Raw genomic sequence first — 144,179 nt, 5'->3', positions numbered from 1 at the left:
TTTTGACAATTCCTTTATTAAAGTGGTGTTGCCACCAAAAAAAAAAAATTGCTTAAAATTCATAAAAAAATGTAAAAAAAAAAAATATTTTTTTTACTTACCTCTAAATGCCTGTTGCTAGGGGGTCCCTCGTAGTCTGCCTCCTTCATTGCCCGGGCTGGTGACATCACTTCCCCTTGGCGCCGCACAGTCATCTGGGACCCGTCACGTGTCCCAGATGACTGTGCGGTGTATCACGGCGCGCGGCGCCGTTCGCGCTTGCACAGTGGGTTCCCACAGTAAGAATGCCGGCATCGCGAGCGGAGCGGGGAACGAGGGGGGGCTTTGTTCCCCCGCATCACTGGACCCTGGGACAGGTAAGTGTCTGATTATTAAAAGTCAGCAGCTGCAGTATTTGTAGCTGCTGACTTTAAAAAAAAAAAAATTAGGGGCACCCCACTTTAAAGTCTTCTTCTTTCATCTTCTTTCTTCTGGTCTTCTTCCTTCTTCCTTTCTTCATCCTTCGGGTTCTTCCTCCATCTTCTTCTTCCTCCCTCTTCTTCTTCCGTCAATCCTCTACTTCTTGCTCCGGTGTTCTTGTCTGGCATCTTCTTCCACGGCGTCTCTTCTTCCTTGTTTCGTTCTCGGGCCGCTCCATGCAATGGGAGGCTCCCGCTTGTGACGCTTCTCTTCTTCTGACAGTTCTTATATAACGGAGGGCGGGGCCACTCGGTGACCCCACCCCCTCTGACGCACAGTTCCGTTATATAAGTGTCAGAAGAAGAGAAGCGTCACACAGTGGGAGCCTCCCATTGCGCGGAGCGGCCCGAGAAAGAAGCAAGGAAGAAGAGACGCCATGGAGGAAGATGCCGGACAAGAACACCAGAGCAAGAAGCAGATGATCGATGGAAGAAGAAGATGGATATTAAGGGCATGTGGTCTGGTACGGTTCAGGAGGGGGGGCGCTCTCTCGTCCCCCCCTCTTTTCCTGCGGCCTGCCAGGTTGTGTGTTTGGAAAAGGGTCTGGTATGGACTTTGAGGGGGACCCCCACGTCTTTTTTTTTTTCTGGTGCGGGGTTAACCTTAATATCCCTACCAGAGATGAAGGGCCCAGTATGCTCTTGGAGGGGAACCCATGCCGTTTTTTTTGTTTAAATTAAAGTCGCCTGGCCTGGGGGCGACTTAAAGTTGTGTTGTAAGTCGCCCCAAGTCGTGTTGTGATTCACACTCAAGTCGTGTCCAAGTTGCCTCCCAAAGTCTCGCTGGAAGTCGTGTTGCCCCTGTGTGAATGGATTGTGCGCTACTATCAATGGGATATTATTATCGTGTGCGCCAGCATAATATCTGTTATGCTTATGCGTGCACCGGTTCATACGCTCACTTAATAATTTATCTGACGCACAAATTAGATATGAACCTGCGCAGCACATTCATCTTAGTAAATTACCCCCTATGTGTCTATGCACACATAGGCATTTACAGATGTAGTAGAAGAGGAGTGTTTACAGGCAAAAAAGAAAAACTATCACCAGCGTGTTAAGGAGAAGAGCTTTTAGGCAGGAAAATCACAAAAGCTAGACACGTTTAGATGTGTTCACATGTTTGCATGTCAATGCATTCTAATGGCCAGAATCAATTAACCACTTGACCACTGGGCACTTAAACCCCCTTAATAACCAAACCAATTTTCCACTTTTGGTGCTCTCACATTTTGAATGACAATTAATCAGTCATGCAATCCTGTACCCATATGAAATTTTTGTCCTTTTTTTCACGCAAATAGAGCTTTCTTTTGGTGTTATTTAATCACTGCTGGGTTTTTGTTATAAAATTTAGCAGATTAGTAATTTTTCTTCATACATTTTGGCTAAAATTTATACTACTACATATCTTTGGTAAAACTAAGTACAAATTGGTGTATATTATTTGGTCTTTGTGAAAGTTATAGAGTCCAAATGGTGCCAATATCTGAAAATTGATCACACCTGAAGTACTGACAGCCTATCTAATTTCTTGAGACCCTAACATGCCAGAAAAGTACAAATACCCCCCCCCCCCCCAAATGACCGCTTTTTGGAAAGAAGACATTCCAAGGTATTTAGTAAGAAGCATGATGAGTTTTTTGAAGTTGTCATTTTTTCCCACAATTCTTTAAAAAATCAAGATTTTTTTCCCTTTTTTTTCCCCACAAAATTGTCATATTATCAGGTTATTTCTCACACACAGCATATGCATACCACAAATTACACCTCAAAACACATTCTGCTATTACTTTCGAATATGGTAATACCACATGTGTGAGACTTTCACACAGCGTTGCCACATACAGAGGCCCAACATGCAGGGAGCGCAATCAGGCGTTCTGGAGCACCCAGGCCAATTCTGACATTTCTCTCCTACATGTAAAAATCATCAATTATTTGCTAGAAAATTACATAGAACCCCAAACATTATATGTGTTTTTTTAGCAAAGACTCTAGAGAATACAATGGTGGTCGTTGCAACTTTTTATCTCACACGAACGCATTTTTTTGGGGAAAAAAACAGTTTTGTGCTTTAAAAAAAACAAAACAGTAAGGTTAGCCCAATGTTTTTGCATAATGTGAAAGATGAAGTTACGTCGAGTAAATAGATACCTAACATGTCACCCTTCAAAATTGCACACGCTCGTGGAATGGCGCCAAACGTCGATACTTAAAAATCCCCATAGGCGCTGCTTTACATTTTTTTACTGGTTACATGCTTTGATTTACAGAGGAGGTCTAGGGCCAAAATTATTGCTCTTGCTCTAACGTTCGCAGCGATACCTCACATGTGTGGTTTGAACACCGTTTTCATATGTGGGCGGGACTTACGTATGCATTCGCTTCTGCATGCGAGCACATGGGGACAGGGACGTTTTAATCCCTTGTAATAGGAATATGTCAATAAAACCCCACATCTCACCTCTAGGCTGGGAAGCCTGAAATAAAAAAAAAAAAAAACGATTCTGGCTTTGATCGTATTGGCGACTCGGTAGAAGCAGCGGGGGGCAGCAGGAGGGGGGTTGTGCCCTCTCGCCTCCTGTAAGAACAATCAAGCAGCAGAACAGCCACTATGATCGATCCTATGGTGTAGGGAATCGCCGGCTGAAAAAGCTGATATCTGAATGATGCCTGTAGCTACAGGCATCATTCAGATGTCCCGCACAAAGTCAAGGATGTCATATGAGTACAGCCAAGCATGGCTGAGCATGGCCGAGCATGGCTGAACATGGTTGGGTATCATCAAGTATTGCAGGGTATCACCGAGTATGGCTGGGTATTGCAGGGTATCACAGAGTATGGCTGAGCATGGCCAAGTATGGCTGGGTATTGCAGAGTAACACCAGGTATGGCTGGGTATTGCAGGGTATCACCGACTATGGCTGGGTATTGCAGGGTATCACCAAGTATTGCTGGGCATTGCAGAGTATAGCTGGGTATTGCAGGCTATCACCGAGTATGGCTGAGTATTGCAGAGCATGGCTGGGTATTGCAGGATATCACAGAGTATGGCTGGGTATCACCGAGTATGGCTGGGTATTGCTGGGTATGGCAATTTATTGCTGGGTATTAAAGATTATTACTGGGTATTGCAGAGTTTTGGCAGGGCATTGCTGGGTCTTGTAGAGTATTGGCAGGGCATTGCTGGGTATTGCAAAGTATTGGCAGGGCTTAGCAGAGTATTGGCAGGGTATTGCAGAGTATTGCAGGGTTAATTGTCGATGAGCAGCGCCGTGGGCTCTGCAGATCCAGCCCACAGCGCTGCTGACAATGATCTCTCCCCTCTCACTGTACCGATCGGTACAGAGAGGGAAGGGAGGAATGTTATGACGCCGGTTTGTTTACAAGGGATCACGTGGTAAATGGCCACGATGAACCGGTGGTCACGGATGCTCTCCAGAACGGAATTCTGGGAGGATGTCATATGACGTCCTCCCAGAGATAAGCAACCGCCCTGTAGCTGTCATTCGGCTATAGGCCGGTTGTTAAGTGGTTAATATTCTGGCCAAGAGAATGCATAAACATGCATGAACGCATGTGCAAAACACAGCTTTTACCATGTTTTTTTTAAGCAGCTTTTATCCTGCTAGGACAGGGGTCCGGAAACCTATTTGGGTGAAAGAGCCATGAACGCCACATATTTTAAAATGTAATTCCGTAAGAGCCATATGTAGCACTAACCCCTGAAGGAGCTGCTGGTTAGATTGGGCTTACCGTTACCTTATTTTTCTTCTTACTTCACGTCTAGGGGTGTCCTGTGGTAGAAGGCCCAGTAACTTGAGAGACTGACAACAGATCCACTTAAATGGATTTTATTTACAAAAACATAGACAATGAACATTGAATCCAAATATCACTGATACAAAAACTGCCGCTATATATCACTGATCCAAGCGCTCAATGGATAATATTCGAACTTTAAGCTGCTGTCATAATAAATCAAAACATCAATATAAAGATATAGTAACACTTATTCAGAACGCACTATAAAACAGAGCCACTATATTGACAGTATTGACAGTAATTGATATTGAAATAATAATAATAATCATACTGAATGAAAATATCAGAAAAAGAAAGTTCATAAGTCTCAATAATGTGCAGATTCTTTGAGTGTGAAAAGAGTGCTCCACACAGTTACCAAGAAAGGAGAAAGATCCCTTCAAGCAAGTCCACCACAGCGCTATCTTAAAAGGGACCCTCCTGCTCTGTGTCACTCCCGATGGTAATGCACTTACCCCCTAAAAGGGTTATATAACGGCACCTCAAAGGTAACTCCTAAATATAGGTCATTGTAGGTGTTCCAAGCCAAAGCTTCCAGGAAAACTCTCTCATCACAGTCAATTTCATTGATGTTTCTCATATGGAAAAAATCAAAAGATACAATCCATAGTGCAAACCGTTTTAATAAACAACCATATCCACACTCATTAAAACCCTACGTACATTGTAGCTGATAAAAAAAAGTCACATAAAATGTCATCGGTAGCGCACGATCTGATCTCACCACAGCCCGGATCAGAGATAGTAATAAGCTCCTCCGTTGATGGCGAGTCCCGGGAAGACCTGCATTCAAACCCCGACAATGAACAGCTGCACGGTCACGCCCATACGCGTTTTGTCATCACGTCTTCATCTGTAAGCGCACCCAGGACTCAAAAGAATGCAAAACATGTACTCAAAACATTATTAGTGCCGTGTGCAAAGTGAGGGCATTGTGCAATACATATAAAATAGAATACAATTTTATACAGAACTTACAAATTTCCATTACACCCCCATCAAGAGTACCTAAGTACCTGTCACCCCCATCAGGAGTACCTGAGTACCTGTCACCCCCATCAGGAGTACCTGAGTACCTACCACCCCCCATCAGGTGTACCTGAGTACCTGTCACCCCCATCAAGAGTACCTGAGTACCCGTCACCCCCATCAAGAGTATCTGAGTATCCGTCACCCCCATTAAGAGTACCTCAGTACCAGTCACCCCCATCAAGAGTACCGGAGTATCTGTCACCCCCCACCAGGAGCACTGGAGTACCTGTCACCCCCATTAGGAGTACCTGTCATCCCCATCAGGAGTACCTGAGTAATTGTCACCCCCATCAGGAGTACCTGTCACTCCCATCAGGAGTACCGAAGTATCTGTCACCCCCATCAGGAGTATCTGTCCCCCTTCTGAGTACCTGTCACCACTTCCAAGTACCTGTCACCTCATCTAAGTACCTGTCACCCCATCTAAATCCCTGTCCCGTGAGCCCAGCAGTGCCTGATGTGCAGCCAATTTCTAGCTGACATACAGCCCATTAGTCCCTGTCGTGCAGCCCTGTCATACAGCCACCATGTCCAGGCGAGTATACACTCCAGAAGAGGCATACCAAATGGTAAGCCTGACCGATAGGAGCAGTGGGGTACTCTCACCGCCCCAGTACACTTCTGATTCTAGTTCCAATTCTGGTTCGCAATACAAGCCCTCCGACGGCAGTACATCCGAATCAGAGGAGGAAGTAGTCTGTCCAAAAAGATGACGGTCTGAACAACGGGTGGCTACCAGCAGCGCCATACACCCCGATGGCCAATCAACAAATGCCAATGGCGCTAGACCCCAGGAGGAGAGACCCAGTACAAGCACTGCTAGACCCCAGGAGGAAAGGCCCAGTACAAGCACTGGAATTCCACACCAAAGAAGTAGGGCCCAAACCCATCTTCCGGATACCTTGGCAAACCCATTGTGGCTGCCTTCTAGCACAGGGTCAGCCACAATCTCCCTTTCACAGCACAGCCAGCTGTGCAGGCCAACACCGAAGGTTTCTCTGAAATCGATTTTTTAAATGTATTTTTCCCTGATGAGTTACTTCAAAGCATCATTTGCCCACTTCACCCGACACCCACTTCCAAACTTACAGATATACTTATCTACACATGTTGAACCCCAATGTTTGTGTCATCTGATATGTCTGGCTACAATATGCCTGGGGAATTTATTGCTCCGTTGTTGTTTCTTTGTATGCTGTACACTTTGTATATCTTTTGAAAATTCTTAATAAAAACCATTGAGAAAAAAAAGCATTGTTTGCCAAACAAATCTTTTTGACCGTCAGTACATAGAAAACAACCCCAACTCATGATATGCCCACCCTTTTGAATGGAGACCCCTTACAGGGGAGGGGCTTAGATTGTTTTTAGGCCTTATGCTAAACATGGGGCTTACCAAAAAAAAAAAAACTGCATGCCAACCCCATCCACCACATGCCAATTTTTTCAGCTGTGATGTCCAGGTCCCGTTATAACATGATCATTCGGTTCGTACATTTCAGTGTTAACTCGCAGTGCCCCCCCGAAATCATTCAGATTTTGATAAATTGTATAAAATTCGCCCCAATTGATTTTTTTAATTAGAAGTTTGCCAAACTTTACATCCCTGACCAGAACATCTCTGTGGACGAATCCCTGGTCCATTTCACAGGCCGGCTGGGAATCGAGCAGTATCCCCAGTAAGTGGGCGAGGTATGGATTGAAGCTCAACAAACTCTGTGAAAGCTCCTCCGGATATGTAAATGCATTTCGTGTGTACAAAGGCAAAGACTCCCAGCTCCAGCCCCCTGAGTGTCCAATGTACAAGGGAATAAGCAGGAAAATTGTCTGGGAGCTGGCATTCCCACTCTTCTAAAAGGTGTATCACATTTACATGGACAATTACTACACCAGTGTGCCCCTTTTTCGCCACCTATACCTGAAGAAAACTTTGGCCTGTGGTACAGCAAGAAAAACAGGAAAGGCTTCCCACAGAGTCTAGTCACCACAAGGCTACAAATGGGGGAATCAGCAAGCCTGAGGAACAAGAAAGTGTTGGCCGTAAAGTGGAGGGATAAGAAAGATGTTTACATCAAGTCCACCATCCACAATGACATCTCAGTGGAACTTCACAGAATTTCCGGTCCCGTTCAAAGCCCTTGCTGGATCAACGAATGCAATAAGTTCATGGGGGGGAGTGGATTTAATCGATCAAATGCTGCAGCGCTATCTTTCAACATGAAGGTCCCTCTTCTGGTACAAAAAAGTCACAATATAATTCTTTCATTTGGCCATTTATAATGCATAAGTCACTTATCATAAATCAATGGAAATGCCCAACCCCTTTATCAAATTTATCAAAAATATTGTCACTGCCCTGATCTATCAGCAAGCCCCCCCCCCCTCAGAAAGCATTCACTCCAATTGTGTCAGCAGACTGCATGAGCAACATTTTCCTGAAAATATTCCACCAGCAGCAACCGGAAGAAGATGTCAAAAAAGATGGGTGTGCAGCAAAAGAGAAGTTAGGAAAGACACCAGTTTTCATTGTCCCCAATGTCCCTCCCAACCTGGCCTATGCATCAGAGAATGCTTCAAGCGCTCTCACACTGTCGTAAACTATTAGCCCACATTTTGAATAGACTGTCATTTCCCCGGTTTCAATTTCTGTGCTGATTATTTCCCTGGTGCCTCAACCAACCAACCATCCTAGTGCCTCAATTCAACTGACCCTGGCCTGTTTATCGACTATGCCTCTGCCTGCTATCTGCATTGTTTATCCACCATGTTTCTGCCTTTCATGTGAACTGACCCTGGACTATTGACTATGCCTCTGCCTGCCGTCTGCATTGTTTATCCGCCGTGTTTCTGCCTTTAATGTGAACTGACCCTGGATTATCGACTATGTCTCTGCCTACCGTAGATTTCTGCCTTTTACCTGCACTCACCTCGGCTTGTTGACCATGTTTTTGCCTGCCCCTTGGACTGATCTTTCACCCTGCTACACAGGGGTCTCACACATGTGAGGGGCTCCAGAATAGTGTTCTGAGTTGAGAAAAACAGTTTTCTCTTGTTTTATAATTCCCAGAACAGGGCCTGGTTGTCCGGAAGCTTCAAAGCGATTTGGGTGGAAGAAGTCTCTACCCCTGTCCCCATTCCTTCCTGACTGAGGCCCTAAACTTGATGGCCCTGTCTGCTGCCTGGACCAATACTTTGGCTGTGCTGACAATAACTCTACCTGTACTGACCCAGGACTCTTCATGGACCATGTGTCCATTGCCTGGACCAATACTTTGGCTGCACTGACCATATCTCTGCCTGCTGCCTGTACTATGGACAGTATTCCTGCCTGCTGCATGGACGATCCTTTGGCTGCTGCTAACCACATCCCTGCCTGCTACCTGGACTGATGCTCTCCTCTGTGGACCACTGCACTACTAAAACTGAAGGGAATCTTTTCTTTACTCTTTGCTCAGAAGAATGTATTTTGATTTGTAATTGGTATGTACAGTACATGCTATGGGTTAGAAATATGAAGGGCCTTCAACAGTGTGATAGGTTGGCAGGAATTTGTGTCTGTAATTTATGCACCCAGAACGCCTGGAGGTGCTACTTGGATGTTGGGCCTCTGTATGTACCTGTATGTAAAAGTCTCACACATGTGGTATTGCGATACTCAAAAGCAGTAGTAGAATGTATTTTGGGGTTTCATTTTTGCTATGTACATGCTGTGTGTTAGAAATATCTTATAAATGGGCAACTTTGTGTAAAAACAATGCGTTTCTATATAACATATCTTCTTCTTTTCCTCCTAACTGTTGGAGATGTACTGATATCAATGGTTCACTATTACATTTATTATGGTCTTGCCCTTTACTTCAACCATTTTGGAAAGAAGTTCACCGTTTAATATCTTTAATTACATCATACCCATTAGATTTTTCTCCTGCTCAAATGCTTTTACACCATTCTTCTGTTCCAAAATCCACTTATCAAAAATCCTTAACCTTACATTTATTAAATGCCGCTAAAATGTGTATTCCGAAATATTGGAAGTCTACTGTTACTCCTTCAATTTCAGAATGGTTTAAACGCGTTGATTCTATTGCTACCATGGAAGACCTTATTCATCAATCTAAAGATTCTCCTGACAAATTTCAAAATATTTGGTCTTGTTGGCTTCACTTTAAATCCTCTACTGAATATTCACGATTATTTGTCTAATAATACTGTGTTTCATGTTCTTTTCTGTCGGTGGTTAAGATATTCCTGCTTTATTATATTTTCCCATGGTTTGAATTTTTTCATTGTTATTACTATTTTTATTTTATTTTTTGTTGTTTTTTTATTTTATGTAAATTTTCATTCACAATTTATGAATTTGTATCTTTATTCCTTTTTAATCAATAAAATATTTCATTGGAAAAAAAAAACAATGCGTTTTCATTTTTTTCCACATCCAAAAACTTCTGAAAAAAAATGAACTGTTCAAAAAACTCATTATATGAGCAATTTTGCGCAAATGTGAAATAAATTAAATGAATATCCAAAAGTAGTGAATATAGGGAATATATATAACAACTACAGTGGTGTGAAAAAGTGTTTGCCCCCTTCCTCATTTCCTGTTCCTTTGCATGTTTGTCACACTTAAGTGTTTCGGAACATCAAACCAATTTAAACAATAGTCAAGGACAACACAAGTAAACACAAAATGCAATTTGTAAATGAAGGTGTTTATTATTAAAGGTGAAAAAAAATCCAAACCATCATGGCCCTGTGTGAAAAAGTGATTGCCCCCCTTGTTAAAACATACTATAACTGTGGTTGTCCACACCTGAGTTCAATTTCTCTAGCCACACCCAGGCCTGATTATTGCCACACCTGTTCACAATCAAGGCATCACTTGAATAGGAGCTGCTTGACACAGTAAGGTCCACCAGAAGATCTTTAAAAGCTACACATCATGCCGAGACCCAAAGAAATTCAGGAACAATTGAGAAAGAAAGTAATTGAGATCTATCAGTCTGGAAAGGGTTATAAAGCCATTTCCAAAGCTTTGGGAATCCAGCGAACCACAGTGAGAGCCATTATCTACAAATGGCAAAGACATGGAACAGTGGTGAACCTTCCCAGGAGTGGCCGGCCACCCAAAATTACCCCAAGAGTGCAGCGACGACTCATCCAAGAGGTCACAAAAGACCCCACAACAACGTCCAAGGAACTGCAGGCCTCACTTGCCTCAGTTAAGGTCAGCGTTCATGCCTCCACCATCAGGAAAAGACTGGGCAAAAATGGCCTGCATGGCAGAGTTCCAAGGAGAAAACCACTGCTGAGCAAAAAGAACATCAAAGCTTGTCTCAATTTCTCCACAACACATCTTGATGATCCCCAAGACTTTTGGGACAACATTCTGTGGACCGATTAGACAAAAGGGGAACTCTTTGGAAGGTGTGTGTCCAAGTATATCTGGCGTAGAAGGAACACTGCATTTCATAAAAAGAACATTATACCAACAGTAAAATATGGTGGTGGTAGTGTGATGATCTGGGGCTGTTTTGCTGCTTCAGGACCTGGAAGACTTGCCGTGATAAAAGGAACTATGAATTCTGCTGTCTACCAAGAGATCCTGAAGGAGAATGTCCGACCATCTGTTCGTGTACTCAAGCTGAAACGAACTTGGGTTCTGCAGCAGGTCAATGATCCTAAACACACCAGCAAGTCCACCACCGAATGGCTGAAGAAAAACAAAATGAAGACTTTGGAGTGGCCTAGCCAAAGTCCTGACCTGAATCCTATTGAGATGTTGTGGTATGACCTTAAAAAGGCCGTTCATGCTCGAAAACCCTCTAATGTAACTGAATTAGGACAATTCTGCAAAGATGAGTGGGCCAAAATTCCTCCAGGACGCTGTAAAAGCCTCATTGCACGTTATCGCAAACGCTTGGTTGCAGTTGTTGCTGCTAAGGGTGGCCCAACCAGTTATTAGGTTTAGGGGGCAATCACTTTTTCACACAGGGCCATGATGGTTTGGATTTTTTTTCACCTTTAATAATAAACACCTTCATTTACAAATTGCATTTTGTGTTTACTTGTGTTGTCCTTGACTATTGTTTAAATTGGTTTGATGTTCCAAAACACTTAAGTGTGACAAACATGCAAAGGAACAGGAAATGAGGAAGGGGGCAAACACTTTTTCACACCACTGTAGATTAAAAAGCACTGAAGGGCCAATGTGCAAAAAATGATGATAAATGTGACAATCCGCTATGTGTTTGGGTAAATGTGGGTGATGTCAATCAAGATTGACCAAAGTGTCTCCGTGCCTATTGTGTAAACATGTCAAAGAGGAATAAAAATGGATAGTAGATAAAAATAAAAATAGAAATAGAAAATGTAATAATTAATAAGTAAATAATAAATACCGTATTTATCGGCGTATAACACGCGCCGGCGTATAACACGCACCCCAAGTTTAGGAGGGAATTTTAAGGAAAAAAACTTTTAGGAGGGAAGTTTAAGGGGAAAAAAAAACTTACATTTATATGCCCATCAGTGTCATCTGCAGCCTTGTCCACCATTGCAGCCTTGTCCACCATTGCAGTCTTATGCAGCCTTGTCCACCATTGCAGCCTTATGCAGCCTTGTCCACCATTGCAGCCTTATGCAGCCTTGTCCACCATTGCAGCCTTATGCAGCCTTGTCCACCATTGCAGCCTTATGCAGCCTTGTCCACCAGTGCAGTCTTGTCCCCCATTGCAGCCTTATGCAGTCTTGTCCCCCATTGCAGCCTTATGCAGTCTTGTCCCCCATTGCAGCCTTATGCAGTCTTGTCCCCCATTGCAGCCGTGTCTATTTTATTTTTTAAAAATGCCGCGGCCGAGATACAGAGCCGGATGTGTATCTCGGCGGCGTGGGGTAGTTCTCGGCGGGCCTCCGGCCGCCTTTGGCTCTTCTTGGGCAGCTTTCGGCCGCCTTCGGCCGTTCTCGGAAGCTTTCAGCCGCCGAGAAGAGCTGAAGGCGGCCGAAAGCTTCCGAGAACGGCCGAAAGCTGCCGAGAACGGCCGAAGGTGGGCAAAAGTCGCCTTGAAGAGCCGAAGGCGGCTGAAAGCCGCCCAAAGGCTCAGAATTTCGGGGGATCGGTGTATAACACGCACCCATGATTTTCCCCTGCTTTTAAGGGGAAAAAAGTGCATGTTATACGCCGATAAATACGGTAATTAAAATAAAATATTAAATAAATTAATGAATAACGAAATAAACAATAAATAACCAGATTAAAGTGTCTAAAAAATGGATAAAAAATAAAATAAATAACTAATTAAATAAATAAAAAAGTGAAAAAATGAATGTGTACTAAGTGAACTCATCCCAGGGGTGGATGTAGCAATATGAAAATGGAATCAATATGAATAAATAACAACAATGTTACAAATGACAGTAAATGTTAAAGATAATTAAATAAAATATAAAAATGAATTGATGGTAAAGTTCATAAAATGTTCATTATGAACTATCTTCCTGGATTATGGTCTCTCTGGACTCTCACCTTCTTAATCCGTAGTGACTTGCATAACCATCAATTAAGCAGGCACTTCTGTGGGGTGCTGTTCAGTGGACATATAATGCAGATCAATTTCTAGGTAGTGCTCCTCTCTCTGTTCCTCCATATGGATAATCTGGGTCACTCCAGTATGAGCCAGGGAAGGAAAAGAGAAAAAAGAAGCCTCCACTAGTGTAGTATATTTAAATCAAGGTGCAGTAGTTTATTAAGTAGCTATAAAGTGGTATCTTACATTGTAACAGTTAAAATCAGGCAAAGTTAAAAATAGTACAGGTTGGCGTTCTCAGCGCCCTCTCCCTTGTCCTTCTGATGCACGTCCATCTCAGCCAATCCCTACGCGTTACGGCAGAGTGCCTTTCCTCTTTGACATGTTTACACAATAGGCACGGAGACACTTTGGTCAACCTTGATTGACATCACCCACATTTACCCAAACACGTAGAGGATTGTCACATTTATCATAATTTTTTGAACATTGGCCCTTCAGTGCTTTAATCTAGTTGTTATATATAATTCCATATGTTCACTACATTTGGATATTCATTTAATTTATTTCACATTTGCGCAAAATTACTCATATATATTTTTCCCACTTGTTCGGTGTTATTGTGAACACTTATATTTTGCAGCACTTGTGAACACATTGTTTATTTTATTTCTTATCCACGTATTGACCCTTCTGGTCTACTCCTAGTAGCGCAAAGGACTTTAACACTTTTAAAAGACTCATTATGCCTCATAGATTATACATTGGGGTGTTAGCTTTCCAAAATGGGGTCATTTTGTGGACGTTTCCATTGTCCTGGTGCTCCAGGGTCTTCAAAAGTGTAATAGGTGGTTGAGAAATGAGATGTGTAATTTATGCTTGTAGAATGCCTGAAGGTGCTTCTTCAATATTGGGCCTCTGTATGTGGCCAGGCTATGCAAAAGTCTTACACATGTGGTATCCCCATACTCAGGAGGAGTAGCAGAATGCATTTTGGGGTATCATTTTTGCTATGTACATGCTGTGTGTTAGAAATATCTTATAAATGGACAACTTTGTGTAAAAAAAAAAAGTGTTTTCATTTTTTTCCCACATTTTCCAAAAACTTCTAAAAAAAATGAACCGTTCAAAAGACTCAATGTGCCTCATAGATTATAGGTTGGGGTGTTAGCTTTTCAAAATGGGGTCATTTTGTAGGCATTTCCATTGTCCTGGTGCTCCAGGGCCTTCAAAATTGTGATAGGTTGTCATCAAATGAGATGTGTAATTTCTGCTCTTATAAAGCCTGGAGGTGCTACTTGCATGCTGGGCCTCTGTATGTGGCCAGGCTGTGTAAAAGTCTTACAAGTATGGTATCTCTATACTCAGGAGGAGTAGAAGAATGTATTTTGGGGTGTCATTGTAAGTATGCATGTGGTGTGTGAGAGAACTAACTCGTTATTATGACAATTTTGTGTAAAAAATAAATAAAATTCTTAATTTTCCCAAGAGTTGGGGGAAAAAATTACAACTTAAAAAAACTCACCACGCCTCTTACTAAATACCTAGAAATGTCTACTTTCCAAAAAGAGTTCATTTGAGGGTATTTGTACTTTCCTGGCTTGTTAGGGTCTCAACAAATGAGTCAGTACATCAGGTGTGATCAATTTTCAATGATTTGCACCATAGCTTGTAGACTCTATAACTTTCACAGAGACCAAATAATATACACTCATTTTGGTTATTTTTACTAAAGATGTATAGCAGTATAAATATTGACCCAAATTTATGAAGAAAAATTACTTCTTTGCAAAATTTTAAGATAGAAACAAAAAAAATAAAAATAAAAAAAGTGTTTATTTTTTTTCAAAATGTTCTCTCTTTTTTTGCTTATATTGCAAAAAATAAAAAAATACCACCAAAAGAGAGCTCTGTTTGTGAGAACAAAATGATAAAAATTTTGTTTGGATACAATGTGATTGTCAATCAAAGTATGAGAGCGCTAAAAGCCGAAAATTGGTCTTGGCAGGAAGGGTGTATAAATACCCTGTATTGAAGTGGTTAAACATTTTTTTTTTTAAGAAAATGGCTCTTTAAGAGCTGTGGGCTGAAGTGACGTTTTGACGTCACTTCCACCCTGCAGTGTCATGGAGACTGGGGGGGGGCATCTTCCCCTCACTCGTCTCCATGCACAGCAAGTGACAAGAAGCAATCGCCTCTGCCGCTGCTGACGGCTCTGGTAAGCGGCGGAGGGCACCGGATTACGGCGGGAGGGGGCCCCTCTCCCACCACCGATAAAAGTGATCTTGCTGTGAATCTGCCACAGAGAACACTTTTATCATGTAGTGGACTGCCCACTGAAAAGGAGGATCCTGGGTTTATGACACCTAGCTGCTGCCATAACAATGATATCCTCCTTCCAACAGCCGATGTAAACCTGCGACGGGTGGTCCATAAGTGGTTAAGAGAGCAAAATTTCCAAGGATGAGGGCTGCTCTCCAGGACTTAGACTGGGAGGGAATATTGGCATCGATAAACACAGAACAGAAATGGGAATTCTTCAAAAAGACTGTTTGTGAACTCACTGCAAAGTATATTCCCATGGGCAATAAGTTTAAAAGGCTAAAAATAAAACCTATGTGGCTCATGGCCAAAGTTAAAGAAAGCTATAAACAATAAGAAAAGAGCTTTTAAAAATATAAAAATGAAGGAACACTATTGTCGTTTAAATGTTACAAAGAGGGGGGACGTGGCCTGACGCGATTGGTGACGGACGTCTATCTGAGAGCTCCAGCCGCCCACGGAGCTATCCGTCGCCATCCACCCACCACCGCACACAATCCGCCTTTCTGGATCACCCTAACCGGACCGCATCGTGCCGCTGCAGGGTACCGGACGCTTATTTCACCGAAACAGGACTCACAGCCGCCCGAGTTTGCCATTGTAATCCCCTCCAGCCGCTGCTATCTTTGGCCTCTGGGACCGCCAGGAGACACAGGAGCCACGCCGGCGGGAGAGGTAAGGGGCTGCCATCGGTCCCCTCCCATCATCTTCCCTCTCACCCGGGTCTCATTTGGGGAGTTTCGGACCTCCACGGCCCTCGGGGAGTCCGCGGCCGGCTCCGGCCTAGTGCGGCCTACTGAGGCCTAGGAATCCCCGGAGTTTCCTGCAGCTGCTGCCCGGGAACGCGCTCCATGGCCATTCCGGCCTACAATTGTGGCCGCGCATTGCCTCATTACACTGGCCTGGCCACCTTCCCACCCCCTCCTCACAGAGGCTTGCTCTGCTGATCATTTAATTACTGTTATCAATCAGCACTTGACTGTAACCCTCAGCTTGCTCTCCTGGACTACTACTCCAGGCATCCACACTACAAGCATCCCCTGCAGCCTCATATTCCCTTTGCTTACAAACTTTACTCTGGCTCTCATTGTATACTCATTCACCCTATTGCAGCAGGAGCCTGCCAAATTTACATTGCTTCTACATGGATAAGCTGTCAATCATCTCAGATAATAAGCCAGTATACCTCCCAGAATCACTCCGGTGGGTGTCACCTTGAACTCTCTCATGATTGTAACTGTATGGCCACATCTTGCCGTATGCAAGATCATACTAAATGATCTACACTTTTGCTTATAAGGGCATGGCCCGACACATGGAGAGGTGAGACGGGCCTGCACTCAGCTCCCGGCCCCCCCGGCTCCACGGACCTCATCTCAGACAGTAAACCGGACCAAACACAGCTCCATGGGGAAAGACAAGCCCAAGGTACATAAGGGCGGTGGTGGACATTGTCCAGGAGAGGATCTGGATGATTATTTCGGCCATGGTATTGTCTTCACAGCGCCGACCGGAATCCAAAATGGCGCCGGCCCCTCCATCCCCAGCGCGCTCTGAATCGGCCCTGCACTCTCGGGTGCGCTCCCACAGCCTGCTCTCACACCCTGAGGACACTGTCTTCTCCTCCAGGCTTACCAGAAGCCGATCTAATGTCTCCCTAGGATCGGGGGATGGGTGGGACATGGAATCACAGATCAGATCCCTGCACAGCTACATGAGGTCTCTGCCCACTAAAGCTGACTTTGAACACTGTGTGCACAGGATTGAGGAAACTTATAGGAAGGAGATCTCTGACTTGCGAAAAGATGTGGGGGTACGCTTTGAAGATGTGGAGAACACAGTAGATGGCCTGTGGGACACTGTACAATCACATGATCAGATCCTCAATACCCACACAGTCATGCTCCAGTAACTCTCATATCAGCAGGGAAAACCGCAGTCGCCGCAACAACATACGCATACGGGGGATACCCGAGTCCGTTGACCCCAAGAATCTACCTGCAGCTGTGACGGCTATCTTCAACCAAATACTCCAACACCCCAAAGATGACCCGATCGAACTGGACCGAGTGCACCATACTTCAGGTCCCCGCACCCCTGACCCCTCCTTTGTACGTGACACCTTGTGCCGTGTCCATTTCTACAAAATAAAGGAGAACATTATGAGGGCCGCCAGCACACAGCAGTCGATTCTCTTCAATGAAACACCCGTCATGCTCCTTCCTGATCTCTCCCGCCAAACACTGGCGATGCGGAAATCCCTGAGACCCCTCACGCAACTCCTACAATCAAGGCAGATCAAATACCAATGGCGTTTCCCGTTCCATCTTCGAGTGCACCATGCGGGTAAAACCGCCATATTTCGTACATTGGGAGACCTGCCTACATTCCTCAGTACGCTTGAACTGCCTCAAGTCGCACTACCTGACTGGCCGTTTGCACCGACCACCCCAGGTCTACCCTACACCCCGCAATGGCAGAAGCAAGGTCGCAAGCGCACCCCTCGGTCTCCGCAGCATCAGGACCCCAATGACTGACACGACCCAGTGGGCCTCCCCGGGCCTATTTTTTCTTCCCACCACTGGGGTCCTCCCCTGTGATGTGCTTGGACCCGTATGGGTCAGATAGCTCACCTGCTGATTAACCTTCTTGTTTACAGGTTTTTTGTGTATCTTACATGCCCTCTGTTGCTGTGCCCCCCCTTCTCCATCCCTATAGTTGGAGTGCCCCACTATAACTTTTCGATTATTAATGTACGGATTTCAGGACTTGTCCTTGCACTCCACTACCTGCAACGGCCCCCTCTGTGTTGCCCTTGCCATACTTTACAGTTATTGCTATATTTAGTCTGATCCCTTCATAGGGCCTGTTGCATATCCTTACCCCCTATGATGCATAGATGTTATCTATTTTATGCCGGTTTACAAATGCATTTATTGATGACCGCTAAGATAAGTTTCATTATTATGTTATTTGGTTCGCTCTTTAGGTCGCAACTGATTTTGATCTACACGTGGGGCCGGGGTGCTGGGAGCTGCCTGGCTCTGTGATTTTGCTTCTCTATTATTATACTGTCTTTTCTCTCTCTCTTCTTACTTTTTTCTCCCTTCCGTCTTCTCTTTACCTATGCCCTCCCACCCTTTCCCCCCTCCCTTATCCCCCATGACCAAATTCTATTCCCATTCCCTACCCCAACAGGGTTCACCCATAGTGTCACTTATCACACTGATTCTGAGCTCCACCCTTATGACCCCCCATGGCTAGTGACAGTTCAATAACCTTCGCTTCCTTTAACTGTAGAGGTTTCAACACACCTGAGAAGCAGAGCCAGACGCTCTACCATTTTCACAAAAAGCGTACGAAAATTCTGCTGCTCCAAGAAACGCACTTTCGCATAGGAGCAATTCCAGCCCTGCGCAATAGGTATTACTCACAATGGTTTCACAGTGTTAATCCTCAGGCCAAATCTAAAGGGGTATCTGTTGCCTTTCATAAATCTTTTAACCCGGAGGTTATGGACTCTCTCATAGACGACTCGGGTCGTTATGTGTTTCTGAAACTGAAACAAAACGATTTTCTTTTCACAGTGGCTAACATCTACATGCCGAACGTGGGCCAGGCTCGGTTCCTCTCTTCGGTCCTCACCAGACTATCCTCCTTTGGAGGGTCAGCTTTCATCATTGGAGGTGATCTCAATATTGTCCTATCCCCATCCGCAGACACATCCTCGGGTAAGTCTTCTGTTCCTTACTCCACCTTGACACGTATCAAAACACTCTTACATTCCTCCCATCTGGTGGATGCCTGGCGAGTCCAGCATCCTACGGATAGGGATTACAGTTATTTTTCAGTTGCACACAACTCCTGTAGATTAGACCACTTTCTCATATCGCAATCACTTAGACACACCTCTCCAAACAACGATCGGTAACATCCTGTGGTCCGACCATGCCCCCATCTTTCTGACTCTAGTCCGCCCCCCTGCTACCCACCGGGGGGCGCGCTGGAGACTTAATGACAATCTGCTACGGGACACCGTGTGTGTAGCGGATGTCTATAAAGCCATTAAAGACTTTATAGGTGACCACTCAGCTGACACGACTTCCCCTTTGAACCAATGGGACACACTCAAATGTGTGATTCGGGGTACCCTTATAAAGCACGGTTCTCGCCTTAATAAGGCCCGAGCTAATGACATACGCAAACTCCTTACTACAATAGCGGACCTCAAACCCCTTCACAAAAGAGAACTAGACCCTGTTATTTTTGTTCAGCCTTCCAATGCCCGCAGAGACCTACTCCAGCTCCTAGACGCGCACTCCTTAATCGCCAGGGATAAAGCACGAAACCACTTCTACTCACTGGCAAATAAATGTGGTAAGCACCTGGCTACGATCATTCAACCTAGACCTCCGCGACATTCTATCCCCTTTATCGTTCAACCGGATCAAACGAAAACATTTAACACCTCTGGGATATCTGCATCCTTCAGGCAATACTACTCACAGCTATATAACCTTCCACGCGCAACCCCTTCCGATTGGTCCCCCCCCCTCTCCCGACCCCACACAGGATTATATTATGGAGACTGCCTTACCTACTGTTGACAAAGCGGACGCGACAGCCCTCGATGAGCCCCTGATTACTTCTGAATTTTTACAGGCCATCAAAGCCCTTAAAGTGGGAAAATGCCCGGGTCCTGGTGGCTTTACACCCCAGTTCTACAAAACTTTTGCCCCCCAACTTGCACCCCTTCTGACAAAGGCCTTTAACTCAGTGGACAGTTTCGACCTCCCCTCCAAGGAATCTTTATCTGCCAACATCTCTATTATCCCTAAACCAGGCAAGGACCCATCCCAGTGCAGCAGCTATCGGCCCATCTCCCTACTCAACATAGATGTTAAGTTATTCGCAAAAGTTCTGGCTACCCGTTTGTCCCCTCTACTACCTAAAGTTATCCATAATGATCAAGTGGGGTTTGTCCCTGGCAGAGAGGCGAAGGACAACACCACCAAGAAGATACATCTTATATCCCTGATCCAACGTAAAGGCCTGAAAGCTTGCCTTTTATCTTTCGACGCTGAAAAGGCCTTAGATAGGGTCAGTTGGAGGTTTCTACAGCTGTCCCTAGAACAGCTTGGCCTCGGGGCTCCCTTCATCTCTAAAGTTATGTCCCTATATTCCCGACCCTCAGCTACGGTCCTAGTCAACAGTACCGCATCGGCTCCCTTTGACATTGCAATCGGCCCATCTCCCTACTCAACATAGATGTTAAGTTATTCGCAAAAGTTCTGGCTACCCGTTTGTCCCCTCTACTACCTAAAGTTATCCATAATGATCAAGTGGGGTTTGTCCCTGGCAGAGAGGCGAAGGACAACACCACCAAGAATATACATCTTATATCCCTGATCCAACGTAAAGGCCTGAAAGCTTGCCTTTTATCTTTCGACGCTGAAAAGGCCTTAGATAGGGTCAGTTGGAGGTTTCTACAGCTGTCCCTAGAACAGCTTGGCCTCGGGGCTCCCTTCATCTCTAAAGTTATGTCCCTATATTCCCGACCCTCAGCTACGGTCCTAGTCAACAGTACCGCTTCGGCTCCCTTTGACATTGCAAATGGCACCAGGCAGGGCTGCCCCCTGTCCCCCCTCCTCTTTGTCATCATCATTGAACATCTGGCCTGCGCCATACGTCAAAACCCCTCCATTCTCGGTATTCAAACTCCATCTGCACACCACAAACTTTCCCTATACGCCGATGACCTCCTTGTGTATATCCAGAATCCACACATCTCACTACCATCCCTGCTCAGAGAATTCCAACGTTTTGGCACCCATAGTAACTTTAAGATTAACATCACTAAGATGGAAGCCCTTAACATATCCCTCACCCCCTCCACCCTGCCCCTTCTAAAATCGAATTGCTCATTTAGATAGCAGACCAAGGGGATCTCTTACTTAGGGATCATTATACCCTCAAATCTAGCTAACTTGTTCTCCCTAAATTATATTCCTCTACTCTCCCGAATACGGAAAGACCTTGAGGAGTGGGGTGGGTCTTCCTTGCCATGGTTCGGAAGGATCAATATCCTAAAGATGGACACCTTACCCAAATTCCTGTATTTATTTCAAATGGTTCCCATCCACGTCCCCAAATCATTTTTTACCTCCCTGCGCTCGCTAGCCACCAGATTCATGTGGAACTGGGGACTTCCCAGAGTTAAATTTAAACTGCTTACGCTTCCGAAGACAATGGGAGGAACAGGTCTCCCTGATTTTGAGACTTACCATACAGCTGCTCATATGGCTCGCATCATAGAATGGTTCCCCCGCCCTCCCTGCAAGGCCTCGGTGACCGTTGAACAAGACCTTTCTCCTGTAGACCTTCGAGCTCTTTTATGGGTTTACAAACAAGACTACACTCGCTTGACATCCTTATCCCCACTGACTTTGGCCTCCTTGAAGCTATGGTATAAGAAAGGACTGAACACCACCCTCTCCTCTGACCCAGGCCCCCTGACGTCCCTTTTTGACCATCCCGCTCTACCACAAAGTACAGGGGCAGCCTCCCTAGGGTCCTTTAAATGCACGGAGTGGCCACAAGCTTACACATTTGTACACTCTTCTCAGGGGACTCCGGTCCCTCCGGCAGGCACTGGAGACTGGCTCACAGCCTTACATGTGTCCACATTTACCAAACGCCTACACTCCTCCTCTCAAATACATCGCAAGCTTACCAGCTTTGAGGAACTCTGTTCGCTTCCAGAAACTCCCAAACACCTCCTTTCCTCCTTATATAACCTACTGCAGACTTTAGCACATGATCAACTCCCGCACTACACTAGGATGTGGTCTGCGGACCTGGGTGAAGACATCTCTGTGCCGGAATGGCAAACCTCTTTTCACTTTACGCATAAGTCAACCATCTCCTGCTACTCTCAAGAAAAGAACTACAAGCTCTTGTCCAGATGGTACAGAGACCCTGCAACTTTACAAAAAATCTTCCCGTCTGCGCCAACCACTTGCTGGCGCTGTGAAACCTCAGTCGGAACTTATATACATGTCTGGTGGGACTGTGAGAGGATCCGCCCCTTCTGGTTTTTGAATGTTATAATCTTATAGCTGATAGACCGGTTCCTGTCTCTCCGAAAATTGCATTACTCTCTATACTGCCCGGGTCTATTAAATCGCAGAGGCAAAGATTGCTTCGTTTCTTTATGTCCTCTGCTAGGCAACTGATACCCGCTTATTGGAAGACAAAGAATACTCCCCCATTGTCATGGTGGGTATCAATTATGAATGGTACCATGAGAATGGAGGAGATGCTGGCACTGGACAATGACACCTACACCAAATTTATAACTCAATGGTCGATCTGGCTCCGCTTCTCCTCCTCTGACACTTTGTTGAACAAAATCTCGAACGCATAGGGACACTCTGGACTCCCTCTTACCCTACCCCCCTATGCATGATCCTTTCCCCTCTCCCCCTCCCTCTACTCTCCTCCCTCCCTGCTGTTCAGTTCACCCCTCTACCACCTTGTTCCTTCTTTGTTTTGTTCTTCTCTTTCCTCTCTTTTCTCTCTTTCTGTCTCCTTTATGCTATTGCTTACACATTGCATCATGTAGTAACCTATGAGCATCTCTCACTGGTATAACCTCATGGATCAGAGAATAGGTTCTCTTCCCAATTCTCCAAGCTTACTGACGGGGACCAGCTCTGGACGGCAGTCGTTGCCTGGCCTCCCGTAAATGTGTTTCTGTTACTGTTCTTTGCTTACATTTATCTCATGATGTTTACTGTTTTACTGTTTTCTCTTGAAAAGCACCAATAAAAATATTTTCAACACTAAATGTTACAAAGAATATAACAAAATATGTAAAAAGGAAATCAAGGACGCAAAAATTCAAAACGAACGATAGATTGCAAAAGATAGTAGGACAAACCCCAAAAAATTCTTCAAATATATTAATAGTAAAAAGGTCAGGTCTGAGAATGTAGGCCCTTTATAAAATAATCTACAGTGGGTGACTGGGGACAAAGAAAAGGCAAATTTATTAAATACATTCTTCCGTTCTGTGTATACAAAGGAGCATGGGGGAGCTCATGTCCATAATGGTAATGGTATTGAGCCCCAAATGATCCACAAAAGTGATATGGTCCAGAAATATTTAGACAGACTAAAGGTCGATAAAGACCCTGGACCAAATGGCATCCACCCACAGATTCTAAAATAATTGAGCTCTGTCATTTCAAAGCCATTGTTTCTGATTTTTAGGGACTCATTATTGAAGGGAATTGTACCACTGGATTGGCGTAGGGCCAATGTGGTGCATATATTTAAAAAGGGAACAAAGTCTTATGAAATAACTATAGACCTGTTATGCCGCGTACACACGATCAGACTATATGGCGGACTTAGTCTGGTGGACAAACCGCCGGAAAGTCCACCGGACATTCTGAATGAGCTTACCTGCCCACACACGACCGGACTTTTCCGGCGGACTAGGCCCACCGGACTATGGCGGGAGTCCGCCGTACTTTTGAAATGAACGGACTTGCCCACACACGGAAGAAAGTCCGTTCATTTTAAAAGCGACTCCAGGTAACCGGGACTAGCAAAGGAAGTCAATGTCGCCGCCTATGGTGGCGAGATTGACATGTCGCTGGCCCCGTCACCTGGTATGGACTTAAAGGGGAAGCCCTACGCCAAAAAAACGGCGTGGGGGTCCCCTCAAAGTCCATATCAGACCCTTATCCGAGCACGGAGCCCGGCCGGTCAGGAAAGGGGGTGGGGGCGAGTGAGCGCCCCCCCTCCTGAGCCATACTAGGCCACATGCCCTCAACCCCAGATACCGGCCCCCCACCCTATGTGAATGAGTATGGGGTACAATGTACCCCTACCCATTCACCTGTGAAAAAAATTTAAACAAAACACAACACACACGGGTTAAAAATAATTTATTGCACAGTTCCGAGGGTCTTCTTCCGTCTTCGGGGGTCTTCTCGCCGGACTCCTCGGGTATCTTCTGATAGCCCTTTTACTAGTGGAGGAGCCCGGCTTTCTTCTTCGTCACCGCCCGGGGGTCTTCTTCCGACTTCGGGGGTCTTGTCCCCCTCTTCGGGAATCTTGTCCCCCCTCTGCGCTGTGTTTTGCTGTTGACGCCTTAAAGGATTCAGTACAGCAGGTTTCTCGTTTGACTCTCTTGTCTGTATATATGCGCAGACTCTTGACAGCTGAGCTTCCTTGTAAAAAGTTTTTGGCAGGTTTCTTTTTCATGGGGAATGTTTATTTGGTGATCATTTGGACAAATATATCCTGTGAAGAAAAGCACCAGACGTCCCTCATTTAAAACCTTAGGGACTGTTTCCTCAAACGTCTCAGCATCAAGGCAGTTCTGCCACCAACAGGGTGCTAGGGCCAGGAGCAAGCCACAGGGCCAGGGCCAGGAGAAGCCCTGGGTCTAAAGTTCTTTTAAACCCAGCACCAAGCCCTTCTTTTGAGGGGACACCCCCACTCCATTGAGTGGGGGGAAGGCTGCTGCACTTTGCAGATATTTGGTGAACAATAATTCAGGACGAGTGGGTCACCTCAATTATATCTCGCGGTTACAAGCTGGAGTTGTGGGGGGGTTTCCCCTCAGAGATTTTTAAGATCCAGCGTTCCTTTGGATCCCCCAAAAAGAAACGTATTGCTTCAGGCACTATATCATCTAGTGCATCAAGGAGTGATTGTAGAGGTTTTTTGAAATGAACGGACTTGCCCACACATGGTGTAAAGTCCGTTCATTTTGAACGTGACTCTAGGTTGGGACTTGAACTTGGTGCTGGACCCAAGAAGGGGCAGGCAGCTTCCAAGGCTTTCTTTGCCAATTGGGTCCATCAATTGATCATTCTGGCCTACTGTCCTCCGTTTAGGGTGAGAGTTTATTTTACCAGGGGTGTAGGAACCTCCTGGGCTTTTCGCCATCAGATATCTGTGGCTCAGACTTGTAAGGCTGCTACCTGGTCTTCAGTGCATACATTCACAAAATGTTATCAAATGGGTGTTCGGGCAGCCGAGCATTTTTCTGATGGCTATTATTTGGCAGGGTTTCTCCCTCCCCTCAAGGCTATTGCTCTGGGATGTCCCAGCAGGTAATGAATATTAGCCTGACTCTGTGTCCCATGATGTACTCAAAGAAAATGATTTTACAGGTATGACAAAAAATCCTATATTTTTTTTATTTTCCTTGCACGTGATTGGATATTCTTTGAAAAGTGAAGCTTTACCTCATTTACCAAGCTCTAGAGAAACTGCACTTTGCAAAGGGCACAGTCTATTTGCCTTTAGTAAATCAACCACATAATGTCAATAAAAGTTTTGTAATCTTTTTATATAATATTTGAGCACCCAGAAAACTTAAATTGCTACATGTATGGTAAGCTTGGTGTTAGAAGCCAGCAGGTGGCTTGTGCTGCTGGTATATACCCAAGACACATAAGATTTGGATAAAGTAAATCTTTAGTTGCTATTGGATTCATTGTTTTGGAACAATTTCCAGCTGTTAACAGACAGTAAGCTTATATACGTAAAAGAGGTTTGATAAAACAGAAGAATCAAGTCATTAAAGCCAGCTAATGAAGCTAGACTCCTAACTGAAAGGCTCAAAATTATATCAACATTATTATTCTTGGGAAAAGCATGAGGAGGCAATTTGTCAAGATTATATGTCTGCATCCCATGGGGATAGTACATTTCCAGAAAAAGAAATGTCCTCATGAAGAATGCCAGACAGACACACACACACACACACACACATACACACATACACACCAAGCTAAATGTCATATCTCAGATGTTTATCTCTTGGGCTGCTTCGCATTTCTATATGCTGATATTATATAACACATAACATGCATTAGGCAAGATGAAAAAGAAGTTCAAATCATTGGTACAAGGTCCAAGCTGCCTTGAATATTTCCTAGATGTGTTGCAGTGTTTTAATGCCAGTGCAAAAAAGGGCATTCACCCAAGCAATGTCTGGATAAGGCATATTACTGCGCTAACTCAATTAGTGAAGAAAAATGAACAGCTGCTACATAAGAATGTGACAAAACTTCAATGCAAAAGATCAGAGAAAAAAGTAGCGCTAAAAATATAAAACAATAAACATTGAACAATATATCAAGTATTGTGTGGAAATAATAAAAACAGTCACATGGACTGCTGACATCACCAGGGTCCTTCTACTTAGTAGGGACTAGCCGCCACCACTTTTGAGAAGTGAAGAATGTGAACTTTTTGATGATGACTCAACAATGTGATCTTGTAATCAGTTTTTGGCTTTCCAGTCCGGCTGCTTAACATCTGAATTCCAGCCTCACGGTTGCCTGTACAATTCCCTGGATTCATCCTTGGAGCTCTTTGGATTCCCTGGATAGATTTGGAAATCTGCTGATCGAGCTATCTTCGCTTGATTGACTTGTTGTCGCTGACATTCGAGTCCACCGTTTCCGGTAAGAATGTATACCCCTTATCGTGGGTGGAGGACAGTCTATCCCTGATGCTCTACATGCCTGCTTAGGCCGCTGTACCCCACTTCTGACAACTTTTCGTGGTGGACTCCATATATGTTTACCATAGGACTGTTTCACCTTTGGGACTTTCTCACCTGTCTTTCTACTCAATATATACATGTTCTATTTTATATTCATTATATTTGTGATTGATTTTTATCAAAAAGCTTTTATTATTTACACACAATACTTGATATTTTGTTCAATGTTTATTGTTTTATATTTTTAGCGCTACATTTTTCATTAACCCAAGCAACGTGCACATCAGTTCACCAGCATGGAGCTTTGATTGGGGGATTAAATAACATTATATTTCATCTGCCTGGTGCATTACGAAATTATAAAACCTCTTGCTTCAAAGGGAATGTATAGTGGTTTTGCATTTATTTTCTTTGTAGCGCTACATGGTAGACTGGGTTCTCTGTTCTTCTGCCTAGACTCTGAGAACAACCTCAGCCCCACTAACTCACCAGATTAAACAAATGGATACTGCACTGCTACTGGAAGCACAATTATAGATACTCCACACCAGGACCCAGATCTAGCCTGTCTGATCTGGGGGTGCAATACAAAAGTCAGGGGGGCATAATGTCAATACACTATCATTTTATCCTCTTCTCACTTAGTTCCTTACATCTTCGTGTGACTGCAAGGAAAAGCACATGTATTAGGCCAGTATTTCTCAACCTTTTTTTTTTATTATTCATTGCACCCTTTCAAATCCCAAGACCCCCCAGTTCTGATCTGTATATATTGGACTGAGGGATGGACACTGACATTTGTGCCGGAGCCTGCTTTTGACAATGTTGCACACATGAAACGCGTCAAGCTGAATCTCCTGGGCGTCACCTCATACTCAGAGAGTGGAATGCATGCCAGGTAACTGGCAGCAAACAACACTCTCACTCTCGCAGAGACTGTTTTTTTATTGTGACGCTTAGTCCTTTTTTATCTCTATTTTTACTCTTTATTTTTTATGCAACCATTCCAAAAAGCTTTTTAACCATGTAAAATGCCTTATATTGAATAACATCACCCAAGGATTTTACATTATGAGGAGTTTTTCTCTCTGCACAACTGGGAACTCTGGAACCATCATTGGAGGTCATCTCTACTAGTGGAAATTACCAGAGGATAGGTACGCCAATAAGACCTGCAATCTCAGTAGACTCTCTTTGTTATATAAATAAATAAATAAAATAAGTTCAGCGCTCAAGGGCACCTATATAAAATAAGTGTGTGTATACAAAAAATGAGAAATAATAATAAACAATGGTCCACTAGAGTCCAAAGGGGATGTTAACAGTCATAAAACCAGTCCACCTGAACTTCAAAACGGTATGTTTCTCATCATGGAACTTGTGGAATTATCAGATGGCATTCATGAAATTGTAACTCCCAGCCGTCTCAGGCCTCAGAAACTTTTGTAATCAGATCATACAGTAATTATTGAAGGTGGATACTCTTACCGGATAGGTTGGACAAATCCACCATATAGTAGTGTGTCATAAAAGCTTGTGGGGGGCTCCAATAGTACAACCCAGATGTAGCCAGCCGGATGGTAATTCCCCTCAGAATTCCTCGCCTCAAATCCCTTGTGGTCTCCAATTGAGGGGAGTAGGTAAACTTTCCGAGCCGTGGACAGCTGTGGAACTTGGCACCAGATATCTCATGGGAATTCACCATAGGGGGGACAAAGCATAAAAAACACCTCTCATGGTGAAATTCAACCAATAACGGTTTACTAAAAATATTCGGATATAAAACAAATAGAACAAATAGTCCGTAAAAACCACGTGATAAATAAAAACAAAAATAGCAATGTGGGAAGCAGAAAAATGCAGGCCCTACGCGTTTCGACCGCAAAGTCATCTACTGCATGCCCCAGTAGATGACTTTGCAGTCAAAACGCGTAGGGCCTGCATTTTTCTGCATTATTAGCGTGGTGTTTTCCCCTTTGTACAAGTTCTCTTTGTTATATGGTAAGGAAGTCCATCATATCTGGTGAATGCAGAGTGTTTACAGTCTCTCACAAGGTGGATGCGCAGACATCAATTTGAAAACGGAGAACTACAGCACTTTATTGTACAGAAAAAGACTTTGTTTTGCACAGTTATCACTTTATGCACTATATTTGTCACTTTTTATCATCAATTGATTATAAGTAACAAAATATTGTTTATTAATATCGGTTTATGATTTTGTTATTAAGGAACAATATTGATTTGTACAGTAATGCTGCATACACATGACTGCAATGTCCAACAAAAAAAGTCAGACGGAAGCTTTTCATCGTATATTCCGATCGTGTGTATGCCTCATCTGACTTTTTTTTAAATTAAAATTCTGACGGACCTAGAAATAGAACATGTTTTAAATATTTCCGATGGAACCAATTCCTATCGGGAAAACCGCTTATCTGTATGCTGTTCCGACAGACCAAAAACAATGCATGCTCTGAAGCAAGTACGAGACGGAGGCTATTGGCTACTGGCTATTGAACTTCCTTTTTCTAGTCGTGCCGTACATGTTGTATGTCACCGCGTTCTTAAAGCGGGGTTCCACCCTAAAGTGGAACTTCCGCTGATCGGAACCCTCCCCCCTCCGGTGTCACAATTGGCACCTTTCAGGGGGGAGGGGGGTGGAGATACCTGTCAAAGACAGGTATTTACACCCACTTCCGGGCATAGAGTCTATGCCATTTCCTGTCCTGCCGCGCTGTCTGCTGGGACACACACAGGTCTCAAAGACAGCGCGGACAATTCCTATTGCGCTGCGCGACTCGCGCATGCGCAGTAGGGAACTGGGAAGTGAAGCCGATTCGCTTCACTTCCTGATTCCCTCACCTAGAATGGTGGCGGCAGCAGCCGAGAGCCGAGCGATCGATCGGCCTTGGCTGCCGGCATCGCTGGAACCCGGGACAGGTGAGTGTCCATTTATTAAAAGTCAGCAGCTGTAGTATTTATAGCTGCTGGCTTTTAATATTTTTTTTGTAGGTGGAATCCCTCTTTAATGATTGGACTTTGGTGTGATCGTGTGTACACAAGATAGTTTCAGTGGAACTCCATCTGAACTCGGTCGGAAAAAACTTCAGAGTGTATATGGGAAAACCGGTCATGTGTGCGCGGCATTATAGACTCACAGTATACACTATCACAGTAATGATTTAATAGTTTAAGGTGGAGCAAGCATTGTCCATATTTCATTCAATTTAAGTGACTTACCTGAGGGGAAAGCATTGATAGCAGCAGCTCAACCACACCGTTAATAAAGTTACCAGGGCGTGGGTTTTTAACACAATTTTTTGCCTCCATTACATTGCCTCCTTCAAATCTGAGCCATCTTATCAGAAGAGAGGGTGCGAGAGAGGAAAAGGATAGAGAAGGGGTGGGTGAAAGAGAAATGGTAGAAGGAGGGATAAGGGGGTGATGGAGAGGGAGGAGGAATCGAAGAGAAGAGGGAAAGCAAGAGAGAAAGATGGAATGAGGGGAGACACAGAGAGGGCAAAAGAGGAGACAGAGATGGGGAAGAAGAGATTGGAGATCAGAGGGATTAGGAGAGAGAAAAGGCAGCGAGGAGGGAAAAAGGGGGCAAACCAAGAGGAGGGGGGGAGAGGAAGAGGGACAGGAATAAAATGAGAACTGAGGATGTACAAAGGTCACTTCCAGTGGTATTTACAGTGCCTTGAAAAAGTTGACATTTTGTCATGTTACAACCAAAAACATAAATGTATTTTCTTGGGATTTTATGTGATAGATCAACATAAAGTGGCACATAATTGTGAAGTGGAAGGAAAATTATAAATGAGTTTGAATTTTTTTTTTACAAATAAATATGTGAAAAGTGTGGCAGCATTTGTATTCAGCCCCTTTACTCTGATACCCCTAATTAAAATCTAGTGGAACCAATTGCCTTTAGAAGTCACCTAATTAGTAAATAGAGTCCACCTGTGTGTAATTTATTCTCTTTTTTTTTGTTTATTGTGCACATGAATATTATTCATACAGTACAGACAGGGGTTACATCCATCCATCCATTAATAATTATCCACTTAATAACCGCCCATAGCCGATTAACAGCTTCAGGGCGGTTGTTTAACTCTGAGAGGCCGTTAATTAATGGCCTCCCAGAATTCTGCTCTCGCGCGCCCCCTGGGGCGTGCACACGAGAGCATCCGTGACCGCCGGGTCCAGTGGTGCATCACGGATCACAGTAAACGGCCGCTCATCGTGGCCGTTTACCACGTGATCACTCCGTCAAATGACGGAGTGATCACTTGTAAACAAACCGGCGTCATGTTATGACCTGGCAATACTCTGTAATACCAGCTAATACTCTGCAATACTCCCCAATACTCTGCAATACCCCCCCAGTACCCCCCAATACTCTGCAATACCCGCCAATACTCTGCAATACCCGCCAATACTCTCCAATACCAGCCAATACTCTCCAATACCCTGCCAATACTCTGCATTACCCCGCCAATACTCTGCAATACCCCACCAATACTCTGCAATACCCCACCAATACACTGCAATACCCCCCAATACTCTGCAATACCCGCCAATACTCTGCAATACCCCCCAATACTCTTCAATACCCACCAATACTCTGCAATACCCACCAATACTCTGCAATACCCCGCCAATACTCTGCAATACCCTGCCATAAATTGCCATACCCAGCCATACTTGGAGATACCCTGCAATACCCAGCCATACACGAAGATACCCAGCCATACTTGGAGATACCCAGCCATACTCAGAGATACCCTGCAATACCCAGCCATAGACGCCCCCCCTCACCGCCCTCCGGTGCTTCTACCAACTCGCCAATGCGATCAAAGCCAGGATCTTTTTATTTTTTTATTTTTATTTCAGGCTTCCCAGCCTAGAGGTGAGATGTGGGGTCTTATTGACCCCCAGATCTCACTGTAAAGAGGACCTGTAATAGGAATAAAAGTGATCCAAAATTTTTTTTTGGGGGGGAAAAAATGTCAAACTAAAATAAATAAAGTAAAATGAACAATAAAAAAATAAATAAATTTAAAGCGCCCTTGTCCCCATGTGCTTGCATGCAGAAGCGAACGCATACGTAAGCCCCGCCCACATATGAAAACAGTGTTCAAACCACACATGTGAGGTATCGCCATGAACGTTAGAGTGAGAGCAATAATTCTAGCCCTAGACCTCCTCTGTAACTCAAAACATGTAACCAGTAAAACATTTTTTAAAGTGTCGCCTATGGGGATTTTTAAATAGCGACGTTTGGCGCCATTCCACGGGCATGTGCAATTTTGAAAAGTGACATGTTCGATATCTATTTACTCAGCATAACTTCATCTTTCACTTTATGCAAAAATTGGGCTAACTTTACTATTTTTTTTTATAAGCACAAAACTGCTTTTTCGACCCAAAAAAACACGTTAGAAAAATTGCTGCGCAAATACCGTGTGAGATAAAAATTTGCAACGACCACCATTGTATTCTCTAGGGTCTTTGCTAAAAAAAAATATATAATATTTTGGGGTTCTATGTAATTTTCTAGCAAATAAATGATGATTTTTACATGTAGGAGAGAAATGTCAGAATTGTCCTGGGTGCTCCAGAACGCCTGATGGCGCTCCCTGCATTTTGGGCCTCTGTATGTGGCCACGCTGTGTAAAAATCTCACACACGTGGTATCCCCGTACTCGGGAGTAATAGCAGAATGTGTTTTGGGGTGTAATTTGTGGTATGCATATGCTGTGTGTGAGAAATAAACTGATAATATGACAATTTTGTGGAAAAAAAAAAAAAGGAAAAAAAATCTTGATTTTGCAAAGAATTGTGGGAAAAAATGACAACTTCAAAAAACTCATCTACTATTACTAAATACTTTGGAATGTCTTCTTTCCAAAAAGGGGTCATTTGGGGGGTATTTGTACTTTTCTGGCATGTTAGGGTCTCAAGAATTGAAATAGGCCTTCAGTACTTCAGGTGTGATCAATTTTCAGATATTGGCACCATAGCTTGTGGACTCTATAACTTTCACAAAGACCAAATAATATCCACCAATTTGTACTTATTTTTACCAAAGATATGTAGTGGTATAAATTTTGGCCAAAATTTATGAAGAAAAATTACTAATCTGCTAAATTTTATAACAGAAACGAAGAAAAATTCATTTTTTTACATAATTTTCGGTCTTTTTTCGTTTATAGCACAAAAAATAAAAAACCGAGAGGTGATTAAATACCACCAAAAGAAAGCTCTATTTGTGTGAAAAAAAGGACAAAAATTTCATATGGGTACAGTGTTGCATGACTGAGTAATTGTCTTCCAAATGTGAGAGCACCAAAAGCTGAAAATTGGTCTGGATATTAAGGGTGTTTAAGTGCCCAGTGGTCAAGTGGTTAAAACATTGTACATATCAATATTTAACAATATTTATCAATATTTTCTTTTTTAGCCAATCAGGACTCCACCCCTATCATACACTGAAATATATGTGCTTTTCTTCATTTTTTAAATTGAAAACAATCATTAAGCCAGATCCGAAAAAAGTCGGGTAACCCAACAGAAAGAAAACCCCTCCCTCCCCTCCCTCCCCAGGGGATGTCTGCTTTCAGTGTTGTGCTCGGTAGGATCCAAAAACCCAACTCTGTCTACATTGAAAAAAAAAATTATACTCACTTTCTTCCCTTCCCGTCATATTTTTCAGAAAGTGAAATTGGTCTTAAGCAGTCTAATGGTCTATCGCCCCTCGTCTTCCAGCATATTATCAGAGTCTACCAACCGAAACCATACCTTCTTAAACTTCTTGGGAGCCCCTCTAGCTTCATAGGTCATTGTATACATCAGCACATCAGCATTTATTATTTTTATCCACATCCCCACTTCAACAGTTCGTCATGTATCCAGCGTCTGGCAATCAGTTTCCTCACACCAGAATAAAATCCTAAGGAACAGTTTTGTGTATGCTTTCATCGCCTCTTGTTCAAAGACCCCAAGAAGCAGGGCAGGACTTAGGGTGGTGGGGGCCCCTGGGCATGAGTCACTTTCGAGCCCTACCTTCTATACATTACCGTATTTATCTGTGTATAACACGCACCCCAAGTTTAGGAGGGAATTTTAAGGAAAAAAACTTTTAGGAGTGTAAGTTTAAGGAAGAAAACTTACATTTAAATGCCCATTAATGCAGCCTTATCAGTGTCCATCTGCAGCCTTGTCCAGTGTCATTGCAGCCTTGTCAGTGTAGCGTTGTCATTTGCAGCCTTGCCCCAGTGTCATTTGCAGCCTTGAAGTTTAAAAATGGCGCCACCGAGATACAGAGTCCTGTGTATCTCGGCAGCTCTCGGGTCCTCTTGGCGGTGTAATTACTAATTCGGCAAGCCATCACAGTTTGCTACTGAAGTGACGTTCCGTCGCCACCATCTTGGTAAACCCCACACTCGTCCACAGTAAGGATACACTAAGAAGGGGTAAAGCGGACATGTTGTTACACCCACCGGAGTTTTGCATTTTACACGTATATTTATAACAGTAAAGTCAGTTTAAATAGTAAAATACAGGACTTAGAACTCTGCTTGACTACTTAGATCTTGCATTTTAAAAGTAGTGGCAACCCTGCTCATCTCACAGGTTTGCTAATCTGACAGAAGTTTGCTGCTTTTAAAATTCAACATCTACGTGTTCAGACGGAGTTGTAAGTACTGTATTTCACTATATACTAACTTTACTGTTATAAATACGTCTAAAATGCAAAACACTGGTGGGTGTAACAACATGTCCACTTTACCCCTTCTTAGTGTATCCTTACTGTGGACGAGTGTGGGGTGTAGCAAGATGGCGGCGACGGAACGTCGGTTCCATAGCAAACTGCAATGGGTCGCTGAATATGTCGTTACAGCGGCTCTCGGGTCCTCTCGCAGTCCCGAGCGGAGCCGAGAGTAGCCCGAGTGTACTGTCATGCTTAGTCCCTGTGTTACGTCCATCATAGGACAGGACTGGACGTGACTGTGAGCGGAGCCGAGTACACTCGGCTATGTATCTCGGCGGGGCCCCCTATTGGGCGGGTCCCATGGGCTTGAGCCCAGTCAAGCCCAATGGTAAGTCTGGCCCTGCCAAGGAGGCATCGTAGGGGGAAGCAAATGTTAGGGAGATCAAACTGATCCAAAATAAATTCAGTCACCTGCGACCATAATGGCCTTACTTTTTCGCATTCCCAGACCATATGTAGGAAAGTGCCCTCTGCCCCCTGCATTTCCGGCAAACAGCCGATTCCCTTCTTTGCATTGGGTAAAGTCTAGCTGGTGTATAATACAGTTGGTGAAGGTAATGGAGCTGAATCATTTTATCCGTAGAGGAGACAACAAACACCAAGTATGTGTCCAGTACTTCCTGACACAGTTCTTCTGATAACTCCGGGACAATTGCCACCCATCGCGCCATGGGCCTAGAAGTTGTAATCATTACCCCGGGGCCCACTGCCCCATAGTATCTAGAGATTCACTTAAGCGGATCCGGGTCAATCAGAACCTTCTCCAAGTCCGTGTTCTGTACCATAATTTTGCCTCCCCCAAACTGAGAAATCGCTGCATGATACAACTGCGCATAATGAAAGAACCATGTCTTAGGTACTCCAAATTGTTCTCTTAATTGTGCAAAAGTACAGAGATGGTTATCCTGAAAAATGTGATGTAAGTATTTTATGCCATATCTAGCCCAGGTGCTGTGCCCATCTGGTAATTTTAGAAACTCCTTAAGGGTTCTATTACACCACAGGGGACTGTGATCCCTGTCTCAAAAATTTACTACAATCTGCGCCAAGTTTGTCTCCAAAAATTTTGAGATGGGACGCTGAACCTCAATCCCCAAATACCTAAAGGAGGTGGACAATGGAATGGGGCAGTCCAATGGGACTACCAGAGCCTCATCAATAGGGAAGAGGGAAGATTTTTTCCTATTGATTTGGAATCCAGAGTAGTCCCCAAACTCCTGAATCAATCAGAAGGCTTCTGAAAGTGACGGCCCCGGATCCTGCAAATATAGCAACACGTCGTCCACATAGAGCGACACTCGCTCCCCTTACTCCCCAATTTGCAGTCCCGCCACGTTTGGATTAGATCTCAGCTTGACCGCTAGGGGCTCTAAGGCCAGAGCAAACAGGAGGGGTGAAAGTGGGAATCCCTGCCTGGCGCTTCTAAATATAGGAAAGGAATCTGAAATAATGCCATTAACCATCAGTCTCACCAACGGGTCTGTATACAAGAGCTGTATCCAGGAGATGAAAACAGGACCAAAGACATAAGATTGCAGGAGATGGAACAGATATGTCCACTCCACCAAATCAAATGCTTCTTTGTATCTAGGGAGGCCACTATTCTGGTCCCGGAGTTGTCATAAACAGTCTGGGGATTTACAATAAGTCTCCTGATGTTCATCTGTGCACACCTTCCCTGAATAAAACCCGTTTGATCCGCGTCTAACAATTTTAGGATAACTGATTGTAACCTACCTGCCAGTATTTTAGCTAGGATTTTTGTGTCAACATTCATCAGCGAGATCAGATGATAGGAGTCACATTCTCAAGGGTCCTTTCCCCCTTTAGGGATCAGGACAACTATGGCTTCCCTCATGGGGGGAGGTAATCTACCGTCCGACCTAGCTGCATTGAATACTTTAAGTAGACGAGGGGCCATACCAAAAAAGTATTACATCATTTCGAGGGGAGGCCATCTAGTCTAGGAGACTTCCTAGGGGGGAAGGAGGCAATCGCCTCCTTCACCGTAATGCCAGTTCCTAAGGCAGAACTGTCCTCCACCGACAGTCTGGGTAAATCAATGTCTGCTATGTAAGTCACCAATTTTTCCATCCCCAGAGGAGCACAAGACCTATATAATTCTTCATAGAATTGAGCAAATGTTTCCAGGATATTTATTGAATCACAGATTTCAATTCTGCGGTTGTCATACACTGGCTTAATATAGACCGGAACACATTCCGGCCACGACAAGTATGCCAGAAGCCTGCCATTCTTGTCGCCAAATTCAAATATGCGTCTACGTTGTGCAAGATTAAGTTTTGTGGTATGATCAGTTAGAACTGTCTTGTACTCCCTGGTTCTGGTCAGTAGAGTCAGTAACCTCTCCCTAGTGGGGTCCTTGACATATTCTGCCTCCGCTAGCGTCACCTCAGTCTCCTTAAGTTTGACTGTGGAAGCTAACTCTTCCGCTATAAACACCCCTCTCAGCGTGGCCTTAAAGGCCTCCCCCTGAATAAGAAAGGATTCAGAATTACCATTTTCAGCCCAGAAATGTTTGATAGCCTCTGTACATTTAATCTTTATATATTCCTCCTGGAGCCAACTGGCCTCCATTCGCCATATTCGAAGACCTGGCTTCGGACCCAAATTGAGTTCCAGTATCATGGGGGAGTGATCAGATAGGGCTCTGGACAAATAGGAAACCCCCTTGACCAATTCCATACCGCCCCCCTCAGTCAGGATAATGTCTATTCTGGAGAGCGTCTTATGCGTTTCCGAATAGCAGGAGTACTCCAATATATCAGGATTATGAAAAAAACAGACATCTCTGAAAACATGAGTAGACAGCCACCCCACAAGGGGGGCCGCTGTGCCAGATGCCACACCCAGTCTATCCAAAGTCGGATCAGACACAGAGTTAAATTCACCTAGTATGAAAATCCTCCCCTCTGCTACCTCATAGGTAGCCTGTATCATATCATCCAGATGAGCTAGCAAAAAGGGAGGAGACACATACAGATTTTCAATCGTTAGAAATCTATTCATCACCTGTACCACCAATATAACAAACTGTCAGTCTGAACTGCATGTATCAATATGGGCATAGCTTTGGTGACCAGGGTAGAGACCCTCCTCATGTATGAGGAGTAGGTGGCATGGTAGGCCCCGGCAATATGCACTCGCTTCAATGAGAGAACCCTGGAGCTCTGGAGCTAGATGTGTCTCCTGAAGTAGTATTATATGTGGTTTATGCTTTTTAATATAATCAAATATCAATGAGCACTTAAATTTAGAATTGAAGCCCCTTACATTCCAGGCCAAAATTTTAAGATAAACCTCCATGACAGAGAATTGGGGAATAGGGGTTCCCTCCCCCCTTGAGTTATAGCTAACCAGTAAAAAGGGCTCCAGATTTCCCCTCCCAAATACACAGAGCATAGTGACCATGACAGTGGAAGTGACCCATCGAATGTGGACAATCCCTACCAAGAACAGATAAGTGAGGCACGGAGTGGAAAGGACTGAAAGGGATTATAACGGAGAGCCGTGCATGACAGTGTGGGGAATGAGTCATTCAGGGGTTAATAGGGGTGGAAAAATCATGTGTGAGAAGGGGAGGGGTTAGGGAACTTTGTTGGAGGGGGAGCGGCTTTATTTAAGGTGGGGGAGGAGCAAGGAAGCAGTTGGAGAAGGAAGGCACAAGAGGAGGCATTTTTACTCACTGCTCCTTCACTTTGCATCATGGCTGGCGTGGACGCTATTCTGGCAAAATTGTGGGCAGTGGCGGTGACTCGTGGAGCGGACTGGCAAGCCAGGGAAGTGGGAAGCCTGGTGGAGGATGAGGCCGATGGTTCCAGTGCAGTGGTGGAAACCCCTTGTGCGCGGAGGTCGCGACCTCCGGCGCGTTTTTTCACCTGGGCCGCTGGAACCCAAGGGAGGACCGATCGTTACTGCCAGCGAAACGACCAGTTTCTGGGGCTCAAGCAGGGCCTGGTCGGTCGGTACGCTGTGGGCCTGTAGGGGCGGGATGGCGCCAGTTCCCTGCCTGGGACTGTTAGGCAGCAGCATGGAGCAGAGCAGCGTGAGAGGGACAGGGGAGAGCAGGGGGGATGGCTGTGGGGAGGAAAGGCAGTGGGCTGGGCAGCGAGGGTGAGCAGGACGCAGTACACCGGGCAGGGGGTCCAACGAGGAGGGAGGGCCAGGAGCCAAGATGTCGGGGGGGGTTCAGCAGATGGCACCAACCAGGTCCAGGGCGACTCCAAGCGCAGCACTGGCCAGAGGGGTTTTGGATGGAGGGAATCGCCCCTTACAGGAGCAGGAGAAAACAGCCTCTGGGGCTGCTTCCCCTGGGGGGCTGACAGCGGCACCTGTACTGGAGCACAGTGACCGATCCAAGGGGGAGGTGTCGGAAGAAGAGGAACTACAAGCACCAGCAGTCCCAAGCAGCTCAGAGTCAGTGGGGCGTAGGCCCGGAAGGCCAGGTAAGCCAACTGATATGTTGATCTACTGCTTTAAATGACTTGTTGGGGGTGGTAACGGCTGGGGCAGGGGGGGCGGCAGGTGGGGAATCTGTATGGCAGCCAGTGACCAAGGGGCCGGTTGGCCCCGGGTCAGATACACAGCAGAGGGAGTTATTAGTGGGTTTGAAGGCTCTGGTGGGGAAGTTTGAGCACGGACAGGAGAAGACCCCTCAGGTCGCCCCGTGGACGGGTGCTGGGCAGGGGTTTGTGGCAGGGAACAAGAGGGCTACAAGCACGGTTGCCCCTGCAGTGTCGGCCTCTCAAAGGGCGGGAGGGGGTGAACAGGCTTCAGGTACCGGGGAAAAGGCAAGTGCGGTAAAGTCTGATATAGTGAGGATCGCGGATGCGGCGAAGTGTGAAGTATACGTGCGCTTTGAGGGCCCGCTAGGTGCACATTTGAAGCAGGAAGTGCGGGACAAGATAAAAAAGGTGAGTATGTGGAGATATTTTCTTTGCTTCCCTTAGAGAAATTCAATCTGGATAGGGTGAACCCGGATGACTCCAAGAAGGAGGACGAGGAAAAGAGGAGGTATCGGCTAATTCTAAGAACTTTTGCGAACTGGCTCCAGGCATTTGCCATTATGGCTAGCATGATAGGGGAAAAGAACCCCGAGCATTGCTCAGCGTTATTTTGTTTTTTAGACCCAATCGGGGAGGCCCACAGGGTGTACGGTGGGTTCTCTTGGTTGCGTTATGACGAGCAGTTTCGCCAGCGTAGGGCAGTCAGGCCTTCCCACCAGTGAGATCACAAAGACATAAGCCTCTGGATGCTGCTTATGTCTTCCGCGAGGACCCCGTCATAGTTTCTTCAATGGGGGGCCGGGAGTAGTCAAGCCTCAGGACTTTCGGCCGGGAAAAAATTGGGGTTGTGCTGGCAGTACAATGAGGGTGCCTGCAGATTTCGGGGCTCCTGCAAGTTCAAGCACGAGTGCTCAGGTTGTGGGGGTACCCACCCTCTGTCCCATTGCTTTAAGAAGGGGAAGCATTACGGAGAGCCTGCTCAGAAAAGGGACGATGCCGGTGAGATGGGAAAGGATGCAACTCTTTCTAGGTAGGTATCTGGACAAGGAGGCGGCAAAATTGTTAGCGGATGGTTTTAGGGAGGGTTTTAAGATACCATGTTCTTTGTCAGTGGTGCCCCCCGCCGGCTAAGAATCTGAGGTCGGTGTTTGAACACGTGGAGGTGGTGGGGGAGAAGCTGGCAAAGGAAGTTGCCTTGGGGCGCATGGGGGGCCGTTTGAAAGGATTCCTTTGCTTGACTTGGTGGTTTCCCCATTGGGAGTGGCGCCTAAGAAGGAACCAAACAAGTTCCGACTTATACATCATTTGTCATTCCCAAAGGGGGGGTCGGTGAACGATTTCATTGACCCAGAGGCATGTGCGGTTTCGTACACGTCTTTTGACGTGGCAGTGTGGTGGGTCAGGAAATACGGACAAGGGGCACTGATGGCGAAGTCGGATATTGAGTCGGTTGTTAATGGTGCACCCGGATAGTTTTCGGTTGTTGGGTTGTTGTTGGCAGGAGCTCTTCTACATGGACAAATGTTTGCCTAAGGGTTGCTCCATTTCGTGTGCCATGTTCGAGGTGTTTAGTTCTTTCCTGGAGTCGGTGGTTAGGGATGTGTCGGGTCTGGATTCCGTCATCCATTATTTGGATGATTTCCTGTGCATTGGTCCCCCTGCCTCTGCTGTGTGTGCGATTCTACTGTCAACGTTGCAGGTTTGGCGTACCTTTGGTAGCGGAAAAGACTGAGGGCCGCGACGGAACTCAGTTTTTTGGGTATAGTCATTGACACAGTTGCGATGGAGTGCAGACTGCCCCGAGAAAAATTGGAGGACTTACAGGGCGAAATTCGCGGGATACAAGGACTGAGGAAAGTTCAGTTGAGGGTGCTGCAGTCACTTTTGGGTAAGTTGAATTTTGCCTGTAGGATAATCCCCATGGGGATGGTGTTTTCCGGCGGCTGTCGGCAGCCACAGCAGGGGTGAAGGCTCCCAAGCATTTTGTTAGGCTTAACAAAGAGCATCGGGAGGATCTTAGGGTGTGGATAGAGTTTCTGGAATCCTTCAGCAGCAGGTCGGTTTAGATGTCGGGCCCGGTAAGTAATTTTGACATGGAGTTGGTTACGGATGTGGCAGGATCCACGGGATACGGGGCCTTTTTTTCCGGGTTAGTGGAGTGCGGAACCATGGCCACAATCTTGGGTGGATGCTGGCTTTGCTCGGAACCTGGTGCTATTGGAACTGTTTCCAGTAGTGTTGGCCATGGAACTATTGGGGGAGGCTTGCCAAAACCTGAAGTTGAGGCTGAATTGCGACAACATGGGGGTGGTCCAAGTGATCAACCGCATGTCAGCGTCGTCGCCACTGGTTATATGGCTGTTGCGCAGGTTGGTTTTGAGGTGTTTGAGTTTAAATATTTTCATTTATGCTGTTCACATTCCGGGAGTGGACAATCATTTGGCTGGCGCTCTGTCTCGCTTTCAGTGGGACAGGTTCAGGGAACTGGCCCCAGGCGTGGAGAGGGATGGCATTCCTTGTCCGGTGTGGATTTGGGAGCTGGCATTGGAGTCATCGCGGGATGGATTCGCCAGTCTGTAAGCGCAGCTACGTGGGCGTAATACAGTAAGGTGTGGAAGGAGGGGTCATTATTGGTGCAAGAGGCCCGGGATTGGGAAGGACAGGTCGGAAGTAAGGTTGCTCGTGTTGGACTTTGTATCCCGGCACATGGAACGGGGGGTGTCGGTCTGGGTCCTAGAGAGGAAGATGGCAGGGCTGTCCTTCCTGTTTAAGTTGACGGGGGCGAGGATGCAATGAAGAATTTCTGGGTAAGGCAGGCCCTAAAAGGTTTTAAGAAAGGGCACATGAGAGTGAATTCCAGACGCCAGGTCACATTCGCTAATCTACAGTCAATCTGTGGGTTGCTGGAGGCGGTGTGTACCTCTCCATATGAGGTACTGCTGTTTAAGGCAGCCTTTTCACTGGCATTTTATGGGGCATTTTGGATAGGGGAATTAGTGAGCCCGTCCCGGGTTGCAGCTGGTGAGATTTTAGAGAGGGATGTTCGCTTGGGGGAGGACCGGTGTGTTGCAGGCTGCATAAGTCAAAGACGGACCAACAGGGCCGGGGTGTAGATATTTGGTTGTTTACATTGCCAGGTTCTGCAGTCTGCCCAGTAAGGGTGGTAAGGGATTTTGCAGCGGTCAGAACGAGTGGGGGCGGGCCATTCCTGAAGCATGAGGATGGGTCCTGCTTATCTAGGTTCCAATTTATTTCAGTGTTTAGGAAATGTCTGACGAGGGCGGAATTGGACAGGTCACAGTGCGCCTCGCACTTCCGCATTGGGGCAGCTACCGAAGTGGCCAGGTGTGGGTTGGACAAAGCGGCTGTGCGTAGGATTGGTAGGTGGGAATCCAGGAGATTTCGATCCTATGTTAGGCCTCATATGGTGATTGAATAAAAAAAGGGGGGTGTTGGCAGGGGTACAATCAGTAGTGAGCTGGGTGTGTGTTATTATGTTATGTTATCGTCTCATTTCAGATGGAGGTTCCACGTGCCTCATCTGGATTCATGGGCACTCTTACGTGTGCTGGAGGGCTAGGATAGGAGATGCTAGGCCGGATGGAAGGCAGCTAGGTATCTCTAGAAGGGAGGCGTATGTGAGATGGTTGGGTTCACCAGGGATGTTGTGGGAGAGGGTGCTCAGGGATGTGTTGCGCTACGCCAGTCTGGATAAACCTCCAGATGTCGCATGCAGGGGGCAACGACTAGGGGCTCCTCCCGGTCAGGGATCTGATCGCTGGCATCAAGTTCGGACTTCTTGCAGTTGCGTGTGACTTTCCCTGATACAGTAGTGCTGTGGTCAGACATAGTGGCAAGGACAGTTTGGAGATGGGCAAGGTCGGTGGCAAGTATCCAGAAGACATGGATTCGAGTGAAAAAGGTGGTGGGGCGGTTTGTGATAAAAAATGGAGGCCTGGTGATCAGGCATCAGGAGCTGGAGAAGAATGTTGGGCTTTACTTACGGAAGGATGGGGTTCACCTTTCGGATGTGGGGATTGACCTCTGGACAATAGGTATACAGGAAGGGGTTCACAGGGCTTTGAGTTTGGGGAGGCGCCCTCAAGTGTAAGTTGGTCACCCTTTCGGGCTGTGGCGGTGTTGCTTGTTGGTCTCTGATGGTGGCAGTAAAACATACGTGATGGAAAAGGGGTGGGGGGCTCATCTCGGTATGTGCCCATCCAGTGTATTCCAGCAACGGGGCTGGAATTCAGTAATGGTGGCACTGCGGGAGGTGGGTGTCTCCGAGCGGTGACATCTGGAGGCCTAACAGGTAGTAAAATGGTCCCGCAGTGCGTGGTGATATAATTAAATGGTAAAAAGTGGGTCGCCGTTAGAGACCAACAAATTGGGTTAAAATGTTATGTTGTTTTCATGTTATATTTTATATCAGTGTTATTTGGTGGAATTGTTGTGACTGAACCGATCCCACACTCTGATTGAGTGCTTCTATCAGTATACCGCTTCCTAAGTCTGAATATAGATATCAGATATTCCAACCGCTCACAAGCACAAAACAAGACGACACTTGCTTAGCTGCTCAACATGGACTGATTTATTAGAACCAAAATGCCAAGTATTTATAATACAGTAGAAGACTAAAACCTAACCTAATTAGCATGAGCTAATTATCTAATCATTGACCCAGACTAGTTGTCTGAGAGATAGGACTTTTCAGGGTAAGACTTTGTCTCCTAGCTCACTGACTATTCAATGCACATTACCATAAACTTAAACACAGGGTTAATTAGCACAAACAACAACGTGTGGAATATCCTTACAAGCCAGACTAGACTCATTTACACAACAGACGGGTGGCTGGAGTTGATGACATTAGCATCTAACACTTTGTGTCCCAACAGTGTGATTCAGTCTATTGCTAATATGGCAAATACATATCCAGAGTTTGTGTGTCTTGGGGGGGCATGGATCTGAATCCAAGTAACACCACCTCAGGGGTCCCCAGGCATACAGCTCACAAAGAGCACCATTCCTGCAAATGCCAGGGCCCATAATCTCAAGGCAAGAGGCTTGCATTCTGTCCCCTCCAACAGCCTCTGTCCTGGCTAGGTCATAGTTTCATAGTTAGTTAGGTTGAATAAAGACACCAGTCCATCCAGTTCAACCTGAGTGAGTGTCTACAATTGTCCCTATCCCTGTACATTGCACACTTGCATCAGTCCCTACCCTCAAGGAGCCCACAATCCAAGGTCCCCATTCATATACTAGGGCCAATTTTGGACAGAAGCCAATTAACCTACATGCATGTCTTTGGATTGTGGGAGGAAACCGGAGTGGAGTACCTGGAAGAAACCCACGCAGGCACAGGGAGAACATGCAAACTCCAGGCAGGTAGTGTTTTGGTTGGGATTTGAACCAGCAACCCTTCTTACTGCTAGATGAGAGTGCTAACCACTACACCACTGTGCTGCCCAGGTCAGTCACAATTGTTTTAATAAAGGCTGTTATGACCAGTTATACTCCATAAGCAACGTGTGGTCTCGGTTATTTTAGAAAGAATGTGTTAAGGGGATGGGAGTATAAGGACATAACAGTATAATAGAAGGGGTCATTTGGCCTACACGGATCAAGTGAGGCACGGAGTGGAAAGGACTGAAGGGGATTATAACGGAGGGCCGGGAATGACAGTGTGGGGAATGAGTCATTCAGGGGTTAATAGGGGTGGAAAAATCGTGTGTGAGAAGGGGAAGTGCAGTCGCTGTAAATCTAAGGAGTAGATCTGAAATGAGGGAAAGATCTGCTGATTTTATTATCCAATCATGTGCAAGCTAAAATACAGTTTTTTTATTTTCCTTGCATGTCCCCCTCGGATCTACAGAAACTGCACTTCCAAAAACACTTTCAGTGCAATTTCAAGTGCACTTTGCGCTTGTAGTTTGCACTTGTAGTGCAAAGTGGATTTGGCTTTAGTAAATAACCCCCAATGAGTAATAGGATTGGCACAGCACAGTGCACCAGCTCCCAGCCAGAACACAAACTCCCAGGACCAACAATGATGCTGCAGCTGGCAAAATATTGATTACATTGTGTGACAGAGGTCCTGGGGGTGGCACTCCCTAGATCTGGCCCTGCCCTGTACATAACTACAGTTCAAGATCAAAAAGCAAACATCAAACTGGTTAGTTGTAAATTAACCTAATATATTGTCACAGGTTGTAGTAAATAGCAGTATGTACATAAATAAGTAAAGGATTAGGTCAATCACAGTTCACTAGACCATATGTTCACTAGCCAATAGCAGCATAGAATAGAGTTGGCTGGTGCTTGGCTGGGAATTGAGAGGTACACTGGCTGTAGCTGCTCTCTGTAGCTGCTGCCCTGCAGTGCTGAACTGGTTAACAGCATATCAGCAAGAGGAAGGAGCCGAGCAAGAAGAATTTAATCAGGCAGCAATGCACTGTGGGAACTCTAGTCCAGAGGAGAGAGACTCTACTGTAATCAAGAGCTTTTGAACTGCATTTCCCACAGAATTATTGCCAGGAGGATGAAAACAGTTGCATTTTCTAATGATGTACAGGAAACAGCTTCCTCTTACCGCAAGGGAGACCGGAGGGTGCACATCACTGTCCAGTATGCACCATCACTACTGCATATTGGTGGCCTGAGCTGGATCCAGAGCTTGGGAGTTTGGCAGTGCCAACAGCCAGAAACACCTGGGTGCAGGACAGAGAGTGGACTAATCGTTGTGCGTAATCGGATAGTGAGCTTAGTTTAGGAAATGACCATAAAGCCACCTAGGAGCCTTATGGCAGCCTGCAGGCTTGACTGGGGCTATTCTCATGTGCATCAACAGCACAACTGGGCCCCAATGCTAGCATGCTGAAGAGTTAGCACTAAAGGCTGCCCATTTACAGCTGCTACACAGAGACCTTAACCTATTGCTTATGTTAAGAGGTACCTCTGAGGGTATATTTCACCATATCCTAGCCATTCTCAGTGCACTCTAGACTAGTTATAGTATTCTTATTCATATTGCAGTTAATGCTTATATGCACTGCTTATTGCTGATTTTGCTAATTCACGAATTTAGGCCGTTTTAGTGGTACAGAACTCTATTCTAAATCACCTTTGCATAGTGATATTGTCTAGCAGACTGAACCTACTGTCTGAACCTACCTTCTGTGTGTTTTTTATGCTCTAACCACCATTTATTCCTACCCTTACCAATACATTGGGTTCATTTATCACTAAATGGTTTTGTGGCTATTTCCTTGTGAAAAATAAAGGGATAAAAGCCTGAATAAAGAAAACAAGTGCAACAGGTTTTGGAATTTACTAGACATGTGCGCCATCAATAAATTTGTTTCATTTTGTTCTGTATTAGAAATTCATTCGTATTTCGTAATTCGTGGCCGAAATTTCGTACGAAATACGAATTTTTGTAACAATTATAAATGTTCGTTATGAATTGATCATTATGAGGGGCTCCCAGCATCCCTGTTCTGTGCTGACTTCCTAGGTTTTTAACTTTTAGGTTCGTTAACCTTTCGTAACAATTAAGAATGTTCGTTATGATGAATTTATCATTATGAGGGGCTCCCACCATCCTTGTGCTGTGCTGACCGCCTGGGTTTTTAACTTTTAGGTACGTTAACTTTTTGGAACAATTATGAATGTTCATTAGGAATTTGGATCCGAAATCCATAAACGAAATTTCGTATTTCGTACAGAATTCGGATGCATATAAATTTGTATTTCGGATCCTCCCGAATGTACGAATTTACAGAAACTTGTACGAATTTTCGATTCGTACGAAACTAATCGCACATGTCTAGAATTTACACTTCATGTACTTCGAAGGTTATTAACCCAAAAAAAGTGTGTAGATAAGAAGTGTATGACTGGCTATACATTATACAATTTTCTTGCACAACTTTCCTTTAGATTTACCAAAACCATATAATATGAGGTCAGACCTAAACACTTTCAATTTGTATACAATAAGGCAGGCCCTCCCACTACATAGTTTAGGTAAATCTAAAGAAAATTGAATTAGAAAATTGTATGGTGTGAGTGAAGTCTGAACTTCAAAACTCCTGATATGTATATTTGTTCCAGGTCAGTGAGATTTTCAGAAGGAGTGCTATGCAATGGCAGCCTCCATAGTCTCTCAGAACAGGTTTACTGAAAAGTCAATCCAAAGCCAAAACTTACATGCATCCACTTACTTATACCATAAAAAAACACAATCGCTGCAATAAATAATGATTTATTATTAGATAAATATACATTACTCCAAGATGCCAATGTGCTTACATGGATTAAGAAGTAGCCTATATCACAGGCCGGTGTGCATGTGGCACATTTTTTCATGAGTTAACAGCAGTAGTCCTGTGTAAACATTTTGCACGTTTTTTTTATTGTTGACCAATAAGTTAATACAAATTATTGATGCATGAAAGCACTCAAAGAAGAATAAAACATTGTGGTTCTATAAAAACAGGCTTATTTATTCTGCTTACCAAACAACAAATTTGAAAGCAATGTTGGATTTAACGATGCAGAAAAGTCTTTGTCGTATTTTGTTGAACTGGAAATGAGAACCTGCAGCTCTTCAGCATTCAAGGAACTACAGGTTCTAGCATGCCCTTTATTGTTGCTCCTTGGTGGTTGGGAGATACCATTTGCTCTCCCTTTGTCTAAATGCCTGGATGTCATATTTTCTATATGTTATCAACACCTGGGATAACTCAAGCCGCCTCCCTCTGCTCCCAATTCTTTACTTGTCATCTTGTTGGCTTGGAAGGCTCATTAAAACAAGACAACTATGCAGTTTATTTTGTCAATCCTCTTGGCAAGCTGGTTGATTGAGCCAATTACAGCTCTATGTTGAGTCTGCAATGACTATGACCTTACTGACTCGTGAAGCAGTTGAAGAGGTAGACATGAAAACCAACTCCTTCACTTTCTAATGACTTTAAAGACAGTCAGAAGCACATGTATGGGCCCCATTCTCCAAATACCTCATATCGAACTCTGGACTCTCTAAAAATACAATTCCGATAGAGCATTATGTCCCATTTTCAAACAGTTTCTTAGTAGATGCTACAAATTTACATATCCCTCCCATGATCTCTTGCAGACCTCTCAATATCTGTAAAAGTCCAAGTGGTGGGAGGGATTCTACAGCAGTGTTATTCCTCTGGTCTGTAATGTTCCTGATAGTCTATGCAACCCCAGCTTCCAATATCATTGTAAATTCAAATGTGGATTGTACCCCTAGTTTCTACGATCTTCCTGGAAGGAATCATCAAAATTCACAGTAATGCTGATACCAATTATGTTTTCATACAATTGCAGATTTGTAAAAGGTATATAAAGGGGCAGAGAGGTGACACAGAAATGTGGCACGTCTGTGGCCATTTTTGCTTTGCCAATTGGAAAAATGTTGGTCGTTACAAAACTTTCAGCAGGGGATACATCATTGGATGCAGACAAAAGGGCAATTTACAACTTTATGTGTAATACTGCAGGGTAAGTGCTGAGGCAATATTTTTCATAACAATAGTTTCCGTTTTTGCTGCTTTAAGTGATCCATAGGCATACAGGTCATTCAGTATGAATAATTCCTACCATTTTAGCAATTATCTATCTGTGTGTATCTGTGCAATTATTAGATCAGGGTAGACAATTGAACAAATAGTTGAACATACTGGCCGAAATGTTTTTGTTAACTTACTGTCAAAGGACAGTGTATAGACATTTCCATAAACAACATCCAATCAGTTATTGAAATGTGCACGTGTAGGAAAAATGGGAGAAAGTGTTTTTTCTCTTAAAGTGGAATTACAAGCAAAATGCTTTTTTGCATTTTAGATAGAATAAGAGAGGATTATAACCCCTGTTAAGTTTTCTTTGCCTTCTGTGTCTCATTTAGGAGATTCCCCTTAACTTCCTGCCCCATAGCCAAAACAGGAAGTGAGAGGAAATCTGTCCAAAGTGAGGGAATTCCTGGTTTTCCCCAGGGTCTCCAGAACTAGTGTTCTCATTGGAAGATTTCCTCTCTCTTCCTTTTCTGGGGAGAACCCAAAATTTGGAATTTTCTTTTACTTTCAGTGATAATGGCAAATATGACAGACAGAGAGGATGAATCTTCCTAATTGAAACACAGACAGCAAAAAAAACTGGTTGTTCCAATCCCTCTCCAAAACAACAAAAAAAAAGTTTTACCTTTAGTTATACTGTAACCACTTGCTGGTTGAAAGCTGAACAGTGGGAACCTTAAGTGGAGTGTGAACAAGTTTTGCTTTTGACTGCTGGTGATTGCTGTGTTGCATTTTTATTTTTTTTTTATTTTTTTTGGGGGGGGGGGGGGTTCCTTGCAGATTTTTTAACACCCCTTCTGTCACTTTTTAAACAGCCTTTTTTTTTTTTTTCTTTCCTTCAGCCTACTAATTAAGGGAAGTGGTTAATTGGTCACAGGTGCTTGAGGCCTATATAACTTTCTGTAGAACTCATTTTGAGCCTGCTCACCGTTGAGCTTGCCACCTTTTTGCTTGCTGGAACTTAGACCAAGTGGAACTGGACTAAGTGGTGAGTTAAAAACCAGAGTTGAAAACAGAAGGTTGTAACAGGGGTCAAAGTACTTGTGTAGTGTGAGTACCTGTGTATTACAAGTGCACATCGAGGGCGAATACTGATGTGCAAAATGTAAGCAGATTGTTTCCCTGGAAGCCCAGGTTCTGAATCTTGGGAAGCAACTGTCAGCACTGAGAAGACCCTCCATACTAAAAGAAGATCCGGGAACATACCCAGCAGGGGCCAGCACAGAGGCGGGTGGAGAAAAGGAGGTGAAGGCACCAGAAAAGTGTAGCTGGGTGACAGTCAGGAAGGATTGAGGGGGAAGTGCCAGGGAGGTCGATCCAGGGCTGGAGCATCCTAATAAGTACACTCCATTGAGTGACATTGGTGAAACCAGTCAGGAACCAGCACTGGTGGAGCTGAGGGACCTAGCTGCCAGGGAAAGAACACCTCCAGTGAGAGTGGGCGGGAAGCGAAGGGAAAGGGTAGACAGATTCTGGTGGTAGGGGACTCAATTCTTAGAAGGGCAGAGAGGGCAATCTATGACAAAGACCTGAAGCGCCAAACTGTATGCTGTCTACCGGGCTCTCGGGTTCGGCACATCACGGATCTGTTGGACAGATTACTGGGAGCAGTGATGACCAGGCTGTCATGATGCATGTTGGCACCAGAGGCAGATGGAATGTCCTAAAAAACGATTGTAGGGACTTGGGAGCTAAATTGAGGGAAAGGACCTCCAAGGTAGTATTCTCAGGAATACTACCAGTACCTCAAGCCACTCCAGAAAGGCAGAGGGAGATTAGGGAAGTAAACAAGTGGCTGAAGAGCTGGTGTAGTAAGGAGGGGTTTGGGTTCCTGGAGGACTGGGCCGACTTCTCAGTCGGTCACCAGTACTATAGAAGGGACAGACTGCACCTAAATGAGGAGGGTGCAGATCTGCTGGGAGTAAAGATGGCCAAAAAGTTAGAGTTAAACTAGGTGACGGGGGAGGGTCCAGAGGTAGAGATAGTCAGCGCGGAACATGGAGGGTAGTATTGGGGGCATTAGTAGTAGGTTGACTAAAGCACATAAACCCAAGGTAAGTATATTAACAAGTCCTAGTTGCAATCTTGGAACACCTAATAAGAGGATAGTATGCGACCGGTCTAAACTACGTGGCATATTCACCAATGCCAGGAGCCTGGCGGACAAAATGGGTGAACTAGAGATACTGTTGCACGATGAGGATTCGGATTTTGTGGGATTTGCAGAGACCTGGTTAAACAGCTCTCATTGGTAGGCAACCATTCAAGGGTATACCCTTTATTGCAGGGATAGAGAGGGTAAAAGGGGGAGCGGTATGTCTATATATCAAGAATAATGTACAAGTGAATGTGGGAGATGACATCACTAAGGGAGCTAGTAAGGAGGTGGAATCCTTATGGGTAGTGCTCCAAAGGGATGAAGCAAAGGGGAAAATAATACTGAAAGTATGCTATAGGCCCCCTAACCCGAGGGAGTAGAGGGAGATAGACATCCTATCACAATTTGGATTAGCAGCAAGGATGGGAAGTGTTATCATAATGGGGGATTTTAATTATCATATCATAGACTGGGCGGAGGGAACCATGCGTTCGTCTAATGTCAACACGGCATAAGGCTCGCCAGTTCCTAAATGTCTTGCAGGATAATTTCATGGGTCAGATAGTAGACGCACCAACTAGAAATAAAGCATTACTAGATCTACTGATTACCAATAATACAGACCTGGTCACAGATGTGGAAATACGGGGCAATTTAAGAAACAGCAATCACAGGTCAATTGGCTTCAGTATAAATCACACAAACAGGAAACATAAGGGAAATACAAAGACACTGAATTTCAAAAGAGCCCACTTCCCTAAACTATGAACCTTGCTAGATGGCATAAATTGGAATAAAATCTTAGGAACAAAGAACACGGAGGAGAGATGGGTTCGCTTTAAGAGCATATTAAATAAGAGCATTAGCCAGTGCAATACACTAATAATAAATAAATAATACATTTAAAAGAGTGAACAAAAGTCCTGGATGGCTTAACTCCAATGTAAAAATGCATATAAAAGCAAAAGAAAACACCTTCAAAAAATACAAGGTTGAGGGATCATCATCAGCATTCACACTTTATAAAGAATGCAACAAGAAATGTAAGGGTACAATTAGGGCTGCTAAGACAGAACATGAAAGGCACATAGCGGAGGAGAGCAAAAAAAATCCCAAGAAATTCTTTAAGTATGTAAACAGTAAAAAAGGGAGGGCAGATCATATTGGCCTCATAAAGAATGAGGAGGGTCATCTGGTTGTATTGAATTGATTCTTCTCCTCAGTCTTGATGAGGAAATCGGGGGCTTCAGTAACCAAAACTGCAGTGTTTATCCTCGTGACACATCACAGGAAGCTCCCTCATGGCTAACAGAGGACAGAATTAGAATTAGACTTTGGAAACGTAACATTAATAAATAACCGGGAATGGATGGCTTGCACCCCAGGGTACTTAGGGAACTCACTTAGGGAACTCAGTCAACTGACAGTCTACTGAATGAAATGGTACCAGAGGATTGGAGAAAAGCCAACTTAGCACCAATATTTAAAAAGGGCCCAAAATACATCCCCAGACCACTTAGCCTAACATCAATAGTATGCAAGCTCTTGGAGGGGATGATAAGGGACTACAGTATATACAAGATTTTAGTAATGAAAACTGTATCATTAGCAGCATTCAGCATGGATTCATGAAGAATCGTTCTTGCCAAACCAATCTATTAACCTTCTATGAGGAGGTGAGATGCCATCTAGATAAAGGAAGGCCCGTAGACATGTGTATCTGGATTTTGGAAAAGCATTTGACACAGTTCCCCATAAATGTTTACTGTACAAAATAAGGTCCGTGGGCATTGACCATAGGATGAGTACATGGATTGAAAACTGGCTACAAGGGCGAGTTCAGAGAGCGGTGATAAATGTGGAATACTCGGAATGGTCAGGGGTGGAAAGTGGAGTCTCACAGGTTTCTGTGCTGGAACCAATCCTATTTAATTTGTTCATAAACGACCTGGAGGATGGGATAAACAGTTCAATCTCTGTATTTGCGGACAATACTAAGCTAAGAAGGGCAATACCTTCTTTGCAGTATGTGGAAACCTTGCAAGAAGATCTGAACAAATTATTGGGATAGGCAACTACATGGCAAATGAGGTTTATGGTAGTAAAATGTAAAATAATGCATTTGGGTGGCAAAAATATGATGTAATCTATACAGTAGGGGGAGAACCTCTGGAGGAATCTAGGATGGAAAAGGACCTGCAGGACCTAGTAGATGATTGGCTCAGCAATGGCATGCAATGCCAAGCTGCTGCTAACAAAGCAAACAGAATATTCTGCATGCATTAAAAAAGGGATTAACTCCAGGGATAAAGCGATAATTCTCCCACTTTACAAGACTCTGGTCCGGCCGCACATGGAGTATGCTGTTCAGTTTCGGGCACCAGTCCTCAGGGAGGATGTACTGGAAATGGAGCGAGCACAAAGAAGGGCATCAAAGCTAATAAAGGGTCTGGAAGATATTAGTTATGAAGAATGGTTATTTTCTCTGGAGAAGAGACACTTGAGAGGGAATATGATTTCAATTTACAAATAAAATACCGTACTGGGATAAAAAAAATTTTTTATCATCCCGGTATGAACATTTTTAGCCAACGATTCCCTGTACTACAGAAGTGATTAGAGTGGCTAAACAGCATAGAGAGAGAAACTTTGTTCCTCCTTCTCTTTGACCCCGAAAACCGCTTCTTTTTCCTGTATTCTACAGCTCTAGGCAGAGAATCATAATCTGATATTTTTAAAACCAAAGACTATGTGACTGTCTTCAGTTTGATCCCTGGTTTAGTAGGATAGAACCATGAGGCTCAATTAAGGCTTGAAAGGCTCAATCAAAATTGAGAAAAAGAAAATACCTCAAAACACATAACCTAATCCTTGTAAATATTCTGCAAGCTTTCTCTAGAGGTTCCCTCAGCTTTTTTTTTTTGTTTCTTTTTTCACAATATCTGTGCACCCTTGTTCTGCTCATTTTTGTTTCTGTATCCTTGTTATGCATACCACGGGACAAATGCTTATGGAATTTGAGATGTTGGGGTTGTGAAATTGATAATCATTGAATGCAGTTGCAATGAATAATAAGATTATGCCTACTGTATAAAGGAGTTAAAGTGATATTACAGACAAAAAAATAAAAACAAACATGCAAGCAGCTTAGGATAGGGGCACCCAAGCAAGCGCATTCCCGAGCCGCTGCTCTGCGTGTCCATTCAGACAAACCATGACTCGCCCCTCTCTCTCCTCATTGGCTATATGGTTGATTGGCTCCCACTGCTGTCTCAGCCAATAAGGAGGGAGAGTCCCCAGTGAGCAAAGCTCTCATTCACATTACTGGATCGAGAGAGAGCTCAGGTAATTATAAGGGGGCTGAGGGGGACTGCTGCACACAAAATATTTTTTACTTTATGCATAGAATGCATGAAGGTAAAAAACCTTCAGCCTTTAGAACCACTCTAAGTTACAGAAGCATATATCGCTTGAATAAAAGTGCTTACAAAGCAGAGCATATCTAAATGTGAGCAGGGAATGCTGTATTTCAGAAAAAGTTTAGTAGTTTGGAAATGTCTTATTTACAATGTACAAAAAGCAGAAAAATTAAGCTGAGGGAACACAAACACATTTTATTTTGCCCAGGGGATCAATAGAATATGATGGATTTCTTCTTTGTTGTACCTGTATGATGACTCACTGACCATATTTTCATACATTACTTTATAAATTATTGGATCATGTTTTCATATTTTTTGTTTTTTTCTCATCTCCAGAGCCTAAAAAGATGGCCTCATTGCTAGAAATCATCAATTTGTCTATCTGATGTTCCTAATGTGAGGTCAGCTTATTATAGCTTCTTTCCATGGTCTAAAAATTAGGTATCTACAGTGACCATAACTATTTCAGTCCTACAGACTCAAGAGACTTATGACACTAGAGGTGTGGGCACGCACAGGATTTCTTCAGCTTCCATTGAGCTCTTGCTGGGTGTCCCATGCATCCCTTTACTTTTTAAGGAGGGGTGGTCTCCCTGCAGGCAGACCTGCCCTTAAACTATCCAACAGCTATATATGTGCTCAAATTTGGGAGACTCTAAAAATCAGTTAGGACCTCAGTAAATTGGAGACATGGTCACTGTGGCTTACACATATGTTTGTAAAGTTTTAAATGTGTGCAACTAAACCCCTTGTTTTTAACGTGAACTGTTAGACAGGGCCAATTTTGGTTTTGCTGCAGGCTAGCTGGTAAGTGAGCAGGGAAATTTAGTTTATTTGTTTTTGATATGCATGGCCCTTCCATCTGCTCCTTGCTGCAAAGGCTAGTTATAGGTTGGGGTGGTTGCCATTTGTTTGCTCAGCTGAAAAATTACCTAGTTCAATGTTGCTGTTTTCGTAAAGTGATTAGCTTTATACTATGTTGTATTTACTTACCAGTTTGAAAACATTTCAGTGTGTTTTGGTGATGATTGTAAACCCTAGCAATATATTAAGGCAACATTGGTATACAGTCATAAACACCTTGGTGTAGAACATACATCGTGAATATTCTACACATCAGGATTTTTGAATAAAAGCTGATAAAAAAAATTGAACACCAGTGCCGTTATCCAGAAGGACAAAAATAAATCACTTATGAATGCCTGTTCTCCTTAAACCCAGGATAATTTTAATCTTTTCCATTCTCCAGTTTATTTTAACAGCAGCAATGGGTAAGAGGTATATACTCCGGAGGTGGACATTTTATAAAGGGTGCCACCTATTATAGACCACTAACACTAAAATATACATTGCAAATGATCTATAAAAGTGGGACCCATAATACAATTTCCACATCCAGACTACAGATAGTTGTTTAGATATGTTTTTTTTTTTTTTTTTACAAAGTAACACTTTAAAAAGGCAACAGTAAATATTCACTTGTGAATCTGTGAAAAGATCTTGGAAACTCTCATTAGTGACAAACAAGGGTGGGATACAGTTTTATGCAGAAAAAAAGGAAAGAGGCGTTTAGAAAGTATTCAGTTAACCTTAGCTAGCTATGTAAGGAATATTGATATGGAAGGTGCATGGCAGCACTACTCTGACAGTGTGGACAGAAAGTTAGCAGTTCATGAGCCAGGCATCCACTGTAAACATGTTTAAATCTTCAAAGGAGGGTACAATCTAGTCTCTTGCATACATGTTTTTTGCTGCTCCTAGCCTTAACCATTGCTGATGACTAAGGCTGGATTCACACCTATGCATTTTTAGTGCTTTTTGCATTTTGCAGATTTGCACCACAGAACGTGTTCCATAGGAAACCATGGTAAATGGACTGTAGTGCAAATCTGCAAAAAGCACTAAAAATGCATAGGTGTGAATCCAGCCTAAGGCCAGGTGTGGCTGAAACACATATGTTGTATCCTGATTTGAAGACTTAGTAAAGAGTAAACAGTGGATGCATAACACTTGGAGTGCTAGTTTTCTGACTGTGAAAATGGGAAATTGACACACCTGAAAAAGACTTCACAGATAATTGGGGCCCAGTATAAAAGAACTAAGCGCTTCTGACTTAGATCAAAAGTTGCACTACCAGAAAGAATAGACACCGTGCCAAGATTTTCAACTTAAAGACCTTGAATGCATTATTTTGTTACAAAATATACTTTATAAAAATTAAGACCAACCTGACTGAAATTTATATTCAGTTTGAGCAAAATAAACCTCAAAAACTCTGAATAATATGTACTTGCTGAGCATATTGATAAACATTTTCCTGCATAATTATAGACTTGGGGAAAGCAGTCCATTATCTAGATATTGCGATTTAACATCAACATGTCTGCATAGAGACAGATCTCTGGAGATCACCCTTTTATCCTTGGGGCTTGAACTTAATCATAAAAAAACTACAGACAATGTTATTTTGTAAACCTCAAGACTATTAAAATTAATTTAACAAGCATTTTTCACAAGCTGAGGTTTTCTGGTTCCCTCCAAAGCAAAAAACGAGTTTTCCAGTCTGTAAGGATCACATTCCAACAATAAATATACTGCAACAAATATTGGAGCAATGGAATCTTGACATTCAACTTAAATATTTTTTTTTCTGTAATGCCATCTTTGGTGGAAAGGCTCATTCAGCATTTATGCCCTTGGCTACCTTTACAGTCATATATATGTATTTAGTCAGTTGCTGTTATTTGATCTTTCCCTCCACTATCTGTTTCTCTGGGCTCTACAGCACTTGTAATGTAGTAGATCTGCTATATTATTTCATAGTTGGGTAATGGCCAACTGCTTCTCTGTGAGTTGTTGGTGGAAAATCCTTGCTACTACAAATGCAATGCATTTTTCAAAGCCTTTCACTGGCCAACAATGAGTTCCAGTCTCCAAGTCCAAAAGTCTTCAATAAAAACCCTATGTCACCTGCTGAGGTGTCATTTTGTTTTATCTCCAGCTTTGCATCAATCCACAATGATGCTTCCTATCATTGTATGTCAGATTGTTGAAAAAACAAACACACTATAAAGCAGTTTCCACTGGTTGCATAAAATAAAGAAACCAAGGATTTAAAAAATCAGTTTGGTACCATGCAGTTTCTTATTTTAGGACGTCTTTGTATTTCTGTAAAACTTTTAATTTAAGACTCCTGAATGAAGGCTGATGAAATAAGGTTAGGCGAGAGTAAACCATAATAACAAAAGTCACACTTGGGTTATTATATGTGACTGTCCCACAATCATATTTTTATCATCCACAGGTCCAAGTCCATCAAGGAATTCTGCCTTGGAATTACTGTAGAAGTTCTTTAATTTATCCAGTTTTGGGCTCTTATCCTTCACTTTAGGCTTTGGAGTATGTGGAGGACCATTTGGGCATGAGCCAACATGGTTGTAATGCCCAATATCTGAACATTCGGTTTCACGGTGGTAAAAGTAGCTAAAGTTGGATACGATGACTGGTACAGGAAGAGAGATGGTTAGCACACCTGCAATGGCACAAAGAGAACCCACCAATTTTCCACCTACTGTCTCAGGAGACATGTCTCCATAACCTACTGTTGTCATGGTGACCACCGCCCACCAGAAGGCCTCAGGGATGCTGGTAAACTTTGTACCTTCATGATCAGCTTCTGCAAAATATACAGCACTGGAGAAGAGGATAACTCCAATAAAGAGGAAGAATATGAGCAACCCCAACTCTCTCATACTTGCTTTAAGTGTTTGCCCCAAGATCTGCAATCCCTTGGAGTGGCGAGACAGCTTGAAGATACGAAATACTCTAACCAAACGGATAACCCTAAGGATAGCCAGTGACATGGCTGGCTGGCCCACCCCTCTGTGACGAGCAAGTTCTGTTCCCAGAGCAACAAAATATGGTATGATTGCTACGAAATCAATCATGTTCATGATATCTTTGAAGAAGGCTGGTTTGCTGGGACAGGCAAAGAAGCGCACAGAGAGTTCAAAAGAGAACCAGCAGATGCAAATAGTCTCCACGATGAAAAATGGGTCTTCAAACGGACTCTTTTCTTTAAAGCTCTGAGTAGTGTTGCTTCTGTGAAGGGGTTGTACCTGCAACAGAAATAAACATGTAAACAAACTAGCAACCTAATCAGCTCAAAATTAAATAGTAGCATCTACTGATTCATCATTTACCAAACTGTTCCAAAAAGTAGCCCAAGCTGTATGCATTCAGTAGGATATTATGGCAGATTTAATGCCTTGGAAAAGTATTCACCCCCTTGGCATTTTTTGTGTTTTGTTGCCTCACAACCTGGAATTAACATGGATTATTTGAGGATTTGCATTATTTCATTTACAGAACATGCCCACAACTTTGAAGATTTTTTTTTTATTATTGTGAAGCAAACAACAAATAGAAAAAAATAACACAAAAAGTCAATGTGCATAACTATTCACCCCCATACTTTGTAGAGCCACCTTTTGCGGCTATCACAGCTCCCAGTCGCTTTGGATAATTCTCTGTGAGCTTGCCGCACCTTACCACTGGGATTTTTGTCCATTCCTCCTTGCAAAACTGCTCCAGCTCCTTCAACTTGGATGGTTTGTGCTTGTGAACAGCAATCTTTAAGTCTGACCACAGATTTTCTATTGGATTGAGGTATGGGCTTTGACTAGGCCATTCCAACACATTTACATGTTTCCTCTTAAACCACTCAAGTGTGGCTTTAGCAGTGTGTTTGGGGTCATTGTCCTTCTGGAAGGTGAACTTCCATCCTAGCCTTAAATCACACACAGAGTGGTACAGCTTTTGTTTAAGAATATCCCTGTATTTAGCGCCATCCATCTTTCCCTCAACCCTGACCAGTTTTCCAGTCCCGGCAGCTAAAAAACATCCCCACAGGATGGTGTTTTTGGGTGATGTGATGTGTTGGGTTTGTGCCAGACATAGTGTTTTCTTTGATGGCCAAAAAGTTAAATTTTAGTCTCATCAGACCAGAGCACCTTCCTCCATACATTTTGTGAGTCTCCCACATGCCTTTTCACAAACTCAAAACATGCCATTTTGTTTTTTGCTGAAAGTAATGGCTTTCTTCTGGCCACTCTGCCATAAAGCCCAACTCTATGGAGCATTTCGTCCTATGTACAGATACTCCAGTCTCTGCTGTGAAACTCTGCAGCTCCTCCAGGGTTACCCTAGGTCTCTGTGCTGCCTCTCTGATTAATACCCTCCTTGCTCGGTCTGTGAGTTTTGGTGTGCTTTGCAATTTGGTTATGATAGATTTGATGGTGCTCCTAGGGATCATCAAATATTTGTATTTTTTTATAACCTAACCCTGACTTGTACTTCTCAACAACATTGTCCCTTACTTGTTTGGAAAGTTTCTTGGTCTTCATGGCAGTGTTTGGTCAATGGTGCCTCTTGCTTAGGTGTTGCAGACTCTGGGGTCTTTCAAAATATGTGTATATGAAATGACAGATCATGTGACACTTAGATTGCACACAGGTGGACATCATTCCACTAATTATGTGACTTCTGAAGGCAATTGGTTGCCCCAGCTTTTTATGGGCTTCATAACAAAGGGGTTGAATACATACGCACATGCCAATTATCAGTCTTATGCATATATTTTTCTAATTTTACTTTACCAACTTAGACTATTGTGTTCTGATCCATTACATATTATTCAGATTAAAAAAGCATTGAACTAAAGTCTGTAATGTAACAAAATAGGTAAAAAGACAAGGGGAGTGAATACTTTTGCAAGGCAGTGTATATACAGGATAATAAAGATGCATCTATTTCTGATCCCTTCTACAGAACTCTAATTGCAGAGGGACCCTTGCCATGCTGTTGTTTATTTTGCTCTTTGGAATGATACCAGACCAGTAAGTTGCAGCGCAATGTATGACTAGACTGTGCAGTAATAGTTGATTTCACCAGCAGGTGGAATTGCATATGAAATCTGAAACAGGGGGTACAGACAGGATCAGTTTTTACTTACCCATCGCTTTGGCAACCTAAACCTTAACCATATCCTTAAAACCCACATAAGGCAGACCATGGAATGGAGCTAAATGGCCACTACAGAAAGTGTCTTTTAAATTACAGTCAAATAACAGATAACACGTAAAGTACAAATAACAGATAAACAGTAAAGTAGTATTGGGCTCAAGATCCTTTAAGCTACTGGGTATTATACATAACCAGATTCATATATCTGTGGCACCAATTCCATACATTTGGTCCCCAGCTGAACAACATCATCTCGGGAAAGAATTCACAAATTGGCCATCAAGTAATGGATCATCGCATGCTAATAATGTAGATGTGAGGACACCATATCCAGGATGGGTCCCTGCCAATTTCTTATTACACCAAAATAACCACCTTCAAGGACCCCAACCGGCCAACTAACTTCCTTGACTTCGGACCAGCAATCCAAAGTCATCCAATTCAAGGCAAGTGGGAATGAAGTTCTCAGGATGCCTGCAACTCACCAACAGAAAATTGCTACACCCCGACCTGCAGACCACCTCTGGGGCCCTTCCCTGCAATCTACAACCTCCCACTCAAGTAAGTAACTTCCAGATAACTTTTTTACTTACACATTCAATCCTCTTTTTAAACTGTTCCCCCTTCCAGCCAGTAATGTAGGACCTCCCCCTAATTTGTTCTGGGCCTATTCGGATAGGGGTAGCTAATCCTCATTTAAAGCTGGTTTGCAGTCCAGAATAGATACTACTGCTAAAGATAGTTTCAACAACAGTGAATAGTGCATTGGTAATGTACAAAATGCAGCCACCTACAGTGCCCGCTCATATTTCAGTTTCAAGCAATCAGCGGGAAAAAAAATATTTTTACTAAAAAGAGATAAATATGATTGCCATGCAAGTCATTTAGCAATTTATTGGTATTTAAACAACCTTTAAATTCCATTCTGCCACCAACCACATTTTTCGAGCAACAATAGATTCCTGAATGCTCCCAGTAAGCTGCATTTACATTTCAGTGATCAGCTGACTCCTGTAAGATAAATCTGTAGGCATCCCCTGGAACAGAAGCCTTATTTTTGATGAGATACAATACTTTCAAAGAGTATAAAAAACATAGGAATATTAAAGCTGCTCCTCTAAATAAAACGCTAATGCCGCGAACACACGATCGTACTATGCGGCGGACTTAGTCCGGTGGATTGTCTGCCGGACTTTGCAGCTGAGATCCGCAAACGGACTTGGCCACACATGATCACTCCAAAAGTCTGGCGAATTTGAGCGTGATGATGTAGAATAAGGAAGTTCATAGCCAGTAGCCAATAGCTGTCCTAGCGTCGGTTTTAGTCCACCGGACTAGTACACAGATGAACGGATTGTCCGCTAAAAGCCGAGTTTGGTGGACAATTTTGAACCAAGTCTTATTTCTAAGTCCACCGGACTTTTGGGAACAAAAAGTTTGCTAGAGCCCACACATGATTGAATTGTTTGACGGACTCTGGTCCGCCGTATAGTCCGATCGTGTGTGCGCGGCATAAGGCTATTTAGATGGTTATAATGATAAAAGACAATCTCCTTTGGCTGTGAGTTGGAGAATAGACATAGTATAGACATAGCAAGGTTTTTGAATGGAGTTTATGGTAAAGTGAGTGAACTAATGGCTTAGTAAATAAAGGGTACCTTAAATGGGCAGCACAGTGGTGTAGTGGTTAGCACTCTCAGCTAGCAGTAAGAAGGGTTGCTGGTTCAAATCCCAACCACAACACTACCTGCATGTTCTCCCTGTGCCTGCGTGGGTTTCCTCTGGGTACTCTGGTTTCCTCCCACAATCCAAAGACATGCAGGTAGATAAATTGGCCCTAGTATATGAATGGGGACCTTGAATTGTGGGCTCCTTGAGGGTAGGCACTGATGTGAGTGTGCAATGTACAGGGATGGGGACACCTGTAGATACCTCACTCAGGTTGAACTGGATGGACTGGTGTCTTTAATCAACCTTACTAACTATGAAACTATGAAATGTATCCCTTAACATATCCAGAGGGCTGCACATGCTTAGTTTTTATAAATTGGTTGCAATCAGCCAGCAATAGATCACTACTGTTGCAGAGAGAGGCTAAACAGATGCTTCAGCTTTATCTGAACCTCCTCAGACCCCTTTCACACTGAGGCCATGAGCACGTTAGCGCTCATTTTAGCTGCGCTTTAGCCCTGTTTAAGCTGCTCTTTTTGGCTGCTAGCGGGGCACTTTTAACTCCAAAGAAGGGGTTAAAAACTACCATGTCAATTCCAAAGCACTTTTCAAACGATTCGGAAGCGCTGGCCATTCATTGCAATGGGCTGGAGTGTTTTGGGAGCGCTGTATACAGCACTCCCAAACTGCCCCAAAGATGGTGCTTGCAGGACTTTTCAGAACGTCCCACAAGTGCACCGCCTGGGTGTGAAAGCACCTATTGTAATGAATGGGAGGCAGTTTTCAGGTGCTTTGCAGGTTCTATTTCTAGCGCTAAAACACCTGAAAACTGCCTCAGTGTGAAAGGAGTCTTAGATTAAGTGCCATGATGTCACTTCTAATAAAAAACCCATTGCAGGAGCAATGTCCTGAATTGTGTTTTCCTTTTCTTCTACAAGTGGAACCCCAGGCACTGCTTCTAGACTTAGTTCTGAACTGACTGACACTATTCTAGCACTAAAGTGCAACAAAGCTGCTGTCACTTATGTTCCGTACACACAATCAGAAAATCAGATGACAGATCATCCGTTTTTTATTTCTTTTTTTGCATTCTAGTCGCATATCAGAAATGGAGAGCTTACTAAAGTTACAAAAATTCTCGTACGACAGAAGAAAAAAACAACTATACTGATTAAACGGAAATTATACAATCTGGTATCATACGAGAAAAAGTTTTGTGCTTGTCCCACTGGATAATATCGGATGAACTGTTGAGATCGGCTCTCAAAAAGCTCTGTACTTATCGTACGATCACGTTATTTTTCATCCGATTTTCGGATCGTGTGTATGGGCCATTAGTATGCAGGGCACTGTGCTCCAGACTGGATTAAAGTTCTGGAGCATTGTGAGCTGCATGCTGGACACAGGCAAGCTGATTATTTGACATCAATGATCTTCAGCTTTTTGAGATATACATTTAAAAAGATCATCTTAATGCAAATAATCTTGTTAATATGGGTTTGAGTTTTAAATACCTTTTTTCTATGTATAACTTTTATGTAAAAAAAAAAAAAGTGAGACCATATTTGCTCATTACATGTGCATGTTGTGCATCCTGCTTTGCAGTGATACACAATACGGTAGATTTACTAAAGGCAAATGGACCGTGTACCTTCCAAGTGCAGTTGCAATAATTTTCCCCAGAGCCTATTAAATGTGGTAAAACTCTGCAGATTTCCATCATCCAATCATGTGAAAGCAAAAATGCTGTATTTTTTTTTTCCTTGCACCTGATTGAGTATTCTTTACCACCTTCAGAAGCTTTACCACCTTTACTAAGCCCTGGGGAAAATTATTGCAACTGCACTTGCACATTGCACAGTCTATGTGTCTTTAGTAAATACACCCCAATGGTTGTGATTTATACTCTTTCTTAAAATATAAATCTATGAATTGTCTAACTCGCTGAAAACAATGTACTTTATATATGGCTGATGCATTATCTCAACAGATGTTAATCTGCAAACTCGTGATTCTTTGGTACCACCGACTCTGACCACTGCCTCTATATAACATGGGTTCATGTGAGGACATAACCTTTCAAACTTTACACAGGGGATGTTCTCTTCCAAATGAGCGAGTCCCTAAGCTAATGCACATTGCATTGGTGCATTGTTAAATCTATGTAATGTAAAATGTATTATTTAATACCAATCAACTGTGTCCCATGTAAAGAGAAATGTAGAACACTCATTATTCTAATGAATAGTTTTCAAAATGTAAAATTTAAACTTTTACTGGACCTTCCAGTAAATGACAGCTGTTTGGCATTGTATAGCTATCTGCTTCCCGATCAGACATACAATCAAAGCACCTGGCAAAAGAAAATACTTTCATCCTTGACTTCTTTTGTGGCCCTAAAATGTACAGAGAACTGTAATAAAAGTTGGGGCTAGAGAAATGCGTGTGTTATGCACATTTGTTTAAGGAAGCTAAATGAAAAGCATTATTTGAGATTATGGCATAGCATTTTATTTATAACTTTTTTTTAGGTAAATCCATATAACTGGATTGGAGGAGCAGTCACCATGTTCAGCTTACAAAGTACTTCTTATTTTACAATTCATCCCTTATGATTAGGGATGAGCCCGATGTTCGAGACGCACATAAGTTCGACTCAAACATCTGGTGTTCGCCTGTTAGCCGAATAGCAAACAATTTGGAGTGTTTGCGGCAAATTCGAAAGCCGCGGAACAACCCTTTAAAAGTCTGTGGGAGAAATCAAAAGTGCTAATTTTAAAGGCTTATATGCATGATATTGTCATAAAAAGTGTTTGGGGACCTGGGTCCTGCCCCAGGGGACATGTATCAATGAAAATTTTTTTTTTAAAACAGACGTTTTTTGAATTTTAAAGTTTTTTCAATGACTTTTATCTGTATTTCCAGGACCCGATAATTCATTACAGCCACGAGTAGTTTTAAATGACTTTTTTTTCCTTTGGAAATATCATTTTGTGCAGGGACTGTTCTAAACATGGGAAAAGTGCACCACTTTACAGGCATACTATAGACACCCCCCAGATACGAAATTTAAAGGAATATTTCACTGTTATTGTTTCACTTTAAGCATTATTAAAATCACTGCTCCCGAGAAAACGGCCATTTTTAAAACTTTTTTTGCATTGATGCATGTCCCCTGGGGCAGGACCCGGGTCCCCAAACACTTTTTATGACAATAACTTGCATATTAACCCTTCAAATTAGCACTTTTGATTTTTCACATTCATGTCCCATAGACTTTAACAGTGTCCACGTGTTCAAACAAATTTTTTGCCTGTTCGCATGTTCTGCTGCGAACCAAACCAAGGGGGTGTTCAGCTCATCCCTACTTACGATCCCTCCTTTTAGCATTTACTGTATACCATATGTGAAAACCATGCATGCAAAGCTAATTTTTTAGTTTTAGAGTAGGGAATGGTTAAGCCCCCTCTCCATTTTTTTTTCCCGGTCTGAGTTCCATGTGCTTTCACTTTCTGTCCCAGAGTGGAGAACATTCCCATGCAAGAAGATAACCCTTTCTTAGATAGTTGTCAGCAGAACCGTTTTCCTCTCAACCTCTGTTCATGTGAAAACCTAAACTTTTTAGATTGCTTTTCTTTTGGCACTCGAGACAATGGTAATGTAGCACCCTGCTAGTTAGGATGCTAAGTAAATGTATCTTCTTCTGTAATCAAGGGAGCAGAGATTGTTTGATTTGGTCAGGTTTTCACGGCTGGCAGTTTGATTGCTCCTCCCTATTTCTAGAGCTTAGGGAGGAAGAATTCAAATAGCCAGCCTAAATATTGATCAGGGCCTAGCCAATCAATGGGAAGGTGTGCTCAGATGGTGGTTGGGCAAGTCTGAAGCCCTTGGAAGATCGTCTTTCCGCAGAAAGGAGAGTTCCCAGACTCAGGGGGGCTGTTGCTGGTGAGCCAGCTTAAGGATTGGGTTGCTGTTCTGCAAAGTACCAGGATCTGCAGTGCTAGGACCTAGAAGCAGCCTTGATCTGACTGCAAGCTTTCTTCAAGTGATCTGGTCTGGAGAAGGATTGTCTCCTCACTGAGTGGTGTCCAGAGGAAACTGGAAAGAGGCAGCTAAAGGCAGCAAAGACCCTAAGAGTGGTCCCTGTGACTGTATAGTGTTCTGAAAATTGCATTGGATACCAACAGTCATTTACTGAAATAAGGTAACCAGATGCCAGCACTATTTGTGCCCCCATAGTCTTTAGCAGTTTTGAGCTCTCCTTTACCATCAAAGAACATCAGCAAGATTTATTTTACGAGAGCCACACTGATCCATCTTATGCTCAACGCTCTTTGCTAAGTATCTTCACTCTTAAACCCTTTTTATTTTTCTATTGCATTATGGTTGCTTTTCCTTTGTAATACTCTTTTTCTATAAATATGTTGTTTGTACCGTTTTACCTTTTATATTATTAAAAAATATTTTGAAAATTGTAAACATTCTCTCTAATGCACTAAACTAGAATGTAAGCACTGTTCACACTTCATGTAGGGGAAATGCACATTCCTGCTCACAATATTTTTGCGCAATTTACACCTGTTTCCAGGCGTCACGCATAAGGCAGCCCATTCACTTGAATGTGAGTTTGTCATGCCAAAGAAGCTCATGTACCAAATTTTAACACAGAGGGAGGCACATTTGGCAATGTGCATTGCAGCAGTGATTTTCACACTTTTGGTCTACGCCAATTAGGGCAAAATCGCACCATATTTGGACTGCCATTAAGAAATAATGGCACCGCAAGCACTTTGTGCACTATGCTGCAAATTGCCCGATTCTGCCCCTGATTCTGATACTCTTAGGTGTGAACAGAGCCTTAGGGAAACCCCTGTCTCTTTGAAGAGTGCTACTATCCTGTACAATAAATCTCTGGAATATCCCTGCTATGATTACAGTGTGTATTACAAACATTTACTAAAATTCATAATCATGAATGTAGGATAGGCCTATAAGCTATCTGGTGGCAGTGATTTGAGGGTAACTGGGTAACTGTGTAGTTAACCAAACCCAGTTATGATCACTCTCAACCTGCTGGCACTTAGAATGTGGTCCTGCAATCTAAGAATGCCATTGTCACATATTGGGAACATCACAGTGTGAGTTTGACCAGCCATTTGTCTCAAGTTGGTGAAGGTAGCCACAGTCTGAGGCCGCGTACACACGCGCGGACTGTTCGCCCAACCTTGTTCGTCAAACAGTTTCGGCAAACAGTCCGCTCAAAATTAGCATGGACGGACATGGCCACACACGACGAACGAACAGTTTGCTGAAACCGTGCGCGATGACGTGAACGGCACGTACGACGGGACGAAAAATACGACGTCCTATACACTGCATTATAACTTTCGGCGTGTAAATCCTTTCTGAGCATGCGCGGAACTTAGTTTGACGAACAAGCCTACACACGAGCGGACTGTTCGCTGAAACAAGGTTTCAGCGGACAGTTTTTCGGAAATTCCGTAAAACCTTGTTCGTCAAACTGTCCGCTGAAACTGTCCGCTGAAAGCCCACACACGAGCGGACTGTCCGCCCAAACACTGTTCAGCGGACAAAGTTGGGCGAACAGTCCGCCCGTGTGTACGCGGCCTCACACTGTTCATCAGAGGCATCACACTGCAAAAACCCAATAAATATACATATAACTTTTCAGTATTTGCAAGGAACTACCAAATAGATACCCAAGTACGAATTACATTAAAATGTAACAACATCATTCAGAATGGCCAGCACTGCAATACATGATAAATATGGCTTTTTTTAGACTAAAAAATATTTTTTTCATGGACTTTTAATTTATGAGCTTTCATTGTATCTTTGCATAGTGTGCAACCTAATTCGACTATCCACTACTATGGAACATTTAAAGTAATTGTCTTTTCTTTTAATAGACGTTTAAATCAACAATGTTGTGCCTCTAACTTCCATCAACTCAAGTTGTACTACTCTTCATACCATAGGTCCCTACTCTACCCCTACAAAAGGTGTATTGTCAGTCAGCATTATGTAGGGCAGGGTGTTGGCACAGGCTCATAATTTTTGGAGATAGGGAAATGAGCCTCATCTTACCCTGAAGTGCAGACATTTTTGTAGCCAACCTCAATTTTATATTCAACCTCAAATTTATATATCTTATATGAGTTGTTTTTCTTTTAGTATATGCAACTGATACAAGCTATTTCAACAAGTATTTCGAACAGCTGTACTAAGATGCCAAGTTGTAAAACGTGTGGGTGTGTGGATGGAAGTCACATCCCAACACTTAACTGACTTTCCTTCTGTTATGCAACTGAAGACTCCCTTCTGTTGAGTTATGTAACTGAGGATTCCTTTATGTTGTGTTCTCTATCCCCAGATTCATCCATTGTCTGCAAATTTTTTTACCCATGCTCAAAAAATCTAAATTGCTTTTATACACATCTTTGTTTGTGTGTCTGTTCTCTTACAAGTGCAATACTGATATCTTAATTTGAGTCCACCGGCTAACATTTGAAGAAACCTGAAACTACTGGTGCCAAAACCCAAGAGGAGCAACCACTGTTGAAGGTTTTCCAAGAAGCAAGAACAACTTGGGTCAATAGTAAAATTCTCTTCTGGTAGGTAAGCTGTTTTTGCTCACTGGATTTTGCCCTTGTTCTTTGAATACATTTCCTCATAGGCCTCGTTCACATGAGCGTACTTGGAGAGCATGTGTTCTGTGCAACTGTGTGCAGGCAGTCCTATTCATGTCACTTGGGACACTGTGGCTGCATAGATACAGCCACTGCTTCCAGTTTGACATCTGTGTTCATGTGGTTGCATGACCCCAAACTCACACTGTCTGCTTTTGAAGACACACACCTGTATGTACCCAAACCCACATGGATCTCAAATTGGCAGCAGCGGCTACACAGACATTTCATGGAAATGAATAGGACTGCTTACACACAGATGCATGGAACACCTGCACATCTAGTGTGGACAAACATGGTCCTCACACAAGTGTACGCTTAAGTACACTCGCGTGAATGAAGCCTTACAGACCTGACACATCAAGCCACCTTCCAAAAAACTTTAGTTAGTGATGTGTTTAATTGGTATGAACTTTGGTATGTCTGATGTGATGTTCGGTTGGTATGCATTTTGGTGTATCTTATAACGTTTTATGATGTTTAATATTAGTTTTTGTACAACTTTTGTGTTGTTTTCTTGGGACCCAGTTGTTTTCTGGATTTTTTACAAACAGTGGAAGTCTCCTAGGGAAGGTACTCAACACTTTGTTCCCAGGGTTTCCAAGGGTACCAACAAGATCAAGTAGGCTGACTGTGTGACAGACTTTTTAGGCCAAGCAATTAGTGTACTAAAAGAAATGGCCAGACAGATATATGATATGAAAATATGGCAGGTGGCTTAGTAATAATAATTTCTGTCTTGCAGCACTGGGGTCCATGGAGGTTGCATCTTCTCCTTTGCATGAATGGGTTTCCTGCAGATATTTTTTTCCTCTCACACTTCAAGACATGCTGGCAGGTTAATTGGTTTCTGTTTAAAAATTGGCCCTCAAATGAAATTCTACTGAACGTGCCCAAGACAGCTGCTCAACAGGGAGAAAAGTGCTATGGAACTATATATGATCTAATTATAATTAACAACAATAATACAATTATGGACCATGGTTTATCAAATACCTAGATCAGGGGTCTCCGAACTGCGGTCCATGGCCCGATGCAGCCATTTACTTATCCAGCCCTTGGGACATTACTCCCCCCATTGTTGCTGACAGTATAGGATAGTTATCGACACTCTATTCCTCTTACTGACACCAATGATGAGGTACTAGTCCTCCCACTGATACCAAAGATGGGATACTATTCCTCCCATTGACACCAACAATGGGGTACTATTTCTCCCACTGACACCAACAATAGTGTGCTATTCCTTTCACTGACACCAACAATGGGGCACAATTCCTCCCACTGATACCAACAACAATGGAGCACGATTCCTCCCACTGACACCCAATAATGGGGCACGATTCCTCCCACTGACACCCAATGATGGGGCACTATTCCTCAAACTGACACCAATGGTGGGGCACTATTCCTCCCACTGACACCAACAGTGGCACACTATTCCTCCCACAGACACCAACAGTGGGGGATGATTCCTCCCACTGACACCAGTGATGGGGCACTATTCCTCTCACTGACACCAATGATAGGGCACTATTCCTTTCACCGACACCAATGATGGGACACTATTCCTGCCCCTAATACCAAAGATGGGGCACTGTTTATTTCCACTGACACCAGAACATTTTCTGCTCCCACTGGCCACAGTCTGGCCCCCCTAATGTTTGAAAGACAGTAAACTTGTCCTTTGTTTAGAAAATTTGGAGACCCCTGACCTAGATGAATGACACAGGGAAACACAGAGGACCAAGCACATGTACACATGCAAGGACAGTATTTTTAGACACACCAGACCTAACTAGAGAAACATGAGATCAGATAATACAGACAATAAAGAAACAGTCAGATTAGAGAAGAAAATTTTTATCTATGAGACCTCCCCCCCTCACTCGCATCGGGTCTCAGGCCGGGAGATTAATTAATTTGCTATTGTCACACAACTGTGTGTGCCCCAAACTCTCCCTTTTTCAAAGCCAATTAGAGTCCCAGGCTCTAATCATGTTTTTCCTAAAAAAATAAACCCAATTGAAATCCATGCATCTGGCACCCTGCATGGAGATGAGAGGCTGGGGTGGCGTCCCTGCGCACTGCATGGACTGGCCACCACTGGTATATTCACTATGCCTTATAAGTAGGAACTGCTGTGTTTCATGATTCACAGAGCCTGCCTTCTAAACTACAGAGGTGCTGAGAGGAGGAGTTTCAAGAGGCGGAGTCAGTACAGGAATCATAGCTCGCAGGCAACAATGTACCATGGGATATATAGTCCTTAGAAATCAAAAATCAAGGAATTAACAGAAGAGAAGCTTCAAAGCATGCAGAGAATGCAGGAAGTTGTGGAAAGAGATGTCAATCTGACAGGCAGGAATTCACAACATGAAATTAGATTTTTCAAGCAAGTTTGTTTTGGATTGTCAAAATTACTCATTGTTTATATTGCTATTGAAATGCTGCTGTTAAAAAATTTAAGAGATTTCCTTTAAGACTAAACCTGGTACTACTTTACTCAGGTTAACATAATATCCAGCTGTTGCAGAGAATTGATGAACAAATTACATTAAAGTTACTGCCTTGTACATCCTCGCCTAGAACAACACTGTTTCAAGTATTAAGAAAATAATTAAGGGCAACCACCTATTTATGGCATAGTGCAGCATTTAAGAGCAATTAACAAGATAATATGGAAACATATACCTGTAGTCTTTAATCCAGTGTTTCTCAACCCTTTGCCAGTCAGGGCTCCCTTGAAAAGTATTTTCAGTCTCGGGGCACCAATGCCTAAGACTTGGTTTACATTACTGAGTTCCTGACATGCAGATAAACATGCTGCTGAGATCTTGGGTCTTCCAGCAGGACAATGACCCCAAACATACGTCAAAAAGCACCCAGAAATGGATGGCAACAAAGCACTGGAGAGTTATAAAGTGGCCAGCAATGGGTCCAGATCTAAATCCCATTTAACAACTGTGGAGAGATCTTAAAATTGCTGTTGGGAAAAGGCGCCCTTCCAATAAGAGAGACCAGGATCAGTTTGCAAAAGAAGAGTGGTCCAAAATTCCGGGTGAGAGGTGTAAGAAGCTTATTGATGGTTATTGATGGTAATAGGAAGCGACTGATTTCAGTTATTTTTTCCAAAGGGTGTGCAACCAAATATTAAGTTAAGGGTGCCAAGAATTTTGACCAGACCATTTTTGGAGTTTTGTGTGACATTATGTCCAATTTGCTTTTTTTCCTCCCTTTTTTGTTTTGTTCCAATACACACAAAGGGAATAAACATGTGTATAGCAAAACATGTGTTACTGCAATACTTTTCTGTGAGAAATACTTGATTTTCTGGAAAAATTTCTGGGGTGCCAACAATTTCAGCCATGACTGTATTTTGCCTTTAGTAAATCTAACCCATAATGTTTGTGGTTTTATGTTTGTTTTCAAGTACTGATTCTATTATGTGTATTTTATGTATGCCTTATTTTTATCTTGTCCTTTTATTTAAAAATGGCTGCACTTCAGTGTAAGTAAAAGGTCATTTCCCCTTCAGCTGTTTACTTCATTTGGAAGAAAATAGATACATGTTTTAATTAGTTTCCATTTAGGTATTTGGCTGCTGCCAACATAAGACTTGCATTGGCAGCCGTGTAGACTTTTACACACACTCCTGGCTGCTACTGTTCTTTCATTTGTTGAGCCGATTTTCACACAATCCCAAAAGTACCATTCCCCTGTGTAACCCCCAATCCCCCGCCATGCATCTTGGGCTCCACTGTTATACCTGCGGGCTAGGGATGAGCATGGCAGGTATCGCCAGGTAGGGTTGAGGGAAATTAGTGAACATCCATTCCCTGATCTTCACCCTCAGTAAATGAACATGGAACCTGTATTAGGTCACTTCCAGGTTCAAAACTGTAACGCCTTGGCTGCTGTGGTTGGGGATGGAGCCCAGTAAGCATCATCCAGAGGTGAGAACAGAGACTGGATAGAGGGATGCAGAAGTGAGATCTGTGTATAAAGATGAGATGTGGACCAGTGAGTGCAAAAGTGGGATGTGGGAAGAGATAAGGAAGAAATAAGCTGTGGAGGGGTGGTGCATAGGTGAGCTGTGGGGGGGGGGGGGAGCAGGGCCATCTTTAATATTGATTGGATCCTGGGCAAACGTTTTCATGGGCCCCCCCTCCCCCCCATAGAATTTCGCACTCCACCTGCTCTGAGACATATAATAAATAGCAGCTAGGCTTAAAATTAGTTTACTGTATCAGATCAGGCAGTGATTGCGATTAGTGGCCAGAGGTTACAGTGTATCATTACCGCTTACTGACTGGTTGCTAGAGGTTACAGCACATGATTTCTACTTGTTGATTGGTTGCTAGAGATTACTGTACAGTAATACTGCTCAATGATTAGAGGTTATAGAACATCATCTCCTCACTGCAGGGGCATGATATATATGTGAATGCCACCTTTATTTACATATCTATGCCACCAGATGCAGCTATTTATGTATGAATGCTGCTATTTACATATGAATGCTGGTTATTTACATGTAAACATAGGGTCTGCAGGTAAGTCATTTGTACACAACAATAAGGCAGAGCTGGGCAGCATTAGTAGCAGCACTTCACACTGAGATATCAGGACACAGCATGGGACTAAAACTTCAAGGGACAAGGGAATTTAAACTGGGATTGTTGACAAGTATGAGGCAGCTTCTTTGGGCCCCACAACAATGACAGGGCTCAGGGCAGCTGCCCCTTTTGCACTGCCTTAAAGACGACCCTGGGGGAGGGCAAAGAGGTAAGCAGTGAAGCATGGGTGCAGAGGTAAGCCATGAATAATTACTTTTGGGAGTATTGCTTAAATTAGGGGGCATTTTTGCTTGTAGAGAAGGATGAAGATTTACTGGGGCACAGCAAAGCATACAGAATTCAGTGGTGAAGAGAAATGTAATGTATGACAAGGATGCCACAGTGTAGTGGTCAGGATTTTGTAATGTACCTGTAGTGTACATATACTACATACCTCTTACTGTCATATATTACATACTAATGGCTACTCGACTGAATGCTACACTATTTAATGGGTTGTATATGTTACATGTTCCTAAACCCTTCAATTAGTATACTGTGCTGCGCATTACATAATCTTGATCACTGCACTCTGTACGCTGTGATATATTTTCCATACTTCTATCAACTGCACTCTATGCACAGGGCTGTATGTTGTACACTCCTGACCACTTCACTATGTATGTGGGATTATATGTTACATAATCCTTGCAACCCTCTATGGTAGAATTGCAGCAGTCAATGTGTACAAGCCAGGTACGCTGCAGCATACAGAGTTGAGCAGTCAGGAGTAAAGTACAGCACAGCTTGCAGAGGGCAGTGGTCAAAAGAATGTAACATACAGTTTGGTGTAAAAAAGGGAAGGGGACAGGATTATATAATGTGTAGCACAGTATACAGGGGTAGTGATTCCAAGTTCGCAATGTATGACACAGCATACAGATTGCAGCAGACAGAATTTTATAATAAACTGTGTTATTTACATGTTCCTGACCATACTCTGTATGCAGTGCTGTGTGGTACATACCTTTTTTCTACTGCATTTTACATATCTATGGCCGCTGCAGTCTGTGCTCTGGACTGAACATTACTTACCCCTGACCACTACACTTTGTATGCTGGGTTGTACATAATATATGTCTGACTGCACATTATAGACACCTGACCCCTGCACTCAATATACTATATTGTAATTACATACTGACCAAAGTGCTTATTGTCTCAAAAGTTGCTGTTTGCTATCTCTCAAATGCTAGGGCCCATAGTCAGTATGTAGGAGGCTAGCATTCAGTCCGCTTAAAAAGCCTCTGTCCCGGGTGAGTCTGGTTCGGTTTGCACCAGAACACCTCGAACAGGCAAAAAGTTCTAGCGAACATGCAAACCCTATTAAAGTCTATGGCACACGAACATGAAAAATCAAAGTCCTAATTTTAAAGGCTTATTTGCAAGTCATTGCCATAAAATGTATGGGGACCCAGATATTGCTCTGTGGACATGTATCAATGCACAAAAAATAAAAAATAAAGTTTTTAAAGGAGCAGTGATTTTAAAGATGCTTCAATTGGAACAATAATAATTAAATTTTCCTTTAAATATCATGCCTCGGGGACCCCCTTAGTCTGCTTGTAAAGTGGCATATCTGTGGGATGTGTAGAGCATGCAGCAGCATTAATGAAATTTATAAAGGTAAAAATGTAATTTAAATTTGCTTGCAGCTGTAATGTATTGCCGGCTCCCGAAAATATAGATGAAAAAAACGCCCTTCTGGTCTGGTATGGATTTTAAGGGGTGCTCCACACCAAAATATAAAAAAAATGGTGTAGTGTCACCCCCAAAATCCATACCAGCCCCTTATCCGAGCACGCAGCCTGCAGGTCAGGAAAAGGGGCAGTGAGTGAGCGCTCCCCCCTCCTGAATCGTACCAGGCCACATGTTCTCAACAGGGGGTGGGTGCTTTGGGGCAAGCAACTTGTACTCATGTCGATGGGGACAAGGGCTTCTTCCCGACAACCCAGGCTTTGCAGGCGGGGGGCTTAGCAGAATCTGGAAGCTCCCTTTAACAAGGGGGCCCCAAGCTCCCCCCCCCATCAGGTACATTGTACCCCTACTCATTCACCAAAAAAGTGTCAAAAATAAAACCACAAAAGACCGGTTTTGACAAGTCCTCAAACATCAAGCACATCACTAGTCCCTGACTATTTTAAAGAAGTGTGTCTGTAAGGTAGGCAGAAAAGTTATAGAAGAGTTTGTTTCTAAAATGATTGTGCTGAGGTTTCTATTTCTATGTGTCTGTTAGACTCTTGCTTGTGGCACAATAATTAAAGCATTTTTTTTGTTATAAGGGCTGTGGCACATGAGTGTTGTGCATGCAGCAAGTAGGCTCAGGATCTTAAAATGTCCCTGTATTTGTATCGACCCCTCCCCCCCTTATATACTTACCTGAGCCCAATCTCGATCCAGCACTGTGCCTGTGTGCAGTTAAGAGAAAGAGAGAATACTGAAAACAAATGGGCCATGGAATCTTATGGATGACATCACCACTCCAGGCTTTATTAGCCATTGATGGAGCACTCACTCTTCTCCCCTGCAGCCACAGATGGCTGATTCACGTGACTGGATTGGAGTGGGCTGAAAATAGGCAAGTGTATACATCTTCCTTTCTTTAGTTAGCATAAGTGTTAGGAGGGGAGAAGGGACAGTTTTAAGACTAGTTAGGTATTTAACCAGAATCCCACTTTACTTTGAATGCAAATCATAATTAACTCTTATTTTCTTCCTTTTGATCTGTTAAATATACAGTACCATTGAAAGCATTTTTATGTCTGTTTTCTAAGTGAAGAAAATACCTGTTGATCTAAAGGAGGATTGATGGGACTTTGACTGAGGCATGGAAACAGCAATTTATAAAATATAAACATATTTATTGTCATAACATATGACAAGACACATAGCATTTAATGCATAGTCAACATATACATTCATATATAGTACACTCATAACAGTTGCATAAAACAGTTCACATATAAAATGTGACATGGGTCACATTTTGGCACAAATCAAGTTCCTACATAATCATAAAAAAAACATGGATCACATGGTAACATGTTGCAATAACAGGCAATGTATACCAATATTACTGATTATCATAAGATCAGTTAAAAGGGCAAAATGGTTGTATCAGAGTAAAAGGTAAACTATTTTACTCTGGGTCTATGTATTGGACCTTATTGGCAATCTTTTGTTTTTGTAGAACATGTTCATGTGTCCGCTCCTGAAGAAGTGGAGCAGATCCACAAAACATGTTGAGCCATATGGATGCAGCTATGTCCTTACATCTAGTTTACCTTTTACTCTGATACAACCATTTTGTACTTTTAACTGATCTTATGATAATCAGTAATATTGGTATACATGGTATACCTGTTATTGCAAAATGTTACCATGCGATCCATGTTTTTATATGATTATGTAGGAACTTGATTTGTGCCAAAATGTGTATATATATATATATATATATATACATATATATATATATATATATATATATATATATATATATATATATATATATATATATATATATATACATATATATATATATACATATATATATATATATATATACAAACTGTTTAATGCCATTGTTATGTGTAATCAGAGATGGAGGTGCACCACACATGCCAGAAATTCACAGCTATCCTGAGCTATCTCCAAACAATTATTTAGTTATCTCTTTTCTGTTATCTTGGATTACAAGTCTTTTTCTACCTAAGCTGTGAATATAAAGACAATTTGTAAATAAGTAAATAAGCAACAGGTAATGGGCAGGGCTGACATCACAACTCAGTCCAAGAAAATGCTGTGTGTTGTCAGTCCACAACAGGAATTAAAGTTTATTTCTGGCAGATAAACAGGTATTTTTACTTGCAAGGTTTTCAAGGGATACAAATTGGGCTACCATGCATCTATAACAGAGTACAGCATATGTCCTTACTTTTGCTTTGCCTTGACATATGCTTTAACTGGTTGCCGCCCAACCACAGTACATTTACTGTGGCAGGGCGGCATGGGCAGCCTGGTTCACGTACATGTACGTCATCCAGCCGAGGGGGTCAGACACTGCGGAGTTCCCGATACCCAGCCTGGGGATCACATGATCACAATGTCAACAAAACTGTTATGAATGAATTTAATTTATAACAGCTGTGATTACTATAGTGATGCTGTGATTAGCCAACTGCTATCACATGGTACTGAGGCCAATCACAGCAGTCTGTACCATGTGATAGTAACTATTGTGACACTGAACTACTCTGATGAAAGTATGTAAAAAAAGTAAAAAAAAATTAAAATTTAAATAAAAACAAAATGTTTAAACAAAATTTTAAAAATGGAATGAACAAATTATTCTTATTTTTTTAACATACTGTCACCAGTCAGTATCCCAGATCACCGCCACATCAGTCATATGATGATGTTGTACTGCACTAGTGACAGCATGTATAAAAACAGATTGTGAATTTTTTTTTATTTATTTCTTAATTTTCCCACAAATTGTGACCAAATATTACAACTTCAAAAAACTCACCATATGTCTTACTAAATACCTCAGACTGTCTATTTTTCAAAAAGGGGTCATTTGTACAGTCCTGGCATTTTAAGAGCCTCAAAAAGTGGGATAGGCCATCAGTACATCAGGATTGATCCATTTTCAAATAATGTATATATACCATAGTTTGTAGACACTATAACTTTCACACAAACCAATTAATATACACCTATTGGGATTTTTTTTTTTTTTTTTTTTACCAAAGATGTGTAGCTCAATGTAGAATTGATTTTATTGGATATACTTTATAGCACAAAATAGAAAAAAAATCACATTTGTTCATTATTTTTGGTCTTTTTTCATTTACAGTGTATAGCAAAAAAAAATAAAACAGGGGTGATCAAATACCACTAAAAGAAAGCTCTATTTGTTTGAAAAAAAATATATAAATTTCATTTGCATACAGTGTTGCATGACCACGCAATTGCCAGTTGAAGTAGTACAGTGCTGAACAGCTAAAAATGACCTGGTCATAAAGGGTGTAAAACCTTCCAGACGTCAAGTAGTTAAGCAAAGGTGCATTTTAAGTCATTATTTACATGCGGATTATCAAACATTAAAAGAACCTTGGCTATATAGCATAAATAATCTTTTTTATTGCTTTTTTACAAGATAATCTAAGGTTTCACAGATTCCATTTCTCTCCAATTTTGAGTACATGCCAACAACAAACTGTGCCATCATGTTCAGGATTAAGTGACACCAAGATGTCCATACACCTCAGAATGCTGCTAATCCTGTCAAGAATAGACATGTAACTAGGATGAGCTGTCATAAGAAACTAAACACGCCATGAAATGGAAAGCTCAGTTTCCTTCACCCGAATGCAAGTTCGAAACATAAAAAATAAAGCCTGTACCTAGCTAATTTGGTCAGAACTATAAAAAGATTTTGAAGTCCTGCAATTCATTTTTACTTATGATATAGTCTGTTTACTGGCACCTACAGTATAATTTAAATAACTTACTAAAATCAAATCTCCATTATTATAAAAAATCTATGTGGAGAGTAATAAGTGATTTCCTTTCTTGATGTCCTTATGAACATGCTAGTTGCCTGGCTGTCTTTTTTTTTACCAAATTCAGTTAAAATTTTCTGACTTACTGACCAGGAAGAGGTATACAGCCCATGAATCAGAGAGAAGTCATACACATTGATAAAGTCCTGACTAGCAAAGCTGTTCCAGATTACAGACACAAAACTCAGAAAAGATATAAGACAGGATCAGCATGGCAGCCAAGTACATGGCCTTTGCAGAGGCAGTGATCAGCAACTGCAGCCAAGGTGTCTCATTCAGTAAAAGTTTTCATTAACTATGCCTTCCAATATTGCTTGTACATTTTCCAAAATTAGTTTCTGGTAAGATTATTGCAATTGTAATTATACTTTATTACCCAGACCAAAACCCCATGCTGCCGCAGCCTTGTTATGAAGAGGATAAAAGGCGATGAGACATAAGGTACATGATAAGGTAGTTATTCCTGCACTGCCACTATTAAGTGATGGATCAAGGAACTGCTGCGTTCACAGAGATGGATCAAACCGTATCCACTTAATTGTAACGAGAGGGTAAGTTGGTGTTGCGCTGTTCTAATTTAGAGTATTATTTCGAAGAGGGTAAATCCCTATCTTCCTGGCTCATAGGGGAGGAGGTAATATAAAACTGGGAGGCCTACGAAATATTTAGAGAGATATTTTATATATATATATATATATATATATATATATATATATATATATATATATATATATATATATATTTATCCGCTAGCAAGATATATATCTCTTCCCCTATGGTTTTAAATGGATTAAATGTAATTATACAAAATGCCCATTAAATGTCAAAAGTGCAATAAAGATAAAAGCAAAAATGAAAATCAGTAAATGCACTACAGGGGTGTCTTCACCTAAACTTTAGACATAGATAATAGTGCTTATTTAAAGAAAAGTGCACTTAGTATGATCGTGATAGACGAATGAGATCAGTATAATAAAAAATGATAAAAGTAAACGCACTGCAGAGCCAACTGTGGCCTGCGTTATGTACCTGGACTAGATAGTATAAACAAAATATGTAGTGTAAACAAATTCAGAACCGTCACTTCTTAGCCTGCAACGGTCAAAAGTGCTATGTGCTTCTAAAGGTAAGTATAAATGAATAACACTGGCAAATGGAAAATAAAAATATTAATGCATTCTAAAAAATAAATTTAAAATAGGTTTGCAATCAAGTGACTACATCCAATTAGTAAACCTGAATTCATAAAAGATTATCAAAAAACAATTAATAAAGTATGGTGTAAAAAATTATAAATATAAATGCCCTACAGAGCCTTTTCATCAGGTGTGTAGAATTTAGCTTGTGAGTGTAAGAAAATACAATTAAGAAAAGTGCTGAGTGCAATAAATAAAATGACAATAAACTAAAACAAAGCTCTAGAGCAATATATGTAAAACCACACGAAAGTGCATACATTCAGTTTATACTGTAGAATAAATAAACGCCCCGCAGGGCCAAATTCATAAGTGCAATAAACCACAAGCGGATCAGTTAAATAATATATCCGCTTGGGCGAACTCGTCCAAAACACAGGAGGTGAAAGGAAAAAAGTGGGGGAAATTCAATATATATAGTCCCTTAAAGTGCTCATGATTCTTCTTTTACTATAAATGTGCAATCCAGTTGAATCACCGCTTCCCAGTGTATTCCTCCTTCGTGACCATACACTCGGGTGGGCAATGGCCCCTTACCTTATGGTAAGGAGAAAAATGCCTTAAGATGGAGGTCTCTTTAAGGTTCTTCCCACCAGGTTAAAACTTCTCCTTTCAAGTGTCTTTAATACTCCAGGGAACCCAATTTTTGACAGTTCCTTTATTGAAAAAAAAAATGTCCCACGATGTCCATCCATCTTTTATCACAGTGCCCGGACCCGAAAAATAGAAAACAAACAAAAAGCTCCGCCTCGATGGGAGTCGTCCCACTGACTTCTGTCTCTTGGCTGTGACAGCTGTTATATAGGCAAGGGCAGGGTCACCTGATGACGTAACTGGGTGACCCTGCCCCCTTCTGACTTCACATAATAAAGGAATTGTCAAAAACTGTCTCCTGACGTTTTTACTTTTCTGACACTTTTTTTGGTGAATGGGTAGGGGTACAATGTACCCAATACCCATTCACATGGGGGGTCGGGATCTGGGGGCCCCCTTGTAAAAAAAAAGGGGGCTTCCAGATTCCCATAAGCCCCCCCCCCCACAGAAACCCACAACCACCGGGCAAGGGTTGTGGGGATGAGGCCCTTGTCCCCATCAACATGGGGACAAGGTGCTTTGGGGTGGCCCCAAAGCACCCTCCCCATGTTGAGGGCAAGCGACCTGGTATGGTTCAGGAGGGGGGTGCTTGCTCCTGGCCTGCCATGGCTGCTTGCTCAGATAAGGGCCTGGTATGGATTTTGGGAGGGACCCCACACATGTTTTTTTTTTTTTTTTACATTTTGGCGTATGGACTGGGGATGGACCCATGCTGATTTTCTCATTGAGTTTTATCTATATTGCCAGGATCTGGCAATACATTACAGCTGCAAGCAAGTTTAAATTTTTTATTTGGAAATGTAATTTTGCTGAGGTAAAGTAAAACACATGAGAAAGATGCAGCACTTTACAGGCAGACCAAGGAGAACCCCCCCCCGGGCACGATATTTAAAGGAATATTTATTGTTTTACTTTAAGCATTATTAAAATCACTGTTGACAAAAAAGGCCGTTTAAAAAAAAAATTGCATTGATACATGTCCCCTTGGGGTAGCAACACCCAAGATTTCTTGGCTTGGAGAGGAATAAAGTAGTAAATTATGACAGATAGATCCCACTGTAGAAGTATGCTAAACATATAAGAAGCCAAGATTGGGTCAATATACTAAGCTTCACCTGTAATGAAAGTATTGTTTTTGAATGGAGTGAGCCTTTAAATACATAAGACTACGGCATATTATTTTAAGCTTTAATAAATCACTTGAAATGACTTTGTTTCACAAATCTTAATCAAAAATGTTAATGGGAAAAATGCCTGGAGATTAAAAAGAAGATATACTGAAATGAGCATGTTTCAATAAGGAAAGGGCCAAACTGGAATATTTAATGCAACATACAGTATCAACAGGACTGAAATACCAAAAAATTAAATAAAATTACAGTGTATTTCATTTACTACTGTAAATAAAGGTTACACTTTGAACAACAAAGCTACAAAGACCACTAAATATGTACATTGTTAAATGATATATGGAAGAGCTATTTTAGGACCTGTAGTTCTTTGGATTCTGTCATTGTCCCATCTCCTCTCTGCACTTCTACTAAGCACCTCTTCCTTACAGCCATCAGCTTAAGTAGGCACATCTACTGCAAGCTTGATTTAAATCTTTAAATGGCATGTGATGGAACAAACTAATAAATATTTTAGCTCCTAACCAGATGCAAGCATATTTTACTTATATGAAACAAGAAAAGCCACTCCAGGTGAGTGAGCCTCTGGTTAATCCCTACACACACTAGTCAGGTGCTAGCTCAGCTCACATGCTGTGTAACATAAGGAAATAATTCCAGACGGCTGCACTTCCAAAAATCCTTTTATTGAAGCTTCAAATGACAAGAGGTTAACAGATGGAGCAGAGAACAGAGAGGTAGACGCGTTTTGCGCAAATGTTAGCGCTTAGTCATTACCATTTGCTAACCACTTGTCACATGAAGGTTCAATAAAAAGATTTTTGGAAGTGCAGCCATCCGGAATTATTTCCTTATATACATATTTTACTTGTGTAGGAGAATTCAGGTATTGCAATAAAAATGTATCAGCAGAAAATAATTTTTTTAGTGCACCTCAAGCTGACAACCTGTGATGATCTACTGTACAACATTTTGTGACTGCAAGTTACTTGCACAAAAGAATTCAGCAAAATGCATAAAAACCTAATAAAGACCCTCCAATTCTCCGGGCTAACTGAGTTTGAGAAAATATAGTTGGAAGGATCATCCCCTAAAGGTATGATATCGCGCACCTACCAAATATTGGTAATAGATACTTCACCAACCTACACCCCTCAGTGAAAATGTCAAAACTGGGCCCCATTTTCCCTCCCGGTGTCATGTGACTCGTTAGTGTTACAGGGTCTCGGGTGGGAATGGGGAGATTTAAATTTAATAAAAAATTAAATTTGGTGTTATCACTCTCACTCTCTCATACTGGAAGTTCAACATGGCACCTCATAGCAAAGAACTCTCTGAGGATCGGAAAAAAAATTATTCTTGCTCTACATAAAGATGGCCTAGGCTATAAGAAGATTGCCAACACCCTGAATCTAAGCTGCTAGTCCATACAGTGGTTAAACAGGACAGGTTCCACTCATAACAGGCCTCGTCATGGTCGACCAAGGAAGTTGAGTGCACATGCTCAGCATCATATTCAGAAGTTGTTTTTGTGAAATGATCTTATGAGTGCTGCCAGCATTGCTGCAGAGGTTGAAGGGGTGGCAGGTCAGCCTGTCAGTTCTCAGACCATACACCGCACACCGCATGAAATTGGTCTGCATCGCTGTTGTCCCAGAAGGAAGCCTCTTCTAAAGATGATGCACAAGAAAGCCTGCAAACAGTTTGCTGAAGACAAGGAGACTAAGGACATGGATTACTGGAACCATGTCCTGTGGTCTGATGAGACCAAAATAAACTTATTTGGTTCAGATGGTGACAAGCGTGTGGGGCAGCAACCAGCTGAGGAGTACAAAGACAAGTGTGGCTTGCCTACAGTCAAGCATGTTAATGGGAGTGTCATAGACATGTGCAAAAGGAAAAAATTTGTTTAGTTTTGTTTCGTTTTAATTCGTAAATTCATTAATTTCGTTTAGTTATATTCGTTAACTTCCTTAAATTCGTTTTCGGATTTCGTTTAGTTTTCTACTGAATTCGAAAAATCGGTCGCATTCGAAAATATTTCAACCAAATTCGAAAATATTTCTACCGGATTCAAAATGATTTCAACATGATTCGACATTATTTCAACCACATTAGAAAATATTTTGTGACCCGATTTTAGGGCCATGTATCTCGGGGTCACTTGGTGCTAGAAACTCCAAATTAGGATATGTTGTAGTGTTAGTACGATTGTGTTTGCATACCAAATTTGGTGTTTCTAGCTATAAGTGACCCCGAGATATGTGGCCCCAAAATCGGGTCGCAAAATGTCATTCTCTGCTCTAATAACTAATAACATTTTGCGATCCAATTTTGGGGCCACATATCTCGGGGTCACTTATAGCTATAAACCCCAAATTTGGTATGCAAACACAATAATACTAGCACTACAACATATCCAAATTTGAAGTGTCTAGCACCAACTGACCCCGAGATACATGGCCCTAAAGTCTGGTCACAAAATATTTTCGAATGCGGTTGAAATAATGTCGAATCATGTTGAAATCATTTCGAATGCAGTTGAAATAATGTTGAATCATGTTGAATTCATTCGAATTCATTCGTTATATTTCTTTCGTATTCGTTGTAATTTGTTATTTTTTTATTCGGACATTCGGATGCATCCGAATGTCCGAAAGATGCAAAATTCGTCCGAATTTCGATTCGTTACGAAACGAATTGCACAAGCCTAGAGTGTCATGCTCTGGGGCTGCAGGAGTGCTGTAGGCACTGGGGAGCTACAGTTCATTAAGGGAACCATGAATGCCAACATGTACTGTGACATACTGAAGCAGAGCATGATCCCCTCCCTTCGGAGATTGGGCTGCGGGGCAGTATTCCAACATTACGACCCCAAACACACCTCCAAGATGAGCACTGCCTTGCTAAAGAAGCTGAGGGTAAAGATGATGGACTGGCCAAGCATGTCTCTAGACCTAAACCCTATTCAGCATCTGTGGGGCATCCTTAAGCTGAAGGTCTAACATCCACCAGCTCTGTGATTTTGTCAGGAAGGAGTGGAAGAGGCCTCCATTGGCAAGCTGTGAAGGTCTGGTGAACTAATGCCCAAAAGGGTTAAGGCAGTGCTGGAAAATAATGGTGGCCACACAATATATTGACACTTTGGACCCAATTGGGACATTTTCACTTAGGAATGTACTCACTTTGTTGCAAGCGGTTTAGACATTAATGGCTGTGTGCTGAGTTTTTTTGAGAGGACAGCAAATTTACACTGCTATGCAAGCTGTACACTCACTACAATTCATGGATACTACATTGTAGCAAAGTGTAATTTCTTCAGTGTTGTCACATGAAAAGATTTAGGGCTCCTTCACACGGATATGTCCGTGTACGGAGCCCGCCCTGCTCAGCGGGGATCGCCCTGTCGATCCCCGCTGAGCAGGAAGATGACAGGTCTGTCTCTGCACTCGGCAGGGACAGGCCTGTCAGAACGCCGATCTCCCCTATGGGGGATCGGATAAAGACGGACCATAGAGTCCGTCGTCAACTGATCCGATCCGCAGGTGGATGGAAAAATAGTTTTCCTCCTTCACACTTTTTCGGTTCGGAGCGGGTAAGATGTCAGCAGACATGTCACCGCTGACATCCGTCCCTCCATAGACCTCTATGGAGTGTCCGTTCAGGTTCGTGTGAAAGGGGCCATAATAAAATATTTACAAAAATGTGAGGGGTGTACACAGTTTTGTGTTTTGTGAGATACTGTATATACACAGTATATATATATCTATATATATATATATATATATATATATATATGTATATATATATATATATATATATATATATATATATATATATATATATATATATATATATTGAAGGAATTAAATGATGTGTTTACATATTTGTCTTCAATAGTCCTTTCAGCATTTCAGTACCCATGAATTGTAAAGTGCCCCTTTTATGTGTACATGACTAGTGATGGCGAAATGTAGGTGGTGTCACGTTAAGTCATGCTGACACTCATGGTATGCACATAGCAGAAGTGAGAAGAAGATATGAAAGCTTGATTGAGATCTGGATATAAATAGTCTGTCTTACAGCTCAACTCACATACTCCCGGCTGGCATTTACTTCAGTGTCATATGCCCACTGCCAGACAGACCTTAAGCCTTGTAATCTACTGAAAGGTTCCACAGGACCGACCCTGCTTCAGAGGAACAGATACATTATATAAACATACTAAAGAAAATCACTTCACAAGTTCACAATACTATGGTTTAGGTGCTCAGTCCAAAAAACATTGGGGTGGATTTACTAAAACTGGAAGGTGCAAAATCTGGTGCAGCTCTGCGTGGTAGCCAATCAGCTCCAAACTTTTCAATTAAGCTTTGACAAAAAAAGGAAGTTAATCGGTTTCTATGCAGAGCTGTACTAGATTTTGCATTCTTCAGTTTTAGTAAAACAACCCCACAGTTACTTTGGTCTTGAATAGATGCCAGTAGGTTGAGTCTCAGCTCCATCCACTTTCGGCAGTTAAGTCTTTCATACTCAGTTTGATTTTAGTCATTTATCTTATACAGTATTTGCTAAATTGCTGCTGAAGGACAATTCCATCTTCTGAATAAAAAACAGCATAGTTTAGCAGTTTATTTTTTTAATTGAATTTCAGGGATCCACAGGCAAAACAAACTAGCGCAAGGTACACCACTAGTCCAAGGCTTACCATGTTTGTGTAGACTAAAAGAATCTTACTTATCCACTTGCCTACTGCTGGGCACTTAAACACCCCTTCTGCCCAGACCAATTTTCAGCTTTCAGTGCTCTCACACTTTGAATGACAATTACTCAGTAATGAAACATTGTACCCAAATGAATTGTTTGTCCTTTTTTTCCCCACAAATAGAGCTTTCTTTTTGTGGTATTTGATCACCTCTGGGTTTTTTATTTTTGGCGCTATAAATGAAAAAATAACAAAGCATTTTTCTTTGTTTCTGTGATAAAATTTTGCAAATTATAAATTTTTCTTCATAAATTTTGGCCATAATTTATACTGCTACGTATCTTTGGTAAAAATAACAAAATTAGTGGATATTATTTGGTCTTTGTGAAAGTTAAAGAGTCTACAAGCTGTGGTGCGAATCACAGAAAATCGATCACATCTGATGTACTGGTGGCCGATCTCATTTCTCGCGACCCGAACAAGCCAGGAAAGTACAAATGACCCCCAAATGACCCATTCTTTGAAAGTACACATTCCAAGGTATTTAGTAAGAGGATTGGTGAGCTTTTTGATGTTGTCATTTTTTTCCCACAATTCTTTGCAAAATGAAGATTTTTTATTTTATTTTAATTTTTTCCACAAAATTGTCATTGTAATAGGTTATTTCTCTCACGTGGCATATGTATACTACAAACAATGCCCCAAAATAAATTCTGATACTCCTCTTGAGTATTACGATACCACATGTGTGGGACTTTTCCACAGCCTGGCCACATAGAGAGGCCCAACATGCAGGGAGCGCCATCAGGTGTTCTAGGAGCATAAATTACACATCTAACTTGTTGACTACCTATTACACTTTTGAAGGCCCTGGAGCACCAGGACAATGACACGTGACACCGACGTGGCACTGATGACAGATGGCACTGATACGTGGCACTGATGACAGATGGCACTAATACATGGCACTGATGACACGTGACACTGACAGATGGCACTAATATGTGGCACTGATGACAGATGGCACTTATACATGGCACTGATGACACGTGACACTGACAGATGGCACTAATACGTGGCACTGATGACAGATGGCACTAATACGTGGCACTGATGACAAATGGCACTGATACCAGGCATTGATTACACGTGACACTGATAACAGATGGCACGTGACACTGACAGGTGGCACTGATGACAGATGGCACTGATACGTGGCACTGATGACAGATGGAACTAATATGTGGCACTGATGACAGATGGCACTATGTGGCACTGATGTGGCACTGATGACAGATGGCACTATGTGGCACTGATGACACGTGGCACTGATGTGGCACTGATGACAGATGGCACTTATACATGGCACTGGGGACAGATGGCACTGTGGATAGGTGGCACTGATGACAGATGGCACTGATGACAGATGGCATTGGGGACAGATGGCACTGATGACAGGTGGCACTGGGGACAGATGGCACTGATGACAAGTGGCAGTGGAGGCAGATGGCACTAACAGGTGGCAGTGGGGGCAGTGGGGACAGGTGGCAGTGGGGACAGATGGGCACTTTATTTTCATTTTATTTATTTATTTTTTACACTAACCACTGCATCTCTGCAGCGGTTCATCTCTCCCTGTTCACACACTGTCTGTGTGAGGAGGGAAGGCCGGCGATGAGAGATGATCTCATATGTTTACATATGAGATCACCTCTCATTGGGCACGCCGATCACGCTGTAAGCGGCCGCTGTGATTGGCCGTTTACAGCGATCTGTGACTGGCTATGTCCGGGGGACATGGCCAGCACAGAACTTCCCCGATGCGTGCCCGCGGCAGCGCGCAAAGGGGAAGTTAAAGTGAGGACGTCCAGGGACGCCCTCCCGGCAGATAGCGTCCGCGCTGTAGCCGTCTTTTGGCTATAACGCAGTCGCAAAGTGGTTATACATACCGCCCAATGTTTTGAGATGGGAATGAGGGACACCTATTAGCAATTGTATGTACTCATAGGACACACACCCTGCCATGCCCCTTAAAGGAGAATTATAAAAAAATTATTAGTTAAACCCACAAGTGCTTTTTTACCACTACTATTCCTTTTATTCTGGCTTTTGAAATTTACAAATGCAGCAATTTAGAAATGGGATGAAAGGTTTAGCACTGGGAAACACTTTTGAAAAATATAAAATTTAGGCGGACCGTCGCTGCATGCCGATCTGTCTGGGAGCATCTCAACACGCAGCCGTGCCTATTGCATGGCGCGGCGAGCATGTTATCCGGCCTCAGCTGACTCTGATTGCTTATTAGCGATTGAAGTCAGCTGTATCTACCTACCCTTATATAATCTGTGTGTTTGGCATGCGCAGTGATTTGGATCATGCCACGCCGCTGCAACGACATTCATTGAATACCAGTTACTAAAGGTACAGTTACATCTGCCGAACGCATGCTTCCCATTGTGACATGCCTAACCTTACAGTACTTTTGTAAGTGTATTTCTTATTATTTGATATTTTTAATAAATGTTTTTACACTATTTGGAGCGCTTTCTTTCCCTTCCTATGGTGGACCATTTAACTTAAATGCATTGGAGCCCCTTTGAAGTGTGGTCTTGGATGGATTGAGGAACACGTATAGTCTGGCTTGATCTCTTAGAGCGTACTGTTTGAGGACGTCTGGTAAGGAGCCAATCTCAATTTTTGGTGGTGGTGCACTATAGTATGCCTCGCGGCTTGGAATATGAATCAGAGAGTCAACGCTACTAGATGTGTCACGTGGTGTTTTTTGCAATTTATTGCTTTCATGGATTCAGTTTAAGGACTATCAAATAAGGACACATTTAGATTTTATAGTTTGTTTTGCTTATGTTATATCATCATTTTTTTTGAAGTGTATGTATCAATATATCTTGCACTTATTTTTTCCTGTATATTTTGTAGGTATCGGTGCTATTCTTGCATTTTTGGTTATTTATAACACATGTAATATGTGACACTGCACTATATTTATTGTTTGTTTCTACATATATAGTCTCCCACATGGGAGGTGCATTTTGGGTTATTCTTAACATATGTAATATGTGAAACTGCACTTTATTCACTGTTTGTTTTTGCATATATAGTCTCCCACACGGGGGGCGTATACCCTAAGATTCATTTTTTAGGACAGCGTGGTTCTTCTTCCCTCTTTTTCATGTTTACACGTATATAACTTTTTGGTATATAACAGAACTGCAGCAGTATTGGGTTTTGTATAATTTTTCAAATTATTTTGTAGTGCAATTTTTCCCTTTTTTCTTAATATGTTTTGAGTTACAGAGGAGGTCTAGGGCTAGAATTATTGCTCTCGCTCTAACATTCGCAGCGATACCTCACATGTGTGGTTTGAACACCGTTTTCATATGCGGGCGGGACTTACGTATGCGTTCGCTTCTGCATGCGAGCACATGGGGACAGGGGCACTTTAAAAAAAAAAAATTGTTATTGTTCATTTTACTTTACTTTATTTTGGTTTGACATTTTTTTCCCCAAATATAATTTTTTTGATCACTTTTATTCCTATTACAAGGAATGTAAACATCCCTTGTAATAGGAATATGGCATGACAGGTCCTCTTTAGAGTGAGATATGGGGTCAATAAGACCCTACATCTCACCTCTAGGCTGGAAAGCCTGAAATAAAAAAATAAAAAAGATTCTGGATTTGATCGTATTGGCGAGTCGATAGAAGTACCGGAGGGCAGCGAGGGGGGGAGGTTGTCTATGGCTGGGTATAGCAGGGTATCACCGACTATGGCTGGGTATTGCAGGGTATCTCCGAGTATGGCTGGGTATCTCCGAGTATGGCTGGGTATCTCCGAGTATGGCAATTTATGGCAGGGTATTGCAGAGTATTGGCAGGGTATTGCAGAGTATTGGCTGGAATTTTACTGCAGAGTATTGGCGGGTGTTGCAGGGTATTTGCAGGGTATTTGAAGGGTATTTGCAAGGTATTTGCTGGTACTGCTGGTACTGCAGAGTATTTGCAGGGTATTTTCTGGTACTGCTGGTACTGCAGAGTATTTGCAGGGTATTTGCTGGTACTGCAGAGTATTGCTGGTACTGCTGGTACTGCAGAGTATTGCTGGTACTGCTGGTACTGCAGAGTATTGCTGGTACTGCTGGTACTGCAGAGTATTGCTGGTACTGCAGAGTATTGCTGGTACTGCTGGTACTGCAGAGTATTGCTGGTACTGCTGGTACTGCAGAGTATTGCAGGGTATTGAGGGGTTACATTTTGGTGAGCAGCGATGTGGGCACTGCAGATGCAGCCCACAGCGCTGCTGACACCGATCTCTTCCCCCTCTGCTGTACCGATCGGTACAGAGAGGGGGAGGGAGGAACCGGCGTCATAACATGACGCCGGTTTGTTTACAAGTGATGAGAGGCCGTTTACCGTGATCCGTGATGCGCCGGGTCCTGTGGACCCGGCGGTCACGGATGCTCTCGAGTGCGAGAGCGGAATTCTGGGAGGATGTCATATGACGGCCTCCCAGAGTTAAACAACCGCCCTGTAGCCGTCATTCGGCTATGGGCCGGTTGTTAAGTGGTTAATTTAAAAAACAAAGGAAAATTGTACAGAATGCATAGTCGGTAAGGATGAGCCCAATACCCCCCGGTTTGGTTCGCAGCAGAACATGCGAACAGGCAAAAAATGTGTTCCAACTGGCGAATGTTGTTAAAGTCTATGGGACATGAACGTGAAAAATCAAAAGTGCTAATTTTAAATGTTTGTATGCAAGTTATTGCCATAAAAAGTGTTTGGAGACCAGGGTCCTGCCCCAGGGGACATGTATCAATGCAAAAAAAGTTTTAAAAACTGATGTTTTTTCGGGAGCAGTGATTTTAATAATGCTAAAATGAAACAATAAAAATTAAATATTCCTTTAAATATTATTCCTGGGGGGTGTCCTTAGTATGCCTGTAAAGTAGTGCATTTAAACAATACCACCGCAAAATTAAATTTCTAAAGGAAAAAATGTCAGTTAAAACTACTCGCGGCTGTAATGTATTGTCAGGTCTCGGCAATATAGATGAAAATCATTTTTAAAAATGGCATGGGTCCCCCCCCCCACAGTCCATTATCAGGCCATTTGGGTCATTTGTATGGATATTAAGGGGAACCCTGCACCAAAATTTTAGAAAAAAATTGAATGGGGGGGGGGGAGGGTTGGAGGCCCAGGCACTATATACTCTGAACAGCAGTATACAGTATTTCACAAAAGTGAGTACACCCCTCACATTTTTGTAAATATTTTAGTTTATCTTTTCATGTGACAACACTGAAGAAATTACACTTTGCTTCAATAGAAAGTAGTGTGTGTACAGCTTGTATAACAGTGTACATTTTCTGCCTCCTCAAAATAACTCAACACACAGCCATTAATGTCTAAACCGCTGGCAACAAAAGTGAGTACACCCCTAAGTCAAAATCTCCAAATTGGGCCCAAAGTGTCAATATTTTGTGTGGTCACCATTATTTTCCAGCACTGCCTTAACGATCTTTGGCATGGAGTTCACCAGAGCTTCACAGATTGCCACTGGAGTCTTCCTCCTCTCCTCCATGACGAAATCATGGAGCTGGTGGATGTTGGAGACCTTTCGCTCCTCCACCTTCCATTTGAGGATACCCCACAATTTCTCAATAGGGTTTAGGTCTGGAGACATGCTTGGCCAGTCCATCACCTTTACCCTCAGCTTCTTTAGCAAGGCAGTGGTCATCTTAGAGGTGTGTTAGGGGTCATTATGTTGGAATACTGCCCTGCCGCCCAGTCTCCAAAGGGAGGGGATAATGTTTCCTTTTCATTATGTCACAGTACATGTTGGCATTCATGGATCCCTCAATGAACTGTAGCTCCCCAGTGCCAGCAGCACTCATGCAGCCCCAGACCATGACACTCCCACCACCATGCTTGACTGTAGGCAAGACACACTTGTCTTTGTGCTCCTCACCCAGTTGCCTCCACACACGCTTGAACCCAACTGAACCAAATAAATGTTTCTTGGTCTCACCAGACCACAGGACATGGTTCCAATAATTCATGTCCTTAGTCTGCTTGTCTTCAGCAAACTGTTTGCGGGCTTTTTTGTGCATCATCTTTAGAAGAGGTTTCCTTCTGGGGTGACAGCCATGCATACCAATTTGATGCAGTGTGAGGCGTATGGTCTGAGCACTGACAGGCTGACCCCCCACCCCTTCAACCTCTGCAGCAATGCTGGCAGCACTTATACACCCTTTTCCAAAAGACAACCTCTGGATATGATGTTGAGCACGTGCAACTTCTTTGGTCAGCCACGGCAAGGCCTGTTCTGAGTGGAACCTGTCCTGTTAAACCGCTGTATGGTCTTGGCCACCGTGCTGCAGCTCAGTTTCGGGGTCTTGGCAATCTTCTTAAAGCCTAGGCCATCTTTATGTAGAGCAAAAAAATCTTTTTTTCAGATCCTCAGAGAGTTCTTTGCCATGGAGTGCCATGTTGAACTTCCAGCGATTAGTATGAGAGAGTGAGAGTGATAACACCAACTTTAACACACCTGCTCCCCAGTCACACCTGAGACCTTTTAACACTAATGAGTCACATGACCCTGGGGAGGAAAAATGGCTAATTGGGCCCAATTTGGACATTTTTACTTAGGTGTGTACTCACTTTTGTTGCCAGTGGTTTAGACATTAGTGGCTGTGTGTTGAGTTATTTTGAGGAGACAGCAAATTTACACTGTTATACAAGCTGTGCACTCACTACTTTATATTGTAGCAAAGTGTCATTTCTTCAGTGTTGTCACAGGAAAAGATATAATAAAATATTTACAAAAATGTGAGGGGTGTACTCACTTTCGTGCGATACTGTATATACTATACGGCCTGCCCTATATACTCTCCAGAAAATTGGACCTTAGGTGTTGGTGGTACCAGAACACTGTAAGCCCTCACAGTTACTCTTGGTGGGTGCAGAAATGGGCCCTGCTTTGAAATAGTATATAAAAAATTGTAATTACATGCCTCTGTTAAACAGGGGAAGAAAAATTGGGCCTTGGGTGGTGGTGCCACAACACTGTAACCCCTCACAGATACTCTTGATGGATGCAGGAACGGGCCCTGCTGTGAAATATTAGAAAACAAAAATTGTAATTACATGCCCCTGTTAAACAGGGGCAGAAAAATTGGGCATTGGGTGGTGGTGGTGGTGCCCTAAACCAAAACTATTGTTGGAAGCTAGGATAATCAAGATTGAGGAGGAAAGGGATAATCAGCATAGGCAGCCTTCAATGGATCCCACATCCATTGCAAATTCAATCAGTTACATCAGCATCAGGTGCTTGATAGCTGCTGATCCAAGACTGGTTCATTTTTATGAATGTGAGCCTATCAACGAAGTCTGTGGGCAGGAGCACTCTTTGATCCATTACAAACCCTCCAGCAGCACTGAATGTGCGTTCAGAAAGCATGCTGGATGCAGGACAGGCCAGTAGCTCAATTGAGCTAGTTCTGGCCAGTGGTCCATCCTCAAGATCCAGTAACCCACTGGATGCTCTGTTGAAAAGGTCTCCAAGTCTGCTCTGGCCCCTAGATATTCCTACACCATGTAATGCAGACGCTGGCTAAGCTCGCTTGAACCATTCAGACCTTGGTGGTGAAGGACTGAAAAATTGTTTAAAGGCATCAGTCAGCCGTCCACCTTCTCCACCGCTCTTCCTCTGACTAAACAAAGCCTCAGCAACACGTTGTCCAGCACCAGGAAATTGTAACTTCCAAGAGTCTAGAAATGCGTTGCACAGACCTTTTTCTTCAAGGCCTCCTGAAGATGTTTCATCCTCTGCTTCCTCTGTAAAGACAGGATGATTTCTGCCACCTTACCCTCGTAACGTGGCTCAGAAAGGGTTGCCAGCCAGTAATGATCCCTCTCCTTGATACCATGAATCCTAGGGTCTTTTCGCAGGCTTTGCAGAATCAGGGAGGCCATGCAGTGTAAGTTTGCAGGGGCATTTTATTTTGCGTCCTCTGGGTCACTAAGAATTACATGATCTGTAACTACCTCCTCAAAGCCATGTACAACTCCTTTAGTTTCTGGGTACTGAAAACCATCCCTTGAAAACTGCTGCTGAGTGTTATCCTCTACATCCATGCTGACACAATCCTCCTCCTCCTCTTCTTCCTGTGGGTTTGGTGGGCCCACAGGAATGCTATCTGGATAAAGGGGGCCTTGAGCTATAAGGAAGTCCTCCACTTCTGTGCGCTGTTCTGCCTCAAGTGCCCTGTCCATGATTTCACGAAGAGAGTGCTCCAACAGAAAGACAAGAGGGACAGTGTCACTGATGCATGCATTGCCACTGCTCACCATCCTTGAGGCCTCCCCAAATGGTGACAAGACAGTGCATGCATCCTTGATCAGTAGCCACTGGTGTGGCGAAAAGAAGCCAAGCTCTCCTGACCCTGTCCTGGTGCCATATTCGAACAGATACTCGTTGATGGCCCTCTGCTGTGTGTGCAGCCACTGCAGCATTGCCAACATTGAGTTCCACCTGGTGGGCATGTCACAAAGGAGGCTGTTTGTGGTGAGGATGCATTCCCTTTGAATGTCAGGAAGCCGATCACTGGCATTGTATGACTGACGGAAATGACCACAAACTTTTCTGGCCTGCATCAGGAGATCCTCTAAGCCTGGGTGTCTGCTCAAGAACCACTGCACAGCTGACAGTATCTCTGCCCCAGTGTGGTTCCTGTCCCCTAGGCAGACCAACACAGGCACCGCATGGCATCTTTTAGCCTAACTGAATCGCTGGTTAAGAGGACAAATCTGCAGAAGATGCAATAGAGGAAGAAGAGGAGGGGGTGGAGGAGAGAGCTGTGTCAGAATCACCACTAGCATTTTGGAGGCGTGGTGGCAGAACAAGCTCCAACAACACTGAATCCTGTCCTGCATCCGTCCCAGCTGCCAGCAAAGTTACCCAGTGCACCGTGAAGGAAAGGTAACGTCCCTGCCTATGCCTGCTGGACCATGAGTCAGCGGTAATATGCACCTTACTGCTGATCGCCCTGTCCAACGAGGCCAAAACATTGCCTTCCACATGCCGGTAGAGAGCTGTAATTCCCTTCCCAGAAAAGAAATGGCATTTTGGAACCTGCCACTGAGGTACAACACATTCCACAAATTCACAAAATGGGGCAGAGTCTACCAGCTGAAAAGGCAGCCATTGCAGTGCTATCAATTTGGCTAGCATTTAGACACTGAGCATGTGGATGGCAGGAACCGAATTTCTTTTTACGGTTCAGAAACTGGGGTAGGGAAATTTGCCTGCTAAAATCAGATGGTGGTGTACTGTTAGCAGATTGTCTGCAAGTACTTGTGACACCTATTGCTATACCTTCATTCCTCTCAGTGCAGGTTTTTTAGAGGACTGGAGATATAGTAGGGATGCAGATCCCAGATTAGGAGCAAGGAGAAGTCCGCCTTTTTCTTTGATGTGGATCTTTCCAGTGCTGTTGCCAATGGACTGCATGGCAGGTCATCATATGCCTGGTCAAGCATGTGGTGTCCAAGCGGCTGCTGTTCTGGCCACGCTTGATCTGCTTCAGACATAGGTTGCAGACAGCAACGGTGCAACCTGCTGCTCATGTGTCCAAAAAGGCCCACACCAAGGAACTTTTAAAAGTCAGCGGGAAATCAGCAGCACCTGTAGAGCTTTGCGGTGGGATGCAATAGGGTGGCTGGCCTTAAGCTGCCCCTAGAGGACATCCTGCCTTGTTGGAGTTGACCTCATCATCTCCTCCCTCCTCATCACTGGAGCAAACTTGGCAGTATGCTGCAGCTGGAGGAACATGACTGACAGTTTCTTGTCCTTCTTGGGCACCCCCTCTTTCTAGGCTCAAGTTACTCCCTTCCTCAACCTGGGAACCAACATCAGAGACTTCAAATTGCTGTGCATCCTCCAGCAGCATGTACCCAACACTGTGGTCGAATAATTCTGAGGACTCCACCGTGCATGATGGTGGGGCTACGGAAGGAGTGACTGGACAAGGAGCCAGTGGAATAGGTCGCTTTGGCAGCTGCGTTGAAAGGCAAACTAATCTGAGCCTGGGAGACAGAGGATGAGGAGGATGAGGACGGCTTTGTTAGCCACTCCACCAACTCTTCTGCATGTTCTGGCTCAATAACACGACCAGCACCGTTGACTGTAAACACACAGAGGCTGCATGCTCTCTTTTAGTGGCCTGTGAGCATCTATCTCTTCTTGGTGTCCTGGACATGTGTATATTTTGTTTTGCAACACCACACTACACTGTATTAGATTGTAATCATACTAAATCCTAATTATTACTGACTGCAGTTAAATAGTGGTGGTGAGATATTCCATTCCTATGTAAAAAATCTAGAAAACATAATAATACAATCTTATGCGATTAAAAGTTGCAATCATAAACAATTAAAAATTGCAATCCTATGTGATACTCCCAATGACAACCTGTGTAACAGGTTCCCGAGGGAGATACGTTATTTACCGGTATCGACACATGTTGGGGAGGGGACAGGACAGTTTGTAAGACAGTGGGAGAGGACACACCAATCTTTATATTTGTTTGGCTTGTTACAGAGTGGTGTGCTTATAGCACCTATTAAATGTGAGTACTGTACTATAGGGAATATTGTCATTTTATATAAAACTTTTAAAACGGTAATACGCTATCCAGTTTCCTGTTTTCCATATGAATATTGTTGCAAGCAACCATCCAAGGATTGGAATGCTGACCATAAACCCAAGGGTGGTTTAAAAGCGTGTTTTGACCAAGCTTAGGTGCAAGATCACACGCTCTAAGGTGAGTGCATACACCAAAGGGGGAGCACAAGAGTGGACACAAGCACTTTATTGTTTTATTATCTGCAATTATGTTGCGATTCTGTGGACACAGATTAATGCATGAATTAGTTTGGCACTTTAAACATGGGTCACTTTATTTCTATATAGATTATTGTATATTGATGCACTTTTATATAAATTTATGTAAATTAATGGTTGTCACTGCAATTATTGCATTTATCGCAATTATCGCACAGGGTTGCAAATTTCTCTATTGCATATGAATGCAACATGTGTATATAGAGGAGTGTATGCTACACAGGTTGTAATTGGGAGTATCGCATAGGATTGCAATTTTTAATTGTTTATGATCGCCAATTTTAATCGCATTAGATTGTATTATTATGTTTACTACATTTTTTACATAGGAATGGAATATCTCACCACCATTATTTAACTGCAGTCAGTAATAATTAGGATTTAGTATGATTACCATATGATTACATTTGGATAGTGCAGCATTATATAGGTATAAATTTATTTGGCACGAGCATATGGGACGTGATCTATGCTAGCAGCTGTCCTTTAATCATCTCTAATTATCATTTGAATTTTCACATGGTAGCTCGCAAGACTTTGAGGGTTATTTATGAAAGGTAAATCCACTTTGCACTGCAAGTGCACTTGGAAGTGCAGTTGCTCTAAATCTAAGGGGTAGATCTGAAATGAGTGGAAGCTCTGCTGATTTTATCATCCAATCATGTGCAAGCTAAAATGCTGTTTTTTATTTTCCTTGCATATCTCCCTCGGATCTACAGTGATTTTACTTCCAAGTGCACTTTCAAGTGCACTTGCAGTGCAAAGTGGAGTTGCCTTTAGTAAATAAACCCCTTTGCCTGTTTTTTTACACTGTATTAGATACTGTGTACACCTCCTGCACTATTTTAACAACTGTACCATAGTTGCCAACATTGTATTATAATTAGGGGGCGTGGCATGCGGTTATAGACGTGGCATAGGAAAGGGTGAAATGCAAAATATGGGCGTGGTTTATGTTTAATGGTGGGTGTGGCGTACATGGGCGTGGCTCAAAGGGGTGTGGTTAGAGTCTGAGATTAATTCGGGATGGAGAGGGAAAGGGGGGAGGGATGGAGGGACAGCAGCCCCAGATCCTACACCACAATAGCAATATGTGTTTTCCAGAGTTTGACAATCAGCAGATAAAGATAATCAAAATACCTGGTGTTAGCGCTTCAATCATCCCGGCGCCATGATTTTTATGGTATCCTGATGATTGAAGCGCATTATTTCTATTATTACATTGTAATATAAAATGAAATCATTCAACTTACCATAATGCAGAATCAGTGGGAGCCATGAGCGCGTCACTAGCCACGTTGCCTGCCACCAGATGCCATCAGGTGCCCCCAGCAGAGTCCCTCCTTACATCAGGTGCCCCATCAGAGCAGCCTTCCTGACATCTGTCTCTCCATCAGCAGAGCCCTCCACCGGCCGCGGACCTCTAGAGGCCGGCGGCAAAAAACCAGGACAAACCGAATTTCCCGGGACAAAATGAAATCTGGACAAGGGTCCTAACCCCAGGAATGTCCCGGGAAATTCGGGACAGTTGGCAACTATGCTGTACTACGGCTGCACTGTATTGTGTACTGTATACACCACCAGACGTGTAGTACACGCTGTATTAGATACTATGTTAAATAAATATATATATGTCTATGTTAAATGCAGAGTATATATATATATATATATATATATATATATATATATATATATATATATGTATATGCCGTGTAAGCAGCCTTATATACTGTGGGGTGTGGACTTGATTGGCCAATTATGGCTCTTTTAGCCCACATACACACGGTCGGAGATTTTGCCAACCAAATCCATCGGATTTTGCCCGTCGGATTTAGTCCGACAGATTGTGTCCGAAACTGTTGCATACACACAATCGGGCCAAGTTGGCGAACAATCCAATCTTTCAGAACGTGATGACGTAATTTCGTTATGATGGGACTACATTCAGGCTAGTAGCCAATAGCTTTGATGTAGGAATTTGATCTGAGCATGCGTGGCACTTGGTCCGATGAAAATGCTCTACAGATGATTGGATTAGATCCGTCCGGCCCAGTTGGTTGGGAAATATTTCCAACATGTTGGAAAATTGGGTCGGACGGAGATTCGGACGGAATCAGTCCGATGCATACCACACACAGTCGGATTATCTGACGACACGGTCCGATAAGACTCATTCCGACAGATTCTCCGACCGTGTGTACAAGGGCTTAGAAGAGGGCACTGTGATTGGCAAAAGCATGCAGTCAGGTGCATGCTTTGGCCAATCATTATACAGCAATTCTCTGTGATCTCGCAGTGCATTATGGGGCATTCCGCGGTGCTTTAATTTGCCGCGAACACCCCATAATGTTCACTCTTCGGGAAACAGGATAACACCCAATGTTTGACCCAAACATCAAGCTCATCCCTAATAGCCGGTATATCAAAAATCTCTTGTAAGAAGAAGAGACAACAGTCAGACTTTAATCCGAAACATTAGAGTATGCCAATTTTATGTAGAATTAAACCAAGATATTGAAGTCTGTGCACAATAATCAAGCACTTGTACTGAATGCATTTTCAGACAGAAAAGACAACAGTCAGCTTTAAATCCAAAACGCCACTGAGTGTTGTGTTTTGTAGGCTAAAGCCAGAAAAATAATGTGTTGACTCCAGATACAGTATTTAAAGAGGTATTAAGCACAGTGCTTGAATGCCGCCCAGCTCCGTTCCCTGCGACGTTACGGCACACGGGAGCGGAGATCGGCGCCAAATTCAAAAAAGTAAAAATACACAAAACACACACAGTACTGTATTCTTACAGATTACAGTACTGTATAAAAAAAATTACACACCCCCTTTGTCCCTAGTGGTCTGTGCAGTGCCCTGCATGCACTTTTATATTATAAATACTGTTTTTTCTGCCTGGAATTTGGAGATTGTCCATAGCAACCAAAAAGTGGCCCTTTATGTCAAAAGTGATTTTAGACCAACTAGAAAACAGCGATAATAAATTATAATCACTTGCAGAATTGAGCGATAGCAATTTGTGGGAAAATTCGACACATTTCTAATGGCAGCGACAATTCTGCAAATGAGCAAATTTCAGTGTTTTTGGATTTGATTACATTATTGAATAATTTTTATTATTATTTATTATATTATAAACTTTATCATACCCAGGATGTCTGCTAGACTCTGGTTTGAACAGATTTAAGAGAGTTATTCCTAAGAATTACAGGACTACAATATAAAACGCCAAATTTCCATGCAAAATAATTTCAGCACCTAAAACCAGAACTAATCATACCGCCAGGGAGGTTAACTGACAATTGTGCGGACGTGCGAAGCTCTACCCAAACAGAATTGACATCCTTTTTTTCCTACAAATAAAGCTTTCTTTTTGTAGTATTTGATCACCTTTGCGTTTTTTTTTTTTTTGCGCTATAAACAAAAGAAGAGCGACAATTTTGAAAAAAAAAACACAATGTAGGTTATTTACTAAAGGAGAATCCACTTTTCACTGCAAGTGCACTTGGAAGTAAAGTTGCTGTAGATCCTTGGGGCACATGCAAGGAAAATAAAAAACAGCATTTTAGCTTGCACATGATAGGATGATAAAATCAGCAGAGCTCACAAATTTCAGATCTACCCCTTAGATTTAGAGCGACTGCACTTTCAAGTGCACTTGCAGTGCAAAGTGGATTTGCCTTTCATAAATAATCCCCACTATCTTTAACTTTTTGCTATAATAAATATCCCAAATGTAAAAAAAAATGTTTTCCTCAGTTTATGCTGATATGTATTCTTCTACATATTTTGGTAAACAAAATCGCAATAGGCGTATATTGATTGGTTTGCGCAAACGTTATAGCGTCGACAAAATAGGGGATAGATTTTATTGGGACTGCGATATTGCGGCGGACAAATCAGACACTTTTGGCACATTTTTGGGACCAGTGACATTTATACAGTGATCAGTGCTATAAAAATGCACTAATTACTGTACAAACGTCACTGGCAGGGAAGGGCTTAACACTAGGGGCGATCAATGGGTTAACTGTGTTCCCTAGCTGTGTTCTAACTGTAGGGGGGGATGGGACTGACTAGGGGAAGAGAGAGATCAGTGTTCATACCCCTGGAGTAAACCAAGGAAAACTTCTCAGTTAGGAAAGTGGTGAGGCTAATCGTGCTAGGGAAAGTCTCTTGTTTAGGTCATCCCTGGTGTTCAGGGTTGCAGAAGAGAGCGGGGAGACCCAATCTGAGAGTCCCCTCAAAGAACAGAGGAGCCAAGGAGCGTGAGTTAGATTATGACAGGCCATGGCCTTTTCCAAAGGAAACCAGAGTTTGTTGCGGGTATGCAAGTTCCAATTAGCTATATGGAGTAAATCGATGGCTTGGTAATATAACAAGAGATCTGGAAGATCTAGACCTATCCTTGTCTTTGTATGACGCACAAGGCCCTAAGACAGGCGCGGGGGTTTCCCATGCCAAACAAACTTAGTACATACGTGTCGGGCTTTCAAAAAAAAAAGCTTTAGATAAACATATGGGGATCATCTGAAAAAAATAACAGAAATTTGGGGATGCTCATCATCTTCAGGATGTTTATCCTGCCTAGCCAGGTGACTTGCACTTTCTCCCATGCCTTAAACTCGGAATGGATAGATGGTAGCAGCAGTACAATGTTCAGCTTGTAAAGATCTCTTGGGTCGGTGGGTAATTTATATCTAAGTAGGTAAGAGAGGAGTCCTGACATTTGAACGGGAACGACTGTCTCTCACTGTTAAAATAAACCTACCATTAAAATTATAGACTGATCGTGTCTTTGTCAGTAGGCAAACGTACAAATCACGTACAGCAGGGGGTCAAATGCTTTTTTTCCCTCACTGTACCTTTCCTATGCCTTTCAAGACTGGGACACATAGTACACTTTTAGCACACACATAGGGGTTTATTTACTAAAGGCAACTTCACTTTGCACTACAAGTGCACTGCAAATGCACTTGGAAGTGCAGTCACTGTAGATCTGAGGGGGAAATGCAAGGAAAATAAAAAACAGCATTTTTGCTTGATTGGATGATAAAATCAGCAGAGCTTCCCCTCATTTCAGATCTTCCCCTCAGATCTAAAGCGACTGCACTTCCAAGTGCACTCCAAGTGCACTTGTAGTGCAGAGCGGATTTGCTTTTAGTAAATCAACCCTATAGTTTAGTGTGCAACCCTGCACACCCTTCAGTCTTCCATTTTTTATAGAAATATAAATGTATATATTAATATATTTATATTACATGGATGTTTAGCCACATAACCAGATATCAGCAGGATAAATCTGTGAATTCCTGTGGCTTGAATGACAGGTAAATGCAAATAGTGGCCTGTACAAAGTAGTGAACAGTTAATGCAACTTTACTAAGCATCCAGCAACACAGTTTAACAGAACCTATCTCTGAAACAGAGTCCAGCCCTACCTAACTAATGTAGGCTTCCCAGGCTTCATACCTTCCAGAGGAGTAAAGTCTATTCAGCAAAAGTCCAGTAATGGTAGATTCCTAGTCCAGGGAGAATCCCAGAAGGGTGACCCAGGAGGGGGGCATGTGCTTCAGTAGGACTGTATGGTGCAGCAGACCTTCGTATGTAAATCCCATGTGGAAGCCCTTCCTTGGTATTTATGTGGCTTGAAGCAGGGGGCAGGACTCGGAAAGCCCGGGAAAGATGCTAGACACAGTTAACCCCTTTCCATCCTTGGCAGCCTGTAACTGTCTGTATAACAACACACTGCAATGGATACAACTCCAGAAATACTGTCAATTACACCCTGCAAGCACCTGTGTAAGCAGGTCCTTTTCTACCCTTGACTTCCTCAGTTTATCCCCCAAGTGCATCTCTTTACATTTATCAATATTAACCACTTTAATACCAGGCACTTAGACACCTTCCTGCCCATGCCAATTTTCAGCTTTCAGCGCTGTCACAGTTTGAATGACAATTGCGTGATCATACAACACTGTACCCAAACACATTTTTCATCATTTTGTTCCACAAATAGAGCTTTCTTTTGGTGGTATTTGATCACCTCTGCGGTTTGTATTTTTTGCACAACAAATAAAAAAAGACCGATAATTTTGAAAAAAAACAAGTTTTTCTTTGTTTCTGTTAACATTTTTTGTAAATAAGTATGTTTTCTTCTTCAATGATGGGCACTGATATGGCTGCACTGACAGGCACTGATAAGGCGGCACTGATGGGCACCGATGAGGTGGCACCAATGAGGTGGCACTGATGGGCACTGACGATGGGCACTGATAGGCAGCACTGATAGGTGGCACTGGTATGCGGCACTGATGGGCACTCATAGGTGGCACTGATGGGCACTCTTAGGCGGCACTGATGGGCACTTATGGGTGGCACTGATGGGTACTTATGGGTGGCATGGATGGGCACTGATAGGGAGGCCCTGATGGGCATGGATGGGCACTGATAGGCATTGCTGGGCATCATGTTATATAATGTTGCCAGTCAGTGCTCATTTGTGGGCACTGATTGGCACAGATTGGGCATTATTTGCACATACCTGCCCATCCACATTTTGCCCCCTTCTCTGGTCCTGGCGGCTCCCCATGGTGGCCTAGTGTGGGCATCCGAGAGGGGGCTGCACTGATAGATAATCAGTGCAGACCCCCTGTCAGGAGAGCCGCCGGTTGGCTCTCCTCTACTCGCGTCTGTGAGACGCGAGTGAGGAAAAGCCGATCAACGGCTTTTCCTGTTGACATCGTGATCAGCCGTGATTGGACACGGCTGATCACGTGGTAAAGAGCCTCCGTTGGAGGCTCTTTACAAAGATTGGTGGAACAGTATGTACAAACTGACACATCGCTCCTCCGATCGCTGCAATGCGTGTCCCCACGGGTGCTTGGCGGCTGTTATCCTGAAGGACATCATATGACGCCCAGTCAGAATAACGCAACCACCGCCTGGCCGTCATTTTGCTATAGGCCAGGCGGGAAGTGATTAAATATTATTTATATAAATTATTATATATATATATATATATATATATATATATATATATATATATATGTTTCGCAGCCATCTTTAACACAGCATGGCAACTTTTATACTGAACTGCAAGATTAGCCGGCTTGCCAGACACGTGACACTCTCAGACACAACCAATTACTACTCATCCTCTCTGTTTCCAAGGTAAATATAAAAGTGTGGAAACTTTTTGAAAACACCTAGTGTGAGTATATATACAGTATCACACAAAAGTGAGTATACCCCTCAGATTTTTGTAAATATTTTATTCTATCTTTTCATGTGACAACACTGAAGAAATTACACTTTGCTACAATGTAAAGTAGTGAGTGTACAGCTTGTATAACAGTGTAAATTTGCTGTCCCCTCAAAATAACTCAAACACACAGCCATTAATGTCTAAATCGCTGGCAATAAAATTGAGTACACCCTAAGTGAAAATGTCCAAACTGGGCCCAAAGTGTCAATATTTTGTCTGGCCACAATTATTTTCCACCACTGCCTTAACCCTCCTGGCCATGGAGCTCACAAGAGCTTCCCAGGTTGCCATTGGAGTCCTCTTCCACTCCTCCATGACGACATCACAGAGCTGGTGGATGTTAGAGACCTTCTATTTGAGGATGCCCTAAAGATGCTCAATACGGTTTAGGTCTGGAGATATGCTTGGCCACTCCATTACCTTTACCCTCAGCTTCTTTAGCAAGGCAGTGGTCATCTTGGAGGTGTGTTTGTAGTCGTTATCATGTTGGAATACTGCCCTGCGTCCCAGCCTCCGAAGGATCATGCTCTGCTTCAGTATGTAACAGTACATGTTGCATTCATGGTTCCTTCAATGAACTGTAGTTCCCCAGTGCCAGCAGCACTTATGCAACCCCAGACAATGACAGTCCCACCACCATGCTTGACTGTAGGTAAGACACACTTGTCTTTATACTCCTCACCTGGTTGCCGTCACACACGCTTGACACCATCTGAACCAAATAAATGTATCTTGGTCTCATCAGACCACAAGATATGGTTCCAGTAATCCATGTCCTTAGTCAGCTTGCCTTCAGCAAACTGCAGGCTTTCTTGTGCATCATCTTTAGAAGGGGCTTCTGGAAAGACAGCTACAGACCAATTTGATGCAGTGTGCAGTGTATGGTCTGAGAACTGACAGACTGATTCGGTGTGACAGAAAGTATTGCAACGACCGCCATTTTGTTCTCTAGGCTGTTAGAAAGAAAATGTATAATGTTTGGGGGTTCTAAGTAATTTTCAAGCAAAAAAACTGTTTTTAACTTGTAAACAACAAATCTCAAAAAGAGACTTGGTCCTTAAGTGGTTAGAAGAGACTTCCTTCTGGGACGACAGCGATGCAGATCAATTTAATGCGGTGTGGGGCGTATGGTCTGAGAACTGACAGGCTGAGCCCCACCCCTTTAACCTCTGCAGCAATGCTGGCAGCACTCATATGTCTATTTCCCAAAGACAACCTCTGGATATGTCACTGTGCATGTGCAGTCAACCTCTTTGGTTGACAATGACGAGGCTTGTTCTGAGTGCTGTATGGTCTTGGCCACCGTGCTGCAGTTCAGTTTAGGGTCTTGGCAAACTTCTTATAGCCTAGGTCATCTTTATGTAGAGCAACAATTCTTTTTTTTAGATCCTCTGAGAGTTCTTTGCCATGAGGTGCCATGATGAACTTCCAGTGACCAGTATGAGAGAGTGATAACACCAAATTTAACACAGCTGCTCCCCATTCACACCTGAGACCTTGTAACACTCAATTTGGACATTTTCACTTAGGGGTGTACTCACTTTTGTTGTCAGCGGTTTAGACATTAATGGCTCTGTGTTGAGTTACTTTGAGGGGACAGCAAATTGACACTGTTATACAAGCTGTACACTCAATACTTTACATTGTAGCAAAGTGTAATTTCTTCAGTGTTGTCACATGAAAATATATAATAAAATATTTACAAAAATGTCAGGGGTGTACTCACTTTTGTGTGATACTGTATATATACTCACACTACAGTTTTCAAGAAGTTTCCACACTTTTAGATTTTCCTTGGAAACAGTGAGGATGCGTAGTAATTGGCTGTGTCTGAGAGTGTCATGTGTCTGGGAAGCCGGCTGATCTTGCAGTTCAGTATAAATGTTTTCATGCTGTGGTAAAGATGGCTGCAAAACATATATATATATATATATATATATATATATATATATATATATACAGTATACAGTATATTCCCCTATTAGTAGGACTGTGATATTCTAAAAGGGCAGTCTCCAGGAAGTAGAGATGGAATTGTACCAATAGAAAAGTGTTCCTGTGTACTATTAGTTTGCCTGTAGCTAATGGCAGGAAGGGCACCTTAAAGTGCATGTAAAGCATATTCATGAAATTTCAGCTGGCACATATATCTGCAGTGTTTTCTTATCTCTCTTCAAAGCCCTAAGTCCCGTGGCTTTCTCCTGCTCCGTTCTTCTGTTATCAGTGTGATAACTTCTGACAAGTTCTCCCTCAACTGTGATAAAACCAGGCTGAATTTTGTGACAGGGTAGGTGCTATAAATAGATTAGCAGAGATACGGTCTATTCACAGCACAGCTCTGCAAGTCTCTGCCTATGTGGAGGGGGGTGTGTGCCTTTCCTCCAATCAGCTGTCTCCTAGTGTATAGCAAGAATCCACATCCACAGGTGAATCAGGAAGAGAAAATTCTAACAGGATGTGCACTTTCTAAACAGTATATAAACCTGAAGACAGCAGATATACATGTGAAACTTATGTAGGAGGATTTGTTTCCACTCTGTGTATCATCTGAGGTTGTTCACTTCACTGGGTATATGTGAGGGTTTACATCCACCTTAAGCACGATTGCATTGCAAATCTACACCTCTACTTTTTTTGCATTGCTAAAATTTACCATAATAAAAATAAACACTCATTAGTAATGGAAAAGTAACTTGCTTTGATAGTGCTATTTTGTGTGTAGTGGAAGGTTCACTGTATTTTATGGGGATTACATTTCCACCTGTCAGGATGTAGTAAGAGTTGTGAGTTGTAAATCAACTCTTCAGATACAGTTCTCAGCTCTGTTTCTCCAATTTAGCTCCATGAACCGCACGCCCTCAACATGAAGAAAACAAATTAAAACGAGAAGAATGAATGGTTATGATTTATGACACCAATAGTCAGTTAACACTCAGTACAAACATGTACTTCATGCTAGAATCCAATAAAGTACACACTGCTAACAACAAGTATAGCTCACCTATCTGTGTGAGAATTCTGGTGGCCTGTCTCGCTTGTTAAGCTAATGGATTTAACATTTTCTGAGACACTGACCAGGAACAAATATGCAAATAAGGCATTTCAACTTCCCTGACAACATTGTTCAAGGTTGCTGACTCTAAAAGTACTGAAAAGCTAGCAGTTCTAGGCATATTTTTCTCAAATCAAATGTTTCGCAAATCTGTACTAGAAAAAAAAATGGTATAATAATAAGCATAATGTGCTACACGGCTGCTGCAATATTGAAATATGATTTTACAGAAATGCTAAAATATATCAAAGCAATTTGGCTTATAGAATGTCAGGAGAGTCTACTACCTGTGGGCAAGACTGTGTGCTGTCGATGCAGCGATGGAGACGTACCTAAACATATGCAAATTACAACTTTTACAAAAACACTGTTAGCATTATATAATCAGGAGGCTGTTAAATTGCTTTAAAACTGATTTTTAGTAATGCTGCTGTTAGGCTGTTGCATCTTATGGCTTACATTTTTCCTTGGGTTCAGGTAAAGTTTGAAAAAGCAGGCATTTACAACTTCTCAAAGTTGAAAATAACCCTACCCTCATTGTTTGTTTAACCCCTTCACACCTAAGTGTAACAAATGTTAATGCCTAAGCACAATTTTACAACTTTGACATGTTTTAGTAAAACTGTACATATCATCACAACTACTTTCTGCATCCGGGTGAATTATACCTTATGTTCAGGACAAATTGGGCTTTCATTTGGTGGTAAATGGTAATGGATCTTCCCTGATTTTTTTCATTCTACTATCATAGGAAAACTGGCCCAAAATAGTAAAACTATTATAATTTTTTAAAATGTAGCGGTCTAGTTTTTGTTACTACTATAACCTACCAGCAAATAACAACCCCCCCAAAAAATTTCCAGCTCCAGAGGATTTCAGCAATACCACATATGTGTATGTTAGTTGTTGTATGTAGCCGTAGTACAGCGTCAATTTTGTTTGGGAGCCACGTCGCATGACCGCGCAATTGTCAGTTAAAGCGACGCAGTGCTGAATCGCAAAAAGTGGTCTGGTCTTTGGCCAGCAAAAGGGTCCGGGGCTGAAGTGGTTAAAGAGTAATTTAACTTTTGTTGAGAAAAAAACATTTCCCTCTGGGTGATCTATGTACATTACAAGGATTTTTAACAAACTTTTTTGCAGATTCCTACGTTTTGCTTTTCTAATGAAATCCCATAAAATCAACCCGGCCTTACCAGACCAATGCTGGAGATGTGGTGGGCCTAGTTGTACACATCTAAACATGTGGTGGTCTTTCCCAGCAATAAAACCATACTGGTATGCCATATTCTGCCAAGTCAGTTGATCAAGAGTAAGATCTGGCCAGAGACACCGGATGTTGCCCTTCCATCTCTGATCCCAGGTTCAATCATATCCAATAAAAAGGAAATATTTAAATGTTTATTAATGGCAGGTAAAGCTTTGATACCCAAATATTGGAAATCTGCAGTAATTCCAACAATACATGAATGGGTTGCAGAAGTAAACTATATCATGCGCATGGAAGAGCTGGTAGCTTCAGTCAACAAAAATCATTCTCAGTTTAGGGAGGTCTGGACCCCATGGGGGCAGTCTCTTGAATCTCCTATATTTTTGCCTTTTATGAGTTAATTGATAATGGCACCCCTTTTTGAATAGGTATATCTGTGTGACCTTTTTGGGTCAAATACCTTGAAGTATATATATATATATATATTCATATATATAGGTCCCTTTCTTATTTAACAAATTTGGGAGCGTGGCCAGGCCATTACCCCTTGTTGGACACCTCCTACCCCCTTTTTTTTCTTTCTCTCAATAATTTGGATTCTCCCCTCCCGGAATTTGTTGGAGAAGAAGCTGTTGATAGAAAATATTACATCACATTATAATTGTATAATTTTAAGTTGATAGTTGATGCATGATATAATGACATGCTGAAATGCTTAGGTTTGGAGTCTAGCCTTAAAGCGGTAGTAAACCCGCTAATGTTTTTTTTTTTTTTTTAACCACCTGCAAAGCAAAAGGCATAATGAGCTAGTATGCACCGCATACTAGCTCATTATGAAATACTTACCTTAGAACGAGGCCCCGACATCTGGCCCGATCCACACCGAGGGAGCTGACATGCTCCCTCAGCGTTTCTTCTGGGTATCGCGGCTCCGCCGCTGTGAGTGGCCAGAGGCGCGATATCGTCACTCCCACGCATGCACGCGGGAGATTTCATCCCGGCTGGTCGGCCACTGCCGGATTTTCAGCCGAGAATCCCCCTTGTGTGCATGCGCCGCTGCAGTCAGCGGCGCATACCGAGGGGAATATCTCCTAAACTGTACAGGTTTAGGAGATATTTTTTTTACCTACAGGTATGCCTTATTATAGGCTTTCCTGTAGATAAAAGTGAAAAAAAAGAGTATACAACCACTTTAAGTAGAGTTAATGATAAGAAATAGAACTGTTGATGTTATAACTGCCACATTTTCCAACAACAATAAAAATGTATTAAAACAAAAAACAATTATTATCTTTGTGTTATCTGAGAGACAATAGCAACAAATATTTTTTAGTGGCTAGATAGTACGATAGCAGCTTGATAAGGCCACAATGTAAGAGAGACTAGACATGTTTATTTTGAAATAAATATTTGAGTGTGTTATTTGGCAGGACCAACATCTGAACCCATGACTTCTGCTGCGTTTGGCAGTAACCTTTCTTGCTTAGCCAACTGAAATGCTGGACAGCATCCTGTCTGATCCCTTGTATAATCTTGTCTTGCACCTTGTTTCTGGTGAACCTTGAGCTCCTTGCTTCTCCCATGAACTACCTATTTAGGCCATCCCTTTGCACATCCTGCTTGCCAGATTATTGTGCCCTTTCTAGCCTATATCTTGCAGCTGTCCTTATCTCCACTACCACTCATTACCAACCTTTGGCTTGTTCCTCAAATACGCTTTTGCTTTTTCCCAGCCTGCAACTACTTGTTATGACCTTTGGCTTGTTGGCTACTATATCTGCTATTGGACCCTGGCTTGTTCACCTCCTGGTAAATGATTCCTGAGGACTGTGACCTGGTAGTAACATGCAGCAAAACCCATCTCTACCTTTGGAGCTCTGGTGAATACTGATTCACGTCTAGACCTCAAAGGAGCCTATGTCATCCGCCAGGGTGACCTGCTGGTGTATTTAATCAGCTGGTTGGTGGGAGCCTCTCTACTACTATTGCTTCTGGTCTCCGAACCTGACCGCGACATCAGGAATACTTAAGTAGACCAAAAATTCCAAGGCACAATGAGTATTTTCTCTGCAGCAAACACTAGAAATTCGGCAGCTATAATCCAGCTGTGGAAACATTGTGTGACACTGGAGCACTGAAGCATAACATAGAATTTACACTGCAGCAAACATTAGAAATGAGGTCCTACTGCACTGAAGGCACACCCAATAGTTAGTTCATGGGGTTCTCAATTCTGAGAGTGTCCACACCAACATTGGACCTGATGTAGTCAGCAATCATGTTTTTCAGGAGTTGCTTGTGAGTGTCACCTAACCTGATCCTTTGGTTAAAAAAAGTAGAGCTGAGGCAATTGCCACTACCGCTCCTCTTTTCAGGGATGAGGGGATTTGATGCACATTGGTCATCCAGAATCAGAATCAATCAGAAAATGTGGCAAAGAGCTTCTCGGTGCCCCCTCAAAGTGCTATATTTTGGGCTCCTTATGGCATTATGGAAATAGATCCACCATTTTACCCTTTTTCCAAAGACCAATTAGGGTGGCCATGCAAAAGTGGTACCCTTCTTTGATGACCCAAATCCTGGGGTTCTTGCACAGGCATTTAATCATAAAAGACTCTATTCACAAATTGCCTACAGCCAAGTGCTTGGTGTTGTGCTCAATAATCTCACCCCTCACACATACTAATAGGGTTTTGGTCACTTCTTCAGAAAATACACAACTGCTGCACACCACCTGAAAGATAAGACGTTGATGCAATGAAAAGGACCCTGCTTTCTAAAGTCTGTTCTCATACCATTATCGCATAGGCACTAAATATGGCACAATGCTGCTGGTGCAGTCACTGCAGCATGGCCAACATTCAGTTCAAGGACATGGGGTGTTTACAGGTGAGGCAGTTGGCAGGCATTTGATGTTGGTGCTCCATTTCTGCCAGGCAAACCCTGGCTGGGTATGACTGCCTGAAATGGCCACAGACCTTTCTGATCTGACAAAGGACCCCGTTGAAGCCAGTGTACTTCATGATAAATCACTGCACCACCAGGTTGAAAATATGTGCCAGGGAAGGTACATGTGTTATTTTTCCCAGGTGAAGGACTGACAGCAGGTTGGTGTCACACCAGCAGCTGGCTTATTTATGAGTTTAACAAGTAAATGTGGGTGGATGGTTCCTGACCATCTGACTGTACATTAAAATGTTGGCCTCCTGTTTTTAAGAATAATCCTTATTTTTCCAGCTGCTTCTTCCTTGGCTCCCCCTCTTTCCATTTAGCCAGGATGGACCAACAGTTGGTTTCACAGCCACAGGAACAAGCACTCATCCAAGAACTTGATTTGCCTAACCACACATGTGCAGTTTGCTCTCTCTCTCGCAGATGATCAGTGTTCTGTGAGTCGGTGAGAGAGCAGGCTGCACATACATGGTTAGGTAAAATGGATTCTGATAGCCGAGTTCATGCTCGTTAGGTACTGGACTAAGCCTACAAACACAGGACAGAGAGGGGGAGCCCACAGCATACGCAGCTTTCAATGGAGGACAGCATTTTATTATATATATTCTTTACATAGGCAGAGCTCCATCCAGCCTCTCTTGTCGACGAACGCTGGGTGCCAGTGAACATCCATTTGCCGCCACCCGCTGAATGGCTTCTGCGGTGACTAATCACCGCAGAAGCAGCGCTCCCCCTGTGCGGGAGTGCAGAATCATGTATATATAGGTGATTCTGCACAGAACGGTCACCTTATAGCAGTAAACCTTCTATAGGGTGGTCATGAAGTGGTTAATAGGAGTAGACTAGAAATAACTGAAATACAATGTAGAACTGAATATGTGATTTTAAAGTTTTACCATATGTAAGCTTTAAAGAGTTATGAAATCATATCTATAGCAAAATGTAAAATAATCTGTTTGATTCACATTGTATTTCAATTATTTCTTGCTGTTTGTATTGTTATTACAATGCTGATGTTACAAAATGAAAGTGTATACTGTGCCCATCAATTACCTTAAAAGCAATTTCAGTGAGATGCTAATAGCTGGATTTACATGCTCCTATTATTCTTTTTCAATTTTTCATCTTTGTTCTTGCTCTACCGACTGTGCCCCAACTGGGACTTATAGAGTCTCATTGGAGTTCCCCATGTATGTGGGTGCCCCCTGTGTCTGCCAAGACCTATAGAGTCTCATTGGAGTTTCCCAGGTATGTGGGTGCCCCCTGCGCTTGCCGGGACTTATAGAGTCTAGTTGGAGTTTCCCGAGTATGTGGGTGCCCCCTGTGCCTGCCAGAACCTATAGAGTCTCATTGGAGTTTCCCAGGTATGTGGGTGCCCCTTGCGCCTGCCGGGACCTATAGAGTCTAATTGGAGTTTCCCGAGTATGTGGGTGCCCCCTGTGCCTGCCAGGACCTATAGAGTCTCATTGGAGTTTCCCAGGTATGTGGGTGCCCCCTGTGCCTGCCAGGACCTATAGAGTCTCATTGGAGTTTCCCAGGTATGTGGGTGCCCCCTGTGCCTGCCAGGACCTATAGAGTCTCATTGGAGTTTCCCAGGTCTGTGGGTGTCCCCTGTGCCTGCTGGGGTCTATAGAGTCTCATTGGAGTTTCCACTTCATGCATGCTCCCCTTTAAGACTAAAAGCTTACATGCAGCTGCTCTCTGCATCGCTGAAACAAGTACAGCAAGAGAGTCTCCTCCACAGCGGTCATTACCATTGACTCCAGAGTCACTGATTTTGTGTCTCTCATTCTGCCTGTGTGTGCAAAACTGGGAGTGGCTGGCAGTAAACTTGTAGTTCTAAACAGGAGCACAAACAAAGTGTATACTCCAGCGAGACTTGGCCAGTACGATTGAAATTGAGAAAAAAAAAAACAAGAGAATGTAAGTTCTGCTATAAGCATCTCATTCAAAAAAATGTCTTTAACATTATTTTAAGCAGCGTTGCAATGTTCCTCAGATAGCTTTGGGAGGTCACTGATTTTACATGTTGTCATGAGATGCTGTTAAACGAGAACAGCATTTCTGAGATGTAATGCATTCTATCACATGTCATTCAGTAAATGTCAGCACAAACATGTTTTGGGAACACAAATATAATATGTGTAGAGTATAGATGTATCAATTCACATAGCAAAAGGATCCCAAAGTACACCATGGTCATCACATCCAGTGCTATTACTATACCAATAAAATTATATTTCTTCATATCTAAATGTTTCATTTCTAGTCTTCTGAAGACACTAATTGATAAAAATATGAGAAGTTCAGATTTGTTAAAGTAAATCTATGCCCAGACTATGCACAATAAACTACTTACATATTCTGAACAAACAGTAAAAGCACATTAAAGCAAGCTTTCATTTATCTGTGCATCCATAAGCATTGTGGAGAAATTAATTTTCAAAGTGCACAACACATGCATTAAATTCTTACCTTTTTACTATGAGATTAGAATCTTAGCAGTGTGTCAGACCATTAGGTTTCATGAACACAAATGGTAAAACATTGAAAAATGCACTAGCATAAAACTCACTGCATTTTTCTGGCCCAGAGAGCCACAGTTGGTCATATACAGTGCCTTGAAAAAGTATTCATACCCCTTGAAACTTTCCACATTTTGTCACGTTACAACCAAAAACTTATTTTATTGGGATTTTATTTGATAGACCAACACAAGGTGGCACATAATTGTGAAGTGGCATGAAAATGATAAATGGTTTTCAAATGTCTTTACAAAAAATGTAAGAAGTGTGGCGTGCATTTGTATTCCGCCCCCCCGACTCAATACTTTGTAGAGCCACCTTTCACTGCAATTAAAGCTGCAAGTCTTTTGGGGATGTCTCTACCAGCTTTGCACATCTAGAGAGTGAAGTTTTTGCCAATTCTTCTTTGCAAAATAGCTCAAGCTCTGTCAGATTGGATGGAGAGCATCTGTGAACATCAATTTTCAAGTCTTCCAACAGATTCTCAATTGGATTTAGGTCTGGACTTTGACTGGGTCATTCTTACACATAAATATTTTTTGATCTAAGCCACTCTATTGTAGCTCTGGCTGTATGTTTAGGGTCGTTGTCCTGCTGGAAGGTGAACCTCCGCCCCAGTCTCAAGTCTTTTGCAGACTTTAACAGGTTTTCTTCTAAGATTGCCCTGTATTTGGTTCCATCCATCTTCCCATCATCAACTCTGACCAGCTCCCCTGTCCCCGCTGAAGAAAAGCATCCACACAACATGATGCACTATGTTTCATGGTGGGGATGGTGTGTTCAGGGTGATATGCAGTGTTAGTTTTCTGCCACACATAGCATTTTGTTTTTAGGTCAAAAAGTAAAATTTTTGTTTCATCTGACCAGAGCACCTTCTTCCACGTGTTTGCTGTGTCCCCTACATGGCTTCTCACAAACTGCTAATGGGACTTCTTATGGCATTCTTTCAACAATGGCTTTCTTCTTGCCACTATTCCATAAAGGCCAGTTTTGTGGAGTTCACGACTAATAGTTCTCCTGTGGACAGATTCTCCCACCTGAGCTGTGGATCTCTGCAGCTCCTCCAGAGTTACCATGGGCCTCTTGGCTGCTTCTCTGATTAATGCTCTACTTGTCCAGCCTGTCAGTTTAGGTGGACGGCTATGTCTTGGTAGGTTTGTTGTCAGTTGTGCCATACCATATTCTTTCCATTTTAGCATGATGGATTGAACAGTTCTCTGTGAGATGTGCAAAGCTTGGATGTTTTTTTGTAACCTAACCCTGCTTTAAACATCTCCACAACTTTATCTCTGACCTGTCTGTTGTGTTCCTTGGCCTTGATGATGCTGTTTGTTCGCTAAGGTTCTCTAACAAACCTCTGAGGGCTTCACAGAATAGCTGTATTTATACTGTGATTGAATTTCAAACAGATTTTAAATTACAAACTCTATTTACTATATAGGTGACTTCTGAAGGCAATTGGTTCCGCTAGATTTTAGTTAGGGGTATCAGAGAGGGGCTGAATATAAATGCATGCCCCACTTTTCAGATATTCATTTGTAAAAAAAATGTGAAAACCATTTATAATTTTTCTTCCACTTCACTATTACGTGCCATTTTGATTTGGTCTATCACATGAAATCCCAATAAAATACATTTAAATTTTTGGTTGTAACATGACAAAATGTGGGGAAAGGGGTATGAATACTTTTTCAAGGCACTGTAAGTGAATGGATGTACTTGCCTATACTTGTGTAAACGCTAATGCTTCTTTGAATCAGCATATACCCGCACATATTGCACACGTATTTCCCATTTACAACACTTCACCATTCAAGGAAAACTCAAAATGCCTCCTATTGCTGTCTGTGACCTCATTGCTTCCTGTCACCAGGACAGGAAGCGAGAAGAAATACTATAAAAATTTGTCTGGATTTGGACTTTGAATATAAAAGAGAAATAACAATTGTATAACAAATATGTTACTAAGAGAAATGTGAAAAGGGTGCATTAAATTCAATCTGTACTTATGGAGGGTTGTTGAGAAGCAGGGTAAGCAGAGATCTTGTGTGTCTTGTAGCAGACCAGCTGAACTCAGTACCTACATTTCTGATTTGGCACCAATAATTTAATGTGTTGAATCTTGCCAACACAATTTATATAATTTATACTGTACTGTATATTGCAGCAAAGATTTGTTAGGGAAATTTACCACTAGAGTACCAGCCCATCATAATACCCTTTAATTACTGTCCATTTCTCAGTTCATACAATAGTGTACCCAAATATATTTTATTTCATTTTTGAGCCATATAGAGCTTTCTTTCTGTGGTATTTAATAACCAATAGTTTTTTTTAATTATTTTTAACGATTTAGAGGAAAAATATAAAAAAAGTTGAGAAAAATACGTTTCTTTTTTTCGGTTATAAAACATATCAAATAAAAATGCATGGATAGTACAAACAACTCTAAAGTAATCCTGTTTTGGAAGGTAAACACCCCAAATTTATCTCAATTGCTGCCGCAATTTTTGGAAAAGGAAGAAACATGCTGGTTTTGAGATGAGGTGGTTAAGGTTCGCTTAGCATTTAAAAGTCACCCATTAAAGCCAAGTAGTAACAATAAATTTCCCCCTCCCTATTAGTAGTCTGTGACATTTTAAACCCTTATTCATTGGTGGTCAGTAGCACTTTAACCCCCCCCCCCCCCCCATCCTCCTATGATCCCTTCCTATCTGTAACCATCTTTCCTTTTTTTGCGAGAGGAAGGGGAGGGATGAATGTTTGTAAACACAGTGTTTACACGTGTGCTTGGGTTTCATCACAGGGTATAGAGCCACTTTCAGTGGCTCTGTGCATTTTGCCTGTGATGTGTGCTCGTTTACAGACATTTAAAGGGTGCACTAACAGGCCATTTATGTTTTTTGCTACACTATTTGTAGACTGTGTTCCAGAGAATTGTCGTTTTTTTTTTACAATAGCACAGTATCAGGGTGGTTCAAGTATAACAATTTATCACTTGTATAAGCAATACCACCAAATCAGCATGATAATAACACAGTCAAATACAGTCCTCTTTCCTCTTTTTTCTTTAAACAGTCAAATACAGGTTTATGATGCTGACAATGCATGTTATCCTATAAAATGTTACAAAATATCCTAGCATTGATAATCCAATCCCAAGGGCTACTATCCCAATAATCAGGAGCTGAAAACAATGCCAGGAGAGGAAGAGCTGCAAGCTTTAGCTCTACATAAATCTTTCAATGATTAGACTGTTTTCCTACAAATGGTTATGGTCAACCAGAGTTCTTTTGAAGTCATTACTACTGCATTTTTTTATGGCTGGAACAAGCCTTGTCTCTTCTATAGCCTTATGTGTACCTCTGAACTACACTGGTCAAGATCCTGTGTGTGCTATGAGGTATCTCATTTTGCCTTCAGAGCCAGCCTGAAAGCCATGTGAAATTTGATCAGTGCTGAATTTAGATTTTGTGTTGCACTAGGCCTCAAGTGTAAACACAGAACCTTGTAACTCTGCACCAGTGTAGCTCTATCTAGCCACCACAGTTCTGCCGGATCAATGGAAGGTCATCATATACATGCATACAAAAGGTGAGCAAGCAACATAAACCAATCACATGGTGCTATTTGAATCGTAATTTGCCTTGGACTACTATGGCCCAAAAATAGCCACTGGAAACAGTTCTTGGCAATTTTAGTAATAAGACCTTGGCTTCATTGATTACCGAAAAGACCTCAGTTATGTCCTTAGCCTTCTTGGCTAACAACGCTACTAAATAGTCTTCTATAAAAAGATTGGAGATAGTTTACAAATTGTACCTATGCCCACAACCTAGGTGAATTATGCTCACATTTTGAATCCAATATTAGATGTGTAAAACACTCTGGGTCTAGGAAACCTTGTGTTCTCAGAACATCTACTACTGGACAGACCACTGGCTCTCAACTCTGCCCATTAGAATTTGTATGTTTTTTCTTTCTTTACTATTCAGAAACAATGATCTAATATGGTCTGTAGAGGGATGCAAAGAAACGATAGCATTCTTGCATTGGCATTGCTCCAGTGATTCCTTGATGGCATTATCAGTTTATTGAATGCCTTGAGGGGTTCTTTAATTTCAGCTGTTTTAACAATTAGAATTTTGCTTATCAGTTTGGTTTAAAGGGTGAATAACGATAGATTACAAAAAATGGAGACTTAACTAAAGCAGATCTATATTTGCGTTTTGAAGAATTCACCAAAAATTCTACAGTAAAAGATGAATGCATACATTTATTGTCACAAAAACCATTATCAAAATAAATATATGATCCCCAACACCACTGTACATTGGTGTGCTCAATGCTCATCTCTGCAAACCAATTCTGAGCAAGTAAAAGGAAAACAAACATCTAAAAGGATGGCAAAAACTATAGGTGCTTAGAGCCCTGTGTCCTTATCAAGAAATAGAACTGAAAAGGTAAAGGGTTAAATTTGTAGATACATTAGGTAAAATAACCCCTCCACTCTGACCATATGCAAATATGCAGCCCCAATGGACTGGGCTTTTATCCGTGGGGCCACATATTTGCATATTTAATCCAGATGAAGGTTTGATCTAGGTCAGCCCCAGTGTTAGTGGTTGGGTCAAGGTCAGGGTCAAATGTGAAGGTCAAGGTCAGGGTCAAAGGTCAAGTTCAGTTTTCTTTTTGGTGTTTTTTTTTCTTTTTAATTAGTATTACTGTCAGTTAGTGTCAGTGTGTTTTAGGCAGGATAAAAACAAAACAAATTGCGCACTATTGTTTCTGGGCTACACTACAGGTACAAACAACAACTAACATACACATATGTGGCATCGCTGCAATCATCATGAGCAGGAGAATTTATTATGGGTTGTTCTTTGGTGGTAGTTTATGGTAGTAGCAAGAAATATACCGTACATTTAAAAAAAAACAAGGTATAATCCACCTGGATGCACAAAGTAGTTGTGATGATATGTCAATTTTTACTAACACATGTCAAAGTTGCAAAATTACCCTTAGGCACGAAGGGTTTAAAGAAATTATGTTTTTTAAATGGAATATTTTTTTTTTTTTTAAACATTATTCTGCCCCAAATGTGATATTTCAGCTATAGCTGGTGTGTGGCAGGCTGACTTGCAAGCTGGGTTTTTTTATGTCTAGAATGCCGTTTACACACAACCGGACTTTCCGGCAGGCTAGGTCCGACAGACTTTCGGCGGAGTTCCAACAGACTTTCCGAATGAATGGACATGGCCACACACAAACGGACTAAGTCCGTTCGAAAATTCCGTTTGTTTTGAACATGATGACGTAAGACGGGACTAAAAAAGGAAGTTCAATAGCCAGTAGCCAATAGCTTCCCTTGTGTCATATTTGGTCCGTCGGACCAGCATACAGACAAATGGTTTTCCCGATAGCAATTGAGTCCGTCGGACAGATTTGAAACATGTTTTATTTCTAGGTCCATCGGATTAGCCCACACATGATCGGATTGTCCGACGGACTGATTCCGTCTGACCTAGTCTGCCGGAAAGTCCAGTCGTGTGTACGTGACATAAGGGAGTCTAGTGGATGGCAACATTGGGTTTCATAGGATATGTAGGAAATTAGCAACTACCAAAACAAGATGGACTGCATCTTTAAATAAGTGATCCAGCCTGCTAACATGACCTAGCAAATTCTCAACCAATAAACCCTTTATAGGGTCAAACCCTACATTTTATAAAATGGATAATTCAGTATACCATGCAAAATTATGCCAAGAATTTACCATAAAAATAAACAAACTACTCATTTACCCATGTCCTTGCTATAGTTTAGCAGTTAGTACAGTTTTGCAATGAATAGAAACTCTGTTCTGGCATACAAGAACATATTCTATATTCCCAGTCGCTACACTTATACTGTTTCCACATGTAGGAATGTGAAGCAGAGTAATGGCTGTATTCTTTTTTTCACACTGATAACTTTCAATAGGAATTTCTCAAAGGAGTACAGGGCTCGTACTCCAATTAGTAATACAGTCAAGGATTTATAACTGTATAATGAAGGCCCATTCAGCCTTGTTTTATTTAATGCATGATAATGATTTGTAGGCAAAAATCCCATTAATTTACAATGTTTCTAGTTTATGTCTTCTGTATGTGTTGCAGCCCATTGCACATGCTCATGTAGAATATGTGTGCATTATTATTATTATAATTAATATAATATTATTATTTTTTATGTACATTGTTGCACATGCATAGGTGTAAAATTACTTTAAAATATATTAATTTGATCTGTAAATGCTGACTTATTTTTTGCCTTATGAAATTATTCTGTCCTGAATGTTTACAGTGTCAGATGTTCTCGCAATTACTATGTATTATTTTCAGTGAGAAATATTCTCATTGTTAAGTATTGTTCAATGGAATGTATAGTGTTTTACCACATTCTTCCCTCATTTGGCCCTGATTCATAAAACTGCTAAGTGGTACTTAACACATGATAAAATTGCCTTTAAATATTGGTGTCTTATGTTATTTTAGCATACTTTAGGCACGATTTTGCTTTTTTTTTTTTTTTTTAGGTAATGATGTAGATTGATGAACCAGGGTCTATGCTCAGGAATCAAAAAAATTGAATATTTTATTATGTTAAAAAAATATATATTTTTTCTTCTTTATTTAGTCAGGTATATATGAAGCCCTTTGCACCTAAGGGTAAAACAAATGTTAATGCCTATGCACAATTTTGCAACTTTGACATGTGTTAGTAAAACCATATTTATCATCACAACTACTTTGTGCAGGTGGATTATACCTTGTTTGGGGCTTTCATTTGGTGGTAAATGGTAATGATATCTTCTGATTTTATTTATTATCAAAGAAAAACTGTCCCAAAATTATAAAAAAAAATATTTTTTTTAAACTTTGGCTGTATAGTTACTACCATAACTTATAACTAAAGAAAAACCCAAAATAAATTCTCCTGGCCAGGACAATTTTAGCGATACCACATATGTGTGTCTCCCAGAAGACATCGGGGGGGGGGGGGGGGCGGAGTTGGGGTCGGATGTGGCGTAGATCACTGTGGTTTATGCGGCAATCTTTTCCAGAAGTGGGAGCAAATACCTGTATTAAACAGATATCTGCTCTCCCCTTCCCCCTGAAAGGTGCCATATGTGACACCGGGGGGGGGGGACCGGATAAGCGGAAGTTCCATTTTTGTGTGGAACTCCGCTTTAAGGATGTGCTTTAGCCCACCCCCCCAAAGGAGTAGGTCTTCTACCCTGACCCCGGGGGAAAAAGGCTCCTGATGAGGACATAGGTTTACATGGTCTGCCTGACCAGAAGGCCTGGCAGACCCCATTCTCCATGGACAGCTGCAGCAATCCTCGAATACTAGGTCAGGGGAGCTCTCCTGAAGAGAGACCCCCCCCCAAAGGCAGGGGAGGAAGGAACCCGAGGGCCACACATCCTCCCCCTAGACATCAAGGTAAGCCCGAGGACTCACACCCTTTATCCAGCAAAGAAAACACACACAAAAGTGAAGAAGTGACAAACATGGGAGAAAAATGAATAAAAATAATAAAGTGCCCGTGCCAAATTGTGCACTAGCCAGGGCCTGAGGCCTGAAGCCAGAAGGATCAGCCCTGAAGGCTCAGTGCAAAAAAAGTGTTTGGTTTTGTGACCATGTCTTCTTTTCACACAGTGGGTTCCCACGCCCATAGTGTTACTAAGAGCACCTCCGGGGTGACCTCTCCTAGAGGGCAGAAACACCACGGACGGTCTGCTTTCCCAGCCCACGGCCAGACAAGGTAAGCAGCTTGAACCAAAAGGTACTGGACTCTTCCATCTTTCCCAGGAAATTTACTCCAGGCCCCCAATTACATTTGGGCGCTCCAGTTTCAACTCCTGTCTGTACTAACCTTCCAGGCCCCCATCAATCTAGCAGGGTTGCATAGTCACCACTACAACCCAACCTGGTATGTGTCAGAATGATAAAACAGCACCCCCACTGGAACATTGATAAGTACAGACACTACACTTGATCTTAGCCAAAAGGCCCAGAAGCACAGTGACTGACCACTGTGATAGCCAAACAGAGGCCATCACATCGATCAGGTGACCCGGAACCAGGAGTTCCAGGTACCAATTGTTAGGATGAGACCCGGGGCTCCCAGTGAGATCCGAGTCTCTATGCTGGGAGCGCGCTCTGTGACGCATTCCCAGCACCCAGCACAAACACAGAAACGCATATATGCAGCTCCACGGAAAAAGCCCAGTCCAGTGGAACCATATACATGCGTACTGTCATTGCGAACGGGTTAAATGTTGCAAATAAATACTTATTTGTTTTACTATTGTGCAGGAAACAGTTGAAAAATGTGAGCCTGGTACAACTTCAGACAGCTGTTTACTGCTGTGCTTTCAATACAGACCTCAATAGCAGGACCTCAGGTTGCACATGAACAGCAGAATGACCCAGTGGAGAGATGTCCCCATTGTCTTTCCTGTAGTGATGGTGCTGTCTAGATCTTCATTTTACTGTAGCAATTGACGAGAACAGTCCTAGCAATGGACTTTCGTATTAGGCAGCCCAAGATGCAACACACACACTGTGAAGCATGGAAGCACATTGTAATAAGTGTTGATGTGTAAAGTGAGGAATTTATTGTTAGTTTTCTTTTTTTTTCCTGATTGCTCTCAGTTGCCATTTTGCAACATTTCTTGTCTAAAATAAATAAACTTTTTAATTTTGACAGCTGCCACTCTCTACGATGGGAACACAATAATAAAATGGCAAAGGTTCTAACCCTGAAAAAAGATTTGGCTGGAGTTACTCTTTTAAGCTGCCACTAACTCATTTTTTTAGTACAAAACGCTATTGAACCTCTCTCAGTAACGTCCACAGGAGCAAGGAGAGTGTATGTGACCATTGGGTTTCAGACCAGGTTCTCCAGAGGCTTTAGTGAGGGGACAGAACCAGAAGTTAAATAGAGCTGATTCAATAGAAAAAACAAGGCTTATTCCTATAAAAACAGAAGGTAGAAAATTAAGCTAATGTAAAGTAAGCATGGTAGGTGATGCCATGCTAAAATTATGCCTGTTAGGTATGGAGTTTACCATTCTGATGAATATGTGTTTTGCCCAGGCTGGTCAAAACAACAGGTTCAATGTAAGTGGGACTGAACTCAAAAAGTGAAGATTTGATGTTATAGAAAACAACTGGACATGTTAATTTTGCATAGCTAGTATTCTAAATAATTACCCTTTGTCTAGAATTCCCACTGAAAAATATCAGTTCCCTTCCTGGTATGTGAGCCTTCTAGCTGTATATCTGCTGGCACTGCTGCTTTTGACTGCTATTCTCAGGAGCTATGGAGTGAGATTTTGTGTTTTCACTACTATACTGCTCACTGTTCTCCCTGCTGGAGGCTCTCATGTGAGGAAGCAAAACTGTGACATACCAAAATGACCACCTACCTATAGTACCACTCCAACCAGCTGCTGATGAATAACTTACCAGACTAAATTCTACTTTGTCAAATGATCCTTTTAATATCATAAAGTCCACATACATTGATTCATATCTCTCAAGCAGCGATGAATGGGTGTGGGTTTAGCCTCTGAAATGCTTTCGCTTGCATACAATCTTCCTTCAGTTTTTACAATGGAATAAACTTGAATTTGGACTTTAACATAACAGTTGGATACTTCAATTCCAAATGCACATGGTGCAGAACAAGGCATGGTAAATCAGTAATGGATGAAAGGTGAGCTGTGAGGAGACCATGGGCAATACTGCTGAGCTACAACTATAGATGGCCATACTGTGTAAGATTCCTCTTATTCATCTCTGCAAGCCCCAATCTAAGCTAACAGCACAGATGGAAGACTCTGCGGTGACAACTATTGTATCTGACAGCTGGCACCCGTGGCTGTCACACTAATGCCCTGTACACACAGTTGGACATTCTGATGACAAAATCCGTCTGATTTTTTTCCAACAGATTTTGGCCCAAACGTGTCTTGCATACACACGGTCAAATTGTCGGAAAATCCAATCGTTCAGAATACGGTGACGTAGAACACGTACAACAGGACTATAAAGAGGGCAGTAGCCAATAGCTTTCATCTCATAATTTATTCTGAGCATGCGTGGCACTTTGTTCTTCAGAATTGTCTACACACACACGATCGGAATTTAAACGATCGGATTTTGTTGACAGAAAATTTTAGATCCTGCTCTCAAACTTTGTGTGTCAGAAATTCCGACGAAAAAAGTCAGATGGAGCACACACACGACCGGATTTTCCGACACCAAGATCCGATCGCACATTTTCCATCGGAAAGTCCGACCGTGTGTACAGGGCATTACAGTGGCTGCATCTAATCGGACGCAGATGCTGGTGGTTCAACAATTTTCCTCCCAGCTCCTATAATTTTCCCATTAAAGGGTGTTGGACAGAAGGATGCTGATAGGGTCAACTACAGCTTGAATTTTGCCGAATTTCAGATGTACCAGCCAAAATTCAAGCCATGGGTGACCTTGTTGGTGCCCTCTTACCCCATATCCTTTAATATGAAAATTATTTTCATGCTGTATGACCAGTTTCTGGCCAGATTTGGTAAAAACATGTTGACAGCCATACAGTTTTTGGCCTGTATTTGCTATGGATAAATAAACTTGTACTGTGGATTTCCTGAAAAATGGTGACTACCTTTGTTTGCATTGTGCTGCATCTTTTAAGGAATGTTGCCCTGCACCACCTGCAGCACTTTGCCCTCGGTTTGTCTGTTTTTTTTTAGCAGTGGTTTCACAGTTCAGTTGTTTATAAATTACCCTTCCTCTCTCCATTGCTTATACTTATGTTCTATTCAGTCCCTTTCAACCTGTTCCCCCGCTAGAGAAAAAAGACCTTGTGTTAATTCCAAGTCAGCATAGTAGAAGGAAGAGGAAAGCCCCTAAAACTAGAAGGAACAAGGTACTTCACATTGCTTCAGGAGGTGGCCAGAGTAACAAAATAGCAAAGGGAAGGTGAGAATAAGCAATGGAAGAGAGTACAGTTAATGTAATCTTTTTTAACATAGGTTTGGACAGCAGAAGAGAAAATGGAAAAGGCATGAGAAGGTACGATTGATAGCATTCTATTCTGTACAGAGTGAATTATGAGCTCACAGATGATAAAGGGTGGGAAAAACAGTGACAGATAGGCCCCAGGATGTCCTGTCCACATCTTACCCATAGCTAGAGAAAACTTTTATGCTCACAAGTTTGTTATATCGTATATGATCGATAAGGTAGCAAGGGGCACTGCCTCCTATTTTGCGCAGGGCCCAGAACAGCTTAACTACACCTCTGTATTCAACTTTTTTTTTTAAGAACGATTACTTGGATTGTCACTTTTTCATGTGGTCTTTTTATTATGCTAGGTGTCGGATACTCTGTCCTAGCTCCAGTTACTCCACACTTGTCACAGCTTTATCTTAGTAAGCATTTCTTTTTTTGACACTGAAGTTGGACAGATAATCCATGAATCTGAAACCCTTCACATTCTGGTAAGTTAATGCTAATGAATAAGGTGTTAAGTAATTTTAAACTTACTTCATTTTATGTTAAAATTACACCTCTTGTCTTGTCAATGACAAGTGTGTTTGTAAAAATCAGCATTGCGAGCTGTTTTAAGGGATGATTGATTGTTTATCAGTTTTGGGTGAAAGAAATGTGGGGTTGATTTATTAAAATTGGACAGTGCAAAATCTGGTGCAGCTGTTCATGGTAGCCAAACAGCTTCTAACATCAGCTTGTTCAGTTAAGCTTTAACAATAAAAACCTGGAAGCCTGTTACTATGCAGAGCTGCACCAGATTTTGCACTCTCCAGTTTTAGTAAACCAACTCCACAACACTCACCCCTTGGTTTGTGATAATGGTTAGTTCCCCTTGGGGATCAAAACTTTGCTCCATCTCACAGTCTGTTCCTGGTGTCCTCATAAAAATAGCCCAACATGAGGATCTCTGCATTCAATGTATAATTATTTTAGTTGTAATAACTATAACAGTTGATTATATCTGGTTCACATGACTACCGCTCTCCCTTAGTTTCCAGCTTCAGCTGGGTTTCCATTTTGCATGTACATGGTACAGTATTTCCGCTCTTAAATGTGCACAGTCAACACAGACAGCATGACGATGATGTAGTGCTAAAGATCCGGGGTATGTCCATGACTTCCTCGGCTAAAAGGAAGGGGTTGGGCAAAGCTGGGTGTCATTCAACTTAGAAGTTGGCAGCAGCTAATGATATATCAAGACTCAGAGTAACACAGTGCTATGAAGAGGGTAAATATTATCGTGAAAGCTATAAATAAAATTCAAATTGATTCTACACAGTTAACATAGCTGAAAGTGGAGTTGGTCTTTAGGTTATGGTGAAATCACAGAACGTGGCATAAAATAAAGAGAGCTAAGTTATAACTGCAGAGAAAAGGAAGGAACCAGGATATCTGTTAAAAATCCTCCCTACTATCACTGAGAGTTGTAACAATCTAGCAGATGACTGACTACATCTACATTCAAAATGAAAAACATTTGAAAAAAACTGATGCTCTAAAAGATAATTGTAAGTTAAAACAATGTATATTTTACCAATTTAACATGCTAAGTATGCAGAGCAGCCTTTCTCTACTATGTCACCCTGGAGAAGACTTGAAAACTTGAAATCTTTTTCAGGTCTCAGACAAGCTCTGATAAAATTAATTCATAAGGGGTTACTGGTTCAAATCCCAACCATGACACTACCTGCCTGGAGTTTGCATGTTCTCCCTGTGCCTGCATGGGTTTCCTCTGGGTACTCCGGTTTCCTCCCACCCTCCAAAGACATGCTGGTAGGTTAATTTGGTTAATTGGCTTCTCTCCAAAATAAATTGGCCCTAGTGTATGTGTATGGGTGTGGGTTGGGGACCTTGGATTGAAAAAATTGACGGTGCTATATGGGTACCTTAAATAAATAATAATAATAATAGATGGGCATCTTGATGGGACACAATGTATAGGGGTTGTGGACATGCACCCACACTCACTCAGGTTAAACTGGATGGACTGGTGTCTTTATTCAACCTTACTAACTATGTAACTATGGGTCAAAGGGAAGAATGTCCCTTACCTTGGTGCTCAGTGGCATTAGACACAAATCAAGTGGGAGGTTATTCAGGCAGAGCATAAGGAACTCCTAGCAAACCCCGAAGAAACCCTAGGATTCCATGGAACCCTGGATGAGAATGACTGATGTAGAGAGATGTTCAAATACCTTACAGAGCATAAATGGCAGTTCAGGATTGGCCAGTGTGCTGCTTCCTGGGTCTTAGCAAACAGGTAGCAGCTTCATTCTACCCCTATCATCCATTTTGCATATACAGTAGGAAGATGGGGTTTGTGATGTACTGACAGGTTGGGGTGAAGCTGCCTACTTGCTAAGGCTTAGGACTGGTTCCAAACTAGTATTTATGCTACATGGTGATGATGTGGATATTATTTATGTATGTCCTACACACCAGTTAAAAGTACAAATTAAAGCACAATTTCAGGCAAACTCTTTTCTTTTACAAAAATTGGCTAGAACGGCGAATATGTTACAGCCTTTATCAGAATTTTATTGTGATCCGCGACCTATTGAAGAAATGTCCCTTCATTTCCTGTGGGGTCAGCTGGGCAAGAAACAAAGAGAATGTCTTTATCTGGCTTCACACAACAATTAAATCACATTTTTTTAAGCGTGGGGGGGGGTGGATTTAGAACCTCTGTCACCTCCACGTCCACCAAGAATTGAGGGGAAATAGTGGCACACAGACAGAAAGCGAAAAAAAATTCTCACACAGTTTATACCCTTTCTGACTCTCCCCTTATGGAATATGTTGATTAGAGTTGGGCTTTAGGCTTTGAGATAATACATGGCAGAACCTTCCTGCCCTGTCCTTTAGTTTGTCCTCCAGGCATTGCTATAGTTAATAAGTCCACCCCATTGCCCTTTTTCATTAATATGTGATCTGAGAAGACGAGGTCTGTAAAATATGTGACACAACAGTGTCTATTAACAAGGCATAGTGAATAAAACATACTGTATGTCACGGAATTTGAGTAAGTAAATGTGTAGGGAACTTCACCCAGAGTAAGTTTTACAAACTTCAGTATCATTCAATTTCAAAGTATTAGGGGTAGGCTAGAAATTGAAATACAATGTGAAAATTAATATATGATTTTACATTTTGACCATAGATATCATTTAAGGGTTCACGTGTCCACTTTTAAATGTAACAAAATCAAAAGTGCAGCAAGCACCAATCTCTCTAATATGTCTTAATCAAAATCTACCAAACTAGAACTCTTCCACAGTGTTCTTAATCACCACTGTTGGATATCACAAAATGCAATCTCTCATCTCTCAATAGTATCCTCAGTTGAGAGCGGTGAAATCAGACCACATGGCTGCAGACCATGCTTTGTTAACCACACTAATCTGGACAAATAAAAAAGTCAAGACATGTGCTTTTTTTTCAGGCTACAGTAACAAGGCCACTTTCAATTTGCCCTGCAAGTACCGTTATCCCTAAAGAATGTTCAAATTGATATATATTTTTTTGTGTTTTAAATAAAGTAGGGAATGTTTAAGGGCCAAAACAAGCTTTTTCAATCAGGTGTGTTGTGGTAGCATGCATGTGTTGACACATTAAGGTGACATTCATTTTGCGTGGCACTCCAACGCAGTAAGGCAATGGAGCTTCAACATATATGCATTGCACCACACTGCAACACATAAAAATGCTCTACTGTGTATTGTGGAGTGCTGCGCCAGAAAAAAAAAAGATGCCTTTGTTATTTTCCTAAGCATTGGCAACCCATGAATATAAATAGACTGCCTTAACACAATGCATGTTAATATGTGACACAACATGGATTAATGTGCAGAAACTGAGAATTGTAAATGGACCCTTAGACATCTGTCAGGTTACTTCTGTATGTGTCCCATTGAGGATATTTCCCTTCATTTTCTAAGAGATTCATTAGAAGATGAGAGGAAATCTCCCCAAAGTGGGAGGAAATCCACTCTCAGACAATTGTAAGGGGAACAGGTCCCTGAGTGAAAGACTTTTTCTTCTCTATTCCTGTTCTGGTGAGAGCTGTAAAACTGTGGGTTTCAAATCACTTTTGTCACCAAAAGGTATAGTAAGGTTACGTTTTCTCAGCAAGGGTAAAAGAGTAATACAATTCTGATCAAACAAAAAAGCTTTGCCTTTTAATTAGAATACCCAGCAATTCGCATGACAGGAGATTGTGAGCTGCTCTCACATATCTCTGTTGCGGATGCGGAGCGGCTTGCGTCTTTGGTTCAGTTTCAGGGCCAAATTCAGGCAAAAATTCAGCCCTGATTCGTCCCTGAAACAGAGAACAGGGACACACCGAACGCCTGCTGCGAGCAACATCCATCAGAGGTGTGAACCCAGCCTAAAAGCTGCATAAACTTGGGATCTCTGGATCCTGCAAATAATAGTTCAACATGGTTGCGCCAAGAGCAAGAGACTTTTACATAGTAATATCTATCCAGTTACTGACAGATTTAAGGAAAACATGTTACTTTATCTAATAAGTTCAATGCTAAGGTCCACCTTTTTTTGTGTCTTGATCACAGACTGTCGTTAACATAGCTAACTGTCTGTCTGCTACTAGTTATACGTGAACATGGTTTATAAACTAAAGGGCTTATGAACGAGCTTGTGACAACAATAAAAATCCCTGTTGCCCCCAACAACCAGTTAGAACCCGTTTGGTTTCAACTCTATATTGAAAAAATGGCTTATTAGCATACTTTTGAAAGGCCTCTGCAGTCTCTTGCCTTAAACCAGACCTTAGCGTTATAAATGTGTATCTGATAATGTATCGCAACATTTTGTTAGTATCAAGGAACCTAGAGTCCTATAGCATGTTGCTGAGCTCCAGCAATCAAAGAATGCTAGCCCAAAGTCCTGCTCCTGGGCAAACTATGACAAGACAATGGAACAAAAATATTTCTGTACTATTCCACTTAATGTAGTATTTGCAGCTAACAGCCAATCACTTTGAATACATTTTCAATTCATTTAATGGTCCTAATTGGTGCTGTGCGGCCAATAAGAAATTTTACATTTCCACCAGTCAAATACCAGTGTTTCCAGACTACCATTCAAGTTTGCCTTGATATATCCTGTTAATGTATAAGCTTCTTCAAAATGAACCTACTTAATACATTCATATAGGCAGCTACTTCAGAATTTGAAGATGAAAATAAAGACAATAAAGATTAAAGTAAATCTTTTATGGAAATGTAAGGATGACGTATTTACTATTTCCCTCCATCCCTCCAATAAATACCACAAAGTTAAAAATATTGTGAGTAAAAAAAAATACTAACTATAATGTGAGTATATTTGACTTCTTTTTCACCGTTTTTTTTATTATAACATTGCATTCTTAATACTGAATGTATATATAGTACATATCACATTATCCTACATATCCTAAAAGTAAGTTGTTTATTACTTTAAAGAGAACCTGTAAGGATAGAAGTACAAGGGCTGCCATTCCTGACTTGATTTTAAATAAATAGACTGTCCTTGCTTTCTCAACTAGTGAGTGACTTCACTGGTTACATTCTTGTTCCCAGCCAGTAATTCTCTAAATAAGCTAAGATCAGGGTGACAGCCCCAAAGCCTAAATCTTTATAAGTGAAGTTTACAATGACAGTTTCTCCATTTTTCCCTTCATAGGTTCGTGTTAAGGTGTTGTGGGTGGAGACATGTAAATTATACTTCCATGTCAGAGTAGTCAACTGTGCAGGAAGAATTGATGTAACCTTTAACTGTTAAAGATTTCTAATGGAGACATGTAAATAATACTTTCATAACCTAATGTTCAGTTGCACATTAAGAATTGCTGGTCAATAGAAGAGGTTTGTCCTAATATGTATTATTAATCCATCTAGTTTCGCATTCGTTTGCCACTTTTTGGTGGGAGCTATGATATACTGTAAATATGAATTAGAAATTAATTAGAAATAAAACTTAATTTAGTGGTAGAGAATAAAATTATAACACTTACCGGTAAAGACAGATCCCTTTCATCCCGGAATTCAGGTAGTGTTTCTAAGCAGAAAATTACTATGGAGATAAGGATGACCATAACAGAAATAATGGCAATTATTCGGGCTGCAGATGAACTGTCAGGGTGTTCAAACAGGAGCCAAACTTGCTTCATGAACTCACATTCCGGAAGAAGTCTCTCCTCTTCTTTCGGAAAGCCCTCATCTTCCCTAAATTTACTGATCACATCATCTCCAAGCTGGTAAAACATCAGCTCCTCCATAAAGACATCTAGGGGTACATTGGCAGGCCGACGTAGGCGACCTCCTGATTGGTAAAAATAAAGTATTGAGTCAAAACATGGGCGATTTCGGTCAAAGAAGTACTCGTTCCTCAAGGGATCAAAAAAACGCATTCTTTGCCTTGGGTCTCCCAACAAGGTATCGGGAAACCGGCTTAGTGTCCTTATCTGGGTCTCAAACCTCAACCCTGAGACGTTGATCACAATCCGCTCACAGCAGTCTTTCTGGCGACAGAGCTCATACTTCTTCTCATGGGGGACTATCATGAGATTGGAACCCCCAATTACTTCCTCCCCGTTCTCCATAACTCAGAGCAAACTAAGATCCTCAGGGTAGTCTTAACCACAGCGATTTCTCCATAGTCCCCTAAGTCCTGGCTTTGTATAGTCTTCTTGTTTCAAAGTTTTCACATTCTCTTTTCTCAAATTCTTTACTTTCCTATCTTCGGATGGCAGTGTCTGTCCAAATTTTCTCTCTCCTCAGTAAGGAGGGATGAGCTTACAGATCATGTTTGATTGGCTTTGCCGTAAAAGTTTATCTTTCCAACTTTTCAAACTTCTCTTATAAAGTTCCAGAGGAGATTTCTTTCATGCAATGAGCTTACATACCAGCCTTCTCTCTCAAGCCTTTTCTCTCTGTTTTGTGATTGTGACTGCCCTGCTCTAGGGATTAACGTTATGTCACATTCTCTCTCTTTCTCTCTCTCTGTCTGTATACTTCTTTCCAGACCTTCATACCAATAGCAGCACTTCACTCTGTGCTGTAAACACGCACGCTGAGCTCAAGGTATCGAGTTCTCTTAACTGCATAAGCTAACAGTTCCATGCAAAATAAAAATACACATCTGAGGCTCCTCCCTTTGCTAATGTCCAGGAACTCACTGAAGGCTGTAGGTCAGCCCGGCCCAAAGAGCATCACTGTGCAGCCACTAAAAATAATATCTTGCTAGCTAGTCTTCTTATAGCAGACTGCTGATGAGGTGTTAGACTACTTTCAATAGTCCTATGCTTCCAATACATGTGACATGTTGCTGGTAAAACAATACATGCAATATGCTAGCTTGGAAGGTCATGGTGCACTACAAACCCATAATGACATACCATATTTGTGCATAATATCAAGAGTATCTAAAGCCAAAACTTATTTATTTTTAGTTTTGGATAGAGTGGTGGGTTAGAACCCTTGTCATGTGTCTATTGCTGACCATGTCCCTAATATGAATATAGGTGAATTAGGGGGAAAAAAATGTTGAATTGTCACTTTGGGGAGGTTTCCTCTTAATTCCTTTTGTGTCTACACAATTGTAGAACAAGATGAGTATTTAACATTTCCTACTTTATCTAAAATTATAAAATGAAAACGTTATTGCTTTAGGTATACGTTAATTAAGTTAAAGGGGCGTTCCAGCCGCATTTTTTTTTTAAATCAGCATCTACAAACACTGTAGCTGATGACTTTTAATAAGGACTCTTACCTGTCCAGCGAGCCTGCGATGTCGCCCCCCCGAGGCTGATCCGTCCATCGGATCGGCTGTTGATGCCGCCATCTTGACGAAGGGAAACAGGCAGTGGAGCCTTGTAGCTTCACTGCCTGTTTCCTACTGCGCATGCGCGAGTCGCGCGGCACTTTGTGAATGGCCCCGTTGTTTTCTGGGGGACACACATGTCCCAGAAGGCAACAGGGCCGCTTGCCAAAGAGGAGGAAGCGCCGAGCAAGAGGAAGAGGCAGATTAGGAAGACTGCCTAGCAACAGGGGTTTCTGGTAAGTTTGATTTTTTTTTAAGAATATTAATGCTATTTTTTATTTTAGGATGGCCCTCCACTTTAAGTAATACTCATTTCCAAATTTTCAATTTCCAAATTCATTTTCCACTTTCAAAACTCTTCCAAAATATATTGAAGAAAATTACATGATCCAAAAGGTCATGAGAAAGTGCAACAGACTGATATTCACTTTCTGTTAGATGTTGGGGTGTTTTAACCACTTCAGCCACGGAATGTTTTACCCCCTTATTGGTCAGGCCACTTTTTTGAGATACAGCACAGTGTTAATTTAACTGATAATTGGGCAGTCGTGCGACACTGTACCCAAATAAAATTGATGTCCCTTTTTCCCCACAAATAGAGCTTTCTTTTGGTGGTATTTGATCACCTCTGCAGTTTTTATTTTTTGAGCTATAAACAAAAAAAGACTAGGAAGAAATTCCCACGCCCCCGGCTCACTGAGACTTGGTTATTTTACAATAATTATATGCTTAGCAGAAACACAAGATCACTGTGTTCTTCCCTGTCAGAACGGGGATCTGCCTTGTCCCCTCAAAATAACACACACCACTGGCAACAAAAGTGAGTGAGTACACTCCTAAGTGAAAATGTCCAAATTGGGCCCAATTAGCCATTTTCCCTCCCCAGTGCCATGTGACTCGTTAGTGTTACAAGGTCTCAGATGTGAATGGGGAGCAGGTGTGTTAAATTTAAATAACTCAACACACAGCCATTAACCGCTTACAGACTGGAAGATTTGGCTGCTTAATGACCGGGCTATTTTTTGCAGTATGGCGCAGTGTCACTTTAACTGACAATTGTGCAGTCAACGTCCTTTTTTTTTCACAAATAGAGCTTTCTTTTGGTGGTATTTGATCACCTCTGCAGTTTTTATTTTTTGTGCTATAAACAAAAAAAAAAGTGACAATTTTGAAAAAAAAACAATATTTTTTACCTTTTGCTATAATAACTATCCCCAAAAATATTTTTAAAAACACATTCATATATATAATATATATATATTTGTGCAAAAGTTATAGTGTCTGCAAACTATGGGAAAGATTTATGGCATTTTTATTATTATTTTTTTTTTTTTTTTTTACTAGTAATGGGGGCGATCTGCGATTTTTTGCGGTACTGTGACATTGCAACGGACAAATCAGACACTTTGACACATTTTTTGGTTCCATTGACATCTATACAGCGATCACTGCTATAAAAATGCACTGTTTACTGGATAAATGTCACTGGCAGGGAAGGGGTTAACACTAGGGGGCGAACAAGGGGTTAAATGTGTGTTCCCTGGGTGTGTTCTAACTGTGGGGGGATTGGACTGACTAGAGGAAGAGATATATCGCTGTTCCTACTTAGTAGGAACAAACGATATGTCTCTTCTATCCTGACAGAACAGGGAATACACACACACACACACACACACAAATCTGTGTTTCTGATCTCGATCAGGCATGACTGGTGGATATTGCCCACTGGCTGCACATATTGGGTTCCCCGCCCTGCAGTGGGCGTGCACGCGCCTGCAATCACCCTTAAAACCTACAGACGCACCCATATGGCAATTAGCGGGAACGAACCACTTTGCCGCCGTATATCGTATGTCGACAAGTGTTTAATGTCTGAACTGATACAGCAAAAATTAGTACATGTCCAAATTGTGCCGAATCAGCCCCCCCCCCCCCCCCCCCCCGTATAATGTGACTCATTAGTGTTACAAGGTCTCAGGTGGGAATGGGGAGCAGGTTTGTTAAATTTGGTTTTGGTTATCTCTCTCACTCCCTCATACTGGTCACTGGCACCTCATGGCAAAGAACTCTCTGAGTATCTGAAAAAAGGAATTGCTGCTCTATATAAAGATGGCCTAGGCTATAAGAAGATTGCCAAGACCCTGAAACTGACCTGCAGCACAGTGACCAAGACCATACATAGGTTTACAAGGACATATTCCACTCAGAACAGGCCTCGTCATGGTTGACCAAAGAAGTTGAGTACACATACTCAGCGTCATATGCAGAGGTTGTCTTTGGGAAATAGACGTATGAGTGCAGCCAGCATTGCTGCAGAGGTTGAAAGGGTGGGGGGGTCAGCCTGTCAGTGCTCAGACCATACGCCGCACACTACATCAAATTGGTCTGCATGGCTGTCATGCCAGAAGGAAGCCTCTTCTAAAGATGATGCACAAGAAAGTCCACAAACAGTTTGCTGAAGACAAGCAGACTAAGGACATTACTGGAACCATGTCCTGTGGACTGATGAGACCAAGATCAACTTATTTGGTTCAGATGGTGTCAAGCATGTGTGGCTGCAACCTGGTGAGGAGTAAAAAGACAGGTGTGTCTTGCCTACAGTCAAGCATGGTGGTGGGAGTGTCATGGTCTGGGGCTGCATGAGTGCTGCCGACACATGGGAGCTACAGTTCATTGGGGAAACCATGAATGCCAACACGTACTGTGACATACTGAAGCAGAGCATGATTTCCTCCCTTTGGAGTCTTGGCTGCAGGGCAGTATTCCATCATGATAATGATCCCAAACACACCTCCAAGATGACCACTGCCCTGCTAAAGAAGCTGAGGTAAAAGGTGATGGACTGGCCAAGCATGGCTCTAGACCTAAACCCTATTGAGCATCTGTGGGGCATCCTCAAACAGAAGGTGGAGGAGCGCAAGGTCTCTAACATCCCCCATGTTGTCATGGAGGAGTGGAAGAGAACTCCAGTGGCAACCTGTGAAACTCTGGTGAACGTTATGCCCAAGAGGGTTAAGGCAGGCCCATCCCCAAGAGGGTTATCCTGACTATGTCATATGAAGTCTGGTCAGGATAACAAGCCGCTGCGCACTCCGGAGGTGCGCATCACAGCGATCGTTGTTGTGGCCTGTCAGTCTAACACACCGCAACTCCAATCTAGGTAAAGAGTCTTTGATAGAGACTCTTTACCACATGATCAGCCGTGTCTAATCATGGCTGATCACGATGTAAACAGGAAGAGCCATTTATCGGCTTTTCCTCACTTGCATCTGACAGATGCGAGTAGAGGAGAACCTATCGGCTGCTCCTCTGACAGGGGGGTCTGAGTTGATTGTTTTTCAGTGTAGCCCCCCCTCGGATGGCCACCCAGGACCACCAGGGATGTAATGTTTGCCCACATATGATGCCAATGTGTGCCCACCGATGATGCCAAAGAGTGCCCACCAGCAATACCTGCCAGTGTCTCCTAATCAGTGATGCCAATCAGTGCCATCAATGTCACCTATCAGTGCCCATCCATGCCCATCAGTGCCACCTTTTAGTGCCCATTTGTGCTGCCTCTAAGTGCCCATCTGTGCCACAGATGAGTTCCCATCTGTGCCATCGATGAGTGCCCATCTGTGCCACTGACGAGTGCTCATCAGTGCCACCTTATCAGTGCCCAGCAGAGCAGCCTCATCAGTGCCCATCAGTGAAGTGAAAAAACATACTTGTTTACAAAGTTTTATACCAGAAATAAAGAAAAACGTAAAAAAATAAAGTCTGTATTTTTTTAATTTGTTTAGCCAAAAATAAAAACCGCAGAGGTGATCAAATATAAACTAAAGAAAGCTCTATTTGTGGGAAGAAAATGATAAAAAAAAAATTGGGTAGCATGACAGTGCAGTTGTCCTTTAAACAGCAACAGCGCTGATAGCTGAAAATTGGCTTGGGCGGGGGGAGTATCCTGTATTGAAGTGGTTAATGTTGGTCTAATATACATGCTCATCAATTGCCGTCTACCAGTGCAGCTTATCAGTGCTGCCTATCAGTGCTCAATGCCTATCAGTGCCACCTATCAGTGCCCATCAGTGCAGCATATCAGTACCCATCAGTGCTCATCACCTATCAGTGCCACCTATCAGTGCCCATTAGTGCCCCCTTTGAGTGCCGCCTATCAGTGCTCATCAATGCAGCCTATCAGTGCCGATCAATGCTGCCTATCAGTACCAGCTATCAGTGCTCATCAATCCCCCCTGCCTCCTATCAGTACCACCTATCAGTGCTTATCAATGCTGCCTATCAGCACCACCAATCATTGCTCATCAATGCCGCCTACCAGTGTAGCTGATCAGTGCTGCCTATCAGTGCCTCCTCATCAGTGCAGCCTATCAGTGGCCATCAATGCTGCCTATCAGTCCTCAATGCCCATCAGTGCCAACTATTAGTGCTCATCAATGCAGCCTATCAGTGCCCATCAAGGCAGCATACCAGTGCCCATTAATTCTGCCTATCAGTGCCCATTAATGCATCCTATCAGTGCTCATCAATCCTACCTATCAGTGCCCATTAGTGCCTCCTATCAGTGTTTAATCCCACCTAATTGTGCCTATTAGTGCATCCTATCAGTGCTCACCAATCTCACTTATTAGTGCCCATTAGTGCCTCCTATCATTATTCACCAATCCCACCTATCATTGCCCATTAGTGCCTCCTATCACTACTCATGATTGCTCTGAGCTGAGAGTGTCTCTCTCATGAAACAGCTTGGAGCCCGAGAGCCAGCGTTGATAGTTTTCCTCCCCTGATTTCCTCTCTAGCACTGGATAGGATCTGCCTCCACTTGACTTTATTCCTGGCCACTGGTTGCTAGAGCTGCTTGCCGTCTAGCAACCAGTGAAGTCAGAGCCAACATTGATATTTTTCCCTCCCCCTCCTTCCTCTCTCGCACGAGATGGTAGAGGAGACAGCCGATCTGCTCCTCCACCGACACTCTCCTGTGTGTGCACCGTGGGAAGTATGAGCTCATTAGCGTCACACTTGACTTTTCACTATCAATGCCGGCTCTGACATCACTGGTTGCTAGATGCCAAGTGGCTCTAGCAACCAGCGGCCAGAAATAGAGTCAGGTGGAGGCAGATCCGGAGCCAGCACTACAGTGGCTCAGTCCATCTCTGTCCCCTGCGTTCCCAGTCCCAGTGTCCGTTTCTATTAATTGGGGGGCACAGTAAAATGTTGAAGGGCCTTGGCTCCCTCTGGCATGCCCCCCCCCTTAGTAAGGCCACTGCGCTCCAGACCTGTGTGAACTGGCTCCATTGAGAGCCGGTCACACTTGCATCCAATACGCATATATGTGAACCCAGCCTAAGTCAGTGAGATCGGTATAGGCAGCACCAAACCTTAAAATGTACAAAATATTTACGTTTGCTTCTTCTTCCACCTCAAAGCATTTCTAGCTGAATTAATTTGAAGAACTGAAGGGGAAGGATATGCAAGATCGTGAGAGGTGAATGAAGGCTCTTTTTAGTTCTGCAAAAATTAATTAATCTCAATTTTTTCTTCTCTGGAATTCAATACAAATGCAAAGCAGCTCTGCACATTAACCAGACATCACACTGCCTTTATTAGCCCACTCCTGGTAGCTTTTCTCCTATGCTGGACAGATAATAGTAAAATGTGACTGTACTATTCTGAGTGATAAACAATTGTGAAATTGATTATGTAGCACTGCCCCCTTGAGGACTGCTAAGAATTACCTGCTCGGCTATGACCAAGTGAACCTTCCAACCCACCTGACACACTGGGTTCAGACATCCTTGTAACACTGTGCAGCAAGAATCAAACAACTCAGTAATATGAGGTTCTGGAATATTTTACTTGAGTCAGACAAAGGAAGATATTTCACAAACATAGGTAATGAATCTGCTGAGCTGGCTTAACAGTGCCAATTCAGAAAACAAATTCCTCTCAAATACACAAACAATGTTATATACATATATGTACACTATATTTAGATCTGAAGTCACCTCCTAGGGGATGTTTCAGCCAAATACTTATGTGGCTACTTTATGAAGAATGTAATCTAGCCTATGCTATCCTAATGAAAGAGCAAGTCTACTAAAGGTAATATATAGGCTTTCCTATAAGTAATGACAAAAGAGATCTGGTGTTCTTCGCTAGCTAGATGGAGCTCGTAATTGTAAACCTTTTGGCTGTAGATAAAGCAATAGGTTCCTAGTGGTGAAGATCTAAGGTGTTTGTGCACAGTGTTCAAGCAATGCAGTAAAGTGTTCTTAGGTAAAGATGTCTGTGCACAGTGTTTTCTTATGGTGGCAAGTAATAGATAAAGGGTTGAGAAGTTTGCCACCAATGACCAAATCGATCCGAGGTCTTCTGGGTGGGAACACGAGTAGCAGCACTTGAATCTCGGTCTTCCGAAGTGAAACCTGTCCCACACACCCACACCAACAGGCATACGATCCAAATTATGTTAGTGACAGGATATTCGGCAGCTGATAACAGAGCTAGGCCCCTTAGGCCTGGGGTTGGAAGTAAGGTTCCATGTAGTATGCCGCAACCTCTCTCTCCCTGGTACACAGAGACATCCATCTCGTGTCAGGCCCAGAAGGAAGACCCTGTGTGGGCTTCTTGCTCCTTATATGGTCACTCCCAGCAACCTTCATGTCACAGCAGAGATCTCTGGGATGTGTAGTCTTTGGGGACATGGTTGCATGGTAATAGTCTGAAGGAGAACTATACGTCCCATAATTCACTTTGTTGGACGCACAGAAATGTGGTCACTGATTGCTTTGATTACCAAGGGGATAAGTGATGTCTAGAAACACTGAAAAGTACGGTGCTTCTTGTTGACAGTCCATATCGCTACAATTAGTATTTAACTCAACATGAATTTCAAATTAAAAAAGTTTGTTAAGGGTCTGGGATTACAAAGAAAAGCTTCAGAAGTAATGCAAGCTTGTAATAATTGACTTCAGTTTATTTTTTAGTGTTTCAACCTATTGGTTAAAGAAAGCCACTGATTCTAGACATGTGCGCCATCAATGAATTTGTTTTGTTTCGTTCTGTTTCATATTAGAATTAATTTGTATTCGTAATTCGTGTCCGAAATTTTGTACGAAATACAAATTTTCGTTAGGTTCGTTACATTTCGTAAACAATTATGAATGTTCGTGATGAATTTACCATTACGGGGGGCTCCCACCATCCCTGTGCTGTGCTGACTTTCTGGGTTTTAAACTTTTAGGTTTGTTAACTTTTCATAACAATTACGAATGTTCCTTAGGAATTTGAATCCGAAATTTGTAAACAAAATGTTGTATTTTGTACAGAATTCGGAAGCATAGTCATTTGCATTTCAGATCCTCCCGAATGTAAGAATTTACAGAAATTCGTGCAAATTTTTGATTCGTACGAAACGAATCGCACATGTCTAACTGATTCTGATTTTAGGTTTTTGAGCAAATTACAAATGTAGATCCTAACCCAGATGCTTCCCAAAATAGAAAACAGTAGAGAAATATTGAACTACTGAAAAAATTGGATAAGCACAAATAATAGTAATAATAATAATAATATTACTGCGGCTAATTTTAAGATAGTGGGTGGGCAATATACAATACTGTGCAAAAGTTTTAGACAGGTGTGAAGAAATGCTTTCAATTAAGAATGCTTTCAAATATACATTTTAGTTGTTTTATTTTGATTTACAAAATGTAAAGTGAGCGAACAGAAGAAAAATCTAAATCAAATCACTATCTGGTGTGACTACTCCTCAAACCATCATCACTTCTTAGCCCTTGTACACACGGTCGGAGATTCCAACGGAATGTGTCCGATCGGACCATTTTGTCAGATATTCCGACTGTGTGTGGTCTACATCGGACTGTTTCCGTCGGAATATCCGACGGACCAAGTTTTCCAACATGTCGGTAAAATTTTCCGGCAAAATGCTCCGATCAGACATACTCCGATCATGTGTAGAGAATTCCGATCGGACAAAGTGCCACGCATGCCCAGGTCAAATTCCTACACCAAAGCTATTGGCTACTAGCGTGAACGTAGTCCCGTCGTAACGAAATAACATCATCACGTCGGATTTTCCAACAACTTTGTCTGACCGTGTGTATACAACAGTTTCGGACAAAATCCGTCGGACAAAATCCGTCGGACAAAATCCGTCGGACAAAATCCGTGGTTGTCGGAATCTCCGACCGTGTGTACAAGGGCTTACACTTGCACACTTTGTGCACGTGCAAAATTAATATATATATATATATATATATATATATATATATATATACTCTGCATCCAGTGTAGCCTATATCTACAGTGCATTCCATGGTGTACTGTTTCTAAGACACTTCAGTCAGTGTATTAAATTTTTTTTTATATATATATATATACACACACACAGACACACACACACACACACACACGTCTCACACAAGGTCTCAGGTGTGAATGGGGAGCAGATGTGTTAAATTTGGTGTTATCGCTCTCACTCTCTCAAACTGGTCACTGGAAGTTCAACATGGCACCTCATGGCAAAGAGTAGATACAAATAAATAGTGATGCGCTAAATCCAATAACCCACCAACAACTAAAGTGCGATGCGCCAAGTTCCTATCAATAGGGCAAAACCAAAATAGTGTGCTAAATAAACACGTGTGCCCAAAACATAAGAAGCACATAAAAATATTATATAGATAAAATATATAATAATAGATAAATACTTGAGAAAACAATTGCGTGAGGAAAAATTACATTCACCCCACCTGTGAAAAAAATATAATAATAAATGTATAGCCAAATAGTAAAGGATCAATAGCATGAATTAATCAGCACTATATAAATAAGTAAAAACAGGTCACATAAAAATGAATAGCGTGGTTAGAAAGATCAAGGTATGTAAATACTTGGGAATAAAAATATGTAAGGCTGGTCACAAATATTAAGTCTCTAAACCATATCTACTGAAACCATCCCTGCTAAGACTGTCAGACAAGCGTTCACACAAACTTCAAGTAACATCCAGATGTAAAATCAAATGGCCACCGATGAGCGGGCTAAGCTTCACACAAGAAAAGTTTTAATGCGATCGCTTGAACTCAGATAGAATAGCATGCTGGTGCGCTCATAGATGGATTATTACATGCAGGGAGAAGAGATATACATATATCATTGAGCAATGCTGTATTTTACAAAAACAAAGTCACTGAATTAATGATATGCGCTCACTTTCGACCAAGAAGGATGTAGCGCTTTATACAATGGTCAGATACAACACCGCTCGTTTTGCGCAGCAGATCTTCTGCTGACACTGGTATCAGGGTGTTGTCAATGGCTCCGCCTCCCTACGCGTTGCGTCACTCGTCATGTGACTTTTTCAAGGGCAAAGAACTAAAAACAAAAAAATAATGTTGCTCTACATATAGATGGCCTAGGCTATAAGAAGATTGCCAAGACCCTGAAACTGAGCTGCAGCACGGTGGCCAAGACCATACAGCAGTTTAACAGGACAGGTTCCACTCAGAACAGGCCTCGCCATGGTCCACCAAAGAAGGTGAATGCATGTGCTCAGCATCATATCCATAGGTTGTCTTTGGGAAATAGACGTATGAGTGCTGCCAGCATTGCTGCAGAGGTTGAAGGGGTGGAGCTTCAGCCTGTCAGTGCTCAGGCCATATGCCGCCGCACACTGCATCAGATTGGTCTGCATGGCTATTTTCCCAGAAGGAAGCCTCTTCTAAAGATGATGCATAAGAAAACCCGCAAACATGTTTGCTGATGACAAGCAGACTAAGGACGTGGATAACTGGAACCATGTCCTGTGGTCTGATGAGACCAAAATAAATGTATTTGGTTTAGTTGGTGTCAAGCGTGTGTGGTGGCAACCAGGTGAGGAGTACAAAGACACGTGTTGGGAGTGTCATGGTCTGGGGCTGCATGAGTGCTGCCAGCACTGGGGAGCTACAGTTCATTGAGTGAACCATGAATGCCAACATGTACTGTGACATACTAAAGTAGAGCATGATCCCCTCCCTTCGGACAGTGGGCCACAGGGCAGTATTCCAGTATGATAACGACCCCAAACACACCTCCAAGACAACCACTGCATTGCTCAAGAAGCTGAGGGTAAAGGTGAGGGACTGGCCAAGCATGTCTCCAGACTTAAAGTGGTTGTAAACCCTCTGGGACCACTTTTACCTACAGGTAAGTCTAGATTAAGGCTTACCTGTAGATGCAACAAAAACTGAAATATCACATGGTCCTAAGTATTCAGACCCTTTGCTCAGTATTTAGTAGCAGCCCCCTTTTTATCTAATACAGCCATGAGTCTTTTTGGGAAAGATGCAACAAGTTTTTCACACCTGGATTTGGGGATCCTCTGCCATTCCTCCTTGCAGATCCTCTCCAGTTCTGTCAGGTTGGATGGTAAACGTTGGTGGATAGCCATTTTTAGGTCTCTCCAGAGATGCTCAATTGGGTTTAAGTCAGGTCTTTGGCTGGGCCCTTCAAGAACAGTCACTGAGTTGTTGTGAAGCCACTCCATTATTGTAGCTGTGTGCTTAGGGTCATTGTCTTGTTGGAAGGTAAACATTCGGCCCAGTCTGAGGTCCCGAGGAACCGATCAGGAACCAATCAATCCCCAGGCCTGGACCTGGTGATCACTCGTGACAAATGATATCCTTCCCCTGTCTGTGCAACTGTAAACACTGACAGGGGAAGTGATGTCATCTCCCTCGTGTTGGTCTTTTCCATTCTAGACCAAGAGGAGAGAGCATCAGAAAACTGAGTTGCACAACACTACACCAGGTCACGTAGGCACATAATTCACCCCCGATCACCCCCTGATCACCACCTGTCACTATGTTACCCAGTACAGCAATCAGATATTTTTTTGATCGCTGTACTAGTGTCATTAGTGACACTAATCAGTGTTAGGGTAATTAGTGCCACGGGTGAC

General features: G+C 42.4%; 1 protein-coding gene across 1 annotated transcript; it reads right to left on the bottom strand.

The window, feature by feature from the left end:
* Positions 1–47,261: 47,261 nt before the first annotated feature.
* KCNA7 (potassium voltage-gated channel subfamily A member 7) lies at positions 47,262–132,497 on the bottom strand. Its single transcript, XM_077457498.1, has 2 exons — positions 131,406–132,497; positions 47,262–58,251 (listed from the first exon to the last, which is right to left on the bottom strand). The coding sequence occupies exons 1-2, from the start codon at positions 131,991–131,993 to the stop codon at positions 57,382–57,384; spliced, it is 1,458 nt and encodes a 485-aa protein (XP_077313624.1). The 5' UTR covers positions 131,994–132,497; the 3' UTR covers positions 47,262–57,381.
* Positions 132,498–144,179: the final 11,682 nt, after the last annotated feature.

The sequence above is a fragment of the Lithobates pipiens genome, unplaced genomic scaffold (assembly GCF_037356315.1).
Source record: "Lithobates pipiens isolate NorthernLeopardFrog02 unplaced genomic scaffold, aLitPip1_a1.2 Scaffold_27, whole genome shotgun sequence".
Lineage (NCBI taxonomy): Eukaryota > Metazoa > Chordata > Amphibia > Anura > Ranidae > Lithobates > Lithobates pipiens.
Note: the sequence above shows the minus strand (reverse complement) of the source record. Positions and strands in the feature narration are given on the sequence as shown.

What these genes read in the sequence shown, in the direction of transcription:
- KCNA7 (XM_077457498.1), bottom strand. Translation starts at nt 131,993, where the DNA reads ATGGAGAACGGGGAGGAAGTAATTGGGGGTTCCAATCTCATGATAGTC. An exon ending in AAAGGGATCTGTCTTTACCG is followed by an intron (nt 58,252 to 131,405) that starts GTAAGTGTTATA and finishes TTTCTGTTGCAG; the next exon opens with GTACAACCCCTTCACAGAAG.